The sequence below is a fragment of the Eulemur rufifrons genome, chromosome 7 (assembly GCF_041146395.1).
Source record: "Eulemur rufifrons isolate Redbay chromosome 7, OSU_ERuf_1, whole genome shotgun sequence".
In the NCBI taxonomy this organism is placed as follows: Eukaryota; Metazoa; Chordata; class Mammalia; order Primates; family Lemuridae; genus Eulemur; species Eulemur rufifrons.
In genome coordinates this window covers 219883894-220028072 of record NC_090989.1, presented here as the reverse complement: position 1 = coordinate 220028072, position 144179 = coordinate 219883894, and the positions used below count along the sequence as shown (strand labels likewise).

The following is a 144179-nucleotide window of genomic DNA, read 5'->3' as shown; positions in this document are numbered from 1 at the left end:
TCTCCAAGAGAACCAAAGAGATGCCATATCGCCATTATTTCTAATAGCTGAGTAATATTCCATGGTATACATATACCACATTTTGCTAATCCATTCATGAATCGATGGGCATTTGGGTTGTTTCCACATCTTTGCGATTGTGAATTGTGCTGCTATAAACATTCGGGTGCAGATGTCTTTTTTATAGAATGACTTTTGTTCTTCTGGGTAGATGCCCAATAATGGGATTGCTGGATCGAATGGTAGGTCTACTTGAATCTGTTTAAGGTATCTCCACATTGCTTTCCACAGGGGCTGCACTAGTTTACAGTCCTATCAGCAGTGTATGAGTGTACCTATCTCTCCACACCCATGCCAACATGTATAGTTTTGGGACTTTTTGATAAAGGCCATTCTCACTGGAGTTAAGTGATAGCTCATTGTGGTTTTGATTTTCATTTCCCTGATGATTAGAGATGTTGAACACTTTTTCATATGTTTGTTAGCCATTTTTATATCTTCTTTTGAAAAATTTCTATTCATGTCCTTTGCCCACTTTTTGATAGGGTTGTTCAATTTTTTCTTACTGATTTTCCTGAGTTCTAAATAGATTCTTGTTATCAGTCCTTTATCTGATGTGTAGTATGCAAAAATTTTTTCCCATTCTGTAGGTTGTCTGTTTACTCTCGTGACTGTTTCTTTGGCTGTGCAGAAGCTTTTTAATTTGATCAGGTCCCATTTATTTATTTTTGTTGCTGCTGTGATTGCCTTAGGGGTTTTCTTCATAAATTCTTTGCCTAGGCTAATGTCTGTAGGAGTCTTTCCTACATTTTCTTCTAGGATTCTAATAGTTTCTGACCTAAGGTTTAAGTCTGTTAACCACCGTGATTTGATTTTTGTGAGGGGTGAGAGCTGTGTGTCCTGTTTTAGTCTTCTACATGTGGATATCCAGTTTTCCCAGCACCATTTATTAAATAAAGAATCTTTTCCCCAGAGTATGTTTTTGTCTGCTTTGTCAAAAATTAGATGGCTATATGAGGATGGTTTTATATTTGGATTTTCTGTTCTGTTCCACTGGTCTGTGTCCCTGCACTTGTGCCAGTACCAGGCTGTTTTAAGAACCACAGCCTTGTAGTAAAGTTTGAAGTCTGGCAAATTAATACCTCCCATTTTGTTTTTGTTGTTTAAGATTGCTTTTGCTGAACGGGGTCTTCTCTGGTTCCATACAAAGCATAAAATTATTTTTTCTATGTCTGTGAAAAAAGATGTTGGTAATTTAATAGGGATTGCATTGAATCTATAGATAACTTTGGGCAGTATAGACATTTTAACAATGTTGATTCTACCGATCCATGAACATGGTATGGTTTTCCACCTATTTACATGTTCTGCAATTTCCTTCCTCAGAGTTTCCTAGTTCTCCCTATAGAGGTCCTTTACCTCCTTAGTTAAATATATTCCTAGGTATTTTATTTTCTTTGTTGCTATTTTGAAGGGTATTGAGTCCTTAATTTGGTTCTCCGTTTGGCTGTTATTGGCGTATATGAATGCCTCTGATTTGTGTGTATTGATTTTGTATCCTGAGACTTTGCTGAATTCATTAATCAATTCCAGGAGTCTCTTGGTTGAAACCTTGGGGTTTTCTAGATATAACAACATATCATCAGCAAAGAGTGAGAGTTTGATCTCTTCTGTCCCTATTTGGACTCCCTTGATTCTGCTCTCTTGCCTGATAGCTCTTGCAAGGACTTCCAATACTATGTTGAAAAGTAATGGGGACAGTGGGCAGCCTTGTCTGGTTCCAGTTTGAAGTGGGAATGCTTTCAGTTTTTCCCCATTTAGTATGATGTTGGCTGTAGGTTTGTCATATATGGCTTGTATCATTTTTAGATAGGCCCCGTCTATGCTTATTTTGCTAAGTGTTCTTATATAAAAGGGTGTTGAATTTTGTCGAATACTTTTTCTGCATCTATTGAGAGGATCATATGATCTTTATTTTTGCTTCTATTTATGTGATGAATTACATTTATAGATTTGCATATGTTAAACCATCCCTGCATCTCTGGGATGAAGCCTACTTGGTCGTGATGGATTATTTTTTTGATAAGCACTTGGATTTGATTTGCTAGAATTTTATTGAGAATTTTTGCATCTATATTTATAAGAGAAATTGGTCTATAGTTCTCTGTTTTAGTTGCATCCTTTCCTGGTTTTGGTATCAGGATTATGTTGGCTTGGTAAAAAGTGTTGGGGAGAATCCCATCCTTCTCTATATTGGAGAATAGATTATGTAGGATGGGCACCAGTTCTTCTTTGTAGGTATGGTAGAATTCAGGTGTGAACCCATCTGGTCCAAGGCTTTTCTTTTTGGGAAGGTTTTTTAATTGCTGTTTCGATTTCAGATCTAGATATCGGTCTATTTAGGAATTCTATTTCTTCCTGGTTGAGCTTGGGAAGGCTGTGTGTTTCTCATAATTTGTCCATTTCCTCCAGGTTTTCTAATTTGTGTGCAGAAAGATTTTTGTAGAATTTATATATGGTATCATGTATCTCTGTGGCATCAGTCGTGATTACTCCTTTCGTGTTCCTGATGGAGGTTATAAGAAATTTTTCTTTTCTACTCTTGGTTAGTCTAGCCAGAGGTGTGTCAATTTTGTTTATTTTTTCAAAGAACCAACTTTTGGTTTTATTAATCTCCCTTATGGTTTGATTGTTGTCCTTTTCATTTAGCTCTGATTTAATCTTAATAATTTCTTTCCTTCTGCTGGGTTTGGGATCGGTCTGTTCTTCCTTCTCCAGCTCTTTGAGTCTATTCATTAGATTGTCTATTTGTAAGCTTTCTGTCTTTTTGGTATAAGCATTTATGGAAATAAATTTTCCTCTCAGGACTGCTTTAGCTGTGTCCCACAGATTTTGATACGTTGTATCTCCTTTGTCGTTTAATTCAAAGAATCTTTTCATTTCCGACTTGATTTCTTCATTTATATAATGATTGTCCTGGAGAAGGTTATTTAGCTTCCATGACTTTGAGTAGAAGTGAGGATTTCTGTTAGGGTTCATTGTTACTTTTATTCCACTGTGATCTGAGAAGATGCATGGTATAATTTCTATATTTTTAAATTTTTTAAGACACGATTTATGTCCTAAGGTATGGTCAATCTTGGAGAATGTCCCATGAGCTGATGAGAAGAAAGTATATTCAGTGGTTTTTGGGTAGAATGTCCTGTAGATGTCAGTCAGGCCCATTTGATCTAGCATTCTATTTAAGTCCACTATTTCTTTGTTTATTTTTTGTTTGGAGGATCTGTCCTGAACTGTCAGCAGCGTGTTAAAATCTCTGGCTACTAAAGTGTTGTTATCTATCATTTGGTTCAGATCAGGTAGGGTTTGCTTTATGAATCTGGGTGCACCTAGGTTGGGTGCATATATATTAAGTATAGTTATGTCTTCTTGTTGAATTGTACCCTTCACCAGTATAGAGTAACCATCTTTGTCTTTCTTTACTTTTGTTGGTTTAAAAACTACGTTATTGGAGATTAGAACCATCACGCCAGCTTTCTTTTGGGTTCCATTTGCTTGGAATATTGATTTCCACCCTTTTATTTTCAGTCTAAATGCATCCTTGCAGGTTAGATGAGTTTCCTGAAGACAGCAGATACTTGGCTTATATTTTTTTATCCATTGGGCCAGTCTATGTCTCTTGAGTGGGGAATTCAATCCATTCACATTTAATGAGAGAACTGATAAGTGAGACAGATTGCTTTTCCTCAAGTTGGGTTGAATTTCATTGATCTGTTTTCTCTCTTGAGCCATTATGATAACTGGGTTTTTATATTTATCTCTTTTAGTGTTACATTCAAGGGTCCTTCTTGTGCTGGACCATGTGTAACTCTGTTTTGAGTACTTCTTGGAGAGCTGATCTTGTCTTGGTGAATTCCCTGAGTTTTTGTTTATCTGAGAATTTTTTTTTTTTTTTTTTTTTTTTTTGAGACAGAGTGTCGCTTTGTTGCCCTGGCTAGAGTGAGTGCCATGGCATCAGCCTAGCTCACAGAAACCTCAAACTCCTGGGCTCAAGCAATTCTACTGCCTCAGCCTCCCGAGTAGCTGGGACTACAGGCATGCACCACCATGCCCGGCTAATTTTTTCTATATATATTTTAGTTGGCCAAATAATTTCTTTCTATTTTTAGTAGAGATGGGGTCTCGCTCTTGCTCAGGCTGGTTTTGAATTCCTGACCTTGAGCGATCCACCCGCCTCGGCCTCCCAGAGTGCTAGGATTACAGGCGTGAGCCACCGCGCCCGGCCTGAGAATGTCTTAATTTCACCTTCATATATAAAACTGAGCTTAGCTGGGTACAGGATTCTAGGCTGGGCATTATTCTGTTTCAGAAGAGTGAGAATGGGGCCCCAATCTCTTCTTGCTTGTAAGGTTTCAGTTGAGAAATCTGGCGTGATTCAGATGGACTTTCCTTTGTATGTTACTTGTTTCTTTCTCCTTACAGCTTGAAGAAGGGCCTCTTTAGTGGATATTTTGGTCAGTCTGATGACTATATGACGTGGTGTCTTCCTATTTGGTATGAATCTCCCAGGGGTTCTTTGAGCTTCTTGAACCTGTATATCTAGAGATTTGGCTAGGCCTGGGAAATTTTCCTCAATTATATCTTCAAATAGTTTATTCAACCCTTGCTTATTGTCTTCTTCACCCTCAGGAATGCCGATAGCTCTGACGTTAGGCTTCTTCACATAATCTAACATTTCTTGTAGACTCTGTTTTTTTCTCATGTTTCTTTGCTCTAACTCTGTGACTGTCTTATTTAATTGGAAAGTGTTATCTTCGATCTCTGAGATTCTTTCTTCTGTTTGATCTACCCTGCTCTTGAGACTTTCCACTGTGTTTTGCAGCTCCTTAAATAAATTCTTCATTTCCAGGACTTCAGTTTGATTTTTCTTCAGTATTTCGATTTCTTTGGTGAATTTTTCTTCCAAGTCCTGGATCTTTTTTGTGGTTTCTTTATGTTGATTATCCATTTTTTCTTGCATAATGTTCAACGTGTTTATGATCCATGTTTGAAATTCTTCCTGTGACATGTTGCTATTTGGAATCTGGTTTGTGTTAATTGGTGGCGAACTAGTAATCCTCTTTGAGGACGAGGTTTCATCTTGGATTCTTTATACTTCCAGAGTTCTTTCGCTGAGCCCTTCCCATCTGGATGAATCCTTAAGATTCCTTCTTTCAGCTTTAGTCTGGATAGGGGCACGCCGTGAGCGCCAGGTAAGCTGCCTCCTCTGTCGCTGGGGGGAGCCCTTCGCGTGTTGTTCAGGATTTTGCTACCTCCGCTGGGAGTGCTGCTCCTCTTCCTCTCCCGAGGTGGTTTCCGTCTCTCTCTGCCAGAAAGACAGTGGATGGGGGAGGGGAGCGGCGCCCTCGTTCGCCCAGCGCCCCAGCCGCTGCAGTTTCCGCGGGTGATGATCCGCCCCGCCCCAATGTCCACAAGGTCCACGCTCCACTCTCTCGTGACTGGGGAACCACTCAGTGTTCACAAAAAGGCTTAGCTCCTAGTTGGGTCCGTGGACTAGGGAAGGGAGCCGCCCGGTACCCAATCGCTCTGCAGGGTTTAGGCTGTGAAACCCGACAATCGGAAATTCTTAATTCTGCAATTATTTGATTAAGTTTCATTCCTTCCACCTGCTAGCATTAAACTGTAGCACTGTGAAGGAAAGAATAGTATTTTTCTTTTGTTTCTCATTGCCTCCCCAGCACCCAGTGCCCAGCACATATTTGGCACTCTAAATTATTGTTGACACACTGAATACACAAGTGAATACATGGGTGATTATCCGGCTCCCACCTCCACCAGCCCCTCACATCCCATTGAGGCCTGGGACTCTTAAGTCCCCTCTTTATAAATTGTTTCTGATGATGTTTCTCTCTTCCTTTTTTCATATCACTCTTCCTTTGCGTGCTTGGAGGAATTTTTATTACTGATAGCTAAGTCACCCATTGGTCTTTTGCAAATGTCTGTGTTTTCTGGTGAGTGTTCTTCTTGCTTTCCTTTGGATCCCAAATGCTCATGGCATAGATTTGTCAAATCTCTCCAGCCAAGATCTCCAGGAACAAGGAACACCCTTGTAGTAGAACATAATTGCTTTTATTGACTTGTTGCAGTGAGGGAGACCATGCGCTATGGGAATCCCTGAGGGCATCCTAGAAGAAAAGTGTACAAAGAGGACTTAGAGGGTGTAGATTTATGTTTGATAAGTTGGGGGAGAGTTTGAAGGAAGCAGGGCTTTTGCCCTGGATTGACTGCTGCTGTCGGGACATGAGGATAATTCTTTGATTAGGAAACTTAATTATGATTCTCTAGGCAATAGAGAAGAATGCAGCACAGCTAAAGGTGTAATTACTAAAAGGCAATGGTTCCTCATCTCATTTGGTCTCTTTTGCTATTTGGACAATGTCCTTGTTTTTGCACGTTAAGACGTGATTACAGAAGATTCTTGTTTTTGCCTTGGTCCATCAAAGTCACAAAGTGGCTGTGTTTGATTTTGGCATTCTATGACATTGGTTATGTTCCATGGGTCAGCACCCTGGCCTAGCTGTGAATGGCAGGCCAGCTTCTGGCAGCCCCAAGGCCTTATACTGGCCAAATAGCTCCTGGCTTTCAGAAACTGCTTTTCTTTTTCTCAGAGTGAGTCTTCCTAAGTGAAGAGTGGGTACATAAAAGTTGTCCTCTCAAAGGTGCTCTCTGCCTGTTTTTGTGTCTGCTAGTCTGTGTCTGGGCAGGAAAATTGAGGCAAGCAAGTAATAGTATTACAAGAGTGCTCACTTTGTTATTTTTTATTTCGTCCTAGTTGAAAAGTCACATTAAGTTATGAAATTCAATAAATAAAATTCCTTACTTATTGAAAAAATACATGGCATACTTTGGCTTGTGGTCACTATTATAATCACAGATAAGACTTTGAAAGGACACTCGCCCTCAAAACTCTATCCCAAATACATAATCTTAAAAACAACTCTTGCTTAACTTTTCCACTATGAAGAGAAACAACTCAATCTTGAAAAAGCCAATCCACGGGTATCAATTATTGGCTGTAGCCTTAGAAGAGACATATAAAAAGGATTTGCAAGAAGAAACCACATACACATGCAGCCCTAGGGCTGTGGTAAGGAAAGATCTGCACCCTATGTGTGGTTTGAGGTCTCATACTTGCTAGCATTAGATTGGTTCAGAGATACAGGAGTTTCATAACTTGTGTTGGCAAACAGGAGCAGAAAGCACCTGATTCACCAAAATCTCTCTGGGATCAGTGAAGTGCAAATTACGAAGGTTTCTGGAAGACTCTGTTCAGTACATATTTCTGGGAGAAGAGTTTTGATCTTCTCTGAGGCTGTGGAAAGACAGTGATTGGTGACCAGTTCAAGGCTGAGCAGAAGCAAAACACGAAGCCATTGACTCGGCATACAACTTCTTGGCTGTGGAAGGTGGCATTGAATTTGAAGTAGATTTAAATTTCAAGTACCATGCACTCATGTGTTTTTATTAATATTACAATTATTTATAGCTTATTTACATAAAGATAGCCACAGGTGTGTAAATATTAGCATGAAGAGAGAATATTACCTGGAAGAGAGAACATCAGAAATGTGAATCCTGAGGGAAAAGCACTGAGAAATCAGAGTTTAAGATGCCACCTCAGGAATATAGGGGGTCCCTAGTCTTCAGCACTGCTTTTAATCCTTTTATCTGTCCCTGGAAAACCCATTCTCCCAAATATTTGCCAGGGGAAGTTGGCAAAGGCAATTGTAGCATTTATGCTATTGCTTAAAGTTTTTATTCTGAATTTCTTTCTTTAGGCCACAAGTTTGCAACTACATTTACACACTGGGATCATTTTGTTATTTTATGGGTGCACAGAGAGGTTCTTAACAAATCAAATAAATGCCTTAATAAATCCTAAGCCAGTGGGGTCATTATACTGTAGTCTCTGCTAAAATGAAAGTCAGGATGAGGAAGGAGATGGAGAGGGAGGTAGCAAACAACTTTCTAGAAGCTCACAGGGTAAAACCACTACACAACAAAAAGAAAATTATTGCAAGGACAATACTACATAGCATGTGCCATTGTCCCCTTTTGTGGTTTCAGTTCCTGTGGATGCAGCGGTGTGTCCACACTGCAGATGCTACCCGCCTGCTCACCTCTTGCTGGTCATCTCTGTTATCAGACCGACTGTCACAGTATCGCAGCTCTGCTGCTCAGGTCACCCTTATTTTATTTAATAATGGCATGAAAGTGCAAGATTAGTGACACTGTCAATTCAGATATGCCAAAGAGAAGACATACAGTGCTTCTTTTAAGTGAAAAGGTGAAAGTTCTTAACAAGGAAAAAAAAAAAATCGTATGATGAGGTTGCTAAGATCTATGCTAAGAATGAATGTTCTATCCATGACATTGTGAAGAAGGAAAAAGAAACCTGTGCATACTACATATGAGGTTCAGAACTGTCCGTGGTTTCAGGCATCCACTGGGGTGTGGGAATGTATCCGCCTTGGGGGGAGGGGCTACTGTAAAAAAAGTCTCATTTAAGTTAAATTACATGGACCACGTTTCATAGTAATTTTCAAGGGGATCAGAGTCTGGACAGAGAGAGCATAAAGGCAGAGACATAAGACAAAGATTTAAGATAATCAAACAACTAAAGTGAAATAAATAAGGAAAAATTTATTAATTTTTAGAATATTGGCAGGAGATAATCCATAGCCTAATAATATCTGTTTTTCTTCCTTTCTTCCTTTTCCCCACTCCCATTCCACCATGCTCCTCTTGGCTCCAAATTCAGCAGGATTGGAGACAGAAAATATCACTTATTTACCTGGAGTCTAGAGCAGCACTTCAAGCCTCCTTTTTGAGCCACAAACATTTGTAAAATGGATGAATGAGCAAGCAAGATAAGAGTGAGTGTTCCTGTGTTGAGAAGCAAACATAAAGGTCTTTAGTCATTTTGTATTTATCTTTATGTGGCCAGAACTCACTCCATCAGCGCCATGCCCCTGTCTAGAATGCAGGGCCAGATTCTAGACTTATGTATAGCTACAACATAAGCAGCATTGGTCAATATTGTAACTTAGTATTTTCAACTTATTGTCCTTCAAAAATAAAAAGATTCTCTCCTTTTAGGAAAAAAAAAAGGTAACTTTAACTTAGTGTCTACACAGATGGTTAGAAAAGGCAACACACTGCAGTGAAATAGCTCAAGGCTGGAAATCAGAAGGTGAAGGTTCTCAGCTGTGCAAATCGTCAGTGTAAATGTTGTTAAGTCATTCAGCTGAATAATACTTTGGTTTCTTAAGTGACATAAAGATTTCCAAAGTAAAAACACAAAACAAAACATGAGTTTTTTAGAATAAAGGTAAATTATGCTCTCAAATCTAACAAGTCAATTGATTGACACAATACCTGACTTGAAATTTATAATGGTTAAAAAAAATTAGAACATGTTTTCTAGGTACACCAGTTCTTCCAGAGACAAAATTTATTGCAGTGTATTTACTAGTTAAGATTTTACTAGAAAAAAATATTTCACACCAACTTAGTCATAAAGTTCATTTTTTTTTTTTAAAGTTAAGCAATTCTCAGAACAAGACACAGCATGGAAGAGCTACAGACCACTTGAATGAAGCCAACATTTGCATTCCGGTTTTTCTTGGCATAGCACAACTTTCTACCTCAAAGTATAGTGTTGACAAAAGCTTATTTTTAAAAAAGGATCACAAGAGTTCCTTAAATGTCAAATGTCTCTTACAAAACATTTTAGATAAAGTGTAAATTAACCAAATATCTTAATATTAGATTCCTCTTTTGAAAATGTATTAATATAAAAGGTCTGAAAAATGAAGACCCGAACTCAATAGTTAAAAGATAAAAGCAGAGCATTGCAGATTTGCATTGTATTGCATTGCAGTTTATTCTACCTTATATTTTCTATTCTACTGTATTCCTCTGAAGAGCATTGCTGCCAAGTTCTACCAGGACAGTAGCTTGATTGGACTCCCAGTGGGGACTCTGTCCTGACTGTGCTGGGGGAAGCTCTGATCTCACTTCAGCCTCCTTTCAGTCTGGCCTGTGCATGCCAGAGACTGTTCAGGGATCTGCCAGAGACTGGTGCAGAGTTTATGTACAGAATTTGGGGCTCTCCTTCTCTGGCCATTTTTCTGGCATTCCCTTCTCACTGTCTGGCAACCCTGGGTGATCTGGTGTCCTTGTTGCTCTAGAAGGAAATGGCAGGCTGCCCAAGGGAGTTTGCGCTGACCCCTGCACCCACTGCTGCCACCAAGGCTGCATAAAACATGGGGAGTTCGCCCAAGGGGACTGCACCCTCCACATTTCAACTCCCCTGCAAAACCTTCCTGGTTTTGTTCATTCCCTAGAGCCCTCTGGTAGTCGTTTTTGTCCTTGGTCCAGAGTGTGTAGCTGTCGCGTCTAAGAGGTTCAGTTTCCTAAAGGTTTCTTCACCTTACTGGAGGCAGCACCCCATTTCCTTTGTCCCTTTGTGTGTGGAGAGAGAAGAGGGGACACGGGGGTGAGAGAGTGCTTGTGGATTTCAGTTGACCTATCTCAGGTCAGCCTGGGTGAGGAAAGTCATTAACATTTCTGAAGTCTGAACTTATAGGGCTCATAATTTCCCTTCTCAGCTCCAAAGTCCAAAACTCATTCCTGAGTGTGCACTGACAAAGGCCTCTGGCCTCTTCTTTCATAAAACGTGATTAGAAGGACCCAGCAGGGAGAGGACCGGGCTCTAGTGGGGAGGAACCAACTGGCCCGGCTATGTGAACATTTCCTCCCAGTATAAATATACCTTGGGTCAGTTTATGACTCATAAGAGGTTCTGGAATTTCTGTACACTTAAATAGTTAAAGTCAATTAGGTAACATGAAATACCAAACATAAGTACTTCAGTATTTACTTTAAGTAAACATTTCCTACACAAAAATTTTTTCCACACCTAAGAAAGTTAATAATGTATCCTTAATATTACCTAATACCAAGTTCATACTCAAATTTCTCAGTCATCTTTCAAAAGTCCTTCATCATTTTATTGTCCTAACCAGGACCCTAGTAAGGGCAACACATTCCTTTAGTTTGAATCCATTTTCTGTGTGGCAAATGTGTGTAGAAGGAACCAGGGTCTCTTCCTGTAAAATATCCAAATTCTAGATTAGTCTATCACTTTCTTGTGATAGAATGTGTTTAACTTGTTGATTTTATCCCTATATTTCTTGTGTATCAGTCCATTCAGGCTGCCATGGCAGAGTACCACAGATGAGGTGGCCTAAACAACAGAAATTTATTTTCTCACACTTCAGGACGCTGGACGTCTAAGACCAAGGTGGCAGCCAGGTTGGTTTCTGTCAGGCCTCTCTCCTGACACACATCTTCTTGCTGTGTCCTTACATAGCCTATTTTCTGCGTGTGTTTGTTCACTCTTGGTGTCTTTTCCTCTTTTTTAAGGATATAGACTTTTTGAATTAGAATTCCACTCTTAGGACCTCATTTAACCTTAGTTAACTCCCGAAAGGCCCTATCTTCACATACCGTCACATTGGGGATTAAGCCTTCAACTTACGATTTTGGAGGTGGGTGAGCACAATTCATTCCAAAACATCTTGTGAACAAGAAGCTAGAGCTTAGGGTTGATAGATCTTCAGTTAATCGTTTGGATGCAATAAATCAGTATAGGCAATATTATATTGATTTGTGGTATGAAGTATAACACATATGTATGCACATGTATATTATTGAAAGTCTCTGTTTAGTCAGGAATGGGTGTTTAACTTTGTCAAATGCCCTTGGAGATGATATGATTTCTCTCCTTAGATTTATTAATATTTATTCTAATATTGAAGCATTCTTATATTCCAGGAATAAACCCCATCTGATTGTGATACATTATTAACTGTGTAGGATTCTATTTGCTAATATTTTAGTTAAGATTTTACATCAATATTCATGTGTGTTATTATCCTGTCGTTTCCTTTATGGTTCAATCATTGATTTTGAAAATCATTGTTATTCTTTTACATGAAAAAAAATTGGTAATTTTTGTCATTTTTCCTATGCTCTGAAGCTGTTTAAATGCCATTTGTATTATCTTTTCTTTAAGATTAGTGAGATTCTCCTGTAAGCATTGTTTTAGCTGCATCCCATAGATTCTGATACATAATGTCTTAATTGTCATTGTTTTTAGCAAAGCTACAATATCGTTTATATTCCTCTTCAACTCAATAATTATTTAACACAAATTCTTATTTTTTCCAAGTAGAAATCTATGTACTGTTTTGTGGTTAGTTGAACTGTATTCAGGGAATGATATTTGCATTATGCCTGCTTTTTGGAATGTAATGAGGTCTTTCTTTTATATGATCTAATAGAAAAACAAATTTGGGTCAATGTTTTCATAAACACTTGAAAATCAGATATATTCATTATTATTGAAGTACCCATTTCATCTTCATGGTAAATTATAACCTTTAGCATTACGTTTATGTCTTAATCCTGCTGAATGCTTTTTGTACTGAATTATACCTTGTGCATATCAATATTATATATCAATGATAGGACTTTTTGCTATATTTTCCTGATAATGTACTGTCTATTCTTTCATTTACATATTTCTGAATTACTTTTTAAAAGTCATACCTCACACATAAAATGTGTAGTTTCAGGCCCTGCAATAGTATATATTGGGTAATAGAAGGTACTTAATAAATAGCATAACTCTTATTAGAAGCTGCTTTTTTTTTTTCCATTTTAACTTATGCTCTTCTTGGTAGTTTGTCACTCATTTTATACACTTAGTAAGTATTTTTTCCCAGTGAACTGAAACTGTGAAGATTATAACCTTACATAAAAACTAAAATATAGATGATGATGATAGCTAATACTCATAGAGAATTTATCGTATGCAAGGCACTTTTCCAAACCCTATATATTTATTAACTCATTTAATCTTCACAATAATCTTACGATAAGTGCCATTAATATTTTCCCCATTTTACAGTCACAAAGTGGTTAAGTAACTTGGCCAAAGTCACAGAGCTAGTAAAGATTTGTTGGTATTAAATTAGAAGCTGTGAAGGCTATAACCATATTTAAGATGAGAAAGATGTACAATGATGTCATCTTAAAAGTAGAAGATTAATACTATCTTAATACTTTGTTATTTGTTCACCATTACATCTAATTTATAATTCTTATCTTCTGTTTTATATTTTAAGCTTTTATGAAAGCAGGCATTTTCAGAGGCCTCATAGTACATAGAAGGATGCTAAGGTAATAGTAACCAGAAGAGTAGCTTATGTTTAAACAGCACTTAATAAGTGCCAGATACTGTTCTTAGTGCTTTCCATATATTAACTAATTTAATGTTTATAACAATAAGTACCATTATTCCCATTTTATACATGAGAAATTAAAGCACAAAGAGATTCAATAACTTTCCTAGGGTTACACAGCTTGTATAATAAATGGGAAAACCAGAATTTGAAGCAAATCAATCTGGTCCAAGATGAGTGCTTTTAACGATTATTATGCTGTGCTACTCACTGAGTGCTTGTGATTGATTAAAGACATTATATATATAATATAAACACATATATTATTATGTGTTAATAATAATATATAAGACATTATATATGTCTTTAATGTGTGTGTATATATATACACACATATACATATACACATATATGCTTATATATATACATGGATATGTATTACATTATATATATATATGTGATTCTAGGCATGGTATCTTGATATGTTTATCAAGACATGTCTCAGATTTATATCTTCAGATAAAACACGTAAGAACAAACTCTAGGTATTAGTGAATCATGTCAGATGCATTAGAAAGTTCATTTGTGCAAATACACAATTGTCAGAGATATAATTTTTCCTTAGATAACACTGATCATTTATTATAACTAAAGTCAAATTTTAAGTGATTGTTTAGAATCACAGCAATGTTTTGAACTTATTCAATATTGTTCTTTACCAGTTCCCCTGTAATGTATAGTTGATACTAGTAAAAATAACCATGAATTTAGAAGCATTCATATTTTTAAAGTATACGTGCCAAAAGAAACTTCTCTAAACCAGGAATGACTATTTTATCAAAAAAGTTTATGATTCCTCTTGATACATCAGTTTTAAACCCATTTAAAAATTTTTATTTCCCACTGAGTATTAATTCTATATTTCAAAAGAAAATAAAAGATAATTAATTACAAATTTCAACAAGACAAAACTTGAAATTTTACCCACATCCTTGACTGCAACTACATAACAAAACAGAAATACATTCCAAAGAAAAAGAAACCAGTGTTTAAGAACAATAACTACAATTACAAAGTACTGTTGAACCAAGTATGTGCATGTATCACTAAGAGATATCTTTAGATCTCTTTTATAGATAAGCCCATTCATTCATAATGAGACAAAAATACATAATTGCCACCAAAATACATGTTTCATTGTAACTTACTGCATCATCACAAACAGATCTATTATTAAGGCATTATAATCACATAAGGAAATGGATCACTATTTAAATTAAATAAAAATATTATTCTTATCATATATATCATAGTATTATATATAGTATTTATATATGTATATAATAAATGTATTATTATATATAGTATTTTACATAGAACATTTTTATGTATAGTTCTTACACAGAAATATACAATAATAATAGAGTGGGAGAATATAAAATAATGTCAATGGACATAAAGGAGAATATTTTATAAAGATAAAAAGAGTTAAAACGAGTTAAAAACCAGAAGGAAATTAACCATTTATATCTCTAAATGCTATGAATGTGGAACTTTTTTCTTTTCTTCAGTGTTCTAATGTTTCTCTATATTCTAGAATCAGCTGGTGTTACTTTTAAAACATTATAAAGTGTTACAAAATTCATGTGACGGGTACAATAAAATCCCTGACTTCACCACTATACAATTAACCCAGGTATCAAAAAACCACTTGTATCCCCTAAATCTACTAAAATAAAATAATAATAATAATAAAATAGGGAGAATAATTACTTATTTGAGAGGATTACCAATTTGGAATAGTAAGCAAATCTAAATAATATGAAAACTATAACCCATATATTCCAAGTTTAGTATGCTGTTTAGCATTAAATAAGTTTCAGCACCTTAGTAACATAAATAATAAATTCATAGTACCCCTATTAAGACACTTCTATAAAATTTGAAAGCTATGTCAAATAATGCTCTCCAATAGCGCACTAAAGAATTACTAAAGTATCAAATCATTTCTCTATTAATATAACAAAAGCTAAGAGTAACAGGTTAACACAATTGCCCTAACATATGTAAGCAGCCCACACACTCATATTTATAATAACTCACCCAAATAACATAAATTATCCACTGCAAAAACAATTATAAATGTTCTAAGAGGAGAATAAAAATAACAATTAGAGGGTCCTATCTTCTTAAAGGCCAAAACCCCAAAGTATTTTTCACATTTAATTAAATATTTTTGGTAGCTAACAGACCTTCCCTACTGGGTCTAAAACCAGTCACAACTTTCCAGGCCAACAATGAACAGGTTCTGATATCTTCATTCAAGAACAGCTAGGAAAGGTTTATGCATTCCAAAAAGTAAAACAAGATATAAATCAACATGTAGATGTGAATATCCATTCTTGTCGGGTCCTATGTCAGAGAAGAGAAGGGCTTTCTTCTTAGTCATATGTCTCCATCAATCCTCCTTCTTAACCCCATAGGGAATCAAGGCTTAAGGTTCTCTGGCTTTTAAACAAACATATGTCTTCACAGGTAAGGAAGAGGGTCAACTAATAATTTTGAGTCATTTTCTTAAAAAATCCCAGAAGTTTCACCTTGGCCAGACTCATTAAATAAAGAATGATACATTCTTATCTTCAACAAATTCCAAAGCAGTTCTTTGGGGAAGGAAGGGGAAGAAAAATAAAAATAAAAAACTATAGGTGGAACCAACATTTGGGCAAGAAGGAAAAGAGATATTTGAACTTAAATGAAACATTTCCAGGAGCAAGAGCACAGGCACAACTTCTCATCCTCTTCTTGCTCTTCAGTCAGGTACGGTGATCCAGATGGGACACCTGCTTCCCAGTGAGTCGACTCTAGCCATGGGCTTCTGTCCTCTGAATAAGAGTATGTCCTCCTAGTCTCTGTCTGTTGAGGTGATCCTCTCATTTCATTGTGAGCACCTTCATAGGGTGGAACAGGAAGCATTTTATCTCCTTGACTGTATCTGAGTTGGCGACCAGTGAGTTGACTTACGTGAGCTTGCATTCCAAAAGAAAGGCAAAATAGCCTGAAGATAATTTCATGCTCATTGGGGGATTTTTTGGTTCCCTACAAACTCTTCCCAAACCAAATACCTGATGCTGACTAACTTGCTTTGGGGACACATTTATTGTAGACAAATTTTTGATGGCATTTGATTGTGACTTCTTAGATTAGCAAGGTTGCTTGGCAACACAGCAGCATTCCTAGACTTTTTCATCTTTACTTACCTAAATTCAAATTTCAAACTTTCAGAAAGAGTACAGATGGTTTCAAGATTTAGCATTTTATATTTGTAAGGAAAAAATATATTTGATTCAAATTTATTCTCCTAGCACAAGAAATTCTAACTTTTTGCACTAAGTATATTCCATTTATGTCTATGTTAAATGTCCTTGCCATTTCCTTCAGTCTCCATCCCAGCTGTTCTGATCACTACCCACACTCAAAGACTCTTTCCTCAAATGCACTTTTAGTCATAATTTCAGCTCCGGAAAGGAATGTGCAATGATCCAAGTAATGTCCCCAGCCTAATACCATAGTGTGATGAAAAAAATGAAAGAGAGAAAGAAAGAAAGACTGAAAGAAGGAGGGAGGCAGTGAGGGAGGCAAGAAGGAAGGAAGGAAAGAAGGAAAGAAAGAAGGAAGAGGAAAGGAAAAGGAGGAGAAAGTCTACATCTAAACTTCCATTCAGAGTTACCATAGCCTTGTAGTATAGCTTGAAGTCTGGTAAAGTGATGTCTCCCAATTTGTTCTTATTGCTTAAGGTTGATTTGGCTATTCAGGATCTTTTCCGGTTCCATAGGAAGCTGCTACCTAATCTTTGACAAAGCAGGCAAAAACATACACTGGGGAAAAGAATTCCTATTCAATAAATGGTGCTGGAAAAATTGGATAGCCACATGTAGAAGACTGAAACACGATCTGCACCTCTAACCACTCACAAAAATCAGTTTGTAATGGATAACAGACTTAAACCTAAGGCATGAAACTACAGGAATTCTAGAAAATGTTGGAAAAACTCTTATAAATATCAGGTTAGGCAAAGAATTAAGAAGACCCCAAAGGCAGTCACAGCAGCAACTAAAATTAACAAATGGGACTTGATTGAATTAAAAAGCTTCTTCACAGCCAAGGAAACAATCAATAGAGTGAATAGACAACCCACAGAATGGGAGAAAATATCTGCATGCTACATACATTCTATCCAGGCTGATAATGAGAATCTATAAAGAGCTCAAACAAATCAGCAAGAAAAAAATCAAACCACCCTATAAAAATGTGGGCAGAAGATATGAACAGAAGTTTTTCAAAAGAAGATCGATTAATGGCCAATAAACATATGAAAAATGTTCAAAGTCTCTAATCATTAGGGAAATGCAAATCAAAACCTCAATTAGATATCAACTAATCCCAGTAAAAATGGCTTTTATCAAAAAGTCTCAAAATAACAGATGCTGGCATGGATGTGGAGAGAAGAGAACACTTATACACTGCTGGTGAGACTGAAAACTAATACAACCTCCATGGAAAGTAGTATGGAGATACCTCACAGAACTAAAAGTAGACCTACTATTTGATCCAGCAATCCCACTCTTGGGTATTCACCCAAAGGAAAAAAGTCATTTTGTCAAAGAGATACATATAGCCAAATGTTTATTGCAGCACAATTCACAATGGCAGAGATGTGAAATAAACCTAAGATCCCATCAATTCATGAGTGGATTAACAAATGTGTTATATGTATACTATGGAGTACTACTCAGCCACAAAAAATGATGAACTAATAACTTTTGTGACAACCTGAATGGAACTGGAGACCATTCTTCTAAGTGGAGTATCACAAGCATGGGAAAACAAATATCACACATACTCTCTATTAAATTGGAACTAATCAATCAACACCCATGTGCACATATGGTAAAACTCAACAGAAACAAAGTGGAAGGGAGGGGAGAAGGAGGGATGGATAAATTGACATCTAACAGGTACAGTGCACACTATCTGGGGGATGGGCACACTTACAACTTTGATTTAAACTTCACAAAAGCAAATCATGTAACCAAAACATCTGTACTCCTGTAATATTCTGAAATAATAAATAAGTCTTGTCTTATAAACACTAATTCTATATTGTTTAAAATATATAAATATAGAATTGTTGAGACTTCTTGGTGAATTGACACCTGTATCATTATTAAAGCTTCCTTTTTGTTTCCAAAAAATGAAAATAAAATTAAAAGAAAAACTTCCATTGAAGGAATTCCCTTCTTTTATGTGACAAATACTATTTTCAAAAGGATTCATATAAACAGCAGATATCTCTAAGATTCAAACACAATGTAATAAGAGTGGACATTTCTTCACAATTTAGTATGTCAACAAGATTTTGCAAGGAATTTCCAACAAAGATATTTATCACAGTATTGTTTACTAATTCAAGTTATTTAAAACATTCAAAAATAATTGATTAACATATCAGTATATCTATATACTATTACATATTATTATAATACAACATATTAGTAATATTCACATCCTGTATGGACATTAACATTGATATTGTGAATTATTTAATGAAAAGTAAAGATATTGCCAGTAGGTTATTAAATACAAAAACTGGTTATAAAAAGTGCATGTAGAATAGGACTCCATTTTGGGGTGAAATATGAGGATGTGTATGTGTATGTGTGTGTGTGTGTTAGAAGCAACAAAGTTTAAAAAATGGTATGATTATGGGTGTTTTTTATTTTATTGTTTTCCTAAATTTTCTACAATACATACACACTAATTTTGCAACATGAAAAATAATCCAGTTCAAGATGCTTTTATAAATGTGAAGCAGGGAAAGTTCATTATCAGTTTCATACTATGATATTATTAAAGGATTATACCTCATTGCCTATCCTATCCTTCTGCGCTTTTTTTTTTTTTTTTGTGATGCTAAGGTTGCAACTCTGCAAATAATCTTGCTCCTTTCCAACTGGTTTCCTGTTACAGTCCACCAACAGGCACACGAGAGGGACACTGAAAGGCAGGAATGGGTGTGGAGGAGCACGCTCTCCCCATTTGCTTGTTGTTTCTGTGAGTTTCATCCCAGCAGTGGCCTGACCCCAAGCAGCAGCAGGTCCTTCCCCTCACCAGCTTCCTTCAGCACTCCCAGAGCGGAGCCTCGCCACACCCCACTGGTAGTACTAGCACAAAGCAGGCAGTATCCTTTCTTCAGAGATCTGATTCCCAGCTCCCATCTCCATTTACTGAGTCACCTCTAAAACTGCCAAATCCGAGAGAGGATCAGAGCAAGAAAAGGCTCTGCAGCAAGTCCAGGAGCAGTGCCAGCTCCCCTTCCCCTTGCAGATCCACAGCAGCAGCTCCCATGATCCCAAGTGTCCGTGGTGGACAGGAGCACCGCATGGGGCCTCTGGCAAGCTCAGTGGGTGGGAAGATCACAGTGCACACCCCCAGGGTTTGATAGCAAATCTATATTCTTTTTTAATCCTTGTGGAGGCTGAATCTCTCACCATAAGACATCACGATGACCATGCAAGCAGAACTGCCCCTCATGAACTGTGGGTGTTATGTTGCCCACCTTGTTATAAATTTGGACAAGCAATTAATCATCAAGTGGACATGCTTTTAAGGATGCACATGAGAAGGTGGCTCAATGCATTCATTCGTCCTTCAATGTCCTCCTTTGACATCTGCACCGTCTTCATTGTCTTCTCTCATTCAATCCAAGGGAGTTCCTTATGACCCAGGAAGTAAACCTTGAGTTTGCTTTACGGATTCTAAGATCCCAAGGACGGAATGTGTCCACAGGAACCAAAAGTTTAATCAAACTGCAGGTTAGAACAGTTGCCTGGACACTTAGGGCTTCTAATCGCACTGAAGGAGGTTGCTGTGTGGACTGGGGTGATTTATACTGATTATCAAAGGTGACTGAGTAGCTTTGAAATAGTGAGAGAGGAAGGGAGCACACTGCTGGGTTCTCTAAGGACTTATTAATACTTCCATGTCCAATAATAAGTGGCAGTAGAAAACTACAGCAGCCAGAAACAGACAGGATACTGAGGATTCAGGTCCTTCAGAAATGAAAATTTAGATCAACCCAGCAGTAAAGAAACCCCATCAGCTGAGGACAAAGGGAACATGGAATGGGTATAGAGGAAGAAAGTTACAAATGTTAATCATGACCTCATGATTAGTTTCAGAAATAAGGATGACAGCAGCTATGCATGCTTTCCTCCTCTCTTGTTGCCCTGTATATATTTACATTAATACATATTTGCTAACTTCTTTCATTTCTTTTCTCTTTTCCTCTTATTTTACATAAGATGCATAAGACGATGCTCTTTTGCAATTTAGACATCATATTACAAATCTCCAGGTGGAACTGTGACAGGATTTGAGGAGAATCAACATTACCCAGAAGTGGACAATGTGACTCTTTCTGGAAATGGTTACTACCATTGGGACTCTGTGTCTCCCTCTTTCCAGAGAGAGGAGAGCAAAGGATAGTTGCATCAGCTTTCTAGGCAATAACAGAGCTCTTGTTTTGTGAGAGTTCAGCAATGTGTAGAAGGGTGTGTATAGATGCAGAATAGAGGAAGGGTGGGCTATGCCAGTTTATTAAACTATTTTTTTTTTCTCAACTCCAAACTCTTCCTAGTATCCTCAGCTGAGACTTTACAATGCACATTTCCCCTTTGCCAGATTGTATCTCTCTAGGTTCTGTCAGCAGGAGACACTAGAGGGAGAATGGAAGGCAGGAGGAGGGAGGAAGGACAGGCTCCAGCCCATTGGCTTACTGTTCCTTCAGCGTCTCCCTAGCCATGGCGCCTTTCCCTGGCGGGGCAGCAGAAAACTCTCAAGAGACAAATGGGCAAGAGGAGCAGACTCCTGCCCTGAGCAGCCTGGGCTCAGCTCTGGGGGCCCCGCCTTCACCTTCCAGTGTCTGGGCTCCCAGAACCCACCCTGCTCCTTCCTGGTTTCTCTCTCCCCTGCTGTTGTAGCCACTTCCCGAGGCTAATTTCTCTCTTCCCTTAATGTTCCTTTTTTATCTCTTTAGTTATGCCCCATAGGAAATTCTTTCTGTTATGGCAATTAGTGTGTTTTTTTATTTTCTGATTGGACTCTGACTGATACAAGGACTTATCGCAAAGGCCAGAGGCTGTATTTGACACACAGTGTTTTCACGGAATCCTCATAAGACCCTGTCAGGTCTATATTGTGTGTGCACCTGTGTGCATATATCAATATATGTAAAATATATTTAAAATTTGCATATATATAAAAAATCCATGGGATATCATGTATCCAATATTTTATATATATATGTGTGTGTGTGTGTTGGAGTGTGTGTGTATAATATATTAATATATGTAAAATTGGTATATATATAAAAAATCCACTGTATTGGATATTATATATCCAATAATATATATTTGTACGTGTGTGTGTGTGTATATATATATATATATATAAAAAATACAGTATATTGGGGCTGAGGAAACTGAATTTAAGCTTTTGTTCCTCTTACCGTACCCACAGTGACAAAGGAAATCAATGTCAGAACCTACATTTGAACCCGGATCAGACTAACCCAAAAGCCTATCAACTGATAAATGGATAAACAAATGTGGTCTGTCCATATAATATTCTATGTACAGTAACAAAAAATAACGAAGTATTTATACGTGCTCCAACATGAATAAATCTTGAAATTTTTATGTGAAAGAAACCAGACACAAAAAGCAACATATTGTATGATTTCATTTATGTGACATGTCCAGAATAGGCAAGTCTATAGAGACAAAAAACAGATTCGTGTTTGCCAAGGGCATGAGAAAGTAGAAATGGGAAGTGACTGCTAATGAGCATGAGGTTTCTTTGAGGAGTGATGAAAATCTTCTAATACCAGATAGTGGTGATGGTGGCAAAACTCTGTGAATATACCGAAAACTGCTGAATTTTACATTTTAAAAGGGTAGATTTTATGGTATATAAATTTTATGTTAATAAAAAGTTCCAAAAATTGTAATTAAAATCAAATAATGAAATATGGAGATGATTGGCTTCTTAGATTTTACTCCGGGAAAATAGGTATTTTATCTTTGTTAACAAGCCTAAAATCAGTTCAGAGAATGGTCTAGATTTTGTACATAAACCACTATTTTGTCTATGTATGCTTGTATTTTTCTCAGAAGGCTGTCACACAGATAGCACTTTAATTTTTTTTTATTTCAGCATATTATGGTGGTACAAAAGTTTAGGTTACATATATTGCCCTTGCACTCCCCAAGCCAGGCAGAGCTTTAAGCTTCAAGCGTGTCCATCCTCAGATGGTGCGCATCGCACTTATGTACGTATACACCCATCCCATCCCCCCTCTTAATTTTCCATGGTACTGCCATGTTGATGTCTGATACCTTGCAAAGAAGAGTGGCTATGCTCCTGGACTAAACAAAGGGAGGAGGTGGTGCATTTCACAGAAGAGGAATGAGTGGGTAATAGCATTTAAAACATGCTCAATTGCACTAAGAAATGGAGAGATATTCCACATTCATAGATAAGAAGACTCAATATTGTCAAGATATAAGTTCTTCCTCAATTGATTTATGTATTCAACGCATTCTCAATCAAAATTCCAGAAAGTTAGTTTGTGGATATTGACAAATTAAACTAAAAAATTAATATGTAAAGGCAAAAGACCCAAAATAGCCAATTCCATATTGAAGAGGAGGAACAAAATAGGAGGACTGACACTACCCGACTTCCACACTTACTATAACATAACGCTACAGTAATCGAGATGGTGTGATATTGGCCAAAGGACAGACAAATATTATTACATTAATGGAACAGAATAGAGAGGCAAGACATAGACCTGCATAAATACAGTTAACTGATATTTGACAAAGGAGCAAAGGCATTACAATGGAGCAAACATAGTTTTTTCAACGAATGGTGCTGGAACAACTGGACATCCACATACAAAAACGTAAATCAAGACAGAACTTACTTGCAAATAGATGGAAAAATATACCATGCTCGTGGATCGGAAGAATCAACATTGTTAAAATGTCTATACTACCCAAAGTGATCTACAGATTCAATGCAATCCCTATTAAATTACCAACATCATTCTTCACAGATGTAGAGAAAATAATTATACGCTTTGTATGGAACCAGAGAAGACCCCGTATAGCAAAAGCAATTTTAAGCAATAAAAACAAAATGGGAGGTATTAATTTGCCAGACCTCAAACTATACTACAAGGCCGTGGTTCTTAAAACAGCCTGGTACTGGCACAAGTACAGGGACACAGACCAGTGGAACACAACAGACAATCCAAATATAGAACCATCCTCATATAGTCACCTAATTTTTGACAAAGCAGGAAAGAATATACTCTGGGGACAAGAATCCCTATTCAATAAATGGTGCTGGGAGAATTGGTTAGCCACTTGTAGAAGACTGAAACAGGACCCACAGCTTTCACCTCTCACAAAAATCAAATCACGGTGGATAACAGACTTAAACCTTAGGCGTGATACAATCAGAATTCTAGAAGAAAATGTAGGAAAGACTCTTACAGACATTGGCCTAGGCAAAGAATTTATGAAGAAGACCCCCAAGGCAATCACAGCAGCAACAAAAATTAATGAATGGGACATGATTAAATTAAAAAGCTTCTGCACAGCCAAAGAAACAGTCCAGAGAATAAACAGACCACCTACAGAATGGGAAAAAATTTTTGCATACTACACATCAGATAAAGGACTGATAACAAGAATCTATTTAGAACTCAGGAAAATCAGCAAGAAAAAATCAAGCAACCCTATCAAAAAGTGGGCAAATGACATGAATAGAAACTTCTCGAAAGAAGATATAAGAATGGCTAACAAACATATGAAAAAATGCTCAACATCCCTAATCATCAGAGAAATGCAAATCAAAACCACAATGAGATATCACTTAACCCCAGTGAGAATGGCCTTTATCAAAAAAACCCAAAACAACACATGTTGGCATGGGTGTGGAGAGACAGGAACACTCCTACACTGCTGGTGGGACTGCAAACTAGTGCAACCCCTGTGGAAAGCATTATGGAGGTATCTTAAACAGAATCAAGTAGACCTGCCATTTGACCCAGCAATCCCATTACTGGGCATATACCCAAAGGAAAAAAGGTCATTCTTTAACAAAGACACATGTACCCAAATGTTTATAGCAGCACAATTCACAATAGCAAAGATGTGGAAGCAACCCAAATGCCCATCAATACATGATTGGATTAGCAAGCTGTGGTATATGTATACCATGGAATATTACTCAGCTATAAGGAATGATGAAGATACGACATCTCTATGGTTCTCCTGGAGAGAATTGGAACCCATTATATTAAGTGAAGTATCCCAAGAATGGAAAAACAAGCATCACATGTACTCACCAGAAAATTGGTTCCCCTGATCATCACCTAAATACACATCTGGGAACAACACCAATTGGATGTCAGACTGAGGTGGGGGGCGGGGGAGGGGATGGGGGTATGCCTACACAATGAGTGCATTGTGCACCGTTTGGGGAGTGGTAACACTTGAAGGTGCTGACTCGGGAAGGGGGGGTGGGGAAGGGAGGGATATATACCTACATGATGGGTGCAATGCGCACGACCTGGGGAACAGACACGTCTGGAGCTCTGGCTTGGGGGGAAAGGCGGAACAGGAGCAACGTATGTAACCTGAAATTCTGTATCCCCCATAACAAGATGAAATAAAATAAAAAAATAAAAAAAAAAATAAAAAAAAAAGACAGAACTTACAGCCTTCACAAAAATTAATTCAATATGGATCATCAATCCATATTGTACAAATGCAAAACTATAAAACTCCTAGAATATAGCAGAGGAGAAAACCTAGATGATCTCAGATATAGCAATGACTTTTTAGACACAACACCAAAGGCATGAACTATGAAAAAATAATTAATAAGCTGAACTTCATTAAAATTGAAAACTTCTGCTCTGTGAAAGGGAATGTCAAGAGAATGAGAAGATAAACCACAGACTGAGACAAAATATTTACAAGGATTATTATCCAGAATATACAAAGAACTCTTAAAACTCAACAATAAGAAAACCAACAAATTGATTAAAATATGGAAAAAGACCTGAAGAGACATCTTGCTAAAGAAAATATACAGATGGAAGTAAGCATAGGAAAGGGTGTTTAACATCTCATGTCAGTAGGGAATTGTGAATTCAAACAACAACAAAATACTGCTACATACCCAGTAGAACAGCTAAAATCCAAAACACTGACATCACCAGCTGCTGGCAAGGATGTGGAGTAACGGGGACTCTCTGTCATTGCTAGTGGGAATGCAAAATGATACAGGCACTTTGGAAGACAGTTTGGCAGTTTCTTACAAAACTAAACATTCTCTTACCACACAATTGTGCAGTTGAGCTCTATGGTATTTACCCAAATGAATCAAAAACATGTCCACACAAAAATCTGCATATGGATATTTACAGCAATTTATTCGTAATTTTCAACACTTGGAAGCAACCAAAATGCCCTTCAGTAGGTGAATAGGTAAATGTGGTACATTTGAACAGCGGAATACCATGCAGAGCTAAAGAGAAATGAGTTATAAAAAGACAGGGAAGAAGTTTTAAATGTATACTATTAAGTGAAAGAAGTCAATCCGAAAAGGCTGCATGATATATGAGTCCAATTATAGGATATTCTAGAAAAGGCAAAACTGTGGATACAGTAAAATGATTCATGGTTTCCCGGGGCCAGGGTGAAGGAAGAGAAGAATGATCAGAGCACAGATTTTTAGGGCAGCGAAACTGTTCTGTATGATGTGACAATGCTGGATACGTGTCATTATATATTTGTCCAAACCCATAGAACGTCGGACACTGAGAGTGAACTCTAATGTGAACTGTGGGCTTTGGGTGCTAATGATGTCTCAGTGCAGGTTCACCAGTCATAGCAAACATAACTCTCTGGTGTGGGATATCCATGGTTGGGGGGCTGTGCCTTTGTGGAGCAAGAGAGCCTATGCAAATACTCTGTGTTTTCCACTCAATTTGGCTATAAACCTAAAATTGCTTTTTAAAATAAAGGTAATTTATTATTAAAGATTGTCCTTTTTTATATTTTATACTTCTATGAGTAGTTTCAGCGTGTGAAAAATGAGAGGTGTGTTTTACAATAAAAAAAGTTACTACCATTCTATATCTATGATGTTAAAACAGTGTGATACGTATGAGGTTTTAATTTTATTCATTTATAAAATTCATTATACATCTTTAATTAAGAACCTATTATTCTCCAAACATTTTGCCAGGTGCTATAAAAAAACAAGGGTGAGCAAAATATCATGTCTATTTCCCTAGATCTTGGACTCAGTTGGAGCAATGGTCATATGAACTGAGAATGGTGATAAAATGTGATGAAGTGGCCGCAATAAAAGCAAACAAAAACGTTTGTCTCATTTATACCTTCTCACTTTTTCATTTCCCTTGATATAATCAACTACAATGATGTATTTAAACGTTATGATGTATTGTATGCCTTTAATTATACAATTAAAGAATTATGTATTATATTTAAAAACATTAATATACTTAATACATTATATTTGATAGTATAATTATAAATGTCTAATTACCTTTTTTTATATGGGAAAAGCTTTTAAGAAAATGCTTTGTGGATTTTTCTCCTCTCCATTTTTCTTTTATTTCTCCCTTACCTCAGTGTCAGAATTAGAGTGGCAAGTGAGGTATTAAAAAAATTTTAAATAGAAATAACAACAATAACAAAAAAGGAAAGGAAAGAAAGTCAGAAACACAGCATTAACAAAATGCATATTTAACCAAGTCTGGGAGATCAAGCCAGACAGCACTTGGTAAATACTCTTTGGAGACAGTAATGCTCAAAGGCTGTGTTTGCTGTTGTGCTTGACGTTTGCTTTGCCTGTGATCTAAGACACCAGATGACCAGTAATCTCACTTGCCCTTTCTTTTCCTGCTCTCTGTGGGCTTTGCACACACCTCCTTCCCCTGCAACCTTGCCTGCCCCTGGCCATCGCCCAGCTCACTGTTCTTCCATAGATGTCTGGGATGGTTAGGATTCAGCAGGTCACACCTTAGCCTGTCAGGACCTGGCGGCGCCTCCTGTGCCCAGCATTAGTCCATCGCTTCATTTCACCTCCAAAGAGCCCAGCGACAAGTCTGCCTTATTAGACACAGAGCTCAGTGAGCCCAAGGCAGCCAGCAGTTTCCTGTTTGGTTTCCTGTCACATCTCCTTATGTTTTGGCAGCCTGAGACATCCACAGTCCTTATTAACCTCCGCGAGGGCCAAACCAAGGAAGGGGAATGGCTGGGGTAGATGACTTCACGCAAGGGCTGTGAGATTTAGTCTGCTCAAGGTCAGCATTTGTAAACCGCGTATCTTTGGGCCCAAATTCACGATAATGTTTTTAAATTTTAGTTTAATTGAAATCCTCAATTTTTTACTAAAGCTATGCAAGTGAAGGGAAACCATACATAGCCCTTATGTTTAAAAGTTATGATTTAACTTATCCTACATCATTTGATTTGACCTTCACAACAACCCTGCAAGATAGACCGGTAGATATTTCTCTCAATCCATTGAATTCCAATTATTTGTTTAACAAACTTTTTTGAGAATCTATTCTGTATCTAGCACTGTACTGGGAGCAGAGCTACAAAGACTAATACATATTGTTCTTACTCTCTGTGGACTTCCGGTCTTACGGGAGAAGCACAGAATTAGACAAATACTGTCTGTACACAGTAAATGCAATGACAGAGATAAGCAACGAGCCCAGGAAGCTGGGATAAGAGGGAACATGTAGGGATGGATGCTCAGAGGAGGTGATGCCTGAGCTGCAACTTGGACAATTAAGATTTTGCCAGGAAAACAAAAGACAAAAGACTCTGACATATTTTGCCCCTATTTAGTACTTCCATATGCCCTAGCAGATTCTCATTCATAATTATTGCCTCTTTTTAGATGTTTCAATCCAAGTTTAATGAACTTTTAAAGGCGGGGCAGTCAATTGGCAAATAACTGGCAGAAACGGGACAAAACAAACTCATTCTATCTGACTCATATTTAGTGTTGTTTTCAGAGTCAATATTATTTCCTGAGGAGGAACTAACTCTGTTTTAAAGAAAAGCATTGAAGATGGAGAAGAAATGAAGTACAAATTGAGATAACTTTAACCTAATATTCTTCCAGAGAACAAAAATAGACAAGATTTTCCTATTATATTTTAAATTAGGCTTTTGATGTGTTGAATGTTTTGTGATTTTTGCGAAGCACAGGCTACCCGTTGAATTTTACTAAATAAAAACCGTGCTCAATTTACAGTTAAATTCCACATTGAAGAACATTTTTTTCATGGATCATTAGAGAACTTTAAAGCATGCTCCTATCTAGCCAAAGAAAGTGTTTTAAAATCATTCCATTGAATAATTATAGGAAGTAAAACAGGTAAAAGAATATGAATGAATTCTTCTTGTAGATTTTTCTGGAGAAACAGGAAAGATCACTAAGAAAGATTACTGATTACTCATTGGAAAACCATGAGACTAGAATGTCAGCTCTACCAAGGTTTGCTGTGTGGCTCTGGATACACACTTCACTTTTGCAGAGTGAGCTCTTCAGTCTTCTTTTTCTTTTTCTTTTCTTTTTTTTTTTTTTTTTTGAGACAGAGTCTCGCTCTGTTGCCCGGGCTAGAGTGAGTGCCGTGGCGTCAGTCTAGCTCACAGCAACCTCAAACTCCTGGGCTTAAGCGATCCTACTGCCTCAGCCTCCCGAGTAGCTGGGACTACAGGCATGCGCCACCATGCCCGGCTAATTTTTTGTATATATATATTTTAGTTGTCCATATAATTTCTTTCTATTTTTAGTAGAGACGGGGTCTCACTCTTGCTCAGGCTGGTCTCGAACTCCTGACCTCGAGCGATCCACCCGCCTCGGCCTCCCAGAGTGCTAGGATTACAGGCGTGAGCCACCGCGCCCAGCCCAGTCTTCTTTTTCTAACAGAGGTAATGGTCACTATTGTATTCTAATTTGCAAGATTTCAGTGGATCAATTAAATGATGTACAAGAAGTAATTTGAAACATGAAATATGATCCATAATAAGGACTGAAAAGAATGCTGCATTCATTATTGTCCATTAAATATCTTGTGTGAATTAATAAAGAAGAACATTTTTATTAGCAGATATTAGAGGGAAAGAAATTATATAGACAGCTCAGGAAAACCTCAAGTTTTCTTTTAGGTAGATTATAATAGCTCTTGCTCTGTTGCCTGAAATTTATTTTAAATACTTCAGCACGGATGGTATGATGCAGGGATGTAGGCATACCTTGGAGATATTGGTTCCTGACCATCTCAATAAAGTGAATAATGCAATACAATGAGTTAATAAAATTTGTTGTTCCTCAGTGCAAATAAAACTTATGTTTACACCATATTGTAGTCTATTAAATGTGAAATTGCATTATGTCTACAAAAACAATATACTAATATGTACCTTTAAAATATTTTATTGTTAAAAAATGCTAAGGGTCATCAGAACTTTGAGTCATAACCATTTTGCTGGTGGAAGGTCTTGCCTCAGTGTTGATGGATGCGGACTAATCAGGGTGGTGGTTGCTGAAGGTTGGGATTCCTGTGACAATTTCTTAAAATAAGACAACAATGAGCTTTGCCACATGGACTGACATTCCTTTTCATGAAAGATTTCACAGTAACATGAAGTGCTGTTTGATAGCATTTTACCTACAGCAGAACTTCTTTCAAAATTGAAGTCAATCCTCTCTAGCCTGCTGCTGCTTTGTCAACTAAGTTTATGTGATATTCTAAATCCTGTTTTGTCATTTCAACAATCTGCACAGCATCTTCACAACGAATAGATTCCATCTCCTGAAACCACTTTCTTTATTTATATATAAGAAACAACTCCTAATCCATTAAAGTTTTATCATAAATTTACAGTAGTTTATTCACATCTTCAGGCTCAACTTTTAATTCTGATTTTCTTGCTATTTCCGCCATATATGCTGTTACTTCCTCCACTAAAGTCTTGAACCCCTCAAAGTCATCCATGAGGGTTGGAATGAACTTCTTCCAAACTCTTGTTACTGTTGATATTTTCACCTCCTTCCATGAATCACAAATGTACTTAATGGAGTCTAGAATGGTGAATCCTTTCCAGAAGTTTTTAAATTTCTGGAAGATTATTTTCAAGATCTATCAGAGCAATCTATTGCAGCTATATAATTTTGTGAAATGTATTTCTAAAATACTAAGACTCAAAAGTTGAAATTACTCTGTGATTCATGGGCTGCACAGTTGCTGTTGTGGTAGAAGGCATAATGATAACACTAAGCTCCCTATACATCTCCATCAGAGCTCTTGGGTGACCAAGTATATCTAGTTTTGTGTAGCACAGTACGGTAACAACTTTTAATGAGTTATAAATTATAGGAAAATAGAAAGTGTAGCATTTTTAATAAGGAATTTCATTAATTCCCATTTATAATTAATAAAGTTTCCTCAAAAAATAAAATTAGAATACAATTTCTCATTATATATTTTTTACATAACATCTTTAATAATATGTTGTAATGTTATACACTAGCTTTTCTAAATTTTCTATAGTTTAGAAAAAGCTTGCTGAGCATAAGTTTTTAAATCAATAAAAATTGATAGGATTTACTGAATATGTTCAAAAATGTATTTAATGACAATTGGTCACAGATTTACTTTTTTATTTTTTTTATTCTATTCCCACTCTTCCTGTCTCCAACCTAATGATAAATATAGAATCAAGTGCAAGAAAGGCTTAATGCCATTATGAAACTTGAGTTGCTCTCTTTTTGGTGCTGAAATTCTTCCTTGTAGAAAGTCAAAAACATTCATTCTAATGGGCCAAAGCCACTGACTGATTAGCCCTCTTTTTTCCATCCGCGAGACAATGGCCCAATTTATTTTTGTAACATTTATTTTCTTTGTACCCAACATCTTTAGGTTTAAATTTAGGATTAATTTCTTAATCTCCATGTTGTAGTACTTAGCATCTCTCTCATTAGTCTAATTTGAGTTAATTAGAATCTGCAGTTAGTTCTCAACCTGTGTTACAGTAGAACAATTGAAAAGATAGGCACAGACACAATTATGCCATTTTATTGTCTGGAGTAGACAGAGAGCCAGTGGGGCTTCCCTTGTTAGGTTAACATCTACCTGACTTCAAAATGCTCCAGGGATACAAATGGCAATGGGAGCCAATGGGGACTGCAAGTTCCAGCCCTCTTTCCCTGGCCTCCTTACAAACTGGTTGATTCAAAGGTGATAGAAGAAGAGAAATGTTCTACATGTCAAAATGACAAAGTCTATTACATGATTTACAAAATGAGTAGCATGTGTGATAGTTGTGAGTGGATTCATTTTTTTACGTTTAAAATAAATTCCCTTTTTGTCATGTTTTTTTTAAAAAAATCTGTTTCAAATCAATGTAGATGAAGTGTGTGCCTGAATAATCTCTTTTGAAGATGATAATGGTGTGATAAATATGAGAATTAAATAAATATAAAACCTGTGAATCTATTGCATTCAAAACCTTGACCAATATGGAAGTTGTGGTATGGTTTGATACCCTAAAAGGAAACTTTGATTTTGACTATAGATTTGGGAAGCCAATTTTTGTTATAAAGGAAACATGTTACATTTTTAAAAATGTATGTGATTTAGGCCTGGTCTGAATTTCAATGCACAATTATATTAACTATAAAAACACCAAAAGAGGCATAATATTTAACATAAAGAAATATACATGCTATTTACTGTATTCAAGTGAACTATAATGGGATATATAAACCTCCAATTTAATGATTTAAAATTAGTAATTGTTAAGAATATAATCAATGTGAATGAGTCATTAATGTCTAGCAAATAGAAGTTTCTTAAACACATAGGTAGCAATAATACTCATTGTATATGAAGAAAGATTTTAAAACCCATTCCTTAAAAATATATTCTAATTAAAAATCACTGGGAGCCATTAGAACATGAATAAATGTAAGACAAATGAATTTAAGGTACCAAGATCAGGGGTAGGAAATAAAACAAATGTCAGCTATTTAAGAAATCTACGTTGAATAAGAAACTACTAATACTCTTCCAAAAGGGATATTAAGGAATTATCTTAAAGATACTCTCCTCAGAGCCCTCGAGATTCACAACAGCACTAGCTAAGTTGTTTTCCCTTATCTTTAAATAAAATATATAGCATGAACACATTGTTCATTATTAACCAAAACTAGCTATTAATTGACTATAATGCAAAGTTGCTTCTCAAAAGTAGCTATTACTTTCAGGAACAGTTTTAAGGGAGTTTTTTTTTTTCATAGTCTCCATAGATAAGTTAAACAGAAGTAATAATTATAAAAAGTAATTTAGATTTGGGGACACTACATTGCCATTAATTTCTTGGCTCTTTTAAGACATAAATTAAATAATAAAACGTGATTAATTATTTTTTATTGGAAACCAAAATTCAATGAGACATATGGTTGGGTCTGTCTTAGCCTATAAATGTTACATTCATATTTAGTTGCAATGTTTATGTCTATGGGACTGTCTCACAAGTTATAGGAGTTATACTTTTATTTGCAAGGGGCAAATGTGATAATTATGAATTCTATAGCAATCCAAAAGGAAATTCAATATGTTTCTTGACGGTAAAATGAAGACAATACCTGCTTTACTTATCACCTAGTATTACTATGAGAACATTGATAAAATGTATGGGAAAGTTGGGAGAATAATAAAATCTTTGGCAAATATAAGTTGACACCAGAATTTTCACAGCATATCACTTAGAGTAATACACTTTACCTGGATGATTTTGGCAGAAAACATTATTTCGAGTTTTTTTTATAATACTGCATGTTGCAATATCATATGTTGATGAAAATATGGAGAGCTTGATAGCCTATATTGTGTCTTTGTGTCACTTAGAGAAAGAAGCCCCTTACTACAGAAAAAGGCAGTTCTTGCCAGGGCCAGGGCTTGGTGAGTATAGTACAAGCTGGATCTTTTAGTAAGGAGCCCTTGTATAATAAACAACCTTTACAACTGTACACTGTGGCCCTGCAAAGATGCTTGAATATTAGTCATGTTTTCACTAAAAAATTAACAAAATATGAGCTCTGAACACTTTACTAAGAATTAAAATGGTTTCACAAGTAAGGAGAAACTTATACCCTATGTGGTTAGATTAGTTGTGGCTATACAAAATCCTGATTTTTGGTAGGTTTTAATGAATATACTCAAAAATATATATAAGGATAACTGGCCACAGATTTTATAAATTGCCAAGATTGATTATTATTAATTGCTATTTACCATGTAGATCATTGTCATCCAATTGAAAATACAATGTAAGGCTCACACCTGCTCACACCTGTAATCTTACCATTTTGGGAGGACAAGGTGGGAGGATCACTTCAGGTCCGAAGTTCGAGACTTGCTTGAGCGATATAGCAAGACCCCATCTCTACAAAAAATAGAAAAATTAGCCAGGTGTGGTGACATGTGCCTGTAGCCCCAGCTACTTGCCAGGCTGGGTCAGGAGGACATCTTGAGCCTGGAAATTTAAGATTGCACTAAGCTACAATGATGCCACTGCAGTCCAGTCTGGGCAACAGTGAGACCCTGGGAAGGAAAGAAAGAAAAAGAAGAAAGAAAGAGAGAAAGAGAGAGAGAAGGAGAGGGAGGGAGGAAGGAAGAAAAGAAGGAAGGAGGGAGGAAGGAAGGGAATATAATTCATAGCCACACATGTAATTTCAAATTTTCTAGCAGCCATTTAAAAATATTAAAATAAGCATATTTTTAAAATTTCAGTAATATTTTATTTAATCCCACATATCCAAAATATTATTAATCCAACAAGTAAACAATATGAAAAACCTAATACTATTTCCCTTTTTTTCATAGCTAAGGTTTTATCTTATGTTTATCCAGTGTGTACCTTACACATAAAGCAAATCTCAATCCAAAGACCAAATTTTATGAGAGATACTTCATCTTTATTTATATTTCATAAAATTGAGTTGAGAAAGTTATTCCAAATATATTTAATATTTTTTAAAAGTTAAAATTAAAAAATCAGTTCTTCAGCCACACTTTTCATATTTCATGTGTTCAGTAGCTGCTCTAATGGACATCATGGTTAGATTGTATAGCTACTATAAAAACTTTCAAGGATATATTTATTAATTATCAGATGTGCTTTTGAATTTTTTAAAGGTATGTCACTCAAAACTATAGTAAACCTTTAAAAATTATATTCAGATAAAGAAGTTATTTATCAAATACAGAAAAGTCATATCTCAACAAAAATATATGCGTTAATATAAAACATTTTGTAGAGTAATTGATGATTACCTTGTTGAAATATTAGTTTCCTGTATTTGCTTATTAACTGACTCTGCCAACTGTCATCTTTTTGTCATAAAATGACTTTGATATCTGTAATAGTCACATTAATAATTTTCTGTTTAAAATATTAAGTCAAATGTCTTAGTAAAAAAATATATATATATCTTCTACACATCTAACTTGATTGAGCTTTGTATGTTTTTATTTCAAGGAAAGAAGAGGAAAACTCAGTTTATTTCTTTGATAGTAAGAGTGGCTTTTTTATGCAGAGGAAATATTTGGAGAAGAAAAGTTTGATCCTTTATATTATTTTTTTTAGTTTCAATTTGGGATATAAAATCATGAACACAATTCTAAATATTCACACCACCACTCACTCTCCTAGCCCCTGGAACAATAGAAGAGTCACAAAGATATACCAAGCATTAAAAAAAAATCAATGCTTATTACAAGTTATATTACACTATTTTCTCTACTTTTATATCCTGCTCTTATGTTCTGAAAAATGTTCACCCTTTAGAGATAAGCTGTATTATTTTGATGGGAGAAAAAACTTTGGAAATTTGTTCTACTATATTATCTCATATTAAATATTACTGTAGTCACCATTAAGTAAAAGGCAACATAGAATATATTACAATAACCTTTCCTCCCCAAGTTAATGGATACATATCATTCAAATTCTTTGTGTGGGTTTTCCTTAACTGAATTTAGTTTGTCTTATTTCATATATAAAATATATGTTAAATCCATGCACCTATTTCAAAAATTAAATATTTTCATCTTTCATGATTTATTCATTGAAATAACCCATATTTACATTTTCTAATATATCGTAAAGTAACTTCCCTGTGTTTGACACTCAGATGAGATTGAAAAAACTGATTTTTATAGCAGAAAATCATGTAAAATTATTTTCCTTAAAAATTGTATTGTTTTGAAAGTATGTACTGAAAAATTCAGACTATAAGCCTTTGTTGTCTGGATTCTGTACATACATTTTTCTACACAACAGTAGTGAGAAAGTGCTTAAAAATACTAAGGGCCAATTAATCATTAAAATTGCAACTCTTTCTTTACCAAATCTTTTCAGTTTGCAAAATCTGTACTGAACATTGTACAAACAATTTTGTGTTTGTATTTGATTCAGTATGAACTTGATTGATTTTTATGTGAATGACACAAACTGGTTCTAGGTTAGCAAACTGTTCTCTTTCCCATTGAAAATCCCAGAGTGCTCACGTAGTTCAATTCAGAGAAAGCAGATGTCTTGTTCTGTCTCTGTGCATGATGTCCACTGAATAGGGAGGCATGGTAATATTTATTTCAGCAGTGTCATTCATGCCACTATAAATATGCTGAACTGTCTGGGAACTCCATGAGAGACAGTGAATTGCAGTGACAAAGCAGTGTTCTAAGGAGAAAATGATGTGCAAATAGGAAAAGCAGGCAGTCTCATCTTTCTAAAAGAAAATAGCTTTTGCAAGACAAATCCCATTGCAGCAAGGCTGTTCATACACCTGACCATCTTTATATGGGCATTTTATTGTGTATAATGATGCCTGTAATAAGTAACACACTAGCTAAGTTGTAGGAAAACATTCTGTTTCACATATATTTACAGAACGGCAATAGTTACAGTGGGATTTGCATTCCAGAATCTACAAAGGGAGCTCGTCTTGATATTTCCTATAAGGCTATGAGCTAACTAAATCTGTTTCATATGTTTAGTGTTCCTACTGGAAAATGTGTTTTTTATAAATGTATAATGCCCTATTTAGCCACATAAATGTGAATATTTATTTATATGTATCAGGAAGGACTATGTCTATTCCTATTAAAATTTAAACATATTCTGGTTAAAGCACAATAATTCTTCACATTCTACTTGAAAAACACATTAACCCTTGTTCTTGTCTGAATATAAAGCTGATGAGAATTGTCCTTTGCATGTAAGGAAAGACCTTCATATTTCTACCACCGTAATAAATACAGGTCCACTTTGTCCCTTTACAATTATGTATAATTTTGAATTTTGAGCTCCAGAATATACTATGGGCAAGAACAGAGCTAGAACATGTCCTTGGAATTTTCTGGCACCTTCTTCAGTCTTCCCTAGACTACTTGGGTTTTATTTATTTATTTGTTTGTTTAACCTACATTGTAATTCATTTCTCATCTATTTTTTTTTTTTGCTGCAATAAACTGAGAATATTGGATGTTGAGTCCAAACAGGTGTCTTTTCCTCCCTCCTTTCCTGATTCCATCCCCATAAAAGCACACTTACTCCCACATTGTCAACTAAAGACCATAATGCATTCTGGCATCCCATCGTATCCTGCTGTAACCTTTCTGTTTCCCTCATCAGTAAAGTGGGCACATGGGGAGATGTATGTATTGCCTTGGTTCCTACAATATGTCCCATCGCAGAAGTATTAGCAATACCTTGGGACTCATTCAGAAATCCAAATTTTGGGGGCTCCTTCTAATCTACTAAATTAGAAACTCTGAGAATAAGAGTCAGCAATGTATAGTTGAACAATTTCTCCAGGTGATTGTGAGTTTAAGAGTCATTAGCATAGTGGAAGGCAATGCAGAATTGCCTAAAATCATGTAGCCAGAAGTAGAACCACCCTGGAACACATGTGCCCAGACTCTCAGCTCAGAGTTAATTGCCTGAGACCATACATTTGTGTGAACGTCAGGCTCCTCTTGCACATGTATATAAGGCTTATTTGGGTAACACTTGAAACAGAACTTCTCCAGGACTTGACTTAACTTGAAGAAAGAATGACAGCATAGTCATATTTTAATAATGTAATAAACAAATGAGACTATAAGGAGTAATGAATAATTTTCATTAAATATTTCTTGGCTTTGAAGATCAGATTGGCATTAATGGTTTATACTTAGTAATACTAAGCAATACTTAGGGAGTTTTTTAAAGAATAACTTTGATGTTATCTATGAATTTTAGCATCAAACTAATTTAACCCCAATGGTTAAACAATGACTTAGCACTTTGGGCATGGCCTTTCTCAATGATATGAAGGGAAAAGTTGTTCATGCCTAAGCACTTATTTCTTATTGGGACAATGGATTACTCTTAGTAATTTCCATTTCTAGAAACAGGCTTCTACAAATGGAAACATCTAAATGTCTAAAAGTGTTCAACAAAATCTTTGTGAAGCCAGCTTCAACATTTCTATTTGAGAAGTAAAAAGTTTCTTGTAGGACAATATTTATGTACTAAACTATACTGATGTGATCAGATGCTATTGTTACTTTTCTTCATCTTGGTTCAAAAAGTCTGAAGCACACCAGTGAAATGGTATTCAGCTCTCTTGGCATCTTCAGACATTGTAATGTACTCTGTTTTGTATTAGCCTACAATTTTGTACAAACATAAATGAACTGTGGGCACCATCATAATTGTTTTATTGTTTGCAGCCAATATTTACATTGTATTTCTCTACTGGGAGTACAACATCGTCCTCAATTTACTTTCTAGTAATTTCCATGTATTTTCATTTGATACATTTTTTAAAAGTTAACATGGTAGCCTCTCTGATCCTTAAAGATATTAAGAGAGCTAACAAACTCCATCATTTTGAAAAAAAAAAAGAATCACCTTTCCTTTAAAAGTCAGTATTTCACAAATGTTCACAGGGATAGCTTTCATGAATGTGAAGTTTTCAAAGGTGGCTGCCACTGGAAATGTTTCATTGCAATAAATAAATTTTTAAATACCCTGTATGAGAATGCAAATCTAAAGTCAAAAGTTGTTGAAAGAAGACAAGTTTTCCAGAGTAATTATGCTCAACAGGCTTGATTTCCCTACACTTCAGGTATCCCCATCCCCCACTATCTCCAGGGAGATTTGGTGCTAAATACAATGAAATTATCATCACTTTGGGGCTTTTTCTGCCAGACCTAATCCAGGTAAAACACATTTGTATGAAGCAGCCAAGCATATGACTTTAGTGTACTCATAATGGGATTCCTTTGGTCTATAAATTAATAGGCCCAGTGAGAGGGATTATGTAAATAAATAACCAAGAGAATGAAATGCAATGCAGAGAATGTAACTCTATCCCCCTGCACTGCAGAGCAAGAGACAGCAGGTGCCTGACACCAAGCTGAACCAAAGTGAAGTGCCTAAAAATGGAAACACAGTTACTTTAAATAGTCATGTTCCTACTGGGGACTTATTCTACATAGTCATATTAAACAACCTCCTCCAGTGCTACAGCCAGGGAGTTTTTAAATCATTCTGTATTTTGCTACCCAGACCTCCCTTGTAACAAACTGTAGGTTTCCAAACATTTTACGTGGTGATTAACCATGTAGTATGAACTGTCTTCATAACAAATTTTTGAACACCTGTTATGAACCTAGTACACCAAGGGTTTGTTTTCTGGCATCACCTCCTAGGGCAATGACAGGTGTTATTTACATATTTAATAATCATTTATTGAATACACCTACTTTAAACCACGTGCTATGTTAGTATCTGGGGATATGGTGCTAAAAAGACACAGTCCCGTCACAGGCAAGTGGATATGACAGATTCATGAACACCTATCATCCGATTGCAATGGGGAGCTACTGAGTAGGCTGTAGCATTTGTAGTGAGGTGTCAGCTAGGTTTGTGTTACACAAGGATTGGTCTGACTCTGTGGAGAAAAGATTAGAAGGGCCACGATTGGCAGGATACTTAGTGATCTATTCCAGCATTTTCTTGACCTTGTGAGTAATTCTAAAGCACAGTGCCTGGAACATGTAGATGTTCAGTAAATATCTGATGAAATATCATTTAAAATAATTTCCTCTTATACTGTACAGTCTAATATGAATATAAAGAAAACAATAGAAATCCTTCTAGAAAGAGAAATATTGTTCACTTTCTCTTAAGGCTAAAAAGCTTTAGTTAGGTAACTCAATCATATCAATAGTATACTGTCACCAACATTAAATTGGGATGGGGAGGGAGTTTTTAATGAATAACTTTTATCTTATCTACGAAATTTAGCATCAAAACGATGTAACCCCAACCTTTAAACAATGACCTAGCACTTTGGGCATGGCCTTTCTCAATGATACAAAGGTGAAAGTTTTTCCCCACTGAGCAGTTACCTCTTATCTTACATTACTACCTTTATGTAATCAGTCCTGCTCCCAACTTCTCCAAAATGCAGTGTCATTAACTTGGTGACTAATTGCAAAGATCTTTATCTGCAGATTTACTGCCCACATATCCAACATGTAAAAATCAAGCAACTATCTGAATCTTGACTTTGACATAGATCCCTTCTGGGGAAGCTGAAAGCTGCTTTACTCCAACTGCTTTTACCAAGGCAAGCTGATGAGTAATGACTTTATCTGCAACCCAGTGTTGGGATGAGGGTCTATTTATCTATTCATATGATATTTCATAGAGAAAATGGAAGTCAGTTATTCCTTAAATACTTTCAGGCAAAATAATTTAATTATTTTGTGGCAGAAAAATCCTATGCTCATTTTTAATTTGCTCTCTCTACGTATATAATTTGAGTCAGATCATTATCATCAGTGGCAAATCAGTAACATAAGGAGCAGCTTGAGAATATACAGTGCTACTGAATCTCGCAGGGCACAGCTTGACAGGCAGGCCCAGCTAGTCCACAGCATCATTTATGTGTTTATAGAGTTTATGACACATCCTTCATAAAATATCAGAAATAAAAAGAAAAATAAACAAGTTTCCCTTTTAGAATATTCTAGAAGTGCTATGCAATACATGCTAATCATTCTTTATGTTGTCACAATATCTGAGAATTATCATTGAAACAATAGGACATGGGAGCAAAATATTTAAAATGGTGTGAAATTTATATTTCCCCAGGGCATCCATTGCTGGGTCAGTTTGAAAGTAATGAAAACTGTTTCTCAGGCTTTTATTAATAATATCCATGGTGCTGCAAGGTCTCTGGCCCCCAGCAGGAAATCATCCATTATTTGGAGTAGGGTTACACATGGTCATGAATGAACATCTCTCTGCTTCCCTTTTATATTTTTTAAACAATTTATTGAGATGAAATTCACATAACGTAAATTAACCATTTTAAAGTGAGCAGTTCAGTGGCATTTAGAACATTCACAATATAGTGTAACCACCACCCTTATCTGATTTCAAAACATTTCCATCACCCCAAGTAACACTCCTTACCCTTTAAGCAGTTTCTCTCAATTCCCCCTCTCTACAGCCTGTGGTAACCACCGGTCTGCATTATGTCTCATCTGCTTCCCCTTTCTTGATCCATTCTTTTTAGCGAAGGTTCTTACCAAAACTTTTGGTGTCCATAGTAAAGACATCTGATAGCACCTCATTGTTGCCATTTACAACTTAAGAAAGCTGATACTAGAGCCAAGGATGCAATCCTTCTCTCTCTCTCTCCCTCTCTCTCTCTGTGGATACTAAGCTGCCAATATCCCTCTGCTGCCTGGCTGCTATCTTATCTCCCTGGCTGCCCTATCTCCTGGGCATTGTTCTGACCCCTACATCTCTGCTGCCATGGGCAATATATAGGAGTCTTCATAAATGCTAGTGATAATGTATTTTCTGGGTTTATCCATGCCCCTAAGCCACTGTAGGCAGACAATGTCTGTCTCTTCCCTTCCCTTTTCCATGTTTCATTATCATATGGGTAATGGAGCTAAATCAAGTACTCCTGGAATTTCTCTGCTTATGTGGGAGGATGACTTTTCATTAATTAATAACTTTTTCATTAATCAATCACGTTTTCATTAATTAATTTCAGCCTACTCTGTCTCTACCATAATGATAAGAGACCATCTTTGGGAGAGGGCACTAGGTCAGAAGCAGGTATCAATAGCAAATGGCCAGTTGTGATCTGATTCAACGTTCATCTCTGAAAACCAAAGCATTATTATAAATAGACCCAAACTTACTTGTCTGCTGCTATTTTCATTTAAGGAGTGTTATTCCCAAGAAGATCTTTAAAAGTGCTCCTAATAGGCCATGTATAATTACTCCAGACACAGATATGTTCAACCTGGACCTCTCCCTAAAAACAAGTTAAAAACTTTATATTCGACCAATAACAAACACATGATTTTGTAACTTATAACAGTGAATTAACCAAGAGTGTCTGTAAAAGGAAAAAGCTGAAAGGGGTCAGCACCAAATTAGGAAAGATGGGTCAATGCACATACATCTCTGTGTGTAAGTATGATAATAATTAGGAAAAATGTACTCTATAAGAGAGTAAGAACATCTTTTTATATGAATTGCTATTCATAAGAAAAAGCTTCACAAAAATATACACAAACTAAAAAGGAACAGCCATAAAAATCTAGCAGTTTTCTGAACCATCAGATTTTTTTAATTGACTGTGCTCTTTCTTTTCTGATTGAGAAAATACTTTCCATTTCACTCATTCTAGCAGGCTAGATAATGTGAAAATTCTCCTTCTACAACACAACTAAAAATGTAAGAGAAAAATATTAAATAACTAGCTATCAAATGTATCCTTGGCCCAGTAAAAAAAGAAGAGAAATCTCCATAAGTCAAAAGAGCAAAGAGGAAACTAAGAATTGGGAGTTAAACAAACTGTTCTTACCCTTGAAAATTTTCAGCCTTGATAGCCAGAAGGTTTAATAGACAAGTAAGGACAGCAGTCCAGTCGAGGTTGCAGCAAGAGGAGGTAGAAATTCTGATGCCACATCTTTGAATGGCTTATACCCACTAAAGAATGTAACAGAAAAATATGTTCTCTGAACTGGGATGGGAAGGCAATATGGTGATAGCTCCTTAACCTCAGCTGTGGGGCGGGGGGGCAGGGAATCTTCCTTTCTTGAGATTTCATAAAGACTCATATTGTGTACCTGAACATCCGAGAGGCTGTACTGCACAATTGACAGACAACCTCATAGTACTTGCCCAGAGCATGCAAAGAAAGGGTGGGGACAGTCTTAATCAAATCTTCTTACATTGATCCCTGAAACTAGGGCCCATAGTTGTTTTGGAAGAGCTGGAGGTACCAGGTGCTCAGCGTTGGCAGAAATTCTCAGATTTGATTACAAAGCACTCCATCTGTTAATATATATTCTTTAAAATCTAGACCTGAAGTGTCAGGACACTGGAAGGTTGAATGTATCAATTGTTTCATTAAATAAAATTAAAAGTTTTATAGGAAAGAGACAAGGAAATCACCAATGCCTGAAGTTTGGTTGGTGTTGTTTTGTCATCATCAGAAACAGAAAGTCAAGAAAAAGGTTAGGTTTGGGGAAATGATAATGAGGTCATTTAGGGGTCTTAAAATGGAAACCAAAGGACTAGGTAGGTAACTTGGAGTGGAAGCTGGCTAGGATAGATAATCGATCTAGGTGGAGTCTATGTTGCAGTGCAGTTCTCAAACTGGAGCTTGAACCAGAATTCTGTGCGGGGCTTGCTATACTCCAGGTTGCTAGGCCCCACCCCAGAGTTTCTGATGCTGTAAGTCTAAGATGGGGCCTGAAACTGCACTTCTAAAAGGTTTCCAGGTGGTGTGGATGTTGCTCAAACTTTGAGAACCTCTGCTATTCAGCCTCAGCTGGTTGCATCAGGAGGCAATGAAGCCCAGAGCTGCTTCAGTGGTTTTGACAGCTGACCACTCATTAGCACTACCTGAGGCACTTTAAATGCACCTGGGCTAAAACCACTCCGAATGAATCAGAATCTGTTTTATTTTGTTTTTAATTCCCCCGATGATTCCAATGGGCAACAGACAGCCAAAAACCACATTCTTCAGGTCTTCTGGTGTTTAAGAATTGAAAATCTGAGGTTTTATGTAAATGGCTCTAATTTGGATAACATTGCACAGTCCAATAAAACAAATATGCAGGCTCTAAAGTTTGCAAACCCAGCTACATGACAGGTGTGACATTTAGCTTAGGTATCCAACAAGGAGTTGAAATGTAAAGCCAAGGCCTGGAAGATAAATTTGGATTGTGGTCATAGATCTGGGTGGGGGGGTGTACAATGTAAAAATGTGGGAACAAATGCAAGTAATCCAATGCAAACTAAAGTTGGATATTGTCCAAATCAAATGATTACTTTAAACAATTACTCTCAAAAATGTCATTTTTTATCACATTTTACCTTTGCAATATAATAAATATACTGCAACTGCAAGTGAAAGATCTTCAAGACCTAAAACACCCAACGAATTTTTAATTGCAGGGTACAGATAGGAAGCTTCCCTTTATTGGAATAAGACTATTTAGACAGTAACAATAAGCCTGAACCACAGGCAGGATGACTGGTGAATGATCAATGAAAGCATGTACTTTTTGGCGTCCTTGAACTCCCGAGCTTTCATTGGTTAGTTTCCCATAGCTGCTGTAACAATTGCTACGAACTTGGGGGTATAAAACAACACACATTTATTCTCTGGTAATTTCAGAGGCCAGAGATCTGAAATCAGTTGCACTGGTCAATACCAAAGAGGGGAACAGGGCCTGCTCCCTACAAGGTTGTAGGGGAGAATCCATTGCCTGCCTCTTCCAGTTCACAGAGCTTCATTCCTTATATTTCTTGGCTTCTGGTTCCTTCCGCCAGCTTCAAAGCCAGCAGCAGAGTATCTAGCTCAGTGGTCACATGGCCTTCTACAAATCTCCTTTGCCTTCATCTCCTAAAAGCTCTTGTGATTTCACACAGGGCCTACCCTGAAATTCCAGGATAATCTCAAGATGTTTCATTTAATCACATCTACAAATTTTCTCTTGTTGGATAAGATAACATGTACAGGTTCCTGGAATACCTTTCACAGGCATTATTCAGCCAAGGACAATTATATAATGTCAAATCAAGGAAATCAGACTATTTTTGATCATGCATAAATTTATGATGTCAAATATGACACTGAAGTAGAAATTGAGTTATTTAGCTTTCTAAATGCTGGGGCTGGGGTCAGAGGCAAATTGCAGATTTTGGCCAAATATGGAAGAACAAACACAATTTCTTGGCAACCCTACACATAGCACACAGGTTTATAATCTGCTTATAATTAAGTAACAATATATCACAGAAGTTACCAAGGCCTTCCTTAAGTATTTTTCTTTTCTTTTTATTTTTCTTTTGTTGCTAAACCATGATTTATCTAACCATTTGGTATTTTTTTATTTTATAAATTAAATTTGCGATACTTGCTCATAATTTACACACTTTTGATTATTTCCTTAAAGTACATTTCTAGAAGTAGAATAACTTATTCAAGGGTTTGAAAATTTTTATTATTTTGGTACAATCTTCCAAGTGCTATTATTACCCACCAAAAGATGGAAGGAAAATGGTCACTCGTCTGCACTCTCACATGAACTGTAATTGGGATGAAAAAGTGATCCTCACTGATAAAAATGCTGGCTTATTTTATATTTGTTATTTTATGTTTATTGGATGTAATAAATCATCCATGTGTGTACATTGGGGTAAGAAGTAGCCCCTGAGAAACATTCTTTCATTTAAACATTGTTTAATTAACTTGCACCTTTGAATTTCGTTTGTAAAAATATTCTGACTATATAATTTGCTTATATCAAGTTCAAAATCAGGAAAAAAGGATGTGAGACATTAGGAGTTAAGATATTGGTAGTTTGAGAGATGGGGAGAAAGAGGTAGTGATTAGAAGAATATGGAAAGTAGGCTATGAATTGCTCATATCGCTCTATTTCATGACCCAAGTGATGGTTATTATGTTTTGTTCTTTTTATGACTATTTATTAAGATGTACACTTATGATTTTTGTAGCATTTTATACAAACTTTTTAAAAGTTTGAGAAAACAAAAATATTTAGAAAGCGAAAACCAAAACGTTATGGCTCACACTCATGTCTGTGAACTCTCAGATTAGGGCACAATCTACGCTGTTTACCAATAGTGAGATCTCTTTGATCTAAAACCTGATTATTCACTTGGACCTATTATTTCAATTATAAAATTGAATTAAATGTTACTTTAATTATTGATTGATTAAGGGTAAGGAGGGTTATTTCTATGAAAACTAAACTGAACATTTTACAAACACTCTATATCAAGTTGCTAAACACATTGTTGGATAATCTGTGCATAAGTCAATTGTTAAAAAAAAAGAGGAAAAATGTAGGAATCTCAAAATGGTCTACACTTTAGATTGCCTCATTGATGTTTTTAGTGTCTCTAATTTCTCTCTCTACTTTAAGGAAACAAACTGAAAGCTGTAGACCAGTGGTCCCCAACCTTTTTGGCACCAGGGATAGGTTTCATGGAAGACAATTTTTCCATGAACTGGGAAATTGGGCGGTGTGGGAGTAGGGGTGGTGGTGCAGAGTTCAGGCTGTGATGTGGAGCCAGTTTCCTAACAGGCCAGAGAATAGTACAGGGCCACGGCCCGGGGGTTGGGGACCACAGCTGTAGACAACACAATATGAGCACCATTTATGCAAGATTGTTTCACATTCCAAGCAGCAGACCTAGTTCCAAGAAATGGCCTTGACCCAGAGCTTTAGCAAAAATCTTTTATAAAACAATTACCTTACAGAGGCTTTTAATCTACAGTTTCTTTTAGTGACCTTACCAGTCAGTCAGTATATGATTGTATCAGATAAGAGGGTCATCTACCATATCTGAGAAAAAGAAAACAGAGAAAAGTAATGAAAGGACATATGAGAAGCAGGAGAAATCAGAGGTGAGGAGATTTTGCTAATGGGAGAAGAATGGCAGATGAACAGAAATTAGCACAAAACACACAGGTTCACATACTTGAATTCTGCCTTCCATTTCCATTTTGAACACCAATGTGCCAACCAAGCACAGATTCTCTAGGCATATACAATATACACTTTTTCCAAATTATTAAAACCCACATAGGCATAAGAGAACATAGAGATAGATCCATGGCTGGGTTGACCAACAGGCAGACTCATCCAGCGATGCTAGGTTAGAGTCTAGATAGAGACCTTTTCTTTCCCAAACAGCACTCTGATTTTTCTGGAAGATGGACTGTTTTCCTGACAGCCTTGTCCTGAAGACACCTGGCCAGGGATCTCTCCTCATCAGCTTCTACAGAGAACATGTGCCATTTTAGACTTTTTCAATCCTCAAATTCTCTAAGTCCATCAGAGAAGAGAAAGTTACATACATAGTAGCATACAAAGTATGAAAAGTCAAAAAAATAATAACTGGACTTAGTGGCCAGAGCAGCTGCACTGCACACTCTCATCACAGCTTTCAGCTTTGTAAATTCATTCATCTGCAAATAGTGCAGTGTCTCCAGATGCAACTTCAATGCTTGAGAGCTGGTTTCTTAAGGATTTAAGTTTAAAGACAAAGGCTTCCTGCCCTAGGTGTTACAAATAAGTAGTGTCCTTTCTATTTCTTTTTCTTTTCTTTTTTTTTTTTTGCACTGAGTTTGTTCATCCAATCATATCCCAGTATGCAAACAAACTTTAGCCCTTGCAGATAAAAAGGAATAAAGCCAAGTGCCCTATCAGAACCAAACTGCCTGTCACTTGTGTTCTAGGAGCTGAACCAGAAATGTTATCCTCAGGCAAGCCAGACATACCTGCCCCACTCACCAATTTGAAGATTCAGTATACCAAGGTTAGTACAATTTGTATTTGCTGCTTTGACTTGGGTTTGTAAAAACTACATTCATTTAAAGCATGAAAGGTCAATTTAAGTAAACTTGTGAAAGAGCCCTTTGCAAATACAAACATAAAAGGCTTGCAAAATGCAGGTCTAGGTTTAGTGTCCTGATCAAACAGTGAACTCTAAATCACATCTTTTCTTAAAAGATTTGCAAGTGAGAAGAATTCTCTTCTGTGCGAAAGGTTCTTGTTCCAGGAATCAGTGGACTTTAGCACGCAGTTCTATTAACTTCAGTATAACCGGAATGAATCATAAGAGAAGCAGATATTCACTAGAAAAACTTACTGGAAAGAGCCAAACAAGTGGGAAATAATAGAAAACAAGAAAGGAGAAACAGAGCATACTGAAATAGCATCATTTTTTATATGCTTAGTAAAGTGAGTTTTTTTTTTAATTTCAGCATATCATGGGGGTACGAAAGTTTAGGTTGTGTATATTGCCCTTGCTCTCCCATCCCCCCAAGTCAGAGCTTCAAGTGTGTCCATTCCCCACACTGTCCACATCGCACTCATTATGTAGGTATACACCCATCCCTCCCCCCCACATCTGCCGGACACCCGATTAGTATTATTCCCAAATGTGCTCTTAGGTGATGATCAGTGAAACCAATTTGATGGTGAGTACATGTGGTGCTTATTTTTCCATTCTTGGGATACTGCACTTAGTAGAATGGGTTCCAACTCTATCCAGGAGAACATAAGAGATTCTATATAACCATTATTTCTTATAGCTGAGTAATACTCCATGTATACATATACCACATTTTATTAATCCACTCATGTATTGATGGGCACTTGAGTTGTTTCCACATCTTTGCAACTGTGAATTGTGCTTCTATAAACATTCGGGTGCAGATGACTTTTTTATAGAATGACTTTTGTTCTTTTGGGTAGATGGCCAGCAGTATATGAGTGTTCCTGTCTTTCCACATCCACCCCAACATTTATTATTATGGGACTTTTTGATAAAGACCATTCTCACTGGAGTTAATTGATATCTCATTGTGGTTTTGATTTGCATTTCCCTGATGTTAGAGATGTTGAGCATTTTTTCATATGTTTGTTGACCATTCTTCTGTCTTTCTTTTGAAAAATTTCTATTCATGTCCTTTGCCCACTTTTTGATAGGGTTGTTTGATTTTTTCTTGCAGATTTTCCTGAGTTCTAAATAGATTCGAGTTATCAGTCCTTTATCGGATGTGTAGCATGCGGAATTTTTTCCTATTCTGTAGGTTGTCTGTTTGCTCTCGTGGCACTTTCTTTGTGCAGAAGCTTTTTAATTTAATCGGGTCCCATTTATTTATTTTTGTTATTGCTGTGATTGCTTTTGGGGTCTTCCTCATATATTCTTTGCCTAGGCCAATGTATGTAAGAGTTTTTCCCACATTTTCTTCTAGAATTCGTATAGTTTCATACCTAAGGTTTAAGTTTGTTGTCCACTGTGATTTGATTTTTGTGAGAGGTGAAAGGTGTGGGTCCTATTTCAGTCTTCTACATGTGGCTATCCAGTTTTCCCAGCACCATTTATTGAATAAGGATTCTTTTCTCCAGATTATATTTTTGTCTTCTTTGTCAAAGATTAGATGGCTATATGAGGATGGTTTTATATCTGGATTTTCTGTTTTGTTCCACTGCTCTGTGTCCTTGTTCTTGTGCAAATACCATGCTGTTTTAATAACCACAGCCTTATAGTATAGGTTGAAGTCTGGTAACTTAATACCTCTCATTTTGTTCTTACTGCTTAAAATTGCTTTTGTTAAACCGGGTCTTGATACTCTCTGGTTCCATACAAAGCGTAAAATTATTTTTTCTATATCTGTGAACAATGATGTTGACAATTTAATAAGGATTGCATTGAATCTGTAGATCACTTTGGGTAGTATAGATATTTTAACAATGTTGATTCTTCTGACCCATGAGCATGGTATGGTTTTCCACCTGTTTACATGCTATGTGATTTCCTTCCTCAGTGTTTCATAGTTCTCCCTGTAGAGGTCTTTTACCTCCTTAGATAAATATATTCCTAGTTATTTTATTTTCTTTGTTGCTATTGTGAAGGGAATTGAGTCCTTAATATGGTTCTCTGTTTGACTGTTATTAGCATATATGAATGCCTCTGATTTGTGTGCATTGATTTTGTATCGTGAGACTTTACTGAATTAATTTATCAATTCCAGGAGTCTCTTGGTTGAATCCTTGGGGTTTTCTAGATATAATATCATATCATCAGTAAAGAGTGAGAGTTTGATCTCTTCTGCCCCTATTTGAACACCCTTGATTCTGCTCTCTTGTCTGATTGCTCTTACAAGGACTTCCAATACTATATTGAAAAGTAATGAGGACAGTGGGCAACCTTTCCTGGTTCCAGTTCTGAGTGGGAATGCTTTCAGTTTTTCCCCATTCAGTATGATGTTGGCTGTGGGTTTGTCATATATGGCTTGTATCATTTTTAGGTAGGCCTCATCTATGCCTATTTTGTTAAGCGTTCTTATCATAAAAGGGTGTTGAAGTTTGTCAAATGCTTTTTCTGCATCTATTGAGAGGATCATATGGTCTTTATTTTTGCTTCTGTTTATATGATGAATTACATTCATAGATTTGCATATGTTGAACCATCCTTGCATCTCTGGGATGAAGCCTACTTGGTCATGATGGATTATTTTCTTGATAAGCACCTGGATTGGATTTACTAGGATTTTATTGAGAATTTTTGCATCTATATTCATAACGGATATTGGTCTGTAGTTTTCTTTTTTTGTTGCATCCTTTCCTAGTTTTGGTATCAGAGTTATGTTGGCTTCATAAAATGTGTTTAGGAGAATTCCATACTTCTCAATGTTGTAGAATAACTTTTGTAGGATAGGTACTAGTTCTTCTTTGTAGGTGTTGTAAAATTCGCGTGTGAAACCATCTGGTCCAGGACTTTTCTTTTGGAGAAGGTTTTTTATTGCTGATTTGATTTCAGTTCTTGAAATTGGTCTGTTCAGGAATTCTATTTCTTCCTGATTGAGCCTAGGGAGGCTGTGTTTTCTAAAAATTTTTCCATTTCCTCCACATTTTCCAGTTTGTGTGCATAAAGGTTTTTGTAGAATTCATAGATGATATATTGTATCTCTGTGGCATCAGTTGTGATTTCTCCTTTCATGTTCCTGATGGAGGTTATTAGAGATTTTTCTGTTCTGCTCTTGGTTAGTCGAGCCAGAGGCGTGTCAATTTTATTTATCTTTTCAAAGAACCAACTTTTTGTTTTATTAATCTCCCATATGGTTTTTTCTGTTGTCCATTTCATTTAGTTCTGATTTGATCTTATTAATTTCTCTCCTTCTGCTGGGTTTGGGGTCAATCTGTTTTTCTTTCTCCTGCTCTTTGAGTCTACTCATTAGGTTATCTATTTGTAAGTTTTCTGCCTTTTTGATATAGGGATTTATGGAAATAAATTCTCCTCTCAGGACTGCTTTAGCTGTGTCCCACAGATTTTGTTAACTTGTGTCTCCTTTGTCATTTAATTCAAAGAATCTTTTGATTTCTGTTTTGATTTCTTCATTTATAAAATAATTGTTCAGGAGAAGATTATTTAGCTTTCATGACTTTGAGTAGGAATGAGAATTTCTGTTAGGGTTAATTTCTGCTTTTATTCCACTGTAATCTGAGAAGATGCATGGTATAATTTCTATTTTTTTAAATTTTTTAAGAGATGCTTTGTGTCCTAGGATATGGTCTATCTTAGAGAATATCCCATGAGCTGATGAGAAGAACATATATTCAGTGGATTTTGGATAGAATGTCCTGTAAATGTCAGTCAGGTCCATTTGTTCTAGCATTCTGTTTAAGTCCATTGTTTCTTTGTTTATTTTCTGTTTGGAGGATCTGTCCTGTGCTGTCAGCAGAGTGTTGAAGTCTCCAGCTATTATAGTATTGCTGTTTATCTTTTGGTTTAGATCAAGTAGGGTTTGCTTTATGAATCTGGGTGCACCTAAGTTGGGTGCATATATATTAAGTATAGTTATGTCTTCTTGTTGAACTGTACACTTCACCAGTATATAGTGACCATCTTTGTCTTTCATTACTTTTGTTGATTTAAAAACTAAGTTATCTGAAATTAAAACCACCATCCCAGCCTTCTTTTGCCGTCCGTTTGCTTGAAATACGGATTTCCACCCTTTTATTTTCAGTCTAAATGCATCCTTGCAGGTTAGATGAGTTTCCTGAAGACAGCAGATACTTGGCTTATATTTTTTTATTCATTGGGCCAGCCTATGTCTCTTGAGTGGGGAGTTCAAGCCATTCACATTTATTGAGAAAACTGATAGGTGGGGCAGATTTCTGTTCATCCTGTTGGGTAGAACTTCATTGCTATGTTTTCTCTCTTGAACCATTGTGGTATCTGGCCTTTGATCTTTAGCTCTAGAGTAGTTTTACATTCGTGAATGTTTCTTGTGCTGGTCCATGTGAAACTCTGTTTTGAGTACTTCTTGGAGGGTTGGTCTTGGTGAATTCCCTCAGTCTTTGTTTATCTGATAATGTCTTAATTTCTCCATCATATACAAAAGTTAGCTTTGCTGGGTATAAGATTCTAGGCTGGGCATTATTCTGTTTCAGAAGAGTGAGAATGGGGCTCTAGTCTCTTCTTGCTTGTAAAGTTTCAGTCGAGAAATCTTCGTTATTTGGATGCGCTTTCCTTTGTATGTTACTTGTTTCTTTCTCCTTACAGCTCGAAGAAGGGCCTCTTTAGTGGATATTTTGGTCAGTCTGATGACTGCATGACGTGGTGTCTTTCTATTTCCAATGAATTTCCCAGGGGTCCTTTGAGCTTCTTGAACCTGTATATCTAGAGTTTTAGCAAGGTCTGGGAAATTTTCCTCAATTATACATTCAAATAGCTTATCCAACCCTTTTGTATTATCTTCTTCACCCTCAGGAATGCCCATAATTCTCACTTTAGGCTTCCTCACATAATCCCACATTTCTTGAAGATTCTGGTCTTTTCTCTTATTTCTTTGCTCTTTCTCTGTGATTGACTTATTTAATTGGAAGGTGTTATCTTTGATCTCTGAGATTCTTCCTTCTGTTTGATCTACCCTGCTCTTGAGGCTTTCCACCTTGTTTTGTAGTTCCCTGAATAAATTCTTCATTTCCAGGAGTTCGGTTTGATTTTTCTTTAATATTTTGATTCTTTAGTGAATTTTTCTTCCAAGTCCTGGATTTTTTTTGTGTGTGGTTTCTTTGTATTGATTATCCATTTTTTCTTGTATATCATTCAGCTTTCTTACAATCCATTTTCGAAGTTCTTCCTGTGACATTTTAGTGTTCTGAATTTGGTTAATGTCCATTGCTAGTGAGCTGGTTTCCTCTTTGGGAGTGTGTTTTCCATTTGATTATTTATACTTCCAGAGTTCTTTTGCTGAGTCCTTCCCATCTGGATCAGTAGTTGCTTCCCTCCTTTCACCTTTTGTCTGGAAAGTAACACACCTTCTGCTCTGTTCCTAGGCCGCCTAACAGGCTAGGTGTGTTGCTTCCTTTGTCACGAAGGGGAGCCACTTATGTGTTGTTCGGGGTTATACTACCACAATTGGGGGGCTGCTCCTGGTGGGTCCAGCCCCAGAGTATTGATTTGACCCAAAACCGGTTTGACCAGTTAAGTCACTGGGCTGATGACTTTTGATCTGCAGCCAAGATTCACACTGGTTGCAGAGAGAAAGTGGCTTTTTCTTGTCTCTCCCTCTCCAGAGGATGTGTCTACCACTTTCCGTGCGAAAGATGCTGGCGAGGGGCAGGGTGAGGTGCCACTGTTCGCCCAGTGCCCCAGTGGCTGCAGATCCCGTGGCTGATGGTCTGCCCAGTCCCAATGCCTGCAAGGTCCATGCACTAATCTCTCATGACTGGGGGAGCACTCAGAGTTCATACATCAAAATGGACCATCGGCCATAAGTCGCACAAGGGCGGAGCTCTCAAGGAGAGTCTGCCGGGCTGGGGGAGCGGAGCCACCCAGCACCCTATGACACCACAGAGGCTAGGCTGTGGACCCCGAAAATGGCGACTGCCCACCTGCAGATCGCCAGCAATGGGGATGATTATTCAGGAGTTGGCAGGTGCCAGATCGGGGGGCTGAGTCATCAGGATGCCCCCTTGTCCCTGTTATGTCACCCTCCCACAATCTCACGCCTGTTCAGCAGGAGCTGTCTCTCTCTCTGATCCACCCTGAGCGGACCTAATGGCCTGCAGTGGTTTCCAGGTTAGTCCCCTAATTAGTTTTCACCTCCCTCGATCTGGACCGGCTGAATGGTAGAGGCAATTTGCCTGTATCCTAACTGCTGCCAGCGGTAGCCCAGACCAGTCCCTCCCTCACCCAGTGCAGTCCTGGCACAGAGCTTGGCGAGTTCAAGATGCTTCCCACTAATGTCTCCTCTGCACAGAGCCCATGTCTCCTGCGGTGATTTTGCACCAACTTCAGGCAGTTCCCTGGCTGAGTGGGTGTGGAGGTCAGTGGGGAAGCAAGACGTTCTCCTGTGGGACTGATCCCACCTCACTGGCTGGGAAGGCAGAAGCAACGTCCTACGTTCTGCTCTGCTCTCTAATGTTTGTCTCGCACTCTCCAGATTTCGAGATCTTATCTCCCGTTGACCTTTTCTTTTTCTTGCTTTTTGTGTCCCACGCGGATTCTCTTTGGATTCACAACCCTGTTCTTGCAGGGGAGCGATCCACTCACGTGTAGCAGGTTGAGATCTATGCCTTCCTCTCTGGGAGCAGGAATCCAGGAGTTTACTTCCACTCTGTTATCTTATCGCTCTCCTAAAATGAGTGTTTACATAGGAGGACTTAAGTCTGATAATTAGATGAGAAAGCTTCTGTTTCAAAAAACTTCAAGTGGACTTACATTATTTCTCATATTTGGGAGAAGCAAGCATACTTATTTACGTCTCCAGCCAGGTTTGTTGCCATCGGAAAAGAGGTATAATTATTAACTGATAAATAATTAGAGACACAAGAGCAGGAGGCAGGTCCAGACTTCACAATCTGCAGCTAGGGAGAAAGAGGATAAGGATCTTGCCTGAACATTTCTGAGAGTATGTCTGAAGTTGGCCTGTTTCACACTGCTCTCAAGTCTGAATGCCTGCCTCCCTGTCAGAGCCAAGAACTCCAAAACAGGCTAAATAAACAGGCAAAACACAGTCTAACCGATCCAATCACTTAAAATTACCTTTAGGATGTGATACAGAAAGTAAAGTAAGAAATGAACTATTGCAACTCAGGGGAGAGCCATTTTGCTTTCTCAAGTAACCAGTGAGAAAAGAGAGAGCCTTATAATTTAATGATATAGTGAAAGTTCCTGCTCTTTTATATTTATTTCCATACTTGTAACCATGAATAGTTTTGCAGTCCTAGGTCTGTTGCATTTTCATTTTCATATGCACAACGCATGAGGAAGTTGTTCAGCTCATTGGCTCTTTTCCTTAGGAAAGTGTCAGCAGAGATCAGATTGTGCCTTTAACATGGCTGACCAGCAGCTATGAAGTGTATTAAGGTTTTATTTCCACAAAGTTTTATCAAAGGGGAAAATGTTTTCCATTTAATTTCATTACAAATAGGAACGTGAAAAATGTGGTGAATCCACACCCTCAAACAACTTGCATTTGGCAAAGGTAAGGCCAAAAGATCCCAAGACTCTAGTCTCCCTCACTTTCTTACTCCAGGTTTGTCATTCACAAGAAATCTCAATCCAAACCAGGGACTCACTAGAAAAACTTACCGGAAAGAGTCAAACAAGTGGCAATTATAGAAAACAAAAAGGCAGGAACAGTATACTGAAATAGCATCTCTTTTCCATATGCTTAATACATTTTTATTTCTCCTATTTTGGTTTTGGTCACGCTCTCATTTTGTTTTCATTCCTTTGACTGCAGTTAAAAAATTTTCCTCCCATCTGTTATTTCCTCCTTCATTTCCTTTTACATTTTCTTGACTCTGAGTCCCAAAGTTTTGCTTTGCTGCCTTGGGGTTTGGGTTGAAAATAGTTGTCAGAGATCCAGCCTTGGTATTTTTAAATTTTTAACACATCACCTGACTTTGGTTCAGTCTCTCTCCATTATGAATCATCTCCTGTCTTGTCCTTTGCCCCCCCCCCCCCCCATTCTCCACTGCCTTTGGTAATTTTTCAAGGGTCCTAAGGCTGAGTTAAAAGCTCACACACAGCACAATCACTGCCTGCACATTGACACCACCACCCATCACTCCCAATGCTGTGACCCAGGATCTCAGGTTTGGAAATCCACACAGGTGATAGAAAACAGTCACTCTCCCCACCCTCTCTCTCCCTTGGAATGTGCTGAAATTCTTCCTGCATTGAAAGTGTGATCTCTTAAAATCTCTCTGCCACCTAGGAAGTATTGGCTTCTCATACTGGATCTAGAGCTGCTGGCCCATTGCTGCCTTGGAGAGACAGTATGAGTTTAGGGCACCTGGTATCTTTTGGAGGGAATCAGGGGCTCTCCCCTTTAGCCAACTGGCTTCCAAATCTCGTATCAACAGAGAAGGCGAATAGATCTTTATTTTGCCCAGTAGTGAAATCCAGCTTAATTCAAGCCAGAAATATTTTGATAAAATTGCTTATTTATTTAGAATTGTAGCATTATACCAAATGCATTAAGACATCATAGCTTTTACTATGGAAAGGCAATTGTTTTTCAACATTATACTGATTCTTGGACACAAAACTGCATCCAGGAAACAGTCACTTATTTATCAAAGGTAATATGATACATCTCTTAAAACTTGACATATCTAAAATTAAAAGAGTAAAAATCAGTTTTTAATTTGCCTCAATATTCTATTGATTGATTTCCCACATGAAAAGCACTTGCAATCCAAGAGTATGCATAGGCATCTATAATTTCAAATCAGTATTGTGAACCTAAAATTGACATCTGCCATATATACATGTTATTCAAAAGTATCCTTAGCCCAAAATTCATAATTAGAATATAATTAATTTAATGGTTAAATAGCACCCAAGAATATTTTACTTTTATAGGATCATCCCCTTTCCCCTAAACACGCTAATGGCAAACAACAAATGGAAAATGACATTGTTGCCATGATAGGATATTTCTACAGGCCTAAAATGGATTTTATAATTATTGTAACAAACATTCATTAGCCTAGACTTTCTCCACATAACCATTAAATATAACTATAGGAAGGGTGAGTATACAAAAACTTTTGGTCACATAGCCAGAAGGCAAATGCCAAATGTAAAGCTAATAAAGTTTAGACAGAAAAAGGGTAATTAAGGTACTTCCTACCAATACATTCTCCATAGCTAAGGGGAAGAAAAGTGTGGTGCAATACCCGGCCTAACAACACACAGGGGTGGAGAACCTGTGGCCTTGGGGCTACGTGTGGCCTTCTGGCTCCTTGAATATGGCCTTTTGACTGAATCCAAATTTTACAAAACAGGAATTTGTACTGTGAAGTTTGCATTCGGTCAAGGGGCCACACTTGGGGATCTGGAGGGTCACATGTGGCCTTGAGCCCATAGGGTCTGAGTTCTTTTTATATGCTGAAAACCCTCCGTTTGTAGGAGAATGTACATAATTCATAATTTGCAATTTGTATTATTGCATCACTCTACTCTAAAACCTTATGACTCCATGATTGGTTTATTAAAGTAGTCTGGGGGCCAGGTGCAATGGCTCACACCTATAATCCTAGCAGTTGGGAGAGCGAGGTGGGGGGATCCTTGGAGCTCAGGAGTAGGAGACCAGCCTGAGCAAGAGCGAGACCCCGTCTCTACTAAAATATAAAAATTAGCTAGACAACTATAAATATGTAGAAAACATTAGCCGGGCATGATGGTTCAGGTCGGTAGTCCCAGCTACTTGGGAGGCTGAGGCAGGAGGATTGCTTGAAACCAGGAGTTTGAGGTTGCTGTGAGCTAGGCTGATGCCATGGCACTCTAGCCTGGGCAACAGAGTGAGACTCTCTCTCAAAAAATAAAAAATAAAAAAAATAAAGTAGTCTGGGCTAATCTTCTGGACTTTGGTTGCTCTACTTCAAATCAATTTTGGGTACTTTAAAATCAGTGTTCATAAAACATCCATTTGATGCAGTCATTCCCTTATATCCAGAATAGAATACAAACTTCTCACTCTGGGGATCGAGCTCCACCACAAATGTACTTTATTTTCATCGTCAGACATTATCTATAACTTGCTTTTACTGGAACTCTCTGTTCTGTTAGGAGCTGATCTCTTTACTGTGTTATAGAACTTCCCAACGTTGGTCCCTTCTTTGCTCATTGTTTTTCTTTCCACCAATCCAATCCCATCCTTCAAAGATGCGCTCTTCCAGCCTGCCTCCCTCTATACCATTTATTGTCTAAACCACTGCTTTGGCCACTTTTCTCCACAACCTTTAATTCTTTACTGATGATCTTGATATAAACACACTCTCCTCCGAGATTATAGAACCCTGGAGAGCAGTGGTCATGGCTAACTCGTCTCACATTTTCCCACAGTACCATGCAGAGTGTGTCTCAAGTATTTATTCATTATTTCACAAACACTTTTCTGATGGAAGAAAAGTGACTAGCCAGGGTTATATAAATGTAAGCACAAGTTCAAACAAAAGTTGGCTTTACAGTGATCTTATATTAAATGTTAAAACTGAATAATACAGAGCAGTTGCTGGTAATTTGGGGTCTGCTACAGCTGATCTCTTCTGTTGCCTGCAGGCTGCCAGATACACTTGTGTTTTGACCTTAGGTTAATGCTCATTTACAAAACATTCACTGACTTTAATCTGAAGGGGGAGTTTTATGTACAGTTTAGATATAATATTTTGATGATGAAACTAGATGGTACATACATATTGTAATGAGTCTTTCACTAAAAGAGATTATATAGATTGAAATAAGCTCTAATGTATTGAGAGTATACTGAGAACTTGAAACCACAAATTATCACAGACCTAAAGTTAAGAGACTCAGGCAAGAGCTGGAAAGTTTCAGCACAGGCCTAACAGAATGTAATCAATTCTGTATGTTGTTTTTATTTTATTTTTTAGTGAAATCATACTGTAGAAGGGTGGAATTCTGGGTATATCTCTGACAGAATGATATTGTGTTTCTTAATTTAGAGATACAAAGTCTGAGGAGTTAATACAACCTTCAGGGCAGACAGAAGGTAGGACTAGCAAGTGCGAGTAAAACTGATGCAGGTTTTGAAAGGCACATTAAAAAATCTGGGGCAAGTACTGTAATGTCTTTAGTTTTTTGTTTAGAGTTTCATGAGCTGAGATATAGCTATCTAACATTAACACAAAGCAGAACATAAAATGGAGTTTAATAGTAGGATAATAACATGTTGTGTTGGATAACAAAATAAAAAAGAGGTTAAATCCAGCTGGAGCAACTGGTGAAATCTTGATGAGGAGATGATATATCAAGCTGGAGTTTGAAGGGTAAGTAGAAGAAAATAGGGCAACTCCAGTGTGAAGGACAGCATGAGGAAAGGTGTGGAGCGAAAAAGAGCATGGTGTTTGAGGCAGTAGAATAAGCCTGAAATAAAGGGTAAACTGAGGGACTGTAGGACAAAAGGTTGGAATAGCATATTGGGGCCAAATCACTAACCTCCTTGAGTGCCATGCTGAGGAGTTTGACAGCGGAGAATCACCAGTGTTCTAAGGAGGGGAGGAGTGCAGACAAAATCTAAACTGGGTTGGCTGAGGAAGATTATGATAACAGGGTGAACACTAAATCTTGATTAGGCAGAGGTAGGTGGCAGGGAGAACAGGGAAAGGTCTTTTATAATAGCATAGAACAAACTGACACAAAAGGAACTGTGTATGTTGTTAAGAGAAAAAGAAAGAGTGTGTGTGTGCGAGAGAGAATGAGAACTGTGTGAGCAAACTTTAGATCTATGGGGTGGGAGCAGCGTAGAGCTAGAAACGGCTGTGTGCTGAGTTTGGGACACTTTGGTTAAAGACTTTCCCAGTCATCTCTTGCGAAAAAGATACTAAACGTTAGAGGCTAAGGATGTATAAAAGAAAATGCTCCAAGAGTAACTATGTAAGTCTGTAAAATGTGTTTCTGATTGCTAGAGTGCTGGCTCACTCTCAGAGACATTGGGCAAACCACTTTAATCTGAATTTATATTTCTTCGAGTTGAACTAAGAAGGCAACCGTTTTCTCAAGGGATAATATGATGAATTTTATGGTCTTCATATGTGTTCAGTTACCCTATCAGGGAAACAAAGATTTTCTTGATACTTCCATCTTTCTCATACCTCCATATATGTATCTTTGAACCTCTGGTCTCTCCATCCGAACTGCTTCAGACTCCTTCTCCCTTCCTTTATGCATGCCCACGTCTCTTTCATGTCCATTCTAGGCTAGACTACAATTCTTTTGAACTCCTCCAAATATATAGGATGCTGCTGCTTTGTTATAAGGATAATTGTTTTTGTCTGAACAGGCAAACAAGGAGGCTTCTCCTCCTCCCCCTTTTATAGCAAATCACAAGTATCATGGTGTACTCATGTGCAGAATGCTATGGGTCATAGCTATGGGTAGCCTACGGATTGTAGGTTATTTGATTCAATTGTACTTAAGAGCTGTTTACTGAGGCTAAAGTCACTTGAGGGCTGGAATTGTGTTGGACACTGAAGATAAACTAAAAAACTAAACAAACACAGTCCTTGACCTTATGAAGCCTACAGCCTAGGAGGGACGGAAAACATTTAAAAATGACTATTTAAAAAGGGACAAGTTTCACAATGGATATATAGGAGACAAGGGACCCAAGCATTTAGGGATACATAGAAACATATATTTAATTAATTTGACAGAATTTTAAGCTATGTCATTGACACCATATGATAGAATGTCTAAGTTGGTGAATGCTCATAGGTTGATTTAAAAGATTACATTTATGTTAAATATACACAATATAAGGAATGGATCTAGCAATGTATAATCTTGATAATGATCAATGGAAAATTTTTAATAACCAAGTAACTTGCATTTAGCATAGCAACTTATTCAAACCTGGAGGGGGTATTTCGATAAACTCTCCCTCAGGGTTGAGCTACCAGTAACTTATCTTTAAATGTCAAATAAGGAGGGGAGTTAGAATTAAGACATATTATAAACCCAGTGCATATGTCACCTTCTTTTAAAACTACCTGTGTCAACCACCCATGCTCCCCAATTAAATACAGTAGTTAGTTCATCTTGTCATAGGTCCAACAGAAGGTTGTAATATGTAACAGCCAATACTGTACTTATGACTACATATTATATACTTACGTGCTCATTTTCATATTTCAAATAATTAAGTAAAAATGGAATACACAAGAAATAAAGGGATGAAAAGAGAAGAAATACTAGCTTTTGTCAGAAACACAACACAAAAGAGGTATTTCTTAATTTGACTTTGTCAAATATTTTTCTCTACAGAAAAGTGAATGAGATATCAAAGCTAGTTGCTTAATGAAATGTAAATTCAGTCATGTAAAAGTTGAAACTGAGACTTTTTAAACGACATACACTTTTTAATATTTCTGTTCTTCTATACTGCACACAGAAAATAATTCCATGTTTTCTAGAGTTCTGTCTTTCTTTAGGTGCATGTCTTAGGTATCACTAAGAAATGTAGTGCCTGATTTCACTTGAGGACAAATAAATTATCAGGAAATCTTTTGAAAAAGAGAATGAAACTCCTATGGTTTTAAAAAGCCAGTGAAATCATGTCATTAGCTAACTTTTTCTGAGCAAACTTCTTTTAAAATCCTTTATTTTAGCATAATTATTTTACTAGCATTAAAACAGTCAGATAAAGGATCAGAAAGTAGTCACTTATGATATCAAATCACCGGTAACCAAAAATGAGGATGTTGAGAAACTGAAGAAGCATTGTTTTTAAAGATCAAGCCCACTGAAGCCTCCACTCTTGCCTCAAATTCATCATGGATGTTTTAGGTAAAATCTTTCATTTCTAGATTTTCTCCTCCAGTCTGTATTTTCTAGGGTTGAAATGAGTGCGTATCTTCGTGAAACTTAAAAGCACTATGTACTCTGTTTTAGAGAGAGTATGTGTGTGTGCATTGATGCACAGAATGTCTTAAATAGCCAATAAATTTTGATGGGTGAAGGGATATGCATCATTTAGGCATTGTGTAATGCTTTAAGTTTATAAAAACTTCCAAACTTTGCTACATATTTAAATACCTTTGTACCTACTTTCCATCCCTACAGATCTTCATAAACAATGAATGGCATAGTTCAGTGAGTGGCAAGAAATTTCCTGTCCTTAATCCTGCAACTGAGGAGATAATCTGCCATGTAGAAGAAGGAGATAAAGTACGTTTTTAAATACCATTTCCATTTTTATGCTAGGTTTCTTAATTTCTTGCTATTCTGAGCTCCCAAACCCCATTGCAAATTCAAGAGACATGTCATGAAAATATGGCTTCTGATGCAGGCTGGGGAACTTTTTTCTAAGTTGTTCTTGTTACATAAAGACTCTCAGTAGTCATATTGTGATGATGATGAGCCTGTGCTTCTGGGTGTCTTGGTGAGGTTTTCATACTATTTTTTCTTGCTTGATTTTAAACTGAAATAGTGTCTAGATTTATTATATAGACTGCCTAAGAAGAGATTAATCATAGGTTTGAAAAGGAGAGAAATCCTTTATTAACATAACATTGTTAGTTCTAAGTTGCTAGATAAAACTAAGAAGTTAACATAGAACTTAAAGAACAATAAATTACCCAGTTATTTCATTAAAAATCATTGAGTTAATATTAATATTAATATTTTTGATGTTTTAGTTCTGGAGCCTTGAACATTTAGCTTTGCCACTGGTATTAGTTTTATCAGTAAAACAAGTCTCTGCTCCCGAATTTCCAGTTGAAACCTTGTCAGGTAGTCTGAGGACTTTTCTTGGCACAGTTTGCAGGATTTACCTTCTTCCTAACGTGCAGTAAGGGAAAGCTGATGCTCACACTAGTAGCCATAGAAATCTTTGCCACCTACGTGCTCGGTGCTCATTGAGAGTTAGCACTGCTCAGACAAGCAATCAAGGACTCTCAGTAACATCCAGCAAAGCTTCACAGCAGGCCACGAAGCTTATTGAGGTATCCGGACATTTGATCACTGAAACTCAATTGTTCATGATACAAACTGTTCATGGTGAGCTGCTGTTTGCTTACGAACCAGCACTCGCCTATTCTTTTTGGAATTATTCAAAACTTTTGCTTTTAAATAATTATTGATGTTCTCACAATTTTGCTGGCAAATGTATAGCAAGCTCTGATAACATTGCTTCATGAAAGGTATAAATCAAGCAAATTACAGTCACAGTAAACCCGATATTCTGGAACTGACTCTTTAGATAATGAGCCAAGAGGTTTTAGGGATTTAATTTAGAAGTAGAATGGCGCTCACAATGGGCTATGTACCTCCTTTCAGTGGTATTATAAAGACAGGAGGAGGGGCCAGAACAAATGGAGGTTACAAAGCAAAGCACAGATTGTGGGTGGGAACTGTTTTCTTTTCACTTCAGTGGCTCTTTTAGGCTCTATGGACTAATCCTGAAAACTGTTTTTAATACTAAAGCATGACCCAGCAAATAATTGGTGGGGATAAAAGTAAACGTCCATTAAAGTAAGTGCCTGTGACAGGTGTAAAAGTAGAACTGGCCTGATAACGATTTTCTGCATCTCTGAATGAATTTGGTGTGGAGATGGACCACGTGGGAGTGATTGAAGAGTTCAGTTCTCCCTTAACTGTGCTCAGCAGCCATTTGATATCTCAGCAACATTTGAACTGTCTTCATACATTCAGCCTGTGGCCATTTCCTCTAAAAAGGAACATTCTAAATGCCACCAGCAAAAGTGTTATTAATGGTGGCAAATCTGAGTTTATGTACCAAATTGTTTTCTGGTTAATTAAAAAATTATGTCTCTGAAAATGTCAGTCCTGGAATAAAAATCCAAGAAATGCTAGTTTTCGAATTAAAAAAGAAAATAACCCTGATGCGTAAGGAATTAAAAAAAAAAAAAAAACAAAACTCTGATGCCTAAGAATTTTGAATAATGCCAAAATTTTGTTACATAATGAAACCTATTAAAATATTTATTATATAAATGTCATAGAAGATGCATCCCTATATAAAATCAGTATAAGATGGAAACTTTTTTAAGATAGGTAACAAATTATTAAATATTTATTGACTGACTATTGTAGGCCCTGAATAGTAAGACATATCATAGCTTATAATATAGATAGTAGTAAATATTGAAAGGATTTCATTAGGGAAGCCTTGCAGAGCTATAAGAACTAGATTTTAGAGTCAGATATGAGATTAAATTTTGGTTCTACTACCTGCTGGATTTCATGTCTGAGCCATAGTCTACTCACCTGAAAACCAAAGTCAGTGATGCTTAACTATAGCAGTACTGGTGGAACTTAAAGGACTTACCTTGTGCCTGGAGCTTAGTAGGCTCTTGACAAGTAGCTATCAACAAGCTGGATTAGTCTGGTGAGGGTTTAGATAGATTGATATTGAACTGGGTGTTAAAGAATATGTAGTATTTTGAGAGTAAAGGGGCGTACTTGTAGAATATTCTAGGCAAGGAAAGTTACAGAAGCAAAGGCGAGAAGGAGTTGGGTCAGACAGAGTAGAAAAATATGAACACTAAGTTTGAGTGGATGAGGTGAAGCCCAACAATGCTGGGCCTTGTAAACCAGGCAGAGGAGTCTGACCTTCGGACTATAGATAAAAGGAAACAGTTGTAAATGTGATAAGACAAAAGTACTTGAAGGTTAGCCTGGTAGCAACAGTCAAGACAGTTCAGGGAGAAAAGAGAATGAACTTGGGAAGGCTATTGACAATGTGAAATGAGAAGGTCCTAAACAGTGCAGGACAGTGAAAACAGAAAGGAAGATTAGAATATACTAGAACTACCAAGAGTTATTGTTAAAGGTTGTTTTGACTGCTAGGACTACAATAACAATTGCTATCACTTAACACTTAACATCTGTCATATAGAAAATGTGTTTCAAGTGTTGCTTTTTTTAATCTTCAAAACATCCCTGTGAGGTAACACGTCCCTATTTTAAAAATAGGAAAACTACACACACACACATATATATGTATATTTCTCAGGAAAGACAAGCAAGGAATGCATGCATTTTATTGTATATATTCATCATTCTCTCAAAAGTTAGACAGTGAGATGTACCACTGTGTGATCTATTATAGTGAAAGAATCTTTGCTTGTAGTCAGTAAATACATCACTTAATCACACCACATTACACTTATAAAACATCCCTCTTACCCAATATCATCTTGGTTTGGTGATACATACTATAAAAATTATACTTCATTTGTAGATTTGTAAGTTTGAGGTTTCTTGATTGAATACAGCCCGAGGAAAGGGATGTTATTTTGAGGTACGTGTTTCTCCTATGGGGAAGTGTCAGGCTTGGATGAGATTTAGTTTAATTTTGTACAACTTAAAACAGTTAGGGTAATTACTTCCCCTTCCCTCAATTCTCAAAGGGAATTATGTCCCCTGCAAAAAGTAGCAAGCTACTGGCCTGTGATGCAGTCATGATTTATGGTGCACACATAGTTTCAAGCAGTGGCCAGTCTTATGTACAATGTAACATTGAAATGATCTATGTCTTTAAGGTGCTTGTAGCTGACTTGATGGAGGAAAAAAAAGGATATATGAGGTAGTAATGAAAGAAGGAGGTGGTGACTCCTGCAGTAGGTATATTCTGTGGAGTGTAGAAGAGGTCTGAACAAAGATCTGCAGGGGAATGGAGTGGCCAGGGCAACATTTGTAACTGAGGTGGACTAGGAAAGAACCAGAGGAGATACCTGGTATAGAAAAATGCAGAATAGTAGAAAGAGCTTGCATGAAGACAATAGGAGAGTGGAGTCAAAGAGGCTAGACCGAGTGTGGATTCACTTTACTATTTGTCTTTTGCTGGAATGAATGTCGTTTGAAGTAGTGCATTATTAATAATAAGAAAATGACTTCTTTACCTAGTTAGTGTTTAAAAGAAAATCTCTTTGTACCCAGATGGGAAACGAGGGGGCTGCCCCCTGCAGACCCTTCCATATACCAGGTCCACTTCCCCTATACCTTTTCCCTCTGCACAAAAGGAATGAGCACATGTTTATAACATTTACTCTTCAACAGCAAAGAAAAGTTCTTATTTACCCTCTAATAGGCCCTTCATGAGAATGGACAGGCTGTAGAGACCCAATAGAGATCAAAGAAGATATTCACTACTTTGGATCTTGAGCTTAGCCTGGAACTCCTACAACCCAGTCACCAAGAATGTGTAATGTGTGGTGAGAGCAAGCAAAGGCTCTACAGTGAGATGAGCTCTGTTTAAAACTCAGTTCAGCTGCTCTTAGTTATTGACCTTGGGTAAAGCTCCTCTCTCTTTGCTTGAATTTCTTCATCTGTAAAATGGGGAACATGTCTGTCCCATTAAATGACTGAGAATTAAATGAGTTAATATGTGTATAGTTATTAGAACATTGCTTGAGATATGGCAAGCATGCAAATGATACCAACTATTACTATAATATTTATATTCTAGGAAATCAAGCATCTGCGAGATGTGTGGAGCTGGTCATTCTAAAGATCATTCAGCAAGTGTAACTGCAATATGGTGTAGTTGAGTGTGCACAGTGTGCTAGACTTTAGGCTATTGGAGACACAGTGCCTGTTTGTCAGGAGCTTCAGTCTATTTTGTTGGGTTATTGCCATTGGACTTGCTGATCCAGTACATTCAGCCTACTGAATTAAATTCCCTTTGACTCACAGGAGGATGTTGACAAAGCAGTGAAGGCCGCAAGACAGGCTTTTCAGATCGGTTCTCCATGGCGTACTATGGATGCTTCAGAGAGGGCACGACTATTATTCAAGCTGGCTGATTTAATCGAAAGAGATCGTCTCTTGCTGGCAGTGAGTATTAACCAAACTGGATAGGTAGATAGAGCTCTCAAAAGCATTCATTGTTTGAATTGGCGAGTTCCTTTGGTTTTAGTGATGACTACATGCGCTCTATAAGCAAAATGAAAAGACTTTATCTCCCAGCTCTTGTGTAGGACTCTGACCATTGAGTGTATTCTCAAATATTAATCTGTACTCCAGTTCTGGGTGATGTCAATTTCTGCTCCCATAATAGATTCTACAGTCTAAGCATTGTCAAACCCCAAGTTAAACCAAATTAAAGAAATTTCTTTCCTTTACAACTTCTTTTCAAATCCTTTAACAAGGTCGCATGCAGCTTGAATCTCATGGAATGATGTGCTCGGTTTCCTAAAGTAGTTGACTAGTGAAACACTTTTAGGTGAAAACTCATCATTTGTTAAAGGTGCCCAAATATTTCTCTAAAATAAATCTCATTTCTTTTTAGAGAAATGTATATCCAATAGCCCACCAAGATATTTAATAAATGGCTAATTTTTCTCTCCCTGAAATATCTGTTCACAATTGTCATAATTAAATGATGTTCTTTTTACAGGTGAAAAAGGCAAAGATTAAAGAAAAAATCCAATCATTGATGTGTTAATAAAAATTGTTTTTAATTTGTTTTTTTAATTTATATTTTAGCAATAGATAAGTCAGTGGATGATATCATTGTGGACGGTATTTCCTTGTTTTTGTCTTCTCAGTTGGGCATTATAACGAAGCCAGTTTAACACAAACCAATACTAAGATCAGGTTCCATAGTACATTTTTATTACCTTTAGAATCTTAAAGTGGCAGTTACAGAGAATCCTGCTTTAAAAAAAAAAAATCAACATTAGCAATTATAGTTAATGAAAGAACCATTTATTACTCAATTGGCAATTCAGCATAATTCAAAATATGCAAAAATATGGAGCCAGAAGCTATGTACAATAAAGCTATATTAACCAAAATGTCCTGTAGGAAGAAAGCAGAATTTGCTTAAACGTGGCTTCTCTCATTCATCCAATCTGTTGACTGCCTGTCAGCATAAGGTCCTATGGGGGAAAAGGTACAGTAATACAAAAATTGTGTTTGGTTAAATTTTCAGATGGTAGACAGTGTAACACAGAGACAGGACACCTTTAACAGTTTATCACCTGGATATTCCTGCCAGATAATCACCCCAGCAGAACATTATATCCCAGAGAGCTCTTTAAAGTTCTGCTTAAGAAGAAAAGGAAAAGAGGAGCTAGGTCATCCTATAATGGTTAGGGCACTAGACAAGAAAATGTTGAATTTTATAGACCATTTAAATGATAATTATGATAATAAGGGCAAAACTGGGAGTTTCATAATTAAAAATTCTCCTGAGGAAAATTATAAATGAAAATTTCAGGTGTTACTTAAGTTTGTATGAATAGATTGCCTGTAGCCAAATGGAATGCAAAGATTAAAAATGATTATTGAGCCATCATTAATAGTCACTGACAATAAATTGTCACATAGAGTTGGATTACACAGTAAGTGAAATCTGTTTGAAACTCTGCTCTGACTGAAACTGGATACCATTCTCACCTGCTGTGTATACATCAAATTGTGACTGATTCCTAGAAAGTTTGTTAGTTGGAGGACATTCAAAATGAGATTAAAAAGCACTAGTCATTAGAACCCAGAATCTCACAACCCTTTTTACGCACATCTTGCTATACAAGTCATTTTAACTCTCCTTTTTTTCAGTCTCTTTTTTCTTTCTTTTTTTTTTTATTGAGACAGAGTCTCAGTCTGTTCCCGGGCTAGAGTGCTGTGGCATCAGCCTAGCTCACAGCAACCTCAAACTCCTGGGCTCAAGTGATCCTGCCTCAGCCTCCCGAGTAGCTGGGACTACAGGCATGCGCCACCATCCCGGGCTAATTTTTTCTATATATTTTTTTGGTGTCCAGCTAATTTTCTTTGTATTTTTAGTAGAGACGGGGTCTTGCTCTTGCTCAGGCTGGTTTCGAACTCCTGAGCTCAAAGGATCCACCCGCCTCTGCCTCCCAGAGTGCTAGGATTATAGGCGTGAGCCACTGTGCCCGGCCCAGTCTCTTTTTTAAAAAGAGGAGGTTAGACAAGATGACTTAAGATTTCTTCTATTTTCAAAATTCTCTGGCATATGATTATTCAAAATATTGACTATATGTATTTTTTATGTAAAACTTTTATGGAATTTTAGATTTGGAATTTGATCTGTTTTTCAGACAATGGAGGCAATGAATGCTGGAAAAATATTTTCCAATGCATATCTGATGGATGTATCAGCCTGCATAAGAGCATTACAGTACTGTGCAGGCTGGGCTGACAAGATCCAGGGCCTTACAATACCAGCTGGTGAGTAACTTTGGGAAACCCCTAGGGGTGGGAGTAGCAGTGAGGAGATTACTATAGAGCTGAATAATTTTAAACTCTCCCTTTTAAAGATGTCAACCACATAAAGAAAAATTATTTTCCCCTAGACTTTGAGACAACACAGCTCTGAACCTGGAAGTTCTGTTAAGATTCAATGCCTTTTTTATTTTTTTTCTTTGCTGCCAAGAAGACTCAGACCCACAAAACCTTGGATATGAGCTCCAAAAAATGGCTTTTAAAGTTGTTTTAGCATAATCATGCAGAAGGTAACACTATGCATATTTTAGAAAATATTAAAGTAAGAACATTCTTATGGCCACAATGACTGATTTGAGGCAATTATCTCTCTAAGAGCCCAACCAAACTTTTTAAAGTTGGCCTCTGAAATTATTTCTTTGGGTTTTATTCCAATAGTGACATTTTTACCCTTTCTATAATGTAATTATTTATGCCTCTTTGCACGTCCAGGATGAGTCAGTTATGATCATCTGTGCCTGGTCTAACTCAATATAATTAGACCAAACTAATTAAACAAACTAATTCACACTGATTTTTTTCAAATATCTTCAAAGCAAGAAGGAACTGAGTTTATAGCCCGAGTTAAGTGTTTGTGTGTGTGAACATGTATGTGTGTAGTGGAGTATGTACAAAATTGGGTAGAAATATGAAAAACACTTTGTATAAAACATGAAACAGTATCACTGTGTGAAACACTATTGGTAGAATTTAATTCATGTAGATGTATTGACTTGAGGAATACAACACCTCAGAACTGGCCCAGATGTGCATTTCTAATCTACTTGGAACAGCCGACAGGTCAGAAGTGGTAACCAGGAAGGGAAAAGAGGAGAGTGAAATCATGGTGGTGTGAAGAAATGTGACTATCTTAATGACTGTCTCACTTTATTCTGGGACAAAATGGTAGAAACCATTTAAAGCACAAATAGATCTTGATAAAGAGAGTTTTTGCTGAAGCCAGGAGGCTTCTGTGGGAACCAAAACAGAACTGAGCACAAAACACAATGAAAGTCTTGGAATGACATCATCAAACTTTGAAGCACATGAATCAGTCAAATCTAGATTGAAAAGCAATGTCTTTTATTTCAGGCATTTGTTTTCATGAATTAAGAGAATTTACTTTTATTGTTTGGTAGGCAAATAGAAAACAACATTTTAGAACAAGTGAGTAGGAAAGGATTATTAATCATAGAGAGGTTTTAAAAAAGTATCTGTTTTTTAATTTTACTATTTTTTAAATTGTTATATTTTTGAAAAAAAGTTACTATTGCTGATAGAACTTCGAGCTGCCAGAAACACATGTGAATGTGGTTCTTCTCTTAGCTGGAGACCTCTTCCTTCCTTTCTGGTCCTTTTTTTTAAATTGAACTTTGAGAAGAAGGATGATTTAGAAATCAACTGACTTAAATGATGAAAGATAGAATTAATTATCTTTCATATTGTTTCCAATTTTGTGTTTCGCTTTCACCTAACTCAATTTTATGGTTCCTGTCATTCCAAATTAGGACTTGAGAACTCCATTTTCATTTTGCGAACAGTTGGAGATGTATTTTATATTTTAATTATTGTCTACACTATTCTCTCATATCATCCCCAAGCCACCATTCTGTGAATGATGAATACATTTGTCTATATATAATTGTGTGTGTGTTTCACTTTCTAGATGGAAACATTTTTACTTATACAAGGCATGAACCTATTGGTGTATGTGGCCAAATCATTCCTGTAAGTTGTTTTTCTATATAATTCTAAATTTTTGAAAAAAGAATTCTAATTTTATTAGATTTAGTACTGAAACTTCATACAACACAAATAGATTCCTATATATTTGTTTTTATTTGTTTAATTTTTATTTTCGGAATATTACGGAGTTACAAATGCTTTGGTAACATAAATTGCCTTTGCACTGAGTCAGTGTTATACAAGCATGCCCATCCCCCAAACAGCCTGCACCACACCTGTTAGGTATGAATTTACCTCTCCCCCTCCGCCCCCACCTGCCCAATCCCCAGTGAATGTTACTTTGTATGTACACTTAAGTGTTGATCGATTAGTACCAACTTAATGGTGAGTACATATGGTGTTTGTTTTTCCATTCTTGTGATCCTTCACTTAGAAGAATAATCTAGTTACAACCAGGTTACTATAAGAGGTATTACTTCACCATTTTTTTTTTATGGCTGAGCAGTACCCCATAGTATACATATACCACATTTTATTAAGCTGCTCATTTATTGATGGACACTTGGGTTGTTTCCACATCTTTGAAACTGTGAATTGTGCTGCTATAAATATTTGAGTGCAGATGTCTTTTTTATAGAATGTCTTTTTTTCCTTTGGGTAAATACCCAGTAGTGTGAATTGTGGGATCAAATGGTAATTCTACTTTTAACTCTTTGAAGTATCTCCATATTACGTTCCATAAAGGTTGTATTAGTTTGCAGTCCCACCAAGCAGTGTATGAATGTTCTTCTCTCTCTACATTCACACCAACATTTGTTTTGGGACTTTTTGATAAAAGCCGTACTCACTGGAGTTAAATGATATCTCACTGTGGTTTTGATTTGTATTTCCCTGACGATGAGAGATGTTGAGCACTTTTCATGGGTTTGTTGGCCATTAGTCTTCTTATATATTTGTTAAATATAGAATAAATATAGGATTTGCTGAACTTGGTCTCGCTGTGACTAAACATCTTAGAGATGAATTAGGTAGTCCAAAAATCTGTCTATATCCTGGCATGTCTCTTCAGAGTATTTCAGTACTGTAGTATCAACAGATCTTAACCATATACTCTATGGGTTGTTTTTTTAAAAGTTGTATTTTGTCCTCTCATTAAGAGCCATGTTTTATAGGTGCATGGCAAAGTGCTCATAGCGGGAACATCAGCTGCAGGTCACCCTTTTAGTGAAATGTAGTCGGCTCTCTTCATCTCCAACACTCTTCATCTCCTCACTGAGGCTTCTCAATACAGAGAATAGTACCAACCAGAGTGTTCTAATCCTGAAAATATTTTTAAGTTAAAATGAAAGAAACAGTACCAGAGGCATTTAGAGCACTGTATGGAATATATTGTGTCTTAAGATGAGAGGCTCTGATACTACAAGTTCTTCTTAGAAAAGGTACTATTTTTGTAAGTGGAATTGTGAAGATTTCCTTTTAAGCTTAACACACAGGAGACTATCTAAATGATGTCTCTTTAGCTGACATACTTCCAAAAGCCAAATAAAACAATGGTGAAGTATCTTGAAGTTCTTAGATGAATAAGTGCCTATTGTCTTTCGCTCCAAGTAGGTTGAAATGTATCCATATCAACATTTTTAATGAAATTCCTCATTAATTCAAAAATTACAGTAATATCTATAAAAGCTATATAACTGCAAATACTAATAACAGCTAATATATACTGTGTCCCTATGATGAACCAGCCACTGTGTCAAGCTCTTGGCCCACTTTCTTGATTAATCCTCAGGAGACCTTCTGAGGTGGAGAGGACCATTATCATCATTTAAAGATGATGCAGTTGTACACACAGAGCAAGTGCCTTGTGTGACTTCACATGGCTGGTAGTGACTGAGCTGAGATTTGAACCCAAGAACTCGGTTTCTGGACCAGGATATCTTTGTCTTTAACAGGATATTTGTCCTAGAAATAAATGCTACTAATGATACAATTAGGTAAATAATTATAATAAATCACCTATGGGTTGGGAGGAATACTCTTACTTTTTAAACACTTGCAGATAACTTATAATATGCTTAATGGTAAGCCAAACCATGCAGTGATTTTTATCTTCCTGGTAGAAGAAGCACTCAAATTGACAGCACTTGTTTCAATTTTGGAGCTCTCTCCTACTCCCTTCCTGTATCTAGTTTATTTAGAGCATTTTAGCATTTACTAGTTGCTTTTAGCAATGAAGTTAATTAGAATATACTAGATGATTACACAAAAATAATACAATTACTTTTTAATATCTGCTTGGGGTATATCACGAGAACTTAGATTAGCAAATGTGCTTTTCAGCAATACAAAGAATCTCTTGTTATATTTTGCTTTCTAGTGGAATTTCCCATTGATCATGCTCATTGGTAAGATAGCACCTGCCCTGAGCTGTGGAAACACAGTAGTTGTCAAACCAGCAGAGCAAACTCCTCTCACTGCACTCCATGTGGCATCCTTAATAAAAGAGGTAAGTCTCCTAAATCAAATTATATACAAGAACTCCACTTCATTTGGCTACTGCCAACTACATTATTTACAAAAGTCTCCTGTCCAGTGTGGGGATGCACTTAGCATGGCTGCTGGATGGGATTCCTTAGAGTTAACACAAAGGAGTCTCTGCCCAAATGCAGACAGGAAGTCCAATGCAAGGGCTTGGTGTCAGTCACCTTGTGATCACCTTTTTATTTCTTTTGTTCAATTCTCATGAACATAAATTCATATTGAAATTGATATAGTATTCTTTCAAATTTTGAAATGTTAAGTTGGTTTGTCACTGCCACTAATGGCCTGGTGGTTTCTGCAAATTTGTTCAAACTATTATAGGATATGTGAAGATTGGAGGCCTCTGTGCAAATGTGCTTGTTTGTACTCTTGGGCCATATTATTTCTAAATACATCTACCCCTAATTGGATACGTTTATATTCACTTCTCTATTATGGTATCCTCTGCATTTGTCTTCCTGTTCAAAGTTGGTAAAAGAGCACGTGAAAGTTATTTTTATCAACTACCTATATTCTGTTAATATACTTTTTTTTTTTGGCAAACATTTCATTGTCCTTTTGTCTTCATATCTTACCAAAACTTAAAAAACAAGCATTAATCACTAGAAAATTCAATGTAGGAAATCTGAACTCATATCTTAAAGATATTCTTTATTTCAAATTAAAAACAGGCAAAACAGATTCTAAAATGAAATATTTTAAGATTTTGATGCAATTAACATGAAATTTTAATGTGCCCTACTCAGTTCCCACACTTTCTACCGGAATTCATTAATTGGGGTTGAAATCAATCCTGAAGTGCAATCATAAAGGGGATGACCATGCTTATTTAACATTTTACTGATTAAATAATGCCAGTGGGGACTCACACCTCAGCTGTTATGCCCTGAGCAATTGACAACAGCTAGAAGCTAAAAGTTCGAGATCCCTTTAGCTTCTTAGTTTTGCTGATGGGGATAATAAACACATTGCTTTCCTTCTATGTAAGTAATTTACCAAACACTTATACTTTCTTTGTGAGTTACTATGATGAAATTTGAGACAGTCATCAGTGGAGCAATAATCCGTAGTCTTACCCTGAGGAGAAATGGGCCTTCAGGAATGCAAGGCTTGAGGTTATTTTTAGGTGGTCTGATAATAACTGCAATATATTGTTAATAATATATAATAACTGTAATAACAATAATAATAAAGAATAAAACCACTTAGATGAATTTTCCTTTTTTACCTCTCAGGCAGGGTTTCCTCCTGGAGTAGTGAATATCGTCCCTGGCTACGGGCCTACTGCAGGGGCAGCCATTTCTTCTCACATGGATGTAGACAAAGTGGCCTTCACAGGATCAACAGAGGTAATATCACTTACTCAGCCCAGAAGTTAAGAATGTCTGCATCTCCAGCTACCAGAAGCATGTTTTATGTAACTATTTTTGAACCAATACTTTTTAAAACAAAAGTTCCCTTTAATGATTTGTTCCTTATTTTAGTCTTCAAATATGTGTATAGAACATGAGCAGATGTACTTTGGATGAAATGAAATACTTATTAGAAACTCAGAAGGACCAGAGTGAACTATTTTTAACATGTTCTCATTATTTCTGATGAGAAATATGGCTGCTGAGACCTGGTCATACGATTAGTAAAGTTTACAGTAGAAAATGTAATCTAGGCCATAGGTGATTTCTATGAATGAATTTAATGTTACCCTGTAGATTATGAAAATTAAATACTAGAGCCTCACCCATAGCTCCTTATTTGGGACTCTCTCCTCCTTACACATTCAGACAGGGAGCCAGAAACTCAGTTTCCTTCAAAGACACTCTTTGCCTAGCCTAACTTTTCTGACTGCCTGGCTCAAACTTGGCCATCCAAAGTTTAAGAACAGGACCCCAACCATGAGCACTGCAAGGAGAAACAGGAGGGAGAGAGAGAAAGACAGCATCCTGGAAGGTAGACTTCGGGAAAATAGAGTCCCATTTATTGAGATAATTTCGTGTCCTAACAAAAGAAAGTGGTGAGATCATACTATACGAAGAAAAATGAATCCTTGAGTCATTCTGTTAGATGATGTGACATTGTTAGATGCTCAATGCAGTGACTACTGTATGCCTTTCATTGGTATACAGTATAGAGGGTGAAGAGCGAGCATCGGCCCATCTTAGAAAGCTGCCGAGGCAGGTAAGAAACAAGGCAGGATGTGACAAGTACTAAAATATGTACAAAGTGCTGTAAGCAGGTTCACAGGAAGGAATAATGATGTCCAAATGCATGCTAGAACTTGCTGTGTGTTTTGAGGATTTGTTACTTTTTTTTTTTTCTTAACCCCCTGGAGATTGAGAAGCAAAAAGAACATTTCAAATAGGGAGATGAGGCTAATTTGATTACTTTATCATCCAAATTAGCCACTCCAATATAAGGAAACATTTACATAGAGAACGGAAATGTTGGAAAATCAAATTTTCTTGTTCTTTTTAAAATGACATAAGTAAATATATTTTTCTTTGTTTTCATAGACATAGAGTAGTAAACATTTACATTCTGTAAATCCCTAATTGAGGTAGGGGAAAGCCAACCCCACATTCATTATTTACTGTGAATAAAACAAATGGCAATGTTCAAGAAATGGCAATAAATTTTAAAATTGTAAAATCACAGATTGAAATCATAGCAGAGAAGGTAAGGGAAGAAAGGAACAAATTCCTCAGCCTGGACTTCTAGACCTTCCCCAGTAGAGAATCCATGTAGCTTTTGAGGCCTAGATCCCACACCTGCTCACTTCTCCACTTCATCTGGACCAGGGCATGCTGTTCCCTGATCCCAACTCCAGCATCACTGCCTGTTTGTCTTGGCTCAACCTGGAGCCTCTATTGTGTCTGTGGGGGGTGGAAACATTACCTACCCAAAACACCTCAAAACCCTGAGATTAAAAAACTAGGAAACATCTGTGTTCACAGTCTGCCTCTATCCCTCCTAGCAGTGTGTCTTCAAAAGTTAAATATCCTTGCTAATTTAGTTTCTTCATTTGTAAAATGGAGACAACAATATCAACCCTACTGAGTTGCACAGAATAAAACTGAGAGCTAATGAGCGGTGAAACACGTAGCACCCTACACAGCACTCAGGAAATGCCATGGTTATTGTATGTTTCTGGACTCATTTCCTTTTTCTCTTTCCTCTCCCACTCTTTAATTTTGCACAATAATTTAGATGGTGTGAGGGAAGAGCTTCCTCTCCCTATAAATTTTCGCCATCTCTGCCACCTGCCCCATCGCTTCCTGATGATTCCATGCACCTTTTCATTCCCACGTGCTTTCTGTTCACACGTGGTCATAACCTGTTCCAACCTGGCTCCTCCCACACATCCCCTGGCTGGCCTTCTCCTCACCACTGCAGTCGCAGGAGCACTCTGAATTTAACAACACCCGTCTGTGTTCCCATTGGCCGTGATACACAACTGTAAGAGCACATGCCCGTGACTTTACTGTGTCTTTCTCTCCCTTGTGGAATATCCACAAAGACTCTTGTTCATTATTATCTCCTGAAACCAGTATAGTGACTAATTCTAAATAAGTATAAAGAATTAAGTGTGAATAATATGATTGTAGAAGCCACACAGAAAAACCCATCTTAGTTCCAAAGCATGGAACTTAGTCCATGCTCCCTGGAACCTCTTTCTGGGTTCTCTTTTAGCTTCAGATTTGTTGCTGGGCAGATATCAGGGAACTTGGCAAATACCATGAAAAAACCAAATAATGGATCCCCTCCTTTGTGGTCATTGTAGCAAAGATTCCCATTCTAACAACACTTATAGCGAGGTAAGAATTTTAATGTCCCATGAGATTCGTATAAATAGTACCCTACTCACATTGTGCAAGACTTAGTAAGTTATACCCTTTTCATGAGCATTTGCTACTTCTGCCTCACATGGAAATGCCACAATATCATAGAATAGTCTATTTACCCATAGTCTAAATAGTTGTTATCTTTTCTTCATTGCAAACCTCTGAGAAAAATGATCAATCTTGTAAATGTATCCAAGTAAAGGAAAGAAATCATTAGACAGAAAATGGGTGTTTCTTCACTTGGGCTTAGACTTTTGGGAAAATTCAAGCAAGCCTTTTATTGGCCAATTAAACTTGCACCAAGCAAAAATATAACCTTTCTTCCTCATCCACACTTCTAACCATTCTTCATGCTAGTCTTTTGATATCTGTAGCTTTCAGAAAAATAATTCTGATTTTACTCCCTTTTTCAAGATAAAAGTTATCTATTTTAATAGAGTTTCTCCAGTAAACCTAAGTTTAAAAACAGGAAAAGAAAAAAAAAGATGCAGAATGAAATTGGGGAACTCAAACAGGGAAAGGCAAAGAGTGTTATCTAGAATAAAGAAAATTCTTAATCCTCTTAAATGAAAATTCAACTTTAGAAAATAGTCATTAGGAGTATGTTGTAGAAGGAAAATGAGACATAAGAGACATTTCAGACTGGGTTCCCCAGTGAAAGTCTACTTTTAGTTTATTATTATTAAACTACCCTTAGAGATTTGATTTAGAACCATGAAATCTTTAAGATGAAAACATTAGATTAATTAATGCTTTATTCTATAATGCAGAGTAGCAGTTAGTTTAGTAACCACATAAAATTTGTACATACACTTAGCAAGCATCCACTTTTGTTCAGTTGAAATATAAATTTTTTATTAAAATATGGCATGTGTATTAAGAAAAAATAAACCCAGAGAATAAAGGAAGCTAAATAAAGTGAATTATATTTAAAACAAAGAAAAGCAAAGGTCATTTTAGTGGATTAAGTCTCCAGTAAAAATGATAAAAAATAAATAATTATGAAACAAGCCAAGTTTTAGAGATAGAAAAACAAGAACAACGATAGAAAATAATCTTGAAGGGAAGTGATCCACAAAGAAAAAAATATTGAAGACAATAGAGGCAACTAGCATTAAAGAAGAAACCAGAATAGTAGGTTTCCAGCTAACTGAAGTAGCAGCAGAGCACAGATCCAATTTCTTTCTTCTACTTCACTGTTCAGAGTGTGTGGGTTACGGGGGAGGAAAGAGGGAGAAGTCTGTCAGTCAATCAACAGTTAAGTGAGCCCACTGTGGATAGATGCTACTGAGGAGAGGTCTGCAGTGTTGGGGTATTGTCACTGCTACCAAGGAGGTAGCAACCGTGTGTGGAATTTATGTGAATACAAATAATACAATCTGAGGTAGACTCTAGAAGAGTCTTCATGAAGTTCTTTGGGAGGCCAGGAGAAGAGTGTCATTTCTACCGAGAGTCATCAGAAGGATTCAAGGAGAAGGTAAGATGTGAGCTGGACCCCAAAGAAGGGTAGAATGAGCAGGCAGCCCAGGTTGGGTGGGCATATGATGAGAAGAGAGATGAGATTCAGGAGGTGGTGAATATGCCAGTTGGGCTGGTAGAGTTCTCTGGGTGTATGTAGAAGGATGAAAAGTCATAATAGATAAGTTGTGATTGGGTCATGATACATCTGATCGATCCATACAGAGATGAAGTTCTGACTAAAATGAAAAATAACCTCCTGTGTAAACAATCAGAATCAGCTCTCATGTTCTGTATCTCTGCTCTCTTACTGATGAGCATTTTTCTGATTCCTTGGTGTCTGCATGCTTGGAGAAGGGAGCCTTTTATATCTGAAGGTGCCAAATCTTGAAAACTGTCAGGGTTTCTCCCAAATTTAATTTAACTGTGAAGTTTAACTATGGCACAAATATTGTATCAATTTAAAACACTAAATAAACTTGTCTTCCGGAGAGAAGATTAAGCCTTCTCTCTTTGTAATGCTCCATTTCAGGTTGGCAAAATAATCAAAGAAGCTGCGGGGAAAAGCAATCTGAAGAGGGTGACCCTGGAGCTTGGGGGGAAGAGCCCTTGCATTGTGTTTGCTGATGCGGACTGTGAGTATGAGCCGCTTTAACTCTTCACCCTGTGTCCTTTGTGGTGTCTGATCATGACATTCAATGAACTTAAATTTTACAGAAGGGTTTGTTTCTAACATCGAAGCGAAGGGAATTAATCAGAGTCCAGAATTACTCTTGAATATCTCTTAAATCATTCTAAACTTATAAAACAGATAAGTTTAATACAAACACAATTTCTTCCTCTTTTGGAATAGATTGCTATTTCCTCAGATAAATTCTGGATAACATAAACATTTGGCATTTAGGGGCCATAGGATGGATAAAATTCCATACCTTTAGTTATTAATGTCATATTAAGCATAATGAGATAACCTGGAGACATGTTAGACTGAGACCAAATGGGGAGACAGCAGTTTTCCATTTGCAGTCTCCCTTCTCTCTGTGTCATAGTTCATTAAATGAAATGTCCAGAAGAAGATCACATCTACTATTTAAATAAATTCTTTTTTTTCCCCTAGCAAATATAGTCGAGTTTAAATACAAAATCTACAATTATGATTAGACTCTACTATATAATATTCTGGGTTCATTCTGATTATATTACCAAGTAGAATCCCAAAATTACTTTGTAAATATTAGTTAATTAGTAGAAGTAGATGGTCAAGTCTTTCTTTCACAGCTCCATTATTTATTTGAGGCCATAAACACAAATGCTGCATGGAATTGGCCTATGTTGCTATTGTGATCTTAATTGAAGTTTTTTGGAACATACTACCGTATTAAACATTCTATAAACATGACAAGATTCCCAATTTTTCTAAGGTTTTCTGTAAACCACTCCCCCTACACCTTAAGCAGGTGTGATTACTTTACAAAATGAATAAAAACAACACCCAGTTGCTATAATGTGGAGTTGAATCTTAAGCATGTAGAAAATTAAAATGCAAAGAAAACTTTATTCTTCTTTAGGATCTACTAATGAAGCAACCTATGTCTTCCTTTTAAGGTACATTCTACTATCTAAAATAAATAAGAATTTATAGGCATAATATATGAAATAATATGATACACTTTATATAGATTTTGAAAAAGTCTTTGCTAGAATGAGGTCATTCTAGGTGGATGAGTGATTCTCAGTACTAGTGGTTTTTTGCTGTTGTTTTCTTTAGTTATTTTTGTTTATTTTGTTTTTTTTCCCCACAAAGATCACTTTTCCTTCTGAGCAGAGTATTTAAGATCTTTTGAGATTATTTAATGCAATAGACATTTCAGATTTCTTTGTTATCTGGTTAAAACATGAGGCCTGAAAGAAATATTCATAGTCATCTAATTAAAAATGGAGATATTTATAAAAAGTATTTGAAATGAGATTTAATCTATGATAAAATCCACATTCTTGATAATATCTACATTAAGGTTATAATAACTATTTTTTTTCAGATTCTGTTATTTTTTGCTATTATTTCCACAGTCAATAAAGGATCAGAAAGATTCATTTGTCACCAGGCTGTTAAAGGGTAGATTGTATTGAGCCCATGTCTAACTATACAACTATAACTTTTCGTTATCACCATTTTGCCTCTAAGAAATATATGCATATACACACACAATATATATATAATCTTTAGAAAATATTTCTTCTTCAATGTGAATGTCTTCCTTGCAGTGGACAGTGCTGTTGAACACGCACACCAAGGGGTATTCTTCCACCAGGGCCAGTGTTGTGTAGCCGCATCCCGGCTTTATGTGGAAGAATCAATTTATGATGAGTTTGTTCGGAGGAGTGTAGAGCGGGCTAAGAAGTACGTTCTTGGAAATCCTCTGACTGGAGGAGTAAATCAAGGCCCTCAGGTGAGTATACAATAGAAGGGATAGCATTTTCAGGGAACAAGAATAAAGTATCCTCTTCAGGTGTAGATTTTATAAGGTTATTTTCCATCTACGTGTCTTTCTAGGTAAAAATACTGTGACAGTTTGATGATTAAAAAAAAAAAAATCAATTCCCAGGGATAAAGAAATCATTCTGTTTTTGGTTGCCAGTTTCCTGCCTGGAACAGTACAAGAACCATGCTGGAAATTAAAGACATGATGGAAGTTAACAAATGCTATAAAGTTCTTGCTTTCCTCAATCTGCACACCTCTTGATTCCTGTATATCATTCTCTGTCCACTTCAAAGTTCTTCTACTTTCCTATCATTTCTTCCTCTGAATCAATCCTCCACCTCCCAGCTGCCATCCCATAGAGATGCACACCCCTAAATCCTCTGCCAAGTTCAGTAACTCTGACCCTCTAATGGTAGCATGAATGTCCTAAAAGGTCCTGAGTTTCCCGGTTTGAGGCAAACTTCTCATTTTAGTTGTTAAAGCTCAATTATTCCCCTAGGGCTCCTAGTTTTCTTTGAATCACTATCAATAAAAGTGTCTCTCTCATACAAAAGTCACCTTTCACTCTTCCTTGCACAGTTCTCTGTTCTTTGTCTGTTATTCGAGCTCTTACACCTTTGGTTCTGAATTTCCTCCTGCCCTTTAAAGTCTTTCTCTAAAGCAGTAATTCTCAACTAGGAGCAATTTTGCTTGCCTCCCCCAGGGGATAAATGTCAATGTCTGGAGACATTTCAAGTTATCACAACTTCAGTGAGGAGGGGTAGTTCTACTGGCATCTAGTGAGTAGAGGCCAGAAATGCTGCTAAACATCTTACGATATACAAGAGAGCCACCAAACAAAATTATCTGGCCTAAATGACAATGGGTCTGCTGCTGAGAAATCTTGCTCTAGAGTGTAGACATTAAGCTTTGGAGGCTTTATTCTTTCATGCTGAACTTATACACTGTTCCATGCTGTTCATTTGAAACCAAACACTATTCTTGACTTATTCTAAGCCAAAAATAAATTCAGTGAACTAAAATTTAGTGAACACTACTGTCAGCCAAGCCCTGAGATAAGTACCTGGCAATGCCAAAAGGAACAAGGAGGACATGATCCCTGACCCCATGGAGTGGACATTCTAAGTAAGTTAGAAGAGTATCTTCAACTTTTTTTTTACCATCCCAAGGCATCCAAATAGAAGAATCTTAGACTTAGGCAATGCCAAATATTAAAACCTAAAAGCCCTGAAATACCTTCTTCAGGAAACGAAGTAATTTGTTTTATATTGATCCCATTATTTTTTGCATTTGTTTTTGAGTTTAATGAGTACATAAAAGTAGTTGCCAATTTTTATCATATTTGATAACTTTTCAAATGGATGCTAAGAAATATATTTAATTCAATATGACTTGGTCACCCATTCCATAAAAGGATGGGATTCTAAGTTTTCTCTTGTGATTGTTTCTTTCTCTAAATATCTATGTATCTGTCTATCTAAAAATAAAGCATTTTTGCCATTTGATTGACAAATATCTGATAGATGGTGAATGAATAGATCTGAAAAGAAGAGAGAAGAGAATATCTAAGATATTTAATACTGAACATTGGTCAGGCAAGACTTTCTTCCATTAGGGTTCTGCACAGTTCAACCAGAGTCTCAAAAATTGAGCTAGAATACCTCATTATTTTTAAGAGAAAGGAGTTCAAATAGACTGTTAAAAATTCTTCTGCATAGGATTCTAAAGTAAATAATCCAGTGATCTGATTAATGTAAGACTTTAATCACTATAAATGAATAGATTTTTATCACAGGTTGCACTGAGTAAGTAGAATAAGTAGGTATGTTGGAACTTTGAGAAGCAAGACTGAAAAGCCCCAAGCTTCTTTATACTTAAAAATATTCATCTGTTGTTATGAGCAAGAGCTTATGGAAAAGGTACACTCATTCACTGAGCTTTAGTCTCTTGCTTCATCCACTGGTGGCTGAGTGAACTTAGGCTTTTTTAAATATAGCTATAGAATCTTTATTATGAAATGTAAAAACAAAACAGTTACAGAGAAAATAATCACTATAGAGGTTTGTTTTGGAGAAAAAAAAGTAAGAGTATTTTTTTTAAAATTTTGAAGATTACAAACAAAATATTTGGGAGTTGGAACATGCAATATATATACATATATGTATATTTTATATATTTTTATTATACATGTGTTCATAGATATATATTTTTCAACATTTGTAAAGTGATTTTCCTATTTGACTTCATAGACAAAAATGTGCATTTCCTTAAAAACTTGGAAAAGTCAGTATTTTAATTTGAAAAAGAAGTGATGATATCCACGTAAACTGTGTCAACATTGTCAGCAGAGTAACATCTTGCTAGAGTGTGGAAAGGTAGACGTTTGAGTTACCGGCTGAAACTAAAATGTAACTTTCCTGAGACTCTATTTTCTCATCTGTAAAATAGGGATAGCAGGACCAAGCTTGTGGGATCATTCTGCAGGGAAATGAGATAATCCATATAATTCTTCCATCAGAGGGTTGAGTTTATATGCTCAAATTTCTGTTAAGTAAAAATGACATGTTTCTATTTTCATAGTGTGGTGATAATTATCATACAGATCAATGACTTCTTCACTCTCATTGCTCCTGTTGATCTGTGATTTCTAAATAATTTCAGCTATGTGTCAGTGTCTTTTCTCAATTTATCTTTTTCTTCAACACATCAAGCCTAAGGAATCAAAGAATTGCACATTCAAACACATGAAAATGTGTGCTCTGAGGCTGTTACAACAATATTATCAATATCAATCATTTCCTAGACTAGCCATGAGCCCAGGGACCTCACATAGCAGAGAGCCCCGGCTACTCCTAGCATGGAGCAGTGCCTGAGGTCCAGAAAGAAGGCTAAGTTCACATAAGGTCAATCTGACACCTCCTGAAGAAGGTTTATATTTACACTCAATGAAAGTTACCCAAACCAAACTACATGTGTCCCTAAGTATAGCTGAAATTTTCTGTCACTTACCCCAAGGTCCAGCACAGTGTTCCTCAATCTTTCTTGTGTATCTGAATTGCCCAAGGATTCAGCAGGTCTGGGGTGGGGTCCGAGAAGCACATTTTGCTACCAAGTGATGCCAGAGCTGCTGTTAGTAGGACCCCATCAGTAGCGACGCACTGAGATATGAGGTCCTGTAGTTTTAGAACTTAGTGACCAGCTAAGTTTTCCAACAAACAAATCCTTTCAGCCTCTTCCTCTAGTACATATGCAGGGATTGGATTGTCATCCTTTACGTTGAGGTACATGGATCCTTGAGTATTTACTGAAACACTAGATTATCTTAACCAAGCAGGGTCTCTCTAACACTACCCACTTAGTCTGATTGTATTCAATTTAAATATCTCTTCTTCTTAAACCCACACTACAACTTCCTTCATCTGTGAGAAATGAAGGAAGGTTTTCTTTTTGAAATATTCTATTAAATATGGTTCACTAAGGAGCATTGAACAACATCGTATCAAATATTGTGCCAAATTTTAGAAGATAGTTTCTGGTTTCAAATAGCACTCAATCTATGAATAGTTAAATATGAGAGCTGGGGCCTGGAAGATTTGCAGAGCCAAAGAAGACTATAAAGAACACTTTCTAAGTAATGAGAAGAGACAAGTTAAAATGCAAAGAGACACTACAGCCCCTTAACTCCTGGATCTCGTGTTTTGCCTTTAATCCTTAACCCCCTCCACACCTGAGACAGGCAGTTTTACCAATGATTTGGAGACCGAGAGTTACCTGATCATTGAACCTCTCAAAGCAGAAATTGAAACAATATGTAACCTCCCAATGCCAGTGCATGGAGAAGAAGAATGTGTTTCTGGTGTTCACAACCAGAACTCTGGATTCATTTTTTTCTTATAAAAATATATTTAGAGATCATTTAAGTTTTGTAATACTTGTCATATATTTAGATGTGGCCCATTTAATGAAGCACGATGGTCACAATCAGGAGAGGCCAGAAATTGGATTCGAACCTATGGACTGTCCCAATGTGACCTGAACTGGGGGGATGCCTGAACTACACTCAGAATGGGATATCCAAGGGCCTGGACCAGCCCAGAGGGGATGGTTCAGGAATGGGGAGATCCAAACATAGGCACAGCAGTCTTCTGAGACAAATCTAAAAGCACGTGCTTTCCAACTGTCATATCTACCTAAACCCAGTATCAAAGTTCTCTTTGTCTCCATTCACTTCTTATATCAATATTTCAGTTGGGATTACAGTTTCTATGTTAGTGTATTAGATTGTTAACAGGCATTTCTTCTACAGTGAATAAATGACAACTGTGTGAAAGGTTTGCAGTACTGACATGTTTTTATCATGTAACTGTTAAATAAATTCTAAATACAATTATGCATCTTTAAGGGTTCTTCTCTAAAAAGTCATGAGAAGAAAATCTACCCAAAGAATGAATCTGAGCCTCTGTTAGCTGTTTTGATTCAATGTTTGACTTAATAACAATATCTTAGCATTTTGAAACTCTCATTAACAGGCCCAGAAATGGTATTGTCTTTACAGTGTCTTTTCTTTTTTTTTTTTTTTTTTTTTGCCTTTTCATGTGATATTTTTCAAACAGATTGACAAGGAACAACATGATAAAATACTTGATCTCATTGAGAGTGGGAAGAAAGAAGGGGCCAAACTGGAATGTGGCGGAGGCCCCTGGGGGAACAAAGGCTACTTTGTCCAGCCCACAGTTTTCTCTAATGTTAGAGATGACATGCGCATCGCCAAAGAGGAGGTAAATGGTTTCATTCTGTCCTTTTGTTGCCTTGCTTTGTCTCCATGTGTGTATAGATTCTCACCTCTTTGAACATCTTTCAAAATAAATGTTACTCTTTATTTCTCATAAAGGTTTATTTGTGGTCAAGACTAAAAGTAGTAAGGAATCCATTGGGCGGGCCAAAACTTTTCAGCCAAACAGATCAGGATGCTGAGCAATTTCTAGGTGCTTCCTTCACAGCTTTAAAGTAAAGGGAAAAAAATCCCATCATTTCTGGCAACATAAATGAACCTGGAGGACACTGTGCTAAGTGACATGTGCCAGCCTCAAAAAGACAAATACAGCATGATCTCACTTACACGTGGGCTCTAAAAACGTGAAAGTCACAGAAGCAGAGAGTGGAATGGTGGTCACCAGGGGCTTGGGGAGTGGGGTGTGAGGGTGGGAGATGTTGGTCAAGTGTACAAAAGTTCAGTTAGAAGGAATAAATGCAGGAGATCTATGGTAAGGATGATGATTATAATCAACAATGTATTACATACTTCACAGTGGCTAAGAGAGTAGATTTTAAGTGTTCTTAACACACACACACAAATAAGTACTTATGTTCTACCTGCTGGTTCCATATTTGCCCTGTGAACTTTTTCTACGTAACAGCCTTCTATATATTTGAAAACAGCATTCATCCCGGTATCACTCCCCACCATCCATGTGCCCTTGGCCCTATGTTTTTCAGCTGTTTGTATACTGTATTAAATATTTGGTAAGTTTATGTGTACATATAATACGTAAATTATATATACATACATATATACATGTATATATATGCTCACCAAATATTTAACTAAGATATACTTAGTTAGAAAGATTGGTACTGTTGCACTTGTATATCTTGATTGATACCATATAGGAAGGATTAGGGAAAAGATCTTCAGTCAAAGAAACATTCATTATGTTCACACATTATTCATAGTGGAACAGCTAGCTTGCTACTTCAAAGTGGAAGCCTGGAGCCATGTGCTAAGTTCAATTAAAGTTATGTAAAATATGAATACATTTAGTGCAGCAGAAGCTGTATGTCTGGTTCCTGGGTAACAATGTCATGATTAGATTTATGACCTTATGATGTGCACTAAGCGTCTATTGACTCATACCCCCTAACCCTCTAACACTTAAAGCAGTGGGTGAAAACCAGAAAACCATTTGTCATTTCTGATTTTTGCCTCCTCTCATTCATGTTTCCCAGAAAATTCTGGTAACACTCAGAGGAACGGCCTCTTTTATTTAATTTTAGTAAATGTCCTATTGACATATAATGTAAGCGCTTAATTTTTAAGAGAAAATCCAGTTATCTTTCTTCTACCTGGGGCTGAGATACAGAATAACTTGTTTGGGCTGCACTACCTGGAGAGTCTAGCAAAAGTGAGGGTATTGTAGGCTAAAATAAGCAAATTGTGATTTTTAGTTATTTTCTGCAACTATAGCCATTGTCAATGAACTCAAGCTTTGATTGGTACAGGGTGTTTCAGGATTTAAGCTCTTGCAATAATGAACCATTCTGTTTAGTATGTGTAAGGTGCATAAGATTTGGCTACAAAATAGAATCTGAACAAAAATTCATGTTGTTTTACCTACCTTGAGTAATTATGAAAATATCTAAGTACAGTAAAATAGTTAATATTTCAACCAATGGTATACTGGTATTTAAAAGACAATTATTATTATCAATCATTCCTATTCATTTCTCCAGAAGAGCAAGCATTGCTTTCTGGAGATCACTGTTTTATGTAGTAACTTGGAAGATGAGGAAAAGTAGGGAGAGAATTTTAAATGTCCCTAAATGAAAAAGAAAATCTGAAGTTAATGATTTGATGCACAATTATAAGTTCTTGGAAGCTTCATTCCAATGTCTAGAAAATGAATATTGCCTTAATTATTTGTGCCCTATCTTGTTCCAAAGAGAACTTAACACATGACCATTACCTAGTCTCACCTACCATTTCTGCAGCAACCTATTTGGATTCTTATACATAGGTTTGAGAATAGAAGCAAAATCTTAATCAATTTAGGATAGTTTGTAAAAGAAAATGCAGTATCATGTGAAATATTTAGTTTTAACTTATCATTTTGATTTCTTTAATCCATTTCTTGTGGTATAGATATTTGGACCAGTGCAGCAAATCATGAAGTTTAAATCTTTAGATGACGTGATCAAGAGAGCAAACAATACTCACTATGGGTTAGCAGCAGGAATCTTTACTACAGACCTCAATAAAGCCATAACAGTGTCCTCTGCTCTGCAGGCTGGGACAGTGTGGTAAGTCAACCCTAAGCAATGCAGCGTTTTCAATGTTAAGCACATTAACAGGTTACCTTAAACCCTTTGAGACTTGGATTTTTCATTTGGAAATACATGGCTTGCTAGAAAAGCAGTTACTGCCTTAAAAAACAAAACAAAACCAACAAAGAAACGACAAAGACAAATTTGAGGTTTTTGATTTTGGAAAAACAAAATGTTACATGCCTAACTGATAAAGAAGCTTGTTCTAAGATTTCACTGGGTGTCTGAAGAATTCCCAGTCAGGAATATCTGTACAATTAAGGTAGAGGAGACCATATTTTTATTGCTATATATCCTAGAGCATAATAACACTGTGGCATTTTCCCATCCTAATAGCTACTTGGTGCTTTTAGAACAATGATTGAATTTCAGAGTTGCTGGGATTTTACTCACATTTTCAAAGTAGGTGTGTGATTTTACAATGTAAATGAGTGTTAAACAAAGCTAAGACAAGCTGCCTTTTAAATGTGTAAATTTATTAAAAGAACTATTACTCCAGGATGGGAGATGTGAGTAACAACTGTGTGGTCCAGTGAAAATGTAAAATGTTGAGAATTGAGATAGTAAATGTTTTAACTGAGAAAACATTTGAATGTTATTTCAGGATCAGAATAATGATTAAAATCTTCCAAATATAATACAATTTTTCTGAAAGTCACAATGTTTGTCCCCCTAACATACTAGCATAAATGGAGGGAAAATTATTTAAAAAGAACATTGTTTTCTACTTTAAAAAATATTTTTTTCTTTTGTGTGTAGTGAGAATCATGTAGGTAATATGATTTTGCTGTTAACTTTGGCCACCAGAAAATTTAATGCTAAACAAATTATTCATGGCCTGCAGAACTGCATTCTTATTTGCCCCATCTTGATCTTTTATTGTAATTATTTCTTGAATTCTAACAATTAATATTTTTTTAATTATATTTGTTTTTATAAACATCTTTAAACACTTTATGAGATAGGACAGGGAATAAACAGATTGATAATTAAGTCCAACCTCTACCAAGGCCTCTGTTTAAGTAATTTATTGAACCAATTACTCGGGAAAAAATGAACTGAGTGATATGATACATATTGCAGTTACAAAAGAAAATCTAAGCTATTAAATACACAAACCTCAAGAGAACTGCAAAGCTTATTGAATGTAGGCAGTAAGGAATAAAGGAACACCCACCGAACAAATTCCTGTCTTCTGTAAGCCATGTCCTTTCTCCTATGACATATTAGCTATTCTAGAATTCTAACTTGTATAATTCTAACTATGATTCTCAGGGACATGATATACTGCCAAAAAGGCTATACACATATACATACATACATACATATATCATTTTCTTTGTTTCTAGGTGGCATACATCCATATGCTTCCGCATTCTAATTTACAGTGCTGCTTTTTGCTACAATGAGCATGTCATATTGAAATTAATGGAGTTCTTGAGCTTTCTAAATTTCTAAAATTGCCAAATAAAAGTTATTTCATATATTAACTATCATCTATAATGTACTTCTATTCAGGGTGAACTGCTATCTCATGGGATCTTCCCAGTCCCCCTTTGGTGGCTTCAAGATGTCTGGAAATGGACGAGAAATGTAAGAATAACTTTGTATTGATATTTCATAAAAACAGTTTTTACTCCTAGGAAATTAATTCACAGTTACCACCTTAAATAAAACCTGCTCTGTTCTTTCCTGGACCCAATAGCTTATTAAATGTTGGCTGTACCCCCATAAGTGCGGAAAGGTGCTGGCAGAAGAGAAATATAATTTATTAAGCTCCTACTATTCATAAGGGTCTGTATTAGGCATTTTATAGTGTGATTGAAATATTGCTTACTTTAGAATTGTTTGCTGCATATATGAATGAAATCCATGCGGGAAACATCTCCAGAAAGGAGATGAAAAGCATAAAGTGATGATTGTGATAAATGTGCAAATATAAGAACACTCCAGTTATTTGAATATGCCCCTAACTAAGTGAATTAGTTGCCTTATCTCGGAAATCATTAGTGTAAGAGGAATGATTCTCATTTGTTGAAATATTATTGATGTAGACTCTAAAATTTTAAATTACCTGAATAAGTTATTTTTGGAACTAAAATATAAACTTGAAGGGAAATTTGACTAAGGGAAATATGTTTTATAGTAGTGAATAGATTGAGAATATTTATACATACATGTATTTGTGAGCCTTCAGTTGCTTTTGAAGCTGGGAGATACAGACTTTTTGTAAAAGTGTTCTCATACTTACTTATGTGAGAAAATAGTGGCAAGATGTTTGGTTAAGTTTATTCAAGTAATTTAGCCATTTTATTTCTTTAAATTCTCTTACATTTACAAATATATTTAAAATTCTTGAAGAAAAAAGATAAATCATATGCAATCCTTGTGGAATCAAACATAGTAAAGCTGACCATTTGGTAAATAGCAAGTAAAAGTAAGTCTTTCTCAGTTTCTAAGTGTCATGCATGAAGTAGCCATGCACTTTGTCATTTGTCTTAATAAATCAGCAAAATTACAATTAAACAATATTTTGGGGGAGCCATTGAAATGGAGGAATGACAGAATGACCTGTCACCTTTCTCAACTTGCTACAGATGAGGTCCTAGGGACATGACACTGTGTTCCACCCTCTACATAACTGTGGTGGCAGGAGGAATGTGTAAAAATATATGCAAAAGAACCTTCAAACACTAGATCAAGACTTCATACCTCACGGGGGCAGAGAAGCAGTTTAAGTGCAGGGCAAAATATGGAAGGACAGGAAATCTGGACAGCATCAGACTTTAGCATTCAGGGTGGCATGTCACTGTCACTATTTTCCTCTGTCACACAGGGTCAAGGATTGTGGGTGAAGATAGGAGTAGGCGGAGGAAATAGAAGGTCTTTTAAGCTCCTTTCCATGGTTGTATGGTTCTAAGTCCAGCGGAAATTCAATGGAAAAATAATTAATGGTAGTTGCTATAGAAGACCTCACAGAAGAGATGGGACTTCATCTGGGGCATTCTTGAATGGAACATTATGTGTGGTGTGCTGAAGGGCTAGTGAATTTGGTTGGTTGGTTGGTGTGGATTTATGGGGGTGAGAGAAGTATGATTCACAGTTAAATATGATATAGATTAAAAAGTCCTGAAGCCAAGAAAATTGTCTGAGATTTTACTTGTAGAGTAGTGAAGAGTCCTTGGGTATGTTTAGAATGTTTTGAGGAGATAGCAGCAAAAGATCAACCCATGAAAAGGACAAGGCATATCTGAGAAGACATCATTTGAGTCTGACCAACCTGCATTTAAATCCTGACTCCACCACTTGCTGGCCATGCTGCCCGCTTCAAGTTTTCTGACTTCTGAGCCTCCATTCCTCATATTTCAAATGGAGATGCTAACTTTCCTCTAAAGATAGTTATGACATAGTGAATGTCCAATCTCTAGCCTTGTGACTGTCACAAAGTGGAAACTCAACAAATGGTTTCTTCCTCTCCTAGTTTCTTCTCTTTATAATATCTATTACTGGAGAATCCCTTGGCAGAACTAATTTCTTTATACAAAAAGCTGGAAGAAAGGTTAGATTACTCTGAAGCTCGGTTAGTTCATTGCTGGCCCACCTACCTAACACATTTTCCTGGGAACAGTGAAGATAAAATAATTAAAATGGATGAAACAACTTCAGTAGACCAAACTCATTAATTCTCCTGAATATAAATTTTAAGGTTAAGACATGAGGGAATCAAATAAGAAAAGGGTTGAAAACAGGAATCAATCATCAATAGTTTCCTAAGTGTCAGGAACCTAGGTGTATATAATGTCCCAGCCTGAGCAGGACAATAATCATACTTATTACTCTCTGGAGAGCTTCAGGTGCCATCTGACCCAAAATACAATGGAAAGCTTATTGGTTAAAATTATGGGCTGATTTATCTAACTCTATGAGATAAAATACTATCCTTTTAATGGGTTTCAGACAACTGAGGATAAACTCTTTGATTGCTTTGAAGAACATGCCCATTGAAGCTTCTAAAAAGTATTTTTAGAAGCTTACTTACCCAAGAAAATAATCAGTGTAAGAATATTAAGTTACCCATGAGAAAATGATGTCTTCTTATCTGTCTACATCACAAGAACGGAGGGGTAGAAAAGGATCAAGATCTTATTTTTCTGTAACCCTACATGTGCATGAGTGTTGTTGTTTTAAGAATATTTTTATATACATGTAATTTGATCCTCTTGTCAGAACAATACAGAGCATAACTGAGCCCCAGTCCCTTTGGTTATCTCTTCAACAAAGGGTAAATGACAATCAGTTTCTAGGACTGGAAGGAGTTCCTCATAAACCTGATAACAACATAGGAGGATCCAAATGGACTGACTTGGATTAATTCTTGATCATTTCGGTTGGACTTGAGTTATATAAGCAAATGGTAGGGGATGGGGGAGATCAGATAAAGGGAAAAAACCAACAACTGCTAAACCCCAAGAGCCTGAATGTAGGCCAATCTACACTTGTCTTATTCCTTAAAAAGAAAACAATCAAAAAGAAAAAAATCAGAAAACTTTAATAAAGGTCAGATTTTTTTCACAGAGAATCAAAAGATATTGCTAAAACTACAGCTGCAAAGCATTTTGTTTTAAGCCATATTAAAGCCCCTTAGAATGAAAGTTGAACTCCGTTATCTTTTTTGTGCCAATTCTGTGCACTTGGTAAATTCAACCTCTGCTTTAGTTTACAGTTTTGTTGTACTACTGTTGAGTGATTTTATATCACTACCTCTCCTCTTTTACTATATTTGTCTTAAAGTGAATTTAGACTAGAAATGACAAAATTCTTATTGGGCTGAATTGTCTTTTGAGTAGATAGAGCTTTCTAAAATCAAGTAGGATAATGTAAAAAATAGACAATTTCTACAAAATCAACTGAGAGTACATGATTTTTTTTTTTCTTTTTTTTTTGTTAGGCAGAGTCTTGCTCTGTAATCCTGGCTAGAATACAGTCACATAAAAGCTCACTGCAACCTCAAACTGCTGGGCTCAAGCAATCCTCCTGCCCCAGCATCCTGAGTAGCTGGGACTACAGGCATGTACCACTGGGCCCAGCTAACTTTTTCTATTTTTAGTAGACACAGGGTCTTGTCTTGCTCAGGCTGGTCTTGAACTCTTGAGCTCAAGCTATACTCCTGCCTTGGCCTCCCAAAAGAATGCTAGGATTACAGAGTGAGCACCCTGCCTGGCCTACATGATTATTTAAAATGAAAGGGATCTTAAAAACATATTTCCCACAAATGGATTTATGTAAGTCCAGATAGTTTTGGACTGGCTAACTGCTATATAAAATGGTCTGTAAACAGAAAATATTTTCCATTGTTCCTAGCCAGATAAGCAAGAACAAACTTGTACCAATCATGGACTACCGTACATTTGCACTCTATGCTAAATGATGTTTGTGGGTATTTTTTTTCCCTCTTTCTAGGGGAGAATATGGTCTCTATGAATATACAGAAGTCAAGACAGTCAAGATGAAAATTTCTCAGAAGAACTCATAAACAAACTATAAAACTGAAGAGAAATTCTTCAAAAGCATCTGCTATAGTCACTAACAGAGTGGGTTTTCAATACAAAATTGTTCTTTTCGTGATTTGCTTAAAACGTAAGCTAATCATGAGTGTTAATACTATCCACAGAAAACTTGACAGGTAGCTTATTCTGAATCATTTGCCTTATGATATGTGATTCCGAGTCCTATACTAAATAAAAAGGGTGGATCTGGATGCCAAATCTCTGAAGCTCTGTCATACTCATGTGCTTTCATTTGTAGCTACTTGTCCAGGACAATCATTTCATAGAAGAGGACCAGCTTTCATTTAGCTTCTTTCCCTTAAGGACTCCTTGAAGTAGTTAACATACATGTTAACTACAAAGTAAGTTGCTCTGTTCCCAGTAGTTATGAAGTCCTTGGAGTGTCTTGAAATGTTTCCTAGATCCATGTCTCCTTGCCAAATGAAGTAATGCCTCCTGAAATACTTACCTATAAGCGGAATATGAAGCTTAATAAAAACAACTTTGCATGATTCTTGTTCAGTTTGATTTTTTTTTTTTTTTTTTTTTTTTGAGACAGAGTCTCACTTTGTTGCCTGGGCTAGAGTGAGTGCCATGGCATCAGCCTAGCTCACAGCAACCTCAAACCCCTGGGCTTAAGCAATCCTTCTGCCTCAGCCTCCCAAGTAGCTGGGACTACAGGCATGCGCCACCATGCCCGGGTAACTTTTTCTATATATTTTTAGTTGGCCAGATAATTTCTTTCTATTTTTTTAGTAGAGACGGGGTCTTGCTCTTGCTCAGGCTGGTCTCGAACTCCTGACCTTGAGTGATCCACCCGCCTTGGCCTCCCAGAGTGCTAGGATCACAGGCGTGAGCCACCGCACCCGGTCCAGTTTGAATTTTTTTTAAGTAGAAGTTTTGGTTTTTGTGATTTACTCTCCTTGCCACTCAAAAACAGCATTAAATTGAGCATAAAGATACATGTAAAATAAAAGTCTAATCCACCCATTCTCAAATGGGTAAAGAAACATTTTCCAGAGGAATTCTTGATACCAATGGCACCTATTTGAGATAAATAGCATCAGTCCTTCAGGAAGCATTATTGAGTTCCTACAAAGTTCTGGGCTGGGCACTAGATAGGTGTTGTAGAAAATATGTGAATAGTGAATGGTCCCTCATCTCAAGGTGCTTTAATTTAATGAAGAACAAAGATAATCCCTACCCCAAATAAAGGACGGGGCATAAAATAGAAGTGAGGATTCTGGAAACCATAAGAGTGCAGTAACGTGACAAATGCATAGTGATGAAGTCTGAGAGAATTGGGAATGGCCTCCTGAAGAAAATTTGACTGGATGTGAACCTTAATGATGAGCAGATTTGCAGTGACTAAGAGGGAAAGAGGTTCTGCAGCATAATCTCTCAGGGCATGTTCCACTGAAAAACAATTTGAAGAAATTCTATGCAATATGTTTTCCTCTCTTGAAGTTTCAACTTGCACATTGGCTGCATATTCTAGGACCAGCATATTTAGTTTTGTTTTAATACAGTTTTTTTTTCCAAATTTATTTTGCCTTCCCCCTACCCTCCTTTAACACCAATTATCATTGAGAAATCCATGTTGGAAGATGCTGTTTCCTGCAATGAGGGAGCACTTAGTGTTCTAAGGAGAGATCTGGGATCAAAAGGGAGCAGCTGGAAAAATGCCCTCTCTGTAAAACTAACTATACCATGATGACACACTGCTGCTCTCAGAGCAAAGAGTGGCTGTTTGTGCTGTCATCCTGTGGTGCTCCCATGCAGAAACTGCCTTAGGCCCAAGTCATATCAAGTGACTATTTGCATATTCCTGTACATATTCTAAAATGTTTTTAGTTCAGCAACTTAGAGAAACATTTTTTTCAGATTCAGATTTTATATAAATGTTTATCATTTTACATTAGCAGATATTGCAGCGACACGATTGTTTAGACATGCTACTAGCTGCCCCAGTCAAGTTTAACGATGTAAGAATAAATGAAACTCATTAGCTTCTTAGACTTATAATTTCAACTTCAATTTTGAGAGTTTCTCAAAGTTGTGTGGGCATATAAGATTTGCAATTTGGACTCCTTTGTAAATTGTGGGACATAATTATTGTTTGAAAACTGTAGGAACCAAAGTCTTGGGAAGAACTGAAAGGTTTCTAGACATTGAAATGGGAAAATATCCAAATACAGAGGAGGGTTGTGTCTTCCTAAAACAAGATAGTGCCATTTTTAAAAGATGTGCTTAAACCATGTCCAAATAAATTAATAGCTAGACAAGTTAATACTGTAATGGCATCCCACCAGACCATTATTAAATGTATAACAAAGAGGGCTGAGCACAGAACAAGGCAAAGCCAGAAGCAAGTTTAAATAATTGAAAATTAAATCTTCATTGTATAAATAAGACATTACAGAATTAAACAGAAAATATCTGTTTTATATTGACTCGTTTTGAGCCTCTAGACATTATTTGTATTCCATTATTTGTATAAAGACCATGTTGACAATAATTCTTAAAACCTTGAAAAGTTAAAGGGTATCTTATTAATTACCCCATGTGCTACAGGAAATGCAGGCCAGAAATTTTATCATGAAGAATTCAGTTTTGCAGTTATAAACATCTAACTGTCCTCATGTCCACATGGCAAGAAGAATTTTGAGCTCCAGGAAAACCAAACTTTGTGAAAAAAGTTGGAATTCACTGTTTAGGTAGAGATGTCAGATTTCAGATAGGCATTCTCTAAATGTCTACTGGTTTCTTTCCTTTTTTTTCTGTTTTCTTCCTCCTTTTTTAGTTTCTTATTAGGATACATACTTCTGGCTGTAGAGTGTTTTCTTAAATTCTTGCAACCAACTCAAAATAGAGGCAACTCAGGGTAGAGAATTTTAGCCATTTCTTCCCATAATCTGGGAGGGAGTGATGAACTCAAAAGGCCTTTTCCCTTAGTGATGCATGTAACTTTTTGACTATCTAATTTCACTTGGAGGTTAAGAAGTGCCATTGCACATGTGTAACGTCAACTAGACACCTATGTCCAGGTGGCTTTCTCAGAGTCTGCTAAATAACCAGGTTACAGTTTTACATAAATCACAAATTCCCCATTAGAGTTTCATTTGCTGATTTATCCTGGGAGGTGTTTGTTTGTTTGTTTGTTTGTTTGTTTTCCTGTGCCCTGGAGATGTATTCGAGTCTCCCTATTCTGTTGGTGAAAGGATATGTAGGAAAGAGAATTAGATGTGATAGCTAAATTTTCTGGATACCAAAATTCAGTGACTGCCAGGAGGATGTGAAAGATTTCTGTTGTAGCATAAGAGGACTGTGGTGTCCTGGAAGATAATATCCTGAGTCAAGACACAAATGAGGGAGAACAGTCCAATTATCACTCTGACATTCTGTGGAAGAGTAGAGATGGCATCTGTCTGAACACAAGGCTGCAAAATTTTCTGTGGGGGCTTAAGACAAATCTAGATCATGTCTCTTAACTGGCCCTGAGACTCTGGGTGGTGGGTTTATCCCAGAGAAACATAGTCACATCCATAAACATATAGGATAAATCCCAATTCATTAGAAAGTCAACTTTATCACCCCATGAAATATCTGTGCTGAAGGTATAAGGATGCTTTTAGAACAATTATTTAATGCCATGTGCTGACTTCATTCACAAGAATTTAGTTTTTAAAAAGTGTACATCTCTGAGTTTTATGAAAATGTTTGTAAGCTGCCATTGTGCTACCTTGAAGTGATTTCACCAGAGTGTTAGGATTTTTGCTGTTTTTTTGTGAAGTCATTTCTTTAAAGATTCATCAGGCCTTGAACAATATACTATATATGAAACCACAGAACCAGTTTAGGCTGGCTTTTGATTTAATTTTACATGTGAAAATAATTTCAAACTTTTAGGGGAGTTGCTAAATAGTGCATAGAACTCCCATATGTCCTTTATTCACCATTTTTAAAATATTTTCCTTTATTGACTTTATCATTCCTATTCTACATATTGGTACATTTTTAAGATAAATGTAAAAATAATTTTTGCACATAATGTTATTTTACCCCAAAATACTTCAATATGGTTTTCTAGGAATAAGTTCACTCTTTCACAAACCCACAGCACAATTATCTAATTCAGGAAATTTACCACTGACAAAATACTAGTATCTAATACACGATCTATTTATAATTTGTTCTAATTGTCCCCCTAATGTCCTTTATGACATTTTTCCTAATTATCCAGAAACTAGTCAAGGACCATGTATTACATTCAGTTATCGCAGTTTCCTTTTGTTACACTATCCCTTAATAATGGGGATATGACTTATAAGCACACCTGATATTCAGTCAAGCTGGTTAGAGCTGTCTTGGCCTGGGGGGAACCTAGGGGACATACCAAACTTAGAGCCTTACCGAGTTAACAGGAACCAGCCAAAAAGGGGTTGATGGTTTTGAAGAACATCATTTCAGTATATGATTATTAATTACCAGGATCCATGATAAACCAGATGAGACTCCACAGGTTGATAATATGTGCCTTCTCCCTTGGACAGTTATGAGGAAAAGCTGTTATGTTCCTTTGAGGATACCAGTGTCTGGTCTTTGTGTGTATTATAACAATATTGCCCTTTGTCGTGTCATTTCCTACCTTTCTTATTTGAATATTTTTCCATCATAACAAACAACTTGCCTACATTTTGATGACATCTGGGGACGTAGCTTAATATCAATTGGTTATAAATCAGCCACATACAAACATTTTCAATGACTTCCCTTTCAAAGTACATTTATACTAGAAAGAGATCTTGACATTTAGAGTCAAATAGTTACTAAATTTTTATTCCACCATGAACTAGCGATATGGTATTGGTCAATTATTAAACCTTTCTCATATAGTCTTATATAGTAATCATTCAGCAGATAATGGTGGCCATTGATATTTGGGAAGAAATGTAATGTTTTACATAATCAGCAGGGCCCTCAGAACCCAGAAATCTGGTTTCAAATCCTTGTTCCCATTGGCCTTGGGATTTGGGACAAAGTACCCAATCTTCCAAAATTTCAATTTCTTTATCTGTTAAAAGAAATTAATAATAGTACCTGTCTAACTGGGTTATTCTACTAAATGAAATAATGTTTGTAAAATGCTTAACAGGGTTCATAGGACATAACGAGTGCTCAGTACACATTACTGATCTACAATGTGTTGGCACTAACAATTATTTCAACAAAAACAAAAAATTGTCTTATAGACACTGAGGTCTTCCTCTTGACCTTGACTTTGTATCTTCTTCCTGCATGCTGTTTCTCTCAGTTGTCCTTTGTCCCAGCTGTTAGGCTAATCTCAGTCAGGACCACATGGACCTCATAATTGTGATGATTTGCCCATCCCTTCCATCTCTTTTTTCTTTTTAAATCATTCCCTTCAGATAAAGGTTAAAATTCTCCATGAAACAAAGAACAGGGTGGAGAAGAATGTGAGCCAAAAATTGGCTCATACTTGAGGTTAGAAATTTAAATACATCTAATACCAAAACAAGCTTAGTTCTAAGTAAATGAACCCAGATGCTTTTCATCCAGAGTTACCAGTCATCAGGATTAATCTTTACACTAATAGAGACAGCGGGACTAAGGGAACAGCAAACAGAAGAAGCTGGTGTCAAATGCAGCATAGGAAGCCACAGTGATGTTGGTCACCCGATGATTGATTCAGAGACTCAGCCCACATGAATTCAGCGGGAAGGATTAGTGGATGGAAAAGCCCGATGCTCAGTCATCCAGCATTCATGTAACCACGAGATGTCAGAACTAGAAAAGAACCGAGTGTTCTTCTGGCCCAATAACTTCACTCCATAGTGGCATAAAGAAATCAAGCAACACTTGAAAGGCTGCTAAATTATCAGTGGCAGAGTTTAGTTAATATCTTTTATATTCTAATTCCTAGTTCTGTGCTACTGCCTTGTCCCATGTGGCATTACAAACATTTACCTAATGTTTGATTAAATATGTAACTTCCATTGTTGCATTTTATTTGTATGTATTTTATTTATTTTATCTAAAAAAGAAAAAGTTAAGTACAACCTATTTTTACATTTCACTTGTCTATATTTTTCCTGTTGGAATTTAGACCTTTTGTCCAAAAGAAGAAAAACTCTAAATGGTAGCTTTTATAAGCCCTCAATGTAAATTACTTTCAATCATTTGCAAAACAGTGTCTTGATAATTTAGTTACAAAAGTAAAATTGATAATTTAGTTATAAAAATTAATATATGTATTTATTTAATAGTTATTCAAAAGTAAAAATTCTGTGGACAAAGTACTGAGCCCTGCAAAGAAATAATGGGCATTGAGTCCTTGTTTTCTGCAAACATAGCTCATGTCCCTGCCACCCTTACCCTTTCCTTAACCCCTGGCAATCTGTTCTTTATTTCTGGAATTTTGTCATTTCAAGAATCATACAATATATAACCATTCAAGATTGGCTTTTTCTTTTTCTCTTAGCATAATTCCCTGGACACACATCCAAGTTGTTGCACATAATGAAGACCCATGCAAGTGCATTTTGCCACTTGCAATGGGAATTGTTTCAACAAGTCCTAAGACAGATATTTTTAGAAAGAGGTTTACTCTTTTACTTAATAACTCTGAATAGAGTTGAAAAGTCTCCCTGTGCCCCAGCCAAGTATGAGTATTGAATGGCAATGCAAAGGTGGGCTAGCAGGAGACTCTGTTGACAGAAACGGGGAATATTCTATTTCCCTACTTCTGGAGGTGTAACTGCATCGCCTCTGAAGTTCTGAGTTATAGGTGAGAAAACTGAAGGAACAGTTCTTGCAGCATTCTTGTTAGAAATGAGCAAAGCCTTTGAAGGGCCCCCATGTGAAAGAGTGTGTCTTGTTCTTAGACAAGCACAAATGGGAGATTTTCAACCGTGTGTGTCTACACTCATGAGTTGTCCACAGAAAGCCTGAGGCAGGAAGCACGTGGCTTTTCCCCTGGAACCTTGAGACACTCGTCCTCACCCTGCCAAACAGGCTGGTCTCCTCCAACATCTCCCTTGTCCAGAAGAAGTTAGGTTGTCCCCGCGTGAACCTGGCTCCGTCCTCACTCCCCAACTGCTGAATTGCGCTAGGTTACCCCAGCACTCAGCAGCACTCCTGGCCCCTCCCTGAAGAGTGAAAGGTGCAGCCGTCATGGAACAATCCAGAACAGCAGCACCCCTTACTGCACACTAGTTTATGCCCAGCACTGTTCTAAGAGCACTCAATGTGGTCTCACATTTCCTCCTCTCAACTGCCACGTGAGACCTCTCTTACTTTCTCCATTTTATAGGTGAAGAAATTGAGGCTCAGAAAACCTGACTAACTTGACAAAGTTACACAGCTAGTACTGAGCAGCTCAGGGATTCAAATCCAGGCAGTCTAACTACAAAATCCTCCTCATTCTTAGACATTCAACTATAATCACTGGGTATCATGCCCAGTCAAACAACTGCAAACTACAGAATATCACCAGCAAAACTTAATTTTGTTCTTTTGCATTAACGTTTCTAAGCCAAGGAGAGAGGCTCCAGAAGAAACCAAACCTGCTGATACTTTGATCATGGATTTCCAGTCTACAGAACTGGGAGAAAATAAATTGGCACCCAGTCTGTGATATTTTGTTATGCTGTACCTAGCAAACTAATGCATGGTCCAAGGGAAACATACGTGCACCACTGTCAAACTCTGGAGGTACACGCCTAACAGTAGCAATCACTCTTCATTTTACTTCTTCAGCAGCTAGTCAACTTTTTTCTTGTTCTCTTGATTTCACAGAAGAGAGTCAGATAGTAGTCAAATGCAGGGAAACTAATTACAGAGGATACATAACAAGTTCCCAGAGTGATTCTTTTAAATCTCCCCACCCCTTTTTCTCCAGAATAGCTTTCTCCAAATAAATCCTTCTCCTAATTCTTTCTTAATACTACCCAAGCTAACCTTTTTGATAAGGGTGAGAGATTTCCAGCATTGCATAATTTGGTTTGGATTAACTTTGTGAATTCTACATATGGTTTAGCACCTCCTTAGTAATTCAATAGCTATAGAACCTCAGTGACTCAGCTGAAACTTTTATATATCAGCCATGACTGAACAAGTTTTACCTTTGCACATTTTAGTAAAATGAGCTAACTTCAAAGTCAGCGTTCTCATTGCTTGTGTCCTCGTTTCTAAAGTTTCAATTGAAATAAAACAAATCTCTTGGCAATAGTCTTCTTTTCAAGTGTTTTATTATTGACTGGCTTAGCCCCATCTTCCCAGCAGGAAACCGGCAGTAGCAGTTCCAGTAGCTGGAGAGCTGGGTGTGGAGCCAGAGTCCTCACTGTTGCTCGAGGGAGTCCCCATTATTTAGAGGGCCAGGCAGAAATATGCCTTGGAGCTCAGGAGTACTGTTACCAAAAGTTCAGTGTGTGTCCGAGTGGCCAAAAAAAAGAATGAGGACAAGCAATTGAGGAAAAGGAAAAAGAAATTTATTAATTTGCTGCCAAATTTAGAGGAGGTTATACTCCGATCTTAAAGTACCATTATCCTATCTATAAGCAGAAATACAGAGCTTTTAAAAGGAGTTTTCAGCTTTGGGCTATTGCTGTTTAACTGTAGCATCTCTGGTGAAGACAATCCCATGACCTCTGCCTGGAACATTCCATTGAGCCATCTCCTGTGGTATAAAAAAATAAAGGACATTCCCCTGCCCCTCTGATCACTGGCCTTAGTCAGGGGTATACGTTTTAATTTCCAAAAAGAGTTTGGAGGAGTTTTAAAGAGACAAGTCATGAAACATTATTGTCCCTTTTCAGACTATTATGTCTGTTACACAATGTCTTTTATTTCTGAATCTGAGTCTTCATTCTGTTGGGTTCTATCATCCCAAGTGTGTCTCACAAATAACTCTCACCTGAAACTGAAGTGCACATTTGTTTATACACACAATTTTGTGTACAGTTTCATGGGGTTATTCACCTCTGAAATCCATCTTACAAGTTAAGAATTTCTCTTCTGTAGACTAGGCTGAACTAGCTTTAACTGTCATCCTGAGCAAGGCAAGATGAGTTTTGTTGTTATTTTCTATTTTTAAACCTAAGATGCTATCAAGCATTGTATTGTTTATTATATGACAGGAACTATGCAAAACACTTTGATTTTGCATGAATGATTTCATCTGTTCTTATCACAACCAGCTGAAGTGTGTACTATTTTTATTCCTGCTTTATAGATAGATGAGAAAACAGTGGTGTTATGTGAAGTCCTAGTCTGTGGCAGACCCTGGACTCAAATTTGGGTCAATCTCTGAAGGATGGCATTACATTGCCTTTCTTTTTGCACCCTCTTTTCTTCTCCTGTGGGCTTTGTTTCATGAGCATGTTCCTAATCTCCCTGGAGGCCTTTCTGTCTTTGTCAGAGCCCTGGAAGAGAGCCCAGCCAGGTTACTAAGGATGGCACAGTGTACTCCTGTGTCCTTGCGTGCGTCCACTCCACAACTAGTTCATTCATGAGTTGGTTTTATTTGTTCACTTATGAACTCAACTTTTCTTCTCTTTTGTTGTTTGCCCTACTTCTGATGCTTTTCTGTTTGCACTCTCCTCAGTCAACCTCCACACCCAGGACTACATTCAAAAGAACATTTGTGCCCAGCCCTGAGTCCAGAGGACTCCAGACCCACACTACACACCCAGCTCCTCAGTGTCTGTGACCACTATTAGTTTCATGAAAGGACAGTGAGAAAAAAACCAACTGACAATAAAACACTTGAAAAAAAAATCTCATCAAGAAATTGATTTTGTTTCAATTGAAACTTTTCAGATGGGGAAGTAGGCTTGAAAGCCTGAAGGCTCTAAAGCCCGGCAGCCTTGAGTCCAAATCCTTGTTCCACTAGTTCTCATTGTGGGATCTTGATCAAGTTGTCTCTTATAATGTGGGGATAAGGATAATGTGCCCAACCTATAGGATGAGAGAGTCAGACAGGATCATGTAAAACTCTTAAAAGACATGGCAAGGCACATGCCAGTCACGGTTCTAGGTGCTGGGGACCCAGCCAAGAAGAAAACTGAGAAAGTCCACACTTTTAATGATCATAGGCTCTAATAGCGGGTCTGGGTGGAGATAATAAACAGACAAATAACTATATAATATTTTGACTGGTGATACGTGCTAAGAAGAAAGATAAAGCAGGATAATATCTGAAAGTAGCTATGGAGCAATTGAGTTACTCTTGAGGGAATGTAGGGGAGGAAATATCAACCAGAACAGTTCCTTCTTTATCTGTTTACATACTGTGCTTTAACAACAGGTTTGAGTACTTCTGTGTTGCACTGACTCCCTCATCTAACAGGCCTAAAAGTTTCAGAGTGTCAGAACTCAGCGCTCTGCAGGAGGCTTTGAACACCAGCTCTGAGACCACATTGGAGCCCATGAATTTGGCTTCTTCATTCAACAGAGGATTATTAAGAAAACACTCCGTGGAGGTGAATCTAAGCATGAAAGGATACCACAGACTTTCTCCTAAGAAGATGAAGTAACATAGATCTGCCCTCTTTTGTGTGAATGTTTTAATCCTGGTTTTCAGAGATGAGATTTAGGCCCCCAAGATCTCCTAACAAGTGTCTCCTAGGAGGCTATAGAGGGTTCCTGTCTGCCTGGGCATCCCAGAAGTCCCTGAGGCATGCTGACATGTTAGACTCAGAAAAACTCTCAGGGTGACTAAAACCAACTTAGTGATGTCATTTAGCAGATATAACACTTAACAGGTGTTTCTCACACCCACCAATAGATTATGGTGTTTTAAATTTCCCATTTCCCTTAAAAAAGGATGGGCCCTATGGAAGAGATAATAAGCTCAGTTTCATACCCCATCAAAATTAGAGACAGAGAAAGAGAGAGAGAGAGGGCAGGCAACCAAGTGAGCTTTCAGAGCTGCAGCCAAACAGAGCTAACAAGACACTAAAAGGTGCATGTCCTCCTCCTGATTTCTGCCCATTCTCTCAACACAGGTAAGTGCCAATGATGTGAAGGAGCCTTCAGTGCACCACTGGGGTCTCCTCTACTCTCAGATCAACACAGTTAAATCAGTGGTTCTCAGTCCTCCCAGGGAGGACAATTGGCAATGTCTGGAGACATATTTGGTTGTCTCAACTGGGTGGTGAATGCTATTGGCATCTAGTAAGTCAAGGCCAAGGATGTTGCCAAACATCCTGTAATGCACAGGACAGTCCCCAGCAACAAAAAATTATCTGCACTCAAATTTCAATGGCACCAAAGTTGAGAAACATTGCTTTAAAGGGAAGAAGTCAGGAAAGGTGGCTTTGATAGACATGTGCCATCTATTTCTACTTTAATTACCAAGTTTTTCACCCTCTACTTAAGTTTGGCCTTCTTCTTGGAGCCTTTAGTAATGAATCTCAGCCAGAACAATTCATCGCTCCTTTCATCAGACATCATAGAAGCTTTAATATTAATAACATTGCTATTATAATCATTATTATCTCCACTGAATGGCAAATATTTTGCACACTCATTTATTATAACACCTTTGAATAAGGACCTACCATGTGTAAGGAAAAATACTCAGGGACGGGACCACAAAGATCCGGAAGACAAGTTTCCTGTTCTCAAACAGCCTACAGGTGAGGGGTAAGATGGTGCGTTGGTTTGCTAGGGCTGCAGTAACAAAGGGCCACAAACTGGGTGGCTCAAATGATAGAAATTTACTGTCTCAAAATTCTGGAGGCTGGAAGTCCAAGATCAAGGTGTGGGCAGGGTTGATGCCTTCTGACGGCTGTGAAGGAAAGAAAACCTGTTGCCTCTCTCCTCGTGTCTGGTGGTTTCCTGGAAATCTTTTGGGCTCCTTGGCTTGTAGAAGCATCACTCCAACCTTTGCCTTCATCTGAGGACAAAGTCATATTGAATGAGGGCCCACCCTAATGCCTCATCTAAACTGAACTATTAATAATTATATCTGCAATGGGCCTATTTCCAAATAAAGTCACATTGTGAGGTACTGGGGTTAGGACTTCAACATATGGATTTTGGAGGGCACACAATTCAACCCACAACAAATGGGTAAACTGATTATTATAGTTCTGTAATTATAGCATGAAGCAGTCAGTCCTGTGAAGGAGGGCAGTGCAGACCACGGAGGAGGACTCCCTGACTCAGACTTAACCTCAGGGAAGACAGCATAGCAAAGATGACACTAGAGGTGAACCAAATAGGCCCCTTAAATTAGAACTGTCACCCATTCCACTCCCCTAAACTCCAGACTGCTTCCTGCATATCTCTGCAGGTTTAATCAATATCTCCGACAGACACCCGAAACTTAATGTATCCAAACGGAATTCCTAATTTCCACCCTCACTCCTAAATATGCTCTGTCTACAATACAATAATCATCTCTTCCCTTTCTCTTATGTGTGATATTTCTATCAGAAAGCCTGATTTTATCTATTTCCAAATTACATTATTTTCAGAATACAGCCACTTCTTAGAATCTTCATTGATCTAAGTTACTGTCATCTCTGGCTGATGTAATTGCAGTCACCTCCTCCAGGCATCCCTACTCCACCCTCCTCCCTGCCCCAGGCTAGTCTCCATTCAGCAACCAGAGTGAGTGGTTAAAATGTCAGTTTGAATATGTTGCTCTTTTCCTCAACGCCCTCTGAGATTTCTCATCTCACTCAGTAAAAGCCAAGGTTCTCTTTGAACTGCTTTTTCTACAGCTTTTTCATGCTTACTCTGCTCCAGCTACAACAGCCTCCTTGCTGTTCCTCAAAACAGCAAGGTACAAACTTACCCCAGGGCCTTAGCACTAGACCTTCTCTTATTCCTGGTTCACTCCTCTCTAAGTCTTCTCGGCTGACTTTCTTTATCTCTTTCTAATCTTTGCTCAATAAAGTCTATTTGACAACCCATATAAAATTGTAACATCACCCCAGGTCCTTCTGAGATCCCTGCTCAGGTTTTTCCTTTTTATGAGAATTATCAACTTCTAAAATATTCTATAAAATATTTATTTTTAATATTTATTTGCTTTTATGCTTAATGTTTAGTCTGTATAAGCTCCAGAAGAGCAAGCATTTTTTGTTTTTTAGAGACAGGATCTCACTGTGTTGCACAGGCTGGCTTCAAATTCCTGGGCTCAAGCGGTCTTCCTGCCTCAATCTCCTGAGTAGCTGGGACTATGATTACATACCACCACTCCAGGCTGGAGCAAGAATTTTTATCAGCTTTGTTCAATATTGTATTTCCTACATCTAGAGCAGTACCTGTAGATGCTTAATAATATTTGTTAATGTATAAAAGTACAAAGGAAGGAAGGAAGAAAGGAAAGAAGGAAGGAAAGAAAGGTGATCTGGGAGACGAAAATAGATGGCTCTTTATCAACTAAAATGAACCCAAAAGTGACCAAGGAGTGGAGGGTTTAGGGCATAGCTGGCTTGGCACATTTCTAAATTCCTGTGGCTACAAGAAAAACCACACTTGTGTTAAGCTCTCTAACATTAGGAGCTATCAGACAAATTATCCTAACTCTGATTTACAACCCAGGCCACTAAAACTCTGAATGGACAGAGGACTGGCCTTACAAACATTCTTTTCTGATAAGCAACTGAAGACCTTAAGCCAGTTTCAGCCAGCTTACAGAGGCTCTGCACAAATTGCCTTTGTGTCCTGCAGTTCACCTTTGACTTAAGGAGCCAAATTGTACCTTATTTTAATGCCAAATTCCTGCCCCAAAGTGAACACAGGATGTGTGTTACATATATATTTATTCATTGTCTGTGTGCTTGGCTCTCCTCATAAATATGGACAGCTTTTCCATACACCTAATGAATATGTATGAGTCTGTTGTTCGCTAAGGACCCTGCAAAGCATAAAAACCCAACCAAGCCCTTCTCTCCTCCAAGACAGAGCACTTTCCATCCATGCCAGAGACTCTCTCTTCCAACTTTGCAAACCAATATCGCCAACATAGCCTTCTTTTCTACTGTTCAGCCATCATGGTGATCTTTTGGATGACAGAAGGAGAGAGAGAGAAAGACAGAGGAGGGGGAACAGAGAGAGAGGAGAGATAGAAAAAGAAAGAAAAATTAAGGAGGAAATGATTTGGGGGACCTCTTCCCATGGGGCCTGTAATTATAGTTCTCTAACCCTCTGGACACAGTAGTGAACTCAAGTTCCCTGCTGGGAGAAAAATAATCTTCCATCCTTCTTCCCGAATGTTTTCCTCAGATTTGGACACTGAACTCAACCCAGCCCAGAGTCCATCCTAAGGCATAGTTTAGTGAGTCAATAAATTTTCCTTTTAAGTCATATCTCTGACTCTTACAATAAAAAAAAAAAAAATCCTGATTAATTTCCCCCTCACACATGCGTGCACACACACCACATACACACTAAAGTAGGAAATAGTCCCATATTATGTATGGAAGTATAGGCTCCGAGATTTGCATATTATTATATTTCCTCTCCCTGCACTGCCATGTGTTTGATATACAGTGCACCACTTTTCAATGTGTTGGCAGCTTCATCTGTGAATAAAAAAAAGGGATGGGGCAGGAGGCAACAGTAATCCTCACAATTTATTTTTTCTTGTCACATGAAAAGGAACAGATCTTTTTGGATAATTCAAAACTTTGAAGAATGGCCCAGAAACACAAGTAAAAGCTATCAATGCCTCTTCCAGCCAAAGAGGCCTCAAGAACAAGGGTATCCACCTTTTCTTTTGAAGAAAGCTTTAAATTCATCTCACTATTTTGGAATATGAGAAAAATATTTTTAAATGCCTCCCTTGTTTTGTTTTGTTTCCCTCCTGCTGCTCTCAGGGAGTATGAATGAAGACGGAATAAATGAAAAGGACAAGACAGAGAACTATTTTCTTTTCTTGAGTGTTTTGCCACTAAAATGAAAGATTATAATAATAATGGTCACTATTTATTAAGTTCTGCTAGGCACATCATGATGTCATTTAATCCTTTTAGTAACATATAAGCTATAAGATTAATCTTTTTCTCCACTTTACAGAGAAGCCTGGAGCTGGGGAGGTGGGCTGGGAACTTGCCAGAGTCACCGCCCGTCTTAGCTGCTGGAACCATTCTCTAAACTGGGCACTTCACACGGACCATCTTGTGACGTCTCCGCAGTATCCGTAGAGTAGATGCAATATTACCAACATCTTTATAACTTGTGAGAGGCTAAGCCATAAACTCAGGGCAGAATTCAAGCCAAGGTCTTTCCAAAACATGTGCTCTGTCCCACGAACTGAGTCACACTTTGTCAGGAGAAATGTTCTGAGTATTAGCTCAGAGTACATGGTCACCACGTGTGGTGCACAATGACAGATTTAGCCTTTTACTATGGAGTTTCTACAAAGCTGTTCTAAAACGTCCTTGAACAAGCATTTGCTGAGGCCTCCTCTGGGCCAGGCCTTGGGCTGGACACTGCAGACCTGGCCACAACAGACATGACTCAGAACTTGCCCCCAAGGAGCTCATGGTCTAGGCGAGATGGGGGAGGGGCGGAGTGCAAATTAGAGAGCATGACACAAAGTCACACAGTTACACACCACACACTCAGTAATAAAGAGGCCCACTAAGCCCTAGAGCAGGGCTTCTCAAACTCAGCACTGTCAGCATTTGGGGCTGCATAAGTCTTTGCTGTGGGGGCTGCCTGTGCATTGTGGGGTATTTAGCAGCATCTCTGAATTCTACTCACTAGATGCCAGTAGCCCCCCTCCTCCACTTGTGACAACCCAAAGTGTCTCCAGACATTGCCAAATGTCCCCTGGAGGTGAAGGGCAACATGGCCCCCAGTTAAGAACTGGTGGCCCAGAGGTACAACGTGGCAGAGATAAGCAATGAAGCAAAATCACAGGCTGTTAATAACAACATATGATTTTTTAGTAAGGGCTTATTTACACACCAGGTGCCTTAGAAACCTGATCTCATTCCACTCATAGTGACTTTATGCTGTTTTCAAACTGAAATGATGCCCGTTTTATAGGTTAGAGCACTGAGGCCCAAAGAGCTTAATTGACACATAGCTACAGGATAGTGACTGATAGAACTGGCATTTGAATCCTGGCCTGTCACGTCAATCAGTACATTAAGAATATAAAAAGCAGTTCCAAAATTTCACTAGGCTCTGTCATTTTCATTACGTGTCCACAGACTGAATCTAGAACTATCAACATAAGAGAATGAACATTTATAATTTTATATATTGTGTTATCATTTTGTAATTATTCTATTTTATCCATACTGAGCCTAATGAATCTAGTTTATTTTGGCATTATTTTGTCATATATGAGTCCTGCTCATATATGCAGCAAAAATATTTATTAATTCTGAAGAAAGAGATAAGTTTCATATCTTGCTTTATCTTTTGGCAGTCTAATCACTGACTTTGTGGGAGAAAAGAAAACCCCTAAAGATAAGAATATGCAATTGGATAAGAACAAATACAGTCAACTCTTTCTGTGACCATGTGTTTCTTAAGAGAAGCAAAGAGCATCTCCTGTTCCTGGTAAGCCCTGGCTGTATTTTGTTTCTCTTCCAGATGTGTGTGTGATTTTACTTGCATATTTATGATAAAATTCTTTTCTCTTGAGCCAGTTGGAATGAGTCTCTCTTCCCTCCAACAAGTGTCCTGAGTCATAGTCAGAGAATGGGGGCAAATTGACATAACAATCCACTGGATATGGTCAGAGTGAATATGGTAATAACAAGGTAACATTGCAGCAAGATCATCTGAGGAAGGCAGTTCCCTCAATATTGCTTATTTTTCCTTCATCTATTCTGAAACTAAAACCCTTAACCAAATTGACTGCCAACCTTTAACCCTTTAATTTACTGCCCTCGGACTCCACCTGGTGGAGATACATAAACTTGTGGAAATAAAGTACCCCAAATGAAGATTAAAAAGGTACTACTAGATATCTTTCATAACTCAAAAAGAAAAGAAATACCCCCAAATTTACATAGATGACCTTCTGGGATGTCCTTCACCCACTCAGAGGCACTTAAAAGAATAGAGGGTAGTTCTATGTTACATTGCCATTAAATACGGGTTTGTCTGATGTGTCGTTATGATTAGGAAAGCCCAAAGGTAGTGTGATGTAACTCTAACAAAGTTACACAGCTAATTAAAGTTGGGCCCAAAATTTGAATTTGAACAGGAATTTGAAGACTGAATTCTCGTTTACAACATCATGAGTAATTATGAATTTCTACTAAAGTATCTTCAACAAAGGTTAATAATTTCTATAAATATTTTTGAACATTCACTCTAACCTCTGCTACATAATGGAATGTGAGAGCAGAAAAAGCAAATGCCAATAGTATAGATCAATTATAGAAAGCAAGTTTATTATCTATTATGTGGGAAATACAGTTAAAAATTTTGAATTAATGAAAAGCTAAATGAAAATCTATTTTCTATGTCTTGGTTATCAACTTCATGCTTCCTCACTTCCTCACTTTACTGGCTTGTGTCTCTTCTGTCTTGTATTTTGCCCTAAAAGTTTGTCATGTAATATAAAAGTATCTATTTTATTCTGTAGTATTTCAACTTATGTTTTCTAAAGAATGTAATATAGACCTTATAATAAAACCTTATATTCAAATCAAATTCCAGAAATTCAACCCCTGAAAGCTTTGTGCATAGGTGGCAATTTCTCTATAATGCCACATTTTCCTAATTTTTTCAAAATTCAACAGATTAGCAGTGTAGATTGAAAAAATATTAGCATGAATCAACATTAATAATAATAAATCTGCATATTTTCAAACTCTACACACCTTGGGCTAATTTTTCTAATGTCATCATCCCCATGTAAATTGGAACTTAAAGTAATAATCAATACTGTAAGTTATCATTGATGTTTTGGTCAAGACTATTTTTATATGCAATCATTAATTCTACAAATGGAAACATAAATTTCTATTGGGTACACTTTTTTAAAAAATTCAGGTTGTACACTCCTTTTTAAAATCATGATTCACTTGATTTTGATTGGCAAAAGTAAGAAGTCTCTGAAAATAAGCAGAGCTTCTCTATACAAGTTATATTGCATCAAAAATAATAAATAAATGATGAAATGATTCAATTCTGACTATAAACATAATAGTATAAAAATTGTACCGTACCTCAGATATTACTATACATTTTCAGAATCAAGACCTGGAAACTTCATGGGGCTCACTGAGAAGGACAGACGGATGTACAACAACATGTGTCTATTTTGTTTAGTCCACTGTTTCCACAGATGAAAGCTGGCTCATTTTGTGGGTTCTGATCAGTGATTAAAAAAAATGAACTGAAACACAATGGAAAGTATTTCAGGGTGACATATTTAATAAACATAAATATTAATATGAAACATCTGTGTGTACAAAAAAGTGAGTGTCTATATTTTTGTATACAGTATGGAAAAGAAAAATAGTTTATTTAGTATGACATAATAAAAGCATGAAAGCCACTGGTTTAATCTGTTTTAGTTGTAATATATTCTTTGTTATTATTTCCTATGGGAAACAAATGTGATATATTTTATTCTTCATTCACTTTCTTTTTCTTCTGTCCATACATACTAGATATTTCTAAGAACCCTTTCACCATCTCTATTCTACTCTCCTTACAGGAAATGCTTCATTGGAAATACTATCTCCTACCCCTAACATTCTCATTAATAGCAAAGCAGTTTCAGGCAAGATGCCAGCTATTTATTTTAGCTATTAGAAGTCTTCCTTCCATTGGTAATGATCCTAAATCCTTTCTTAGGCCAGGCGCGGTGGCTCACGCCTGTAATCCTAACACTCTGGGAGGCCGAGGAAGGCAGATCGTTTGAGCTCAGGAGATCGAGACCAGCCTGAGCAAGAGCCAGACCCCGTCTCTTAAAAAATAAATAAATAAATAAATAAATAAAAACTAAATCCCTTCTTCCTTGATGAAATTTTCTGAAAGAAAATCTTGATTTGCCGAATTTGCTCACCATTATATACTGAGTTCCTATCCCATAGTATAAGCTCTATAATTATTTGTTGAATACATGAATGAGTAAGGAGGACCTACTATCAAGAGTGATCCTATCTACCAGTATACAATGACTTTCCTAAAACATCCCTAGCTAACAAATTGTTTAATCTTATTCTCAAAGGACTAAATATATTCCCCACCCCACTGAGATGGTACAATTTAAGGGGTAAGAGGGATAGAAGAATCTCTTCTTGACTGAAATTATAATAGGCCTGGCTGCCCATTAAAGCTCTTAAGCAAATATGTTTTGTTTGGCCCACACATTTTAGTCAGTGTGTTATATTTAGAACTTCCTTCATAAAAACTCGGTAGTGAAAGATCATAAAATCTGGCAACACTACGTCCACAGTTGGCTGAGGTAGGGAGGCCGATTTATTTAGATGGATCATGTGTATGAAACTTCTCTTGTTATTTAGGTTGTGAGTTCCCCATAATCCACATACCAGGTTTTCTGTTCAGGACTCAACATACATTGTACGATGAATACAGAAATTATGAATGGGCCAGAGTGTCTGTGGTCAGTTTGGAAGATGGCTTAAATAGCTGTAAGTGTTCAGGTCTCTGTCCTCGTCCTGTCTACAGCTAGAGTTTGTCCCACAGAAATCATATCTTAGCTCAAGGCTTTAGCTATCTTCTCTATCATAAAGCAAAATATCCAACTCTGCTCCGTGTCTTGAATTCTAATCAGATATATCTAAATGCCCCTCAATTCTGGGTCTTTGTGTCTAAAGCTTAATCTCTAATCTACCCAAAATATAATTTCCAACTGACTGCCCAGTTCTTTTAACACTGCCACCATCCTCCCACGCGCATAATCTTGACACCTCAGCAATTTTATATTCCTCTTTCTCTTTCACCACACACATTCAGTGAGTTATCAAGTCTAGTTTATTCATTTTTCAAAATATTGAAGGTCTCTTTTTTATCCTCTTCTCCTTCCTTGGCCCAAGGTCAAGTATCATCATCTTGATAAACACTAAATTGCTCTCTGTGCCTGAAGTCCCTTGTCTTTCAACATAGATTTATTTATAACATTAACAAATATTTACAAGATAGCTATCATTTATTTATCAAATGTCCTGTCTTGGGAGTTAGGGATACAGCAGGAAAAAGAAGAAACAGTCCCTAATCTCGTGGAATTTGTATCAGTGTGTGATAGAAGCAAACAAACACTCACATATATAATAAAGCAAAGTCAGGTAGTAGTAAATTATATGAAAAAAGCAGAGTAAGAAAATAGGGAATGATGGATTAGAGAGGTACATCTTTTTTTAATAATTGCAATTCTTTTAACATTTAAATTTACATGAATTAAAGGAGAATTTATTGCATATAGTTTCCTAAATTAAACTTATTGAAACATTTGACCATATACCACTTCTCTATTGAAAACACATTTAACAATTATTCATCTATAAAATAAATGGGATAAAATCTAAAGCATTTAGCTCAGGATTGTTTAATCTGGCCCCCAGTATTCTTTTCTTGCCTTTAATCTCTAAATATAAAAGTCCAGCAATATTCATTATCTTTCTGTTTTTATGCTTTTATGATTAATTGATTGATCTACACTTATCTGAAACACCCACACCTTTCAGGATCCCATAAAAAGGCCCCTCTCCTTTGGGGCTTCTTCTCTAACCACAGTACTCTCCCTGCTCTAGGTCATCCAGTATTGCACAGAATCTACTACCTTGTCACAAACCTTCTCCTTGTGGCTATATTTTATCTTTCCAGTTGAATGGTACACTTTTGAAAGACAACTGTCTTATATTACTTCTTGCCATTCTTAGTACTGACTCTGCTCAACCTTAGGAAATAATTGAGGTGACATTAAGCCTATGCTAGGCACAGAATCATCATTAGAATTGTCCACATGTGTCTTTTATTTCTCCCCTTGAAACCAGTGTGTCACCATAATCCAAGCAGATTTTGTATCATTTTGTGCTGGGATGAAATGCTTTGCTTTTCTAGGATGGCAACTTTTCAACACTTGCCACAAGGGGGAGCAGCAGCTCTAGTCGAAACCAGAATGACTCCATAGTTTTCTTCTCCTACAATTGCTACCTCATTGTTTGGTTCTCCCCCCATACTTCTTTCCAAAAATTTTTTGGTATTTATCTCTTCTACTGCATGTATTTCCCATAACTAAAGGTAAATTCCTTCTTCATTTTAAAAATAAAATTTTATTTTAGTTTTCTTGATTTCATCTCTCTAACCACTAATAGTTTAATTTCTACTCAAATTCTTAATCTCTTTTTATTTTAAAGAAGTGAATATCTAAAATGGCACCAGTATTTTTTAAAAAATATTTTTTATTTGAAATAATAAATAAAAGTAAAACCAAAACATTGATTTTTCAATGAATATCTGACAAGTACAGCAAATAACATCTATTTTTGTCTTTCAGTTTGCCTGTAGTGTTGAGATATGTATTTAATACTTGCCAGATAGGAAATGTTCTGGATGAAAAATAGGAATTCCAATGCTGTTCACACATACAATTCCAGAGCTAGCAGGGATATTATTAATAGAAATAATTTAGGCTATTATCTTTCAGTTTCCAAATAAGGACATTAAATCAGAGGTCAAATGAGTAGCTGAGTTAGTTCAGGGGCTCACTCTGGCCCCAGGGTCTTTCTATTAAGCTCCATTATCTCTCCTGTGATCTTTATATAAAAGCGAGCCAATAATTTGAGCCTACAGCTAAAATAGTTCTTTCAGAAATCTGCCAATATTATGCTAAGGATTAACACAAAAATGGTACTATGTCGCTCCCATAACATTTGAGTTTTAACAACAAACATGCATAACTTTTGAGTATACAATTAAAAGGCAAAATGTTAAAATTATATAAGGAATTTCTCCATTAGCATTACTATGGGAAAAAATGTTACTTTTCTGAAAGGCTATTGAACTTGCTAACAACAAAGACATCCATTATTTTTCCACTGAAAATACGGTCAATCAGTGGTTAACCAGCATAGTAATCAAAGCTCAAAATTTGTTCTAATTGTAGATCTGTATCAAATAACGGCTAACAAAGAATGGACCTGTTTTGTAGGATTAAATTAAAATTCTCATGACATACTTCCTTGTACATCAATTATATTAAAACTTCCATTCACCACAGTAAATATCTTGAAGAGATAAAGGCATTTAGGCTTTATTACTGTTCAGGAAGTTCAGATTCAGAACGTTTTTTCTTTCCATTAACACTTGGCCCATGAGAACTGCTAAGCTCTAGGAAGATACTTCTAGGCAGCTTCTGTAGACTTTGCACTAGTACTGCCTTATTTACACTATAATTCCCCATCAGTTTGCTCATTACAATATGGTTATATTAATCATATTAATTATTTTCTTTTATTTAAACATAGCTCAATTGTTTCTCTTTTATAAAATTAGGATAGAACAAAATAACTTTGAAAACAAATACCTGTTCTTTGTTCTTTATATGATTTTGGAATATTTTAGTAAAGGAGAACTTTTATCCACTCCACCCCACCTTACCCCCATGCCTCTCATTGCTATCAATGAAATGGTGCTTCAATCTCCACTCCCCAACACAGAAAAGTATTAGAACAAACACTTCTGGTCCTTCTTTCTGCGTGGCCATTTCTCCTTTGGATAAAGAAACAGCTTACCTGATTAGTCAGTTCCATGGGAATCCGGCATTCACCTGTTCTAGGTTTCTCTATTGGGTGGAATAATCTGTGTTGAAGTTCTTATCCACAAATGGCCCTGCATTTTATCCATTTATTTTCCTCGTGGAGTAATCTGTCCTTAAATGGAGCATACTTTCCTCCTCCAGCTGTTCTGTGTCCATTTGGTACCTGACTGTAGAGGGTGTTTGCCATTCTCTAGTTTGTCCACCTTAGGCTGGGGACGTCAAATCTCAGTGAGAGGAGGTACTGCTGGGTACTCCAATCCAATATTTACAGAATAATGATGCTGATTCTGGACTTTGATCTTTATGTATTTTCTAGAATTAATTCTAATTATTTAAATCCATAGAAGATGTGTATGTAATTAAATTTCTTCTTTAAGCTCCAGAACTGTATATACAAATGTCTAATTTGTATATTCTCTTAGGCATCTCAATGTGACCTCAAAATTGACACATCCAAACTTATCTCATAATCTCCTTCTTTGGGTAACAATCAATAAGCAAAATTCTGGTCCTTCTTTAATCATACTCACCTCAGGGAATGTCATTACCTTCTTTCTAATGATACAAGCCAGAAAGTACAAATCTTCCCTGACCTCTTTTCTCCTTCATTTCATATATCCAATTCCTCACCAAATGTTATTAATTTGCCTCCTAAACACTTCGCATCAGCCACTTCTTTCCATCTCCACCACCAAAACCCTATTCTAAAACATCTCCATGACAGTAGCCATAGTAGCTCAGGTTGTGGCCTGGTTCTTGGGACCGTGGTGTGGCCCACTGGTGGGGGAAGTCCCGAGGGGCCAGGCAGAGGAAAGAACAGTTGGCCTGGCCATGATGCACAACAAGAAATTGGACAAGAAAGAATTCAGAATTTCAAAAATAAAAGTAACAGTTGTGACAAAAAAAGTTCTGCAAACGAATATATGTATTTTTTATGCCAAAAATTTAGATAATCTATATGAAATGGATAAATTCCTGGAAACACATAACCTATTACGAATGGATCAAGAAGACAGAGAAAATCTGAACGGACCTGTAAACAATAAATAAACTGAATCATCAAAAATCTCCCAATAAAAAAAGCCTAGGACTCAATGGCTTCACAGGTGGATTCTACCAAACATTTAAAGAAGAATGAACAAGAATCTTCCTCAAACTTTTCCAAAAACTTAAGAGGAGGGAATACTTTCCAACCCATTCCATGAGGCCAGCATTCTTTTGATAGCAAAGCCAGACAAAGATATTACAGGAAAACTACAGACTGATATTCCTGATGAATATGATGCAGAAATCCTCAACAAAATTATTAGTAAACGGAATTCAATGGCACATTAAAAGGATTATACATCACAACCAATTAGGATTTAACCTTGGAATGCAAGGATGATTCAACACAAAAAATTAATCAATGTGATTCCCCACATTAATGGAAGGAAGGACAAAATCTAGATGATCATCTCAATTCATACACACATAAAATGCATTTTACAATATTCAACACCCTTTCATACTAAAAACACTCAAAAAACTAAAAACAGAAGGCAACTCCCTTAACTTAATAAAGGTCACATATAAAAAGCCCAGTGCTAACATCATTCTCACTGATGAAAGATGGAAAGCTTTTTCTACAAGATCAAGAACTAATCAAAGATATCCACTTTTGCCACTTGTCTTTAACATAATAATAGAAGTTCCAACCAGAGCAATTAGGCATGAAAAAGAAATAAAAGGCATCCAAATTGGAAAAGAAGAAGTAAAATTAACTCTATTCACAAAGGATATGGATTTTGTTGGTAGCAAACCCAAAAGTTTCCACAGCAAAAACAAACGAAAAACAAAAACATGTTAGAACTAATACATGAAATAAGCTCAGTTGCAAGATGCAAAATTCACATGCAAAAATCACTTGTATTCCTATATACTAACTAGAAACAACCTGACAAGGGAATTTCTAAAATATTCCATTTATAATAGCATCAAAAAGAACAAAATACTTGGGAAAAATTTGAACCTATTAGGTGGAAGACTAGTATGCTGATAACCATAAAATGTTTCTGAAAAAGTTAAAGAGGACACAAATAAATGGAATGACAATACATGTTCATGGCTTAGATGATTTATTACTAAGTTATCAATACTATCCAAAAATGATCAACAGATTTAATTCAATCTCTATCAAAATCCCAAAGGCATTATATACAGCAATATAAAAACCCATCCTGAAATTCATTTGGGATTTAAAGGGACCTAAACAGACAAAGCAATCTTAAAAAAAAAAGAGAACAAAGTAGAAGATCTCATACTTCTTGCTTTCACAAACTATTCCAAAAATTAATAGTAATCAAAACAACATGATACTGGCATACAACAGACATATAGACCAATGGAATAGAACAGAGATTCCAGAAATAAACCCTTGCATATAAAGTCAAAAGATTTTATACAAGAGTGTCAAGACCATTCAATGGGGAAGGGACAGTCTTTCAACACATAGTGCTGGGAAAACTGGATATCCACATGCAAAAGAATGACATTGGACCCTTACCTTACACCATATACAAAAAGTAACTCAAAAAGGATCAAGGAACCTAAATGTAAGAGATAAAACTACAAAATTCTTAGAAGAAAACTTAGGGGGAAAACCTTTTGAGACTAGATTTGGCAATGATTTTTTGCAGAAGACACCAAAATCTTAGAGTACAAAAGAAAACATACATAGTTTGGACTACATCAATGTTAACAACTTCTGTGCATCAAAGGAGATCATCAACAGAGTAAAAATGTGACCTACAAAATGGTAGAAAATATTTGACAATCATATATCTGATAAGGAGTTACTATCCAGAATATATAAAGAGCTCCTACAAATTAACAACAAAAAACCAAGCAACCCAATTAAAAAGGGGGCAGAAGACTTGAATATGCATTTCTCCAAAGAAGATATACAAGTGGCCAATAAGCACATGAAAAAATGCTCAGCATCACTAATAATTATGAAAATGCAGATCAAAACCACACTGAGATACCACCTAAAACACCTTCATCTTTCATGTGAACTATGGCTTCATTGCTTCATCATTGCTCTGGACACTGTTCAATGATTTCACCATATCATAGCCAAAAGCATCTTTTCCACACCACTGATGGCATTCCATTACTCTTACAATGAAGACAAAATTCCTAATATAGCCTAAAACAGAGGTCAGCACACATAGTCTCTGAGGATGGCCAATATATTAGGGTTTGTGAGCCATATGGTTTCTGCTGGAACTGTTCAATACAGCTATGGTAATAAAAAAGCAGCCATAGGCACCATGTAAACAAATACGTGGCTTTGTTCCAATAAAACTTTATAGACAAATGCCTGTGATGGGCCAGCTTTGACTTATGGGCTGCAGTTTGGTGACCCCTATCCTATAATATTCTGCATGTCAAGCCTTACTTACCTTTCCACACTCTTCTACAGAATATCCCCATTGCCACTGCCAATGCCATTCCTATGAATCCTACTTCATGCTTTTCTACTCATCTTATTCTTTCCCACCATGGGGAGGGTCATCACAGATGGTCTTCCCTCTGATGCTCTTCATTTGTCTCATCACTTCCTTAATATATTCCCTTGCAGCCTTATGGACATTTCCTTCAGAGCATCAGTCACAGTGGAAATTCTTAATTCTGCAATTATTTGATTAAGCTTCATTCCTTCCACCTGCTACCATTAAACTGTAGCACCGTGAAGGAAAGAATAGTATTTTTCTTTTGTTTCTTATTGCCTCCCCAGCACCCAGTGCCCAGCACCTAGTTGGCACTCTAAATTCCTGTTGACACACTGAGTACATAAGTGAATACATGGGTATTCCCACCACCACCAGCCCCCACATCCCACTGAGGCCTGGGACTGTTAAGTCCTCTCTTTATAAATTGTTTCTGATGATGTTTCTCTCTTCCTTTACTCATATCACTCTTCTTTTGTGTGCTTGGAGGAATCTTTATTACTGACAGCTAAGTCATCCATTTGTCCTTTGCAAATGTCTGTTTTTTCTGAGGAGGGTTCTTCTTGCTTTCCTTTGGATCCCAAATGCTCATGGCATAGATTTGTCAAATCTCTCCAGCCAAGATCTCCAGGAACAAGGAACACCCCTATAGTAGAACATAATTGCTTTTATTGACTTGTTGCAGTGAGGGAGACCATGCGCTATGGGAGTCCATGAGGACATCCTAAGAGAAAAGTGTACCAAAAAGGACTTAGAGGATGTAGATTTATGTTTGGTAAGTTGGAGTTTCAGCTGATAGAGTCTCTTTACTACTGGGTTGATCTAAATTTTCATCTCTGAAGGACCTGAATCCTCAGTAGCCTGTCTGTTTCTGGCTGCTGTAGTTTTCTACTACCACTTGTTATTAGATACGGAAGTATTAATACATGCTTAGAGGACCCAGGCAGTGTGTTCCCAGCCTTTCTCACTATTTCAAAGCTACTCAAGTCACCTTTGATAATCAGCATAAATTGCCCCAGTCCACACAGCAATGTGCTTCAGTGCAATTATAAGCCCTAAGTGGCCAGGCAACTGTTCTAACTTGCAGTTTGATGAAACTTTTGGTTCCCATGAACACATTCCATCCTTGGGAACTTAGCATCTGTAAACCAAGCTCAAGGTTTACTTCCTTAGTCATAAGGAACTCCCTTGGATTGAATGAGAGGAGACAATGAAGATGGTGCAGATGTCAAGGGAGGACATTGAAGGACAAATGAATTCAAGACCTCATCTCTACAAAAAATAGAAAAATTAGCCAGGCATGGTGGCATGCGCCTGTAGCCCCAGCTATTTGGGAGGCTGGGTCAGGAGGATAGCTTAAGCCTGGGAATTTAAGATTACACTAAGCTACAATGATGCCACTGCAGTCTAGTCTGGGCAACAGAGAGAGGCTCTGCAAAAGAAAGAAAGAAAAAGGAGAAAGAAAGAGAGAAAGAGAAAGAGAAAGAGAGAGGGAAGAAGGAAGGAAGGGAGGGAGGGAGGGAGGGAGGGAGGAAGGGAGGGAGAAAGGAAGGGTTGGAGGAAGGAAATATAATAATGCAAAGCCATGTATGCAATTTCAAATTTTCTAGCAGCCATTTTAAAAAATTAAAATATGCAAATTTTTAAAATTTCAATAACATTTTAAATCACACATATCCAAAATATTATTAATCCAAAAAGTAAACAATATAAAAAAACTAATACTATTTCCCTATTTTTCCATAACTAAGGTTTTATCTTATGTTTATCCAGTGTGTACCTTACACAGAAAGCAAATCTCAATCCAAAGAGCAAATTGTATGAGATATACTTCATCTTTATTTATATTTCATAAAATTTAGAGTTGAGAAAGTTGTTCCAAGTATATTTAATATTTTGTAAATGTTAAAATTACAAAATCAGTTCTTCAGCCATACTTTCCATATTTCATGTGTTCGGTAGCTGCTCTAATGGACAGCATGGTTAGATTGTATAGCTACTATAAAAACTTTCAAGGATGTATTTATTAATTATCAGATGTACTTTTGGATTTTTTAAAGGTATGTCACTCAAAAATATAATAAACCTTTAAAAATTACATTCAGATAAAGAAGTTATTAATCAAATACAGAAGACTCATATCTCAACAAAAATATATGAGTTAATATAAAAGATTTGTAGAGGAATTGATGACTACCTTGTTGAAATATTAGTTTCCTGTATTTGCTTATTAACTGACTCTGCCAACTGTCATCTTTTTGTCATAAAATGACTTTGATATCTGTAATAGTCACATTAATAATTTTCTGTTTAAAATATTAATAACTCAAATGTTGTCTCAGTAAAAAAAACATGTGTCTTCACATCTAACTTGATTGAACTTTGTGTGTTTTTATTTCAAAGAAAGAAGAGGATAACTCAGTTTATGTCTTTGATAGTAAGAGTGGCTTTTTTATGCAGAGGAATTATTTGGAGAAGAAAAGTTTGATCCTTTATATTATTTTTTTAGTTGCAACTTGGGATATAAAATTATGAACACAATTCTAAATATTCACACCACCACTCACTCTTCTAGCCCCTGGAACAATAGAAGAGTCACAAAGATATACCAAGCATTAAAAAAAAAAGAAATCAATGTTTATTACAAGTTATATTACACTATTTTCTCTACTTTTATATCCTGCTCTTATGTTCTCAAGAATGTTCACCCCTTAGAGATAAGCTGTATTATTTTGATGGAAGAAAAGTCCTTCGATATTTGTTCTATTATATTATTTCATATTAAATACTACCTTAGTCACCATTAAGTAAAAGGCAACATAGAATATATTATAATAACCTTCCTTCTCTAAGGTAATGGATACAGATCATTCAAATTCTTCATGTGCTTTTGCTTAACTGAACTTAATTTGCATTAATTTCATATGTAAAATATATGTTAAATCCATGCACCTATTTCAGAAATTAAATATTTTCATCTTTCATGATTTATTCATTGAAATGACCCATACTTACATTTTCTAATATATCGTAAAGTAACTTCCCTGTGTTTGACACTCTGATGGGATTGAGAAAACCAATTTTTATAGCAGAAAATCATGTAAAATTATTTTCCCTACAAATTGTATTGTTTTGAAAGTATGTACTGAAAAATTCAGACTACAAGCCTTTGTTGTCTGGATTCTGTACATACATTTTGCTACTCAACAGTAATGAGAGAGTGTTTAAAAATACTAAGGGCTAATTAATCATTAAAATTGCAAGTCTTTACCAAATCTTTCCAGTTTGCAAAATCTGCACGGAAAATTGTACAGACAATTTTGTGTTTGGACTTGATTCAGTATGAACTTCAATGACATTTATGGGTGAATGACACAAACTCGTTCTAGGTTAGCAAACTGTTCTCTTTCCCACTGAAAATCACAGAGTGCTCACGCAATTCCCTTCACAGAAAGCAGATGTCTTGTTCTGTCTCTGTTCATGATGTCCACTGAATAGGGAGGCGTGGTAATATTTATTTCAGCAGTGTAATTCATGCCACTATAAATATCCTGAACTGTCTGGAAACTCCATGAGAGACAGTGAATTGCAGTGACAAAGCAGTGTTCTATGCAGAAAATTATGTGCAAATAGAAAAAGCAGGCAGCCTCATCTCTCTAAAAGAAAATAGCTTTTGCAAGACAAATCCCACTGCAGCAAGTCTGTTCATACACCTGAAAATCTTTATATGGGCATTTTATTGTGTATAATGCTGCCTGTAATAAGTAACACACCAGCTAAGTTGTAGGAAAACACTCTGTTTCACCTACTTTTACAGAACGGCAATAGTTACAGTGGGATTTGCACTCCAGAATCCAAAAAGGGAGCTCGTCTTGATATTCTCTACAAGGCTATGAACTAACTAAATCTGTTTCATATGTTTAGTGTTCCTACTGGAAAATGTGTTTTTTATAAATGTATAATGCCATATTTAGCCACATAAATGTGAATATTTATTTATATCTATCGGGAAGGACTATGTCTATTCCTATTAAAATTTAAACATATACTGGTTAAAGCACAATAATTCTCCACATTCTATTTGAAAAATGCATTAACCCTTGTTCTTCTCTGAGCATAAAGCTGATGAGAACTGTCACTTTGTATGTAAGGCAAGACCTTGATATTTCTACCACCATAATAAATGCAGGTCAACTTTGCCCCTTTACAATTATGTATAATTTTGGATTTTAAGCTCCCAGATATACTATGGGCAAGGGCAGAACTAGAACATGCCGTTGGAATTTTCTGGCACATTCTTCAGTCTTCCCTAGACTACTTGGGTTTCATTTATTTATTTATTTATTTAATCTACATTATAATTCATTTCCCATCTTTTTTTTGCTGCAATAAACTGAGAATATTGTTATTTGAGTCCAGATAGGTGTCTCTTCCTCCCTCCTTTCCTGATTCCATCCCCATAAAAGCACACTTACTCTCACGTTGTCAACTAAAGACCATAACACATTCTGTCATCCCATTGCATCTGCTGTAACCTTTCTGTTTCCCTCATCAGTAAAGTGGCCACATGGGGAGATGTATGCATTGCCTTGGTTCCCACAGTATGTCCCATAGCAGAAGTATTAGCAATACCTGGGTACTCATTAGGAAATCCAAATGTTTGGGCACCCCTCTCATCTACTAAGTTAGAAACATTGAGAACAAGAGGCAGCAATTTATAGTTGAACAATTTCTCCAGGTGATTGTGAGTTTAGGAATCATTAGCATAGTGGAAGGCAATGCAGAATTGTTTAAAGTCATGTAGCCAGAGGTAGAACCACCCTGCAACGCATGTGCCCAGACTGTCAGCTCAGAGTTAATTGCCTGAGACTGTACATTTGTGTGAACATCAGGCTCCTCTTACATCTCTATTTAAGGCTCATTTGGGTAATAATTGAAACAGAACTTCTCCAGGACTTGACTTAACTTGAACAAATGAATGACAGCATAGATAGTCATATTTTAATAATGTAATAAACAAATGAGACTACAAGGAGTAATGAATAATTTTCATTAAATATTTCTTGGCTTTGAAGTTCAGATTGGCATTAATGGTTTATACTTAGTAATACTAAGCAATACTTAGGGAGTTTTTTAAAGAATAACTTTGATGTTATCTATGAACTTCAGCATCAAACTAATTTAATTCCAGTGGTTAAACAATGACTTAGCACTTTGGGCATGGCCTTTCTCAATGATATAAAGGAAAAAGTTGTTCACCATTGAGCACTTATTTCTTATTGGGACAATGGATTACTCTTAGTAATTTCCATTTCTAGAAACAGGCTTCTACAAATGGAAACGTCTAAATATCTACAAGTGTTCAACAAAATCTTTGTGAAGTCAGCTTCAACACTTCTATTTGAGAAGTAAAAAGTTTCTCGTAGGACAATATTGATGTACTAAGCTATACTGATGTGATCAGATGCTATTGTTTTTTTTCTTCATCTTGGTTCAAAAAGTCTTTTGAAGCACACAGTGAAATGGTATTCAGTTCTCTTGGCACCTTCATATATTGTAATATACTCTGTTTTTTATTAGCCTATAATTTTGTACAAACATAAATGAACTATGGGCACCGTCATAATTGTTTTATTGTTTGCAGCCAATATTTACATTATATTTCTCTACTGAGAGTATAACTTCTTTCTCAGTTTACTTTCTAGTAATTTCCATGTATTTTCATTTGATATATTTTTTAAAAGTTAACATGGTAGCCTCTCTGATCATCAAGGATATTTAGAGAGCTAACAAACTCCATCATTTTGAAAAAAAAAAATGAATCATCTTTCTTTTAAAAGTCAATATTTCACAAATGTTCACAGGGATAGCTTGTCATGAATGTGAAGTTTTCAAAGGTGGCTGCCACTGGAAATATTTCATGGCAATAGATAAGTTTTAACTACCCTATATGAGAATGCAAGTCTAAAGTCAAAATTTGTTGAAAGAAGACAAGTTTTCAAGAGTAATTATGCTCAACAGGCTTGATTTCCCTACACTTCAGGTATCCCCTTCCATCCCTCACTATCTCCAGGGAGATTTTGTGCTAAATACAATGAAATTATCATCCCTTTGGGGCTTTCCCTGCCAGACATAATCCAGGTAAAACACATTTGTATGAGGCAGCCAAGCATATGACTTTAGTGTACTCATAATGGGATTCCTTTGGTCTATAAATTGATAGGCACAGCCAGAGGGATTATGTAAATAACCAAGAGAATGAAATGCAATGCAGAGGGTGTAACTCCATCCCCCTGCACTGCAAAGCAAGGACAGCAGGTGCCTGTTACCAAGATGAACGAAAGTGAGGTGCCTAAAAATGGAAACACAGTTACTTTAAATAGTCATTTTCTTACTGAGGACTTATTCTACATAGTCATATTAAACAATCTCCTCCAATGCTACAGCCAGAGAGTTTTTAAATCATTCTATATTTTTCTGCCGAGACCTCCCTTGGAACAAACTGTAGGTTTCTGAATCGTGGTGATTAACCCTGTAGTATGCTCTGTCTTCATAACAGATTTTTGAAAACCTGTTATGAACCTAGTACACCAAGGGTTTGTTTTCTGGCATCACCTCCTAGGACTATGATAGGTGTTATTTATATATTTAATAATCATTTATTGAATACACCTACTTTAAGCCACGTGCTATGTTAGTATCTGGGGATATGGTGCTAACAAGACACAGTCCCGTCACAGGCAAGTGGATATGACAGATTCATGAACACCTATCATCCTATTGCAATAGGGAGCCACTGAGTAGGCTGTAGCATTTGTAGTGAGGTGTCAGCAAGATTGTGTTACACAAGGATTGGTCTGACTCTGTGGAGAAAAGATTAGAAGGACCACGATTGGCAGGATACTTAGTGATCTATTCCAGCATTTTCTTGACCTTGTGAGTAATTCTAAAGCACAGTGCCTGGAACATGTAGATGTTCAGTAAATATCTGATAAAATAGTTTTTAAAATAATTTCCTCTTATACTGTATGAATATAAAAAAAACAGTAGATATCCTTCTAGAAAGAGAAATATTTTTCACTTTCTCTTAAGGCTAAAAAGCTTTAGTTAGGTAACTCAATCATATCAATAGTATACTGTCACCAAATATTAAATTGGGGTGGGGAGAGAGTTTTTAATGAATAAGTTTTATCTTATATATGAACTTTAGCATGAAACTAATATAACCCCAACCTTTAAACAATTACCTAGCACTTTGGGCATGGCCTTTCTCAATGATACAAAGGTGAAAGTTTTTCCCCACTAAGCAGTGACCTGTTATCTTTATTACTACATTAATGTAATCAGTCCTCCTCCCAACTTCTCTCAAAATGCAGTGTCATTAAGGTGATAACTAATTACAAAGATATTTGTCTACAGATTTACTGCCCACATATCCAACATGTAAAAATCAAGCGACTATCTGATTCTTGACTTTGACATAGATCCCTTCTGGGGAAGCTGAAAGCTGCTTTACCCTGACTGCTTTTACCAGTGCAAGCTGATAATTAATGATTTTATCTGCAACCCAGTGTTGGGATGAGGGTCTATTTATCTATTCATATTTATATTTCACAGAGAAAATGGAAGTCAGTTATTCCTTAAATACCTTCAGGCAAAATAATTTAATTTTTTGTGGCAGAAAAATCCTATGTTCATTTTTAATTTGCTCTCTCTACATACATAATTTGAGTCAGATCACCAACATTAGGGACAAATCGGTAACACAACGAGCAGCTTGAGAATATACAGTGCAACTGAATCACGCAGGGCGAAGCTTGACAGGCAGGCCCAGCTAGTCCACAGCATCGTTTCCCCATTGGGAACACAGAGGCCTGGAGGGTCAGGGTGCCTCCCCTTGACTGGGTTCACCTTGCTGACTTTTGTGGGGCTGAAACTGGGACCCTGACTCCTGACTCGAATCAGGTCTCTTTCCTCTTGATCCACTATCTTAATTTTATGTTAAAGTTTTCCAAACTGGAGCTATTACTAGATTATAAAAAATCACTTATAAGCAATATCTTTACATTTTGTAGTGATTTTTATACCTATTGCGGTCATTGATCTCTACGAAGGATATTTTAGTTTATTATTCCACTCTTTGCTTCCCACTGCCAGTGTTTAGCTTAAATTTCACAAATGCTTGTGAACTTTGCATATAATTTTGTGTTCCATAGTAGGTACATGAACTCAAGTCAACTCTTCTGCAACAGTAAGGAGTATAATTCTTAATCATTGACTAACTTTCGAGGAAGCATTATTTGATTAGTCAGTAACTCCTGTGATATATTAACCAAAGTTTTCAATTAAACCATTTTCTAACCCATAGAAGATATCTAAATTAGGGATGATTTCTTTTTCCTCTCAAAGCCTTTTTATTAATAGACTGACTTGTTCACAAAAGGCTCAGGAAAAAATAGTTTCACAGTGTCCTAAAATACAGAGCAAAATGTAGACTTTTGGACATCATAGAGGAACCCAGGGAAAGATATCTAAAGGCAGATCCTCTACAACACCAAGATGGGGCTTCCCATAGTAGGTGGAGTGAAGAATGGAAAAGGGCTTGTGCTTCTGAAGCTGGGATTATTCCTAAGACAGCCCAATACTGGTAAGAGTTCTCTTCAGTGAATGCTCTCTCTGTAAGCCTGGCGGCCAAATGGATCGTTATCCAGCCATGGCCACCACAGCCAGATTGGGAAAGACACCTGGGCTGAGTGCCCTGCTGATCACAGAGACCTGTCATTCCTCCTCAGGAGCCTGTTCCTTTGCCTGGGTCATGCTGCTTCTCTCTCAAAAAGCTGCTTAGGATGCCGATCCCCAAAGCACTTATTTCTCAGGGATAATTACTTTCAGTGACTTTCCTAACTTCTAGCAAGTACTTACTGAGCTAATGTCTGATGTGATATGATATTTATCACATCATATGTAATATAGTATATACTTACAACGTGCTATATCCTATATATATTATCATGTAAGCATAATAGAAAGAAACTTCAAGAAATCATACTGATTCTACATGTAGTCCATCTAATATAGTATATTCTACTGCATTTTATTTTTTAAAAAGCTGGTCTCAACCCACTAAATTGATTTTACACTTTGCTTTGACAATTAATTTGACTGATTACTTGATTTGTCAATTGAAAAATACTCTTGTAAGCCATATTGAAAGCACTATTTTTTTTTTTTTTTTTTTTTTTTTTACAGAGTCTCGCTGTGTTGCCTGAGCTAGAGTGCCGTGGCGTCAGCCTACCTCACAGCAACCTCAAACTCCTGGGCTTAAGCGATCCTTCTGCCTCAGCCTCCCGAGTAGCTGGGACTACAGGCATATGCCACCATGCCAGGCTAATTTTTTCTATATATATATATTTTAGTTGGCCAGCTAATTTCTTTCTATTTTTAGTAGAGACAGGGTCTCACTCTTGCTCAGGCTGGTCTCGAACTCCTGACTTCGAGCAATCCACCCACCTCGGCCTCCCAGAGTGCTAGGATTATAGGCCTGAGCCACTGCGCCCGGCCTGAAAGCACTTTTTTAAAAAACCCATGTTAAAAAAATCTGTAAGCTTTGTTAAGGATTTTGGGCTTTTTCCTACAAATATCAGGAAGTTGTTGAAGAATTTTAAGCAAAGGAATAAGTAGATCCTTTTGGTGTTTTGAAAGACTATTCTGCCTGCACCATAAAGCACGGCTCGGAAGAGATGGAGGCTCCTTGGAGTCAACCACCTGTGCAAAAGCCTGGACTCTCCTTGATCAGCCGGGTGGGATCTGCTTCTCCTTATCATGACTGGCCTGCATGTCCAGGAGGCAGCTGAAGCCCCAGGGTTTTAAGATGGTGATCTCCACTTCAGCAGAGGTTAGAGCTGAAAATAAGAAAGTAAAGCCAGAGGGTAATGAAATTAGTCCTGTCTTTTGGGGTTGCAGTTTAGAAACTTTAAAGAGCCTACTTGCATGTTAGCCATGTCTAAATGACTCAGGTATTTTAGTCACTGGAATATTTATTTATTCAAGATATATAAAACAGTTACTATGTGTCAAGACTGTGATAAGTGTCAGGGATTTAATGAAATAAGGCTAATTCTTGTCCTTGAAGAAGATCCACACATCTTTCCCTGAAAGAAAATACATCATGTGTTTTCTGTATTTATTTCATTTTTGCTCTTCATATTTAAAAGCCTCTGAAAATCTAGCCTGGTTTAGTTGTACTAGTGTCAAGGGTGGGGCGGGGCGGGGGAAGAACTCTCTCCTACCACCAGCACCAGGGGAAAAGGGAAACTTGAGAGAACAAACCTGGAGTCACTTTGTTCAACATGAACTTCTCTATTGAGTCTGTGTTTCCAATGACAAAACTTTCAAGGTTCTGGATTTTGTTTTAGAGAGTTGGAATATCCTTAATCCTTCCTTATAATGTTTTTATACGCCTTTCTAAAACACGTTAGGTTAACCATTAAGAAAATCAGTTATCATGAAGAACCCAAAGATGAATGAAAGACACTCTCCATTATTCATAAACACATCTCCCTTAACTTATCAGTGAACAATGCTGGCAACAACGGAAACGGGTTTACAAACTACTAAGGGACGTAAGATAAAGATCTGAGCAGTAACATAGAACAGAAGTAGGTTATTCAAAGCACACTTTCCTCCCAAACCCCAGCATACACAGTAACTCCCTCTGTGAGTATCAGGCTTCCGTGGAAGATCAAAGAAGTAACACTTGAGATTGTATCGAGAAATCTAGTCGATAAAGAGCCAAAAAAGTAGATTAGAATCTTCTTCCAGATAAACCCAGGATATGAAGCAGAAGAAAATGAGCATAATATCTTTCCAGTGAAGTGAAGAAGAAAAAAGAAAAGAAAGCAGTAATCTATAGTTCAAAGTGGACCCCTGAAATGTGGGGCCCTAAAATACTGTGCCTATTTCGATACCTGTAGACATTTTCATGACTTCCCCTGCCACCACTAAATTGCTAATTATTTGTCCCACATTTCTGAAAGCTACAAAACCACTACAGAAAATTTAAAGTGCTAAATGAGAAACACAGAATTTCTGGAAACTGTTCAATAATTCTGGTAAGTTATCCCTGCAGGGGGACTGAGTTTAATGAGAAATGATTAATGGGCTCCCAGTTGGTCCAAATAATTGGTATGCAGAATTTTTATAGGTAGCTTCTAATTAATGAATATTTCTTTAGTGCTCCTTTAACTTAAAACGACACAGAAAAATTAAATGATCTCTAAGGTACATCCCAGTCTTTAGACCTTACACAGTAAAACCTTTGGGAACTACAAACCCAGTTGTTTAGAATGTGTGTGCATGTGTGTGTGTGTATATATATGTATATATATAATATTATATGTATGAACAGGAATGATTCTGTCAGCAAAGAGCATTCCTGAACTGTGACATTTCTGATAGATGACACGACTAGGTGAATCTCATGGAGCTCTGAATACTACTACCATCTTGATGGATAATTCAATATGTTAAATAAAAGTCACAGATGGGCATGTAGGTCTTCATACAGCATCTGTTCACAAAGACCATGTCTTTACTCTGAGAGAAAATGCAGTTTTCCCAGGGTGAAATTTACATGTGAGGGTTTGACTTTTAATTTCTTGCTGAGGGAATCAGCATTATTTGCTGATAAAGAATATAGGCTAATTTCCATACTCATCATTATATAACCCATAAAAATGAAATCTACAGCCTTATCGCTTCCCATGGCATTCTCATCACTTCATACCTCATTACAACACAAAAGGCCTTTATGTGTGCTCTTTTGCCACAGGGCACTCGCCTTGTGTATACACCTCAAATCTTGTTTACATTTGGTGTGGTGGTGCCTACAAGAGCATTTTTGTAGCAGGTGTTGCTGTTTGCCCCAAAACCCTAATTCAAGCTTGACTTACAGACACCAGAACCTAGTAAACACAAGCGAGTTCCATGTGATTACATTGTGTTCCATGTGACTAGTGTCTCCTAGAATTCTGCATCTCTTACGCCCTAGTCTTGGTGAAAATAATCATCTCTTTGGTAAGGTCTTGAGGGGTCAGTGGGGGCCTTGCTCTGAGAAAGAGGCCATATAGTAAAAAGTATTTGGATGTGTTTGGTCAAGACAGATAAAGTCTTGCTAAAATGGTTGTCTCGTGTTCTTTAATAACCATTCTACGGATATTCACAAAGGGAAATATCATGAAAGCGATTCAAATGTTATTTCAAGCATATCATTTCATGAACATATAATACACCCTAGTTTATCTAACATGTGCAAGTCTTAAAGCAACTGCTCACATATATGTAGGTAGAAATACAGAGTACTGGATGAGAGCCAGGGGGTCCAAGTCCCAAAAGGAAATAGTTTTAATATACTGCATTATTCAGTCCTCTAATCCTTTGGATTGTTATATCATTTCGCTCCACTATTTGGAAATGCTTCCAAAACACAGAATGTCTTTAGCATTGCAAATAATTACTGTGCCAACATGTTTCTGCCACCCTGTTGAGCCATATTATTAGATGAGGTCCCCCAGCACAAATAATTTTTTTGAGGAACTAGATTCATTTGGTTGGAAACATCATACTTTCAATAACCTTTTAATACAACAATCTGAGATTTCATTTCATGCATGTATTCAGCCAGTCAACATGTGTTTATTCAGGCATTAGCTAGGGGCTTCAGTGCGGGGTGTAGTGGAGAAGGTAACGACAATTAAGAAATGATTTCTGTCTTCAAGTTGCTCAAAGTCTAGGATGAAAACGGACTCATAATCAGAATTACAAAACAGTATGCTTAAGATTATAAGCAAGATTTCCAGGCCAAGGCTGAAGAAAGCAGAGCCGAGGATGGAGATAGAGACAGAATCCTGATGGCATAATTCGAACCCCTGTATCCAGCTGTGCTCAGAGCCAACTCTGTTCTTACTACCATTTTTTGATTCAATAAATTCTCTCTGTTTAGTTTTGTTTTGTTAACATATGTTTAGTTCCTGTATTTGTAGTTGAAAATGTTCTCACTAATAATGAGAGTCAAAGTCAGATAAGAATGGAGGCAGAGAGCTGTGCTAAGAGGAATGAAGGTAATCTGGATGAGTGACGGTAATGGCACTAAAGAAGAGAGGATATGTCTGAAATGTATGAATCCTGAATAAGCAAGGCTCCTTAGATGTGTGAGAAGGGGGAGAGGGAGACTGAAGAGACACAGGTGTCATCTACAAAATACTTCCCACCGTAACACCTAGACGAGTGAAAGGGCCACATTCTTAACTAACGTGAGTAGAGAAGCAGGATATTCTTTAGTTCTCCTTGGGGTTAAGTCCAAGGAAACCTTTATGCACCTAGTGAATAGGCAATGGGAAGAAGAAAAGGTCGTGTGTGCATCTCCTCCCAGGTACCACAGAGTCCGTTTCCAAGCTTGGTGTAATTAACAAACAAAGCACTTGATATTCCTTCATCTAAAAGCTGAGCACTATCAGATGTGAAGTGCCAACTATATTGGGTACCCACAAAGGATGAGGATGACTCATTGTCCTCATGTCCACCACTGCTGTGAATGGGATAAAAACTTAAACCCTCATCTTTGAAGCCAGTCTTTGCAGGTAACACCAAGCAGAGCGGTAATTCCATCTCCGGTTCCCAGAGGTAAAAGTGATAGTGGCTTCAGAGAGATGATGCCGTATCTGTGCCAAAATGCAGCTAGAAAAGGGCTCCATTGTCTCTATTCAAAAGTTGAAAATTAATCTTGAGTGATTTGTCCCTTATGATGAAATGAACAACCAGGCTAGGCGAGGGCTTAAAATAAATGTTAGTTCTCAAATTAAATTATGTATTATCTATTAATAATATAAATGTATAACCTATTAGGATCTTATTCAAATATGCACATAAACACCAAGATTTCAGTATAAAGGGAAGATGCTGGAGGCCCATTCATGAAGAGACACATACAGTAAACAGACTTGAGGAAACTTGTTTAGCCTCAGAGGTGATCAAAAACATTTAAATTAAAACTAAGCTAATGTATCATTTCATTACTAATAACCTGGAGGCAGGAAATTACAATGTTAAAGTGAAATTTCCATTTTGGAATGAAGTATGGCAATATTTAATTCATGATATTTAAAACCATAAAATATTCTTATTCTTATCCAATATTCCTCTTCCTAAGATTATATCCTAAAGATATTATTCATCAGAAGAAAAATGTATGCATATGAAATTATCATTATAGCATTCTCTTGAATATCAAATCTATTGGGAAAAGTTTAGCTGACCAACAATAGGCTAATGGATAACAAAAAAGCTGCAAAAAGTCATATAGGCATAAATTTTATAGTTATAAAACTGTAGAAATACAGAAAGTAGTTATGATAACTTTTGAAATAAATAAAATTGTAAATATACCATGTGAATACATATACATTTGAACAAAGACTGACTTGAACCAAATAAAGAAAACAGAAACAAAGTAACATATGTATTGAAAATTAATTTACAACTGAGAATGAAAGAGGGAGAGACAGAGGAGGAACTATTCAATCAATAGTGTTAGGACAACAAAAAGAAAAATGAATTCCAGGTAAATAAAAAACTTAAATGTGAAAGGTAGACCTGTTAAAGATTTTGAAATAAACTAGGAGTAAGTTTTCTGGTCTTGCGGCAAGAAATAAGTCTTTTATATAAAAAGCATTTATCATAAGAGAAAAGTGATCTAATTGACACCACAAAATGAGAAACTGCTGTTCATCCAAAGATACCCTAAGAAGAGTAAAGATACAAGCCACAAATTGAAAGTAGACATTTGTAGCATATAAAACTAACAAGATTAGCCTGCAAACTATACAAAGAACTGAAAAATGGGCAAAAGTCATGAACACGTACTTTATAGATGAAGAAATACAAGTAGCCATTAAGCAAGTGAAAATATTCTTAAAGTCATCAGTAAAGCAATTTTAAATTAAAGTTACACTGAAATATGTTTTATATTAATACCAGGGTTGATACATGTAGCTGCATTGGCTGTATACTGCTCAACTCCAGGGAGCACCATTTGTATGCATTTAATATGAGTGGCAGCCCCCTGAATAAAATGTGCAATGAATTGGCCCTGCTTCACCACCACCAAACTGGCAGACTAAAGTCTGAGCAAGGATTTGGATGAATGAGAATCTCAGGCACTGCTTACTGAAGTGTAAATTAGTTCAACCACTTTGGAGAAGAGTTTGTCATTATCTATTATGTCTATATGGCAGGCTTAGAAAGGAATGAGAAAGAGCGTTGACTACTCAACACAAAAATGACTAGTGTTGAATGCCCAATGATATTCAAAATAAAAATGTGAAATGACACCAATGAACTTAAGTTTTTCCAGATGTGCTTAGAAGCTGACAATATAAATAAAGAAAGTAGATTAATATAGGATTTAAAAAAAACTGTCAAGATGGATGGGGTTAAAGTTCAGGAGGGCTAGAAAATTGAAAGCACAAGTATAAGTGAAATGGAAAGAATTATCCATGGTATCCACGTTAGTACAGAGACTAAGACTTGGGTCAACAAACTGCAACCTGTGGACCAAATCCAGCTCACATTGGAACACAATCACATCTGTTCATTCACCTATGATCTATCTATTGCAGCCTTAGCTCTAAACAACAGAGTTGAGCAACTGCAACAGAGACCACATGGCCCACAAAGTCTAAAATATTTACCTTACCCTAACAGAAACAGTTTGCCAAAAGATTAGGGAAAGTAAAAAACAAAAACAAAACAAAACAAAAAATCAGAAGTCTTGGTGAAGTTAAAAATATACGTGAAACAATGAAAAGATTCTTACCATTATCCTGGAAAGGAATATAGACTTCATTTATGCTAGACTGGAAGATAACATGGTCCAGAGTGTAGTAAAGTCAGTGAGTTACCAAACCCATATGAAAGTATGACTAAATGCAGCAGACTTTTGGATACTTAATAAGCATAGCAGAAAAGCTAGAATAGAAGACTAAATATTTCTTATGAATTGACAAAGCCCTACATTATGTGGCCATAGATATAATTGACTCAACTAAAATGATTTAAAAGTAATTATGGGAGATTCTATCATATGCAGGGCACTTCCTTCTGCACCACATTTGGTAGAGAGCTGAGTGAGATAGGTGAGTCCCTCAGTGTACAGGTTGCTGGAAGCATGAGCAAGGGTATGTGTGGGAATGAGATCAAGAGATACATGGAGATAAGATCATCAAATTTCCATAGATGGTCACCAGTCAAAGGAGGTAGGGGCTGAATGATCTGGGATGGTTAGGAAGGCAGGAGGACTCTGAAGATGTTATCGACCTCACCAAACTTTGGTGGCCTTGTCTGTACAATGGGGGAAATAGCAGTACTTTCAGCCTAGATTTATAAAGAACCTAGAGCAGAATTATGTTCATAATAGCTAGAAATAACTGCCATTGTCATTGTTGCTGTTTTGTTTCAGTTAACATCATTCCTTGAAAGATCCATTGTGAATGATGAACAACATCCCAGCAACTGAAAACGCTGGAGTGCAGACTGCCAGGCAGATGGCACAGTCATCAGCTGCTGGGTGCGTCATGGGCAGGAATCCAGAATGCACCAGGATTTAGTGTGGATGGACTCAGCAAAATGCCTATTCTAAGCCAGTTGCCTGACAAGGACTCTCAGGCACCAAGGTTTTTCTGACCTCGTTTCTATATTTAAAAAGAATTATTTTATTTAGCCAATTTTATGAATTTCCTCCTTTACACTTAGGAGGCAGAACTCCACCAGCCACTTTCTATCTGTTGACTAAGGTAAAAAAATTCATCCACGTGTCAATGACAGCCCAGATATGGAGGCACGGAAAGAACATTTCTATAGGGTCAGTCCTCAGATTTCCTTAATGGTAGTTGACATTACATAATGTCAATTGCAATTCCTGAGTCCAGTGGTGAAGAATGGATAATTTGCAATTCTGTGAAGCACTGTGGAATCTATGTACATGAGTGCTTCTTAAAATAAAAAACAAACAAACAAACAAACAAAAAAAACAAATACAAAACCATATTTTGGCATTAGCTGTGTGTGCTTAGAATTTTGCAGCTTGGAGGGATCAAATTGGAGACCTAACTGCATATTTGAAATAATAAATGTCTATGGAAAATCAACTAGTTAATGCTAAATGAACTTTCCCAGAGCCCTTCCAGAACTTTGCACTGTCAAGGTCTATTTTCTTAGAGAAACAGTTTGGATAGCCTATAGATAATTTAAGGAGATTATATGTGTTTATGGAGTTTATGACCCATCTATTTAAGAAATCAGTCTCCACATAGGAATATGAGGGAAATAAACATGTCATTGCTCTTTTGGTCAGGAAAGTTATATCCTAGGAGAACTATTTCCCAATGGTTTAGGGAGACTTTAAAATCTGGGTCTGGGACAAACCAGGCTACTATTGTCTGAGGGAAGAGTGATCTGGAAGGATCCTCTGTGTCTTTCCACTCTGCTACCACAGTTGCCTTGGACGACCTTATTATATTCTCTGTTTATGTGAAAGAGAAATCAATTTCCATCTTGAGTATTTATTTTGGGTTTTCCATCATGAGCACAAAAGTCTAATCTGAACTGGTCTAAAGACAAACAGAAAATACAAATTACAACAGTAATCACAATAGCTATAAAAAGGAAACACACATACACATTAAATACATATTAAACATAAATTAAACATTAAACAAAAATATACAACAAAGGCAGAAATTCTCAGATTGGATTACAAAGCACTCCAGCTATTAATATATATATTTTAAAGCCTAGACCTGAAATGTTAGGACACTGGAAAGTTGAAAGTATAAATTGTTTCATTAAATAAAATTAAAAGTTTTATAGGAAAGAGGCAAGGAAATCACCAATGCATAAAGTTCAGTTGGTGTTGTTTTGTCATCATCAGAAACAGAAATTCAAAAAACAGATTAGGTTTGGGGAAATGATAATGAGGTCATTTAGGGGTTCTAAATGGAAACCAAAGGACTAGGTAGGTAGCTTGGAGTGGAAGCAGGCTAGGATAGATAATCCATCTAGGTGGAGGTCTATGTTGCAGTGCAGTTCTCAAACTTGGGTTTGAACCAGAATCCTCTTCCGGACTTGCTATACCACAGGTTGCTGGGCTCCACCTCAGGGTTTCTGATGCTGTAAGTCTAAGATGGGGCCTGAAACTGCATTTCTAAAAGGTTTCCAGGTGGTGTGGATGTTGCTCAAACTTTGAGAACCTCTGCTACTCAGCCTCAGCTGGTTGCATCAGGAGGCAATGAAGCCCAGAGCTGCTTCGGTGGTTTTGACAGCTGACCACACGTTAGCACTACCTGAGGCACTTTAAATGCACCTGGGCCCAAACCACTCCTAATGAATCAGAATCTCTGTTTTGTTTTTAATTCCCCCGATGATTCCAATGGGCAGCAGACAGCCAAAAACCACACTCTTCAGGTCTTCTGATGTTTAAGAAGTGAAAATCTGAGGTTTTATGTAAATGGCTCTAATTGGTATAACATTGCACAGTCTACACAAAACAAATATGCAGGCTCTAAAATTTGCAAACCCAGCTACATGACAGGTGTGACATTTAGCTTAGGTATCCAACAAAGAGTTGAAGTGTAAAGCCAGGGCCTGCAAGATAAATTTGGATTGTGGTCATAGATCTGGGGGTGTGTGTATAACGTAAAAACGTGGGAACAAATGCAAGTAATCCAATGCAAACTAAAGTTGGATATTGTCCAAATAAAATGATTACTTTAAATTATTACTTTCAAAAATGTCATTATTTATCACATTTTACCTTTGGAATATAATAAATATATTGCAACTGCAAGTGAAAGATCTTCAAGACCTAAAACACCCGAGGAATTTTTAATTGCAGGGCACAGACAGGAAGCTTCCCTTTATTAGAATAAGAATATTTAGACAGTAACAATAAGCCTGAACTGCAGGCAGGAAGAGGACTGGTGCATGATCAATGAAAGCATGTACTTTTTGGCATCCTTGAACTCGAGCTTTCATTGGTTAGTTTCCCATAGCTGCTGTAACAATTGCTACGAACTTGGTGGTATAAAACAACACACATTTATTCTCTGGTAATTTTAGAGGCCAGAGATCTGAAATCAGTTGCACTGGTCAATACCAAAGAGGGGAACAGGGCCTGCTCCCTATAAGGTTGTAGGGGAGAATCCATTGCCTGCCTCTTCCAGATTACAGAGCTTCATTCTTTATATTCCTTGGCTTCTGGTCTCTTCCGCCAGCTTCAAAGCCAGCAGCAGAGCATCTAGCTCAGTGCTCACGTGGCCTTCTGCAAATCTGCTTTGCCTTCCTCTCATAAAAGCTCTTGTGATTTCACACAGGCCCCACCCTGATAATCCAGGATAATCTCAAAATGCTTGGTAACCCTACACATAGCACACAGGTTTATAATCTGCTTGTAATTAAGTAACAATATATCACAAAAGTTACCAGAGCCTTCCTTATTTTTCTACTTCTGGTCATGTTGTTGCTAAACCATGATTTATCTAACCATTTGTTATTTTTCTATTTTATAAATTAAATTTGCGATACTTGCCCATAATTTACACACTTTTGATTATTTCCTTAAAGTATATTTCTAGAAGTAGACCAACTTGATCAAGGGTTTGAATATTTTTAATTTTTTGGTACAATCTTCCAAGTGCTATTATTATCCACCAAAGGATGATGTAGGAAAATGGCCACTTGTCTGCATTCTCACATGAACAATAATTGGGATGAAAAAGTGATCCTCACTGATAAAAATGCTGACTTACTATATTACTGCTGCTTATTTTATATTTGTTATTTTATGTTTATTAGAAGTAATAAATCATCCATGTGTGTATATTGGGGTAAGAAGTAGCCCCTGAGAAACGTTCTTTCATACAACCAGTGTTTAACTAACTTGCACCTTTGAATTTCGTTTGTAAAAATATTCTGACTATATAATTTGCTTATATCAAGTTCAAAATCAGGGAAAAAGGATGTGAGACATTAGGAGTTAAGATACTGGTAGTTTGAGAGAGGAGGAGAAAGAGATAGTGATCAGAAGAATATGGAAAATAGGCTATGAAGTGTTCATATTGCTCATATTTCATGACCCAAGTGATGGTTATTTTGTTTTGTTCCTTTTATGACTATTTATTAAGATGTACACTTATGATTTTTGTAGCTTTTTATAAAAACTTTTTTACACTCATGTCTGTGAACGCTCAGATTAGGGCACAATCTACTCTGTTTACCAATAGTGAGATCTCTTTGATCTAAAACCTGATTATTCACTTGGACCTATTATTTCAATTATAAAATTGAATTAAATGTTACTTTAATTATTGATTAATTGGTGGTAAGGAGAGTTCTTTCTATGAAAACTAAACTGAATATTTTATAAACACTCTATATCAAGTTGCTAAACACATTGTTGGATAATCTGTGCATAAGTCAATTGTTAAAAAAAGGGAAAAAATGTAGAAATCTCAAAATAGTCTACACTTTAGATTGCCTCATTGATATTTTTAGTGTCTCTAATTTCTCTCTCTACTTTAAGGAAACAAACTGAAAGCTGTAGACCAGTGGTCCCCAACCTTTTTGGCACCAGGGATCGGTTTCATGGAAGACAATTTTTCCATGAACTGGGAAAATTTCCCTGGGGGAGCAGGGGTGGTGGTGCAGAGTTCAGGCTGTGATGTGGAGCTGGTTGCCTAACAGGCCACAGAATGGTACAGGGCCACGGCCCGGGGGTTGGGGACCACAGCTGTAGACAACACAATATGAGCACAATTTATGCAAGATTATTTCACATTCCAAGCAGCAGACCCGGTTCCAAGAAATGGCCTTCACCCAGGGCTTTAGCAAACATCTGTTTAAAATAATTATCTTACAGAGGCTTTTAATCTACAGTTTCTTTCAGTGACTTTACCAGTCAGTCAGTGTTTCTGATTGTATCAGATAAGAGGGCCATCTACCATATCTCAGAAAAACAAGACAGAGAAAAGCAATGAAAGGACATATGAGAAGCAGGAGAAATCAGAGGTGAGGAGATTTTGCTAATGGGAGAAGAATGGCAGATGAACAGGAATTAGCACACAAACACACAGGTTCACATACTCAAATTCTGCCTTCCATTTCCATTTTGAACACCAATGTGCCAACCAAGCACAGATTCTCTAGGCATATACAAGATCCACATTTTCCAAATTATTAAAGCCTACATAGGCATAAGAGTGATGTGGTATCTGCTAACATTGTAGTGATCCAAAGCATAGAGATAGATCCATGGCTGGGTTGACCAACAGGCAGACTCATCCAGCCATGCTGAAGGCAAGAGTGGATGGTCAGGGAAGGCTGTCATGATTGGAGCAGGACAAGTTTAGCTTCAATAAATGGATCTAAGATTCTGAAATCAGGAAATATAAAAAGAAGCAGCCTTAGTTCATTCAGGCTTCTATAAAAAATACCATGGACTGGGAAGTACATAAACAACAAGCATTTATTTCTTACAGTTCTAGAGGCTGGGAGTTTGAGATCAGGGTTCCAGGGTGGACAGATTATGGTGAGAGGCCTCTTTGCGGCAAGAGATTGCTGACTTCTTGTCTCCTCACATGGAGGAACACAGCAAGAGACCTCCCTGGGGTCTCTTTCACAAGGGCACTAATTCCATTCATGAGGACTCTGTCTCTTTGACCAAATTACCTCCCCAAAGCCCAAGCCCTAACAGCATCACATTGAGGGGCTAGGATTGGAACATATGCATCTTGAGGGGACATAAACATTCAGCCCATGGCAGCTACTTTTTATTGCACCACACAATTAAATTTGTTAATGAATTTGATTTTTTTTTCATTTTAATTACTTATGTGGGTGGAAGGTTAGGCTCTTCTGATTTTTTCAGTGGCTGGACTTGAATGGAGTTCTGGAGAGGCTCATTGTAAATTGAGAGAGGAATTTCAATAACGGTTGAAGTCATAGTACATACGTTTCGTGGTATAATGCCAGCTCTCACAAAGGTCTGGAAGAAGTCATATTCAAGAAGTGAATAAATTGTTATATTTCTTCTCTTTCTCTCTCTCTCTCTTTCTCTGTGTGTATTTTCGTAATTTAGCTTGTCCCTAAGAAGGAAAAGATTAAACATCCTTCATCTATTTCCCTCAAGGTAAAGTATCTGCCTCTCTTCTGCTGCATAACAGAATAAAGTTTGCCAATTTTTATTGATAAATAATAAAACTGCACGACCCTGGGTCCAGTCCTGATGTGTGCCTCCTCAGTCTCCATGTTCTCACCAAGGCCATTTTTCCTTCTGTAAAAGAGAGAAGTGGTTTGATAAAGCTTTGCACCCGTGTAACCATTCCCAGTAATATCCTATTCTACAAGATAAGTTCTCAGAGCAGGGAGATGCTTACCTCAAAAATGTAGATCTCAGGTCTTGTGGTTTCTGAGCAGGAAAAAACATGGCCTTCAAGTGAGATTAGGTTGGAGAATTACCGATGAATGAATGATACTAAGTAAAATATTTGTTGAAATTAAATGGCAGGTGTGGTTACCTATCTCTAAAGCTGCTCCTTTGCCTACATTCAGTAATGACTGGTATAAATGGACTTTTCTTATACAATTATGCAATCAAGTACAATCAAAGCTGAACATGTAAGGAGTGAGATGACATGGCAAGTGTGTCACAAAGCCTTGAGCTTGCACTGTCTGGGCATGAAATAATCCAGTGTTTGAATCCATAGAAAACTGCAAAACTGGGAGCACAAGAAAGCAGCAAAACACAGCTGTCTGGGCATGACCAGAGCCCCACCCTGCAAGTCATGTAACATTTGTTGTGTAATTGTGCATTTAACTGAAAACACATTTTTGAGAGAGCAAAGGATGATTTTCCAAAAAGAAAGAAATTGAAAAAGAGAATGAGAAATGCTGAAGGAACACAGAGGTTTCTCTCTGGTCCTCAAGCTTGAGGTGAGGGGAGTCAAGGACATTGGCGATGGTATTGCCTTAGCATTTAGGGGGTTGGCCTGTGCTCCAAATCTGGCCTGCCTCTTGTTTTTATAAACGAAATTTCTTTGGAAAATGCCTACACCCATTAATTTACCTCTTGTCTGTAGTTTCTTTTAAGCATAGTCAAGTAAGTTACAATAAAAACCATCTGGCTCAGGAAGCTGAAAATATTTACTGTCTGTTCCTTTGCAGAAAAAGTTTGCCAACCCCTGTTTTAGCTGAATAGAAAGTTGTGCTTAAGTGCTTGTCAGGATGACTGTGCACTTAGAGAAGCAGTTGATCCCTGAACCCATCTGGGAATCCTCTTGTAGAGAACAGGGCAGAGTCAACAGGAATAAGAGCCCAGGTTTTGGAGTCAGACTGGCCTGAAATGAAATTCTGGCCTTGCGCTTATTAGATCTGTGACAATAAACAAACCAGTCGCCCTCTCTATGTCTGTAAAATACATAATGAAAGTAAAGATAGAGAAAGTAAGCCTCCTGCACCTGATTTGGACAAACTATCCAATCATTCTTAGTTTCTCTATCTAAATCCCATCTTCAGGGGAGCTGGCAATTTTCACTCGAACAAAATTGCTGTTAGTTCTTAATAATCAGAGCATCCAAAGTATTCTATCTGGTTCCTACTGTCACTTTTGCTAGGGCTACAGTACAGTGAAGTATTGTACTTAAAATGAGAGTAGTACAATTAAAAATGGTCCAGTTTGAATGTTCCCAGCTTGAAACATTAACTTAAGAATTTGAATTATTTGGGAGTCCTGCTTCTATTTATTCTTTGTACAACTGCCTATATTGATAAGTGCAGATAATTTCCAAAACCAAAGGTTATTTTCAGTTTAAATGAGCTTTAACAGAGGATATTTCTGTATTGGTAATCGTGGTGCCTATGTGTGATAGTAAACGCTGAGTTCCCTAAAAGTCCTCCTGACTTTTCTGTTCCCATATAGAAAATAAAAATAATTTAGGGCTTCTGAAAGCACAGTAGGTAGGTCTACTTACCTAGCACTCAAAATACACTTGATATGATATTTTGAAGCTAACCTAGGTTAGAGTCTAGATAGACAGCCTTTCTTTCCCAAACAGCACTCTGATTTTTCTGGAAGATGGATTGTTTTCCTGACAGCCTTGTCCTGAAGACACCTGGCCAGGGTTCTCTCCTCATCAGCTTCTATGGAGAACATGTGCCATTTTAGACTTTTTCAATCCCCAAATTCTCTAAGTCCGTCAGAGAAGAGAAAGTTACATACATAGTAGCATACAAAGTATGAAAAGTCAAAAAAATAATAACTGGGCTTAGTGGCCAGAGCAGCTGGGCTGCACACTCTCATCACAGC

At 36.9% G+C, this 144179-nt stretch overlaps 1 protein-coding gene across 1 annotated transcript; it reads left to right on the top strand.

Annotated features, from left to right (window-relative positions):
• Positions 1-47361: 47361 nt before the first annotated feature.
• LOC138388356 (aldehyde dehydrogenase 1A1-like) lies at positions 47362-94038 on the top strand. The gene is made up of 13 exons (XM_069476388.1): positions 47362-47455; positions 61754-61858; positions 66350-66490; positions 68719-68848; positions 70548-70609; positions 72945-73073; positions 74344-74457; positions 78938-79040; positions 80671-80855; positions 85502-85666; positions 87808-87965; positions 89508-89582; positions 93450-94038. Exons 1-13 carry the CDS (start codon positions 47390-47392, stop codon positions 93520-93522), a joined length of 1506 nt encoding a protein of 501 aa, XP_069332489.1. The 5' UTR covers positions 47362-47389; the 3' UTR covers positions 93523-94038.
• Positions 94039-144179: the final 50141 nt, after the last annotated feature.

Bases quoted from the DNA above. Each gene is read 5' to 3' on its own strand.
- LOC138388356 (XM_069476388.1), top strand. From the start codon at position 47,390: ATGTTATCCTCAGGCAAGCCAGACATACCTGCCCCACTCACCAATTTG. The intron at 61,859-66,349 runs GTACGTTTTTAA...TTTGACTCACAG, and splicing joins ATGTAGAAGAAGGAGATAAA to GAGGATGTTGACAAAGCAGT. The intron at 89,583-93,449 runs GTAAGAATAACT...CCCTCTTTCTAG, and splicing joins TCTGGAAATGGACGAGAAAT to GGGAGAATATGGTCTCTATG.